The sequence below is a fragment of the Carassius auratus genome, chromosome 45, assembly GCF_003368295.1.
Source record: "Carassius auratus strain Wakin chromosome 45, ASM336829v1, whole genome shotgun sequence".
NCBI lineage: Eukaryota > Metazoa > Chordata > Actinopteri > Cypriniformes > Cyprinidae > Carassius > Carassius auratus.
The window spans coordinates 16,183,001-16,305,650 of NC_039287.1; the positions used below are offsets into that span (position 1 = coordinate 16,183,001).

The 122,650-nt window shown below is 38.4% G+C and overlaps 4 protein-coding genes across 9 annotated transcripts; 1 reads left to right on the plus strand and 3 right to left on the minus strand.

Annotated features, from left to right (window-relative positions):
• Positions 1-6,985: 6,985 nt before the first annotated feature.
• On the minus strand, positions 6,986-37,202 carry bcl11bb (BCL11 transcription factor B b). 2 transcript variants are annotated; one of them, XM_026233803.1, is made up of 3 exons: positions 36,499-37,202; positions 29,396-29,746; positions 6,986-11,178 (listed from the first exon to the last, which is right to left on the minus strand). In XM_026233803.1, the coding sequence occupies exons 1-3, from the start codon at positions 36,560-36,562 to the stop codon at positions 9,212-9,214; spliced, it is 2,382 nt and encodes a 793-aa protein (XP_026089588.1). In that variant the 5' UTR covers positions 36,563-37,202; the 3' UTR covers positions 6,986-9,211. The 2 variants fall into 2 exon arrangements, with proteins under 2 accessions (XP_026089588.1, XP_026089589.1); XM_026233804.1 differs by having other exon boundaries at positions 29,396-29,743; positions 36,499-37,201.
• A 27,691-nt stretch (positions 37,203-64,893) lies between these two features.
• cldn20 (claudin 20) lies at positions 64,894-80,453 on the minus strand. 3 transcript variants are annotated; one of them, XM_026233808.1, is made up of 3 exons: positions 79,842-80,453; positions 66,668-66,721; positions 64,894-66,149 (listed from the first exon to the last, which is right to left on the minus strand). In XM_026233808.1, exon 3 carries the CDS (start codon positions 66,046-66,048, stop codon positions 65,170-65,172), a length of 879 nt encoding a protein of 292 aa, XP_026089593.1. In that variant the 5' UTR covers positions 66,049-66,149; positions 66,668-66,721; positions 79,842-80,453; the 3' UTR covers positions 64,894-65,169. The 3 variants fall into 3 exon arrangements, with proteins under 3 accessions (XP_026089593.1, XP_026089591.1, XP_026089592.1); XM_026233806.1 differs by having other exon boundaries at positions 66,668-66,724; XM_026233807.1 differs by lacking the exon at positions 79,842-80,453 and having other exon boundaries at positions 66,668-67,686.
• Positions 70,799-72,713, plus strand: LOC113063424 (zona pellucida sperm-binding protein 3). Its single transcript, XM_026233805.1, has 8 exons — positions 70,799-71,387; positions 71,469-71,587; positions 71,653-71,756; positions 71,827-72,013; positions 72,087-72,204; positions 72,279-72,361; positions 72,443-72,534; positions 72,607-72,713. Exons 1-8 carry the CDS (start codon positions 70,836-70,838, stop codon positions 72,657-72,659), a joined length of 1,308 nt encoding a protein of 435 aa, XP_026089590.1. The 5' UTR covers positions 70,799-70,835; the 3' UTR covers positions 72,660-72,713.
• Positions 80,454-83,110: 2,657 nt separating the features above from the next.
• LOC113063426 (T-lymphoma invasion and metastasis-inducing protein 2-like) lies at positions 83,111-120,880 on the minus strand. Of its 3 annotated transcripts, XM_026233811.1 has the most exons (26): positions 120,741-120,880; positions 102,523-102,735; positions 101,130-102,260; positions 100,320-100,755; positions 99,960-100,132; positions 99,634-99,858; positions 99,060-99,245; positions 98,759-98,908; positions 96,908-96,967; positions 94,706-94,876; positions 94,516-94,620; positions 94,204-94,282; positions 93,645-93,734; positions 93,332-93,562; positions 91,983-92,068; positions 87,476-87,664; positions 87,298-87,366; positions 87,074-87,199; positions 86,324-86,432; positions 86,028-86,207; positions 85,792-85,910; positions 85,576-85,684; positions 85,410-85,465; positions 85,044-85,134; positions 84,710-84,797; positions 83,111-83,921 (listed from the first exon to the last, which is right to left on the minus strand). In XM_026233811.1, the coding sequence occupies exons 3-26, from the start codon at positions 102,252-102,254 to the stop codon at positions 83,366-83,368; spliced, it is 4,809 nt and encodes a 1,602-aa protein (XP_026089596.1). In that variant the 5' UTR covers positions 102,255-102,260; positions 102,523-102,735; positions 120,741-120,880; the 3' UTR covers positions 83,111-83,365. The 3 variants fall into 3 exon arrangements, with proteins under 3 accessions (XP_026089596.1, XP_026089595.1, XP_026089594.1); XM_026233810.1 differs by lacking the exon at positions 102,523-102,735 and having other exon boundaries at positions 94,706-94,873; XM_026233809.1 differs by lacking the exon at positions 102,523-102,735.
• Between the last annotated feature and the right edge of the window lie 1,770 nt (positions 120,881-122,650).

Here is a 122,650-nt window from a genome sequence, read left to right on the forward strand (position 1 = left end):
TGCCAGTATTACAAATGGGGCCACTTCAGTATGTTGCTGTAGTTGACAATTAAAGTTCTGTTATGTTAAGCAGCAACATCGACAGCTAAGAGATACTGTATGCAAAAACATACAAACTGTTGCTGCATGCTCATTTCACATCATCTTAGTAAAATGAAAGTGTTAATATTTATCTGTAGACACAACCCAACGCTTTCAACTGACTATAGTAATTAAAATACATACATAAATACATAAACATTACAGTAAACTATTGTTTTCTCTCCTGTTTGACAGTTTAAAGTTAAAAAAAAATTGCTGAAAATTTACTGAACCCCACATATCCAAGACTGACTTCTTTATTGTTTCAAAAGAAATGAATTGATCGACTGGAGTCATGTTTATTAGATGTGGATTATTGTGGACTATTTTTATCAGCTGTCTGGACTCTCATTCTGACGGCACCCATTCACTGGTGAGTGACAAAGTGTTGTCATGCTAAATTTCTCTAAATCTGTTCTAATGGAGAAACAATTTCATCTACAGTACATCTTGGAGTACATTTTTAGCTTATTTTCATTTTGGGGTGAACTAGTCCTTTAAGCTGCTTTTTCTTTTTCAGCTTAATGAAAGCACAGATGTGTGTTTGTGTGTGTGTCTTATGTCAGCAACAGCAACAAAACACCATCAGGATAACACGTCACAAAAATAATGCAATAAACATTCATTAAATAACTTGCAACACATATTAAATGTAACACAAAACACCCTAATTTACTTGTAACGAAAATCAGAAGAACTGTTCATATACCTTATCTATATTAATTATATGTTATGTAATGTGTCACACAGTGTTTTTATATATATATATATATATATTTTGATCATAAATGATATCGTACATTATAGTTTTTATTTGCAAAACAAAACATACATTTAACAGTAATTATTCCTATTAAACCATTTACAGTTATTTTTTTTCACTGTATATGTCAAGATAATGTAAAGTTAGCCTATTGACAGGTTTAGCATTTTACTTTTAACATTTTTTTTCTTGTGTGTGTGTGTGTGTGTGTGTGTGTAAACATTTTTTTTTAAGTTTTTATAGTGCATGTGGCTCTGAATACAGTGACATTAATGACAAATAATTATTATCTGAGTAATTAAAAAAAATTGTGAAAAAAAGACACCCTTATCGAATCTAAAGCACTTCCTCTCTAGCGTTCACCCTCTAGCGCCTCTCTCTCACACCACAGAAAAGGCTATTTTTCTTAACCTCTTAAAAGCCTTTTAATGAGGCAGAGTCCTTTAAGCCGAGGGACAAAGAGGACCCTCATGCGGGAAGATGTGCGCTCTTCTCCAGCCACCTGCCCAAACACAGGTGATTGCTTTATAAAGAACTCCTGTCAGCACACACAATGGGAACACATCCTACAGACATGTTCACAATGACCTCTGGGCCCTCCAGACCCTTCCATTGATTCCCCAGCATGCACTTGAGACACAAGAGGTCAAACTCCAGACGGCCCAGATTCTGCAGCATCGCCTGTTTTACTACATTTGTTCTAACTCAGTGATCTGCTCATGTTTAGAACGAAGAATTCACCCCACATGAGGTCTTCAAGCTTCTGTCTTCCTGTTTTGGAAAATGGTCGGTTGGCTCTTGACTGCAGTGATTTGTGTGCTGCATTTCACTTAAGGTGGCTCACAGTAGCATCAAGGTAGGCTTCATTTTGAAGATGTGGGAAAACTATAGAGGGTTTGGCAGCTTTGAGTTTTATGGATGGCGTTAACCAAAGACAAAGAGGCTTATTCGATTTATTTGACAGTCTGGAGGGTTTAAATGTTAACAGAAACACAGCACAACCTGAAGCGTATGGGATCCTGCTGAAGCATTTGAGTGAAAGTATCTGTCTTCACTTACCGTATAACAAGCTCAGTGCTGAGCAGACACTTCTCAGGATGTCTTGCCATAAAACAAGACAGATATAAACGTCACTTGAATATGAGGAGCTAATTATCTGCTTGTAAAAGAAGAGCACATATTTATTCACCCAAGAATGGAAGGTCTCTGTCTAGAACCAGCTCTGTCATACCTAAATTTTATATGATACATTGTGTTTCAGATTTTTTTTTTTTTCAGATCGTGTTCAGTACATTGTGTGCAATTTTCCAGGAATTGTTTGTGTGTGTGTATAATTTTCTGTCTTGTGGTTTGTTTCTTAATTATTTCCATAGATTCATGTTTCAAGTACATTATATGCATTTTACACTATTGTGTCAAAAGATTTTCATAATGCAATGTAGTTAAAAAATTGCTACATTTTGTTTAAAACAACTTGCCAATAGCAAAGGAAATATAAACATAACACAAATGATCTGCCTTATTAAATTTCATAATGCAGCAAATTTATCTGTAACTATAATAGATAGATGTCTTATTTGTACTTGTTTCTGCATATTTTAACCTTGAAAAAAATGACACTTATTTTACATGCAGCATTGACACTGATTTATGGCATATCTGACCCATTTACATTTAATTTTTCCGGTATCTTCCTTCCATTAAAATGCACTATGACTTGAAAGCCCTGACCACTTAAACATGAGGAAGACTAGAAGTTTATCCAACCTTGATGCTCTCTGTGTCAAAATTCCTCTCAAGCCGATGTGAACAACGCAATCACCTACAGAGGAACGATACGGCTCTGAAAATAAAACAACAGACGAGACTTGTGCACTGAAAGATGGCTGATCTTGTGCTCTGTAATTAAGCCAGTCTGCACTTGATGAAAGCAAATCCGACTGGCGGGGCTGCAGTTTCACAGCCAGTTTGCTTTTACGACATAATTACTGTACAAATCAAATGAGAAGATTTCATATTTCACCGGGACAAGCGCGGACTCCAGTGTCAACGATTTCACTGACCCACACCCCCGAGGTAGAGAACAGGCAGTCTAAATCGTTCAGTAATTCACCTTTATTTGGGTGCTCCAGGGAGGTCTGACTACAAGAATCCAAATTACTGCAACTTGGAGAGAGTGGTGGCAATTATTCAGACCGTAGGTGTGGTTTTTTATTATATACAAGCTACGCTTCACTGTTTCCCCCATTCCAATGTGTCATCAAGTATCTCCAGAGCTTGTATCAGCACGACCTGAGCTCATATTTCATTTATACAAATGGAGTTGTTCTGCAGGGGAAAATTAATATTGGACTGTGCAGAATGGGTGTCAGCATGCCATCCAATACAATGGTGGCTGAAACAACATAGTTTCACACCCTCACTCCCCTTTTCTTGGGTGACGTACATCCCACAAGCTTAGCAACTAAACAAAACAATGGTTGTTAACCATTTTAAAAGACTACGTTTAGTTACTGTTAGTGAAAAACTATTAACAAGACTAATTTAAGTCTAGTTTTCTTTAGCTTTTCCAGTAACAAGTTACGTTTAGCAGTTTAGCATGAAAACTCGCTACATCACTGGTCTGTCTGCAGTGTATTTTTACTCCTTATTCCAAATAGCTTTAGTGTTGAAATAGCAATTTGAGGTGAAGCTACTTTTTCAAAAGAGTTGAGTAGAAAAGGGTCAGTGATTGAACTACTTCAAATTAGCAGCTTGTAGCTACCATTCTTCAGTTTCAAAGTAGCTTCTCCCTCACTGAATTTGTGTTATATGCATCCTTTTACATATTCTCTGCACTGTCCGAGGGTACAATTCTGCAGAACGTGTGTAAATATGGCCAGACGTGGTAAAGGGAGCAAAGAAATGTTGCATTCTTTAAAAAAAGGAAAAAATGAAATTGTAATATTCTAAAAGGGGATTTTTGGAGTGATACCATAGAAGAGCCTTTTTTTAGACTTCCAAAAAAAAAAAACTCTCAGTAAACAGTTCTTAAAAGTCAATATAAAAAAAACTTGGAAATGTGTGACTCTCATTTCTGCGAGACCTAAAAAAACGTTGCTACAGCTACATTTCACTGCATTTTTCAGGTGCATGTCCACTAGAGGCGCTATACGTGATGTCATGCTTTTGATGCAGATTTATTAAACCGCCATGACAAAAGCATGTCTCTGGGTATGTTTGCTAAATTGAATGTGTTGTTTACAGTTTGTTTCTCAGCACTTTTAAAATAACCACAACCCTTATGCCTACCCTAAACCTAACCAGTAGTGTTTACAAAGGCAAATGTGTTTTGGCTAGAACACTCTTGACTCGTACCTGAGTGCTACACATTGCAATGCTATACCAGGCGAGCTAAAGAGCAAGTTTACTACAGTAAAACATACATAGTAAGCTATTTATGTGTACATGGGTCGAAGACGAAAATGTGTTTAAGCATAAAAAAGTGTACTACTGCTTTAAACTGTTGTAGTCCCCCCCCCCCCCCCCCAAAAAAAAAACAAAATGCAAAAAGTTTTATGTTTTATTTAATTGCAATTTCGTTTTTGTTTTTTTCTTGTTAAATTTTACCCTGATTTACAGAAGACACCCAGTAAAATTTCATTCAGTGAAACAATCTTGTCAGGCACATTTACAACAAAAATCTATTTATGACATATTAAAAGACTAATTACTTTCACCCCAAATACTAATGAGTTGTAATTTTACATTTTTAACATTTGCCACTATCCTAGGTTTTTCCTGTTTGTCAGTTATTTTTTACTAATTTAAAACACAATAAAATTTAGTATGCTCCATTATTCTTTTAGATATTTTAATATGTACACATCAGAATAAGCTTGTTGTTTTAATTTTTGCATAAATATTGTGTTACACTGAATCACAGTATAACATTATTTCAACCAAATTTTGAAGTTTTATTCTCCAAAAACCTATGTGAAACCTTAAAAGCAGACATTCATTTAACATTTAATGTGCTTTCTATTGACACAAAATCACTTTTGTACATTTATTTTGATGCGGACATCTTAATGTCTTTGACCCACATACATATACATACATTTTTGTTTCGTTTTTCAGAAATGTATACTGGGTCTCCAAAGACCCTGAGTTGAGAACCTTTTTGTGCAAAGTGGATGTTGACGATGCTGAAGGTTCTACACAGATGCCCAAAAATATTTATCTTTTATTGGTAGCTGCAAATGATTCTGCATGCAAGCCAAAATATTTAATACATACTGTAAACAGGCAAGTGAGGGGAATATGTAGAACTTTGTGACAGTCAAAATCATCATACGACATCTCTGTGGCACGGCCGGCATCTTAAACTAGGACAGGAAGTAGGTATATATGGTCTTTAACACCGCAAACTCTTTGTTCCTTTAGATCATATCTCTGCAGTGGACAGATTTTCAGAACCCACAGCTGCTGGATAGCCACAGCGTAACCACACATCTGAGCATCTCTGTTTTATTAAGAAATTCTGTCCGTACCCTCTCATTCCCACGCCAAGCCAGCTGGAGCAGATTTTTCCTGGTTGCCGTCTTGTCTGCCTCATGGGCTCATCCTGCTCACAGGAGGCAGTTTGACTGGGCAGTGGTCAGGGGAATGGAGATCAGTAACTGGATATATAGAGCAGGGGACTGCTGGGAAGACTCCCTGTCATCCGGTGGAAACCTAGGACTCTGCGGTCGCAAGGCATGGTCAAGACACAGGCCGCAACCCCTGCTGACACCCCGTTTGTTGCGACCGCTCTTCGGTCAGACCCCTCATTTGCCTGCCACTCTCTCTGTGTGCAACCAATTTGGATCCTAGTCATTTTGGCCTGGCAAATAAGGGGCTACTTCACCACCATAGAGAGATATGTCTCTTCCCATGGCAGTGAGACCTGCCATTACGAACGCCCAAATGGGACCTTAAATGGGGCACCAAACTGAACTGTGACACCAGCTCATGTGGGGACATGGTCAGAGCTACTTGGCAGCCCACTGGTGTGGCTGGTCATAATTAGAGTCTGAAAAAAGTGAGACCTCGAGGGGAAACTGGTGCCATGAATGAGGCTCTGGGAATCTGACTTCTTAAGCTGCTGGGGACGTGCTGGGATCGGGATGTTTGCGGGCAGAAGATGTCTCCCAGATGTCCGGCTCCATTGTAAACATATTCATCCCTCTTTCTTTAAAGGGACATTCACTACATGTTTCTCAAACTTCAAGGATGAACAAGACAATAGAGGATGAATGAACTAAGGAGTGATATTTGTTTACAATATCTCTAGGTCAGACTGCTCTTAGCTCAGGGGTCTCTCCATGAGTGGCTCTTTCAAGAAAACGTCTATGCTGTGACTGGCCAAGTGTAAATGTTCTATGAAGAGGCTTTTTAAGTGCTTCCCCTCCCCAGCATGAAACGCTGTTGGAGTTACAAAAGACCCACCTGCCTAACAAAAGACAAGAAGGGATGAGGCAAGATGAGAGAGGTCAAGAAAGGTCAGACAAGATTAGACTAAAGAGGAGGAAGGGCAGGTGCAGTGAAGATGGAGGTTTTACAAATTAGGGAAGTGCTCGGGTCAAAGGTCAATTGCAAATCAGCCCTGTTGTGCTTAACTTGCAAGTTTAAGTGGATTATTATGGAAAATTAGATATGCATTTAGACTTAATAAAAAAAAATATGTGTTTGCTGATTGCTCAAGACTATCTAATGGTACTTTATGATATTGTACTAACATGATTATGTGCAATCATATAACACAAACAAAACATTGACCTGGACGTAAAATAATTCACAAAAGATGATTTTCTTGTTTGTTTTCATTTTTATTTTTTATTTTTTTATGTTTTTTTACATCCTGCTGTGGATGGATTTAGCAAAATTATGAACAGATATAGTGACAAAACATTTGAATAGACTCACCATTTCATAATGGACTGCAAAATATAAAGATTTTTTTGCATCATTTCATAAAATGCCACTGAAATTACAAATACATTGAGTATTTAACAATGAACAAAACATACACGCGCATATATCCATAGAAATGTACGGAAATACCTGCACCAAAAAAAGGAGGCGAGGGAAAGAAACAAATGGAAAAAGGAGAAAACCCTGCTATGATATTCAATATCGTAGAAAAACATAGGACAAAACATTTGTCGCATTTAAAACACATATACAGAAGAGCTCAGTATTCTTATACTTCAACACTGTAAACATCATTTAAAGACAGTGTCATAGTTATTCTATTTTTTTCACTCCAATTACCTGTTTTACCTCCACTGTCAATAATTCAAAAAAAAAATCAGTAAAGAAATGGCTTAGTCATTTCTAAAGCAAATCTATAAGTTAAGTCCTCCCCTTAAAAATGAAGCACATTTTACATTTCCCAAATAAATGAACAGTCATCCTTAGGATTTGATCCCTCTTAATGAATTTGAATGATACTGGTTAAGTTAGTTTGTTCATGGATTGCTTTTGTCCGCTGTATAGCAAAAATTGTCCGAAAATAAAGGCTGAATATGAATTTGAGGCACATCCGTGTTGTCTGGTTTTGTCTGTCTCTGAAAGCCATTGGTAGCACTTCAGTTCGACATTCTTTCTTGACTACAACACATTTCCTCTTGATTTTCTTTCAAGCGATGGCCACTTCCTGTCATTTACGCAAAAAAGCGGTTTGCCAGTTTGCCGAGTATCTGAAGTAGGTGATAAACTACACATCCATTTTTAAAAAACATATATAATAATTATCACCCTTGTGCTGTACATTTCTTTATGATGTAATCTGCTGACTGATTTTGAGCGGGCGACATCTCTGTTCAAGTCAGAAATCAAATGTAAACTGTAAAAAGCCATGAACATAAATGGCAGGATGTTGTAAATAGCGAATACGCAGAGAGAAAACAGTGGTGTGTGTGGGGTGGAGGCGAGGGCTTTGGTGTAAATTTGAGCTGACGAAGTATGAAAGAAGAGAGGTTGAGGTGATTCAGTGTGTAGGAACAGAGTTTGTAATGAGGAAATCATTTAATCCTAGGATCCTTTAGAGGACAGGCAGTCACCCAGGGCTTCCAGAGAGCTCCGACACAATTCAGTAATTGCAGTTTCAACAACGCACAGGATGGTGCATATAATGCTGCTACAGCTTAATGATCTGCGTGTGTGTTTACTCAAATGATTTCTACAGGTGAGCACCTGTGCTTTTATATTGGTGTCCAAATAGCAGCTATTGGATGCTTTCATGATATATTGATTTGAGAATGGAGACATTCCTTTATTTTTTTTAACAGGATTAAAAAAAAAAAAAAAAAAAAAAAAAAAAAAACTTGAGTTTATGATACACATTTGATATGTAACAAGTTTATGGCTTCCCTTAACAAGTGAATCCAGGCTGAATTATTCAAGACTGCACAGTTGGAAAGCATTCAAACTTAACTAAGGGATAGATGAGGTTGAAATAAATGACATGGATGTCAATTTGAGTGAATGTAAAGATTTTGATCTTTAAAAATAAAATCCGGGCTATAAGAAATGTCAGCCTAAAAATTCAACACTGGTGGCCTCAACAATGTTTATATACTGGAACCATAATAATGTAGGGGAAATATAGTCATTTTTGTTGTCATTTGCATGTTAACGTTCTCATAAATGTCATGTTTGATAAACTTTCATTTAGTTTCATCTCATTCATTTCAAAGGTTGTCAACAGAAAATCATTCAGATGCAGTCAAACTGCCTTTCAGCTGCCTTAAAACATCCCTGGGTTCTTTGCCCCTTTAAATTGTTTCATATTTTATTGTCAAAGTGACATTCAGTGCTTTACATGTCTACTGAATATAACCCATGGTGAGTGGGGCCATCGACAGCGACAACATGAAAACGTTCTCAGATTTTTAGAAGTTGACCTCTTCTTCAGAAATTACCCATTTGTTGCCTTTGAGGAAACTAGTTTATAACACAAAACTGGCTGAATGCCAAAATCTCAGTATTTGTCATTTCATAAGATGGGGTGTAGAAATATAATTTTAGGAACTGAATGCATTAGAAACCCATCGATAATGTACCTGCACATGCCATGTATCATTACAAATAATCCAATAAATACAGAAATTATTGCACAGTAGAAAGGCTCCATGAATTCCTAATGGACTACTCCTCTGTTAGTTGCTGGGATATACAAGAAGGGTTTAAGAACCACAGACTAGCATTTCCCTGTGTTCTCGTTTCTCAGGTGGCAGTTCGTTTTCACTAAAAAATAAAATAAAATAAAAATCACTCCAAAAAATATAGTCAAGAAAAAGACTATCCAGCTAAACCCATAATGCAGTGCATTGGTAAGTGGTCTCAAGCTCTGTCGGCCTGCTCAAGTTTGACGTCATTGGTCAGCAGATGCTCTCCATGCCACTTCTTCATGTGTTTTTCCAGGGTGCTGTACACGCTAAAGGGCATGTGGCAAATATCACAGCGATACACCTCTTTGCCAAACAGCCCATGGGTCTTCATGTGCCGTGTAAGCTTGCTGCTCTGGGCACAAGCGTAGCTGCACAGATCACACTTGTAAGGCCTTTCACCTGTGTGGCTGCGCCGATGCACGGTCAGATTACTGCAGTTCTTGAACACCTTTCCACAGTATTCACAGGTGTCACTCCGTCTGCTCTCCTTGGAGCTGGGTGGTCTCCCTGGCCCAGGACCTCGCAGATGGAGGTGAGGTGTACTGCTGCCACTTCGCCCTGACATCCCACCGCCTTCCAGAATTTCCCCTGGAGGGGTGGAGAAACGCAGGCTGCCTGTCTCAGATGAAGAGTGCTCGGAAGAAGTGCCGAAAGGTGACTGCCTGGAGTCGTTGTACCCCTGGAAGGGCTCCCTTATGAAGTGGCGGGATGCAGCATAACCAGCAAGCAACTGGGAATATACATTTTCAGGGGATATGACGGGCACCTGTGGCAGCTCCACATCCTTCTCTACCTTGATCCTCTTAGCGGAAGACCCAGTGAGGCTGGAGCTGGAAATAGGCATTGGCTTCCGGTGGAACAACGCTGAGATGGAATCCTCCGGGCCACAGCCTCTGCCATTCACCATGGGCCCCCTGTCTCTGTCAGTCTCCCTGGGTGCTGAATCTGTGTGCATCTCCTCACATGCCCTGCTGCCCAGTGGCAGTCTCAAGTGATTGTCAAGGTTGTTGTATTGGCTTTCTGTCACTCTGTCAGTGGCCATTGGTTTCTCTTCTGGGGAAGGTCTTGGGCCATTCTCTCTATTTCTGCTCAACTCCGAGTCCATACTCAAGTTGGACTCAGGCCTGCTCCCATTTTGTTGTGGCTCCTCTTCTTCTTCCTCTTCCTCCTCCTCTTCTTCATCCTCTTCTTCTTCTTCCTCCTCCTCATTATCCAATCCCTCCCTCATGCCATTGGCCTCACTGTTCTTAAGCCCCTCTCCAGCTGAGTCTTGCCCTCCCTGCTCAGGTGAACTCCCCATGGAGCCTGATTTGTGCATGTGTGTCTTCATGTGCCGCTTTAGCTTGCTGGCCTGCGAACATGCATGGTCACAGAGATGACACTTATAGGGTCTTTCGCCAGTGTGGCTACGTCTGTGCACAATCAAGTTGCTTTGGAACTTGAAAGTCTTGCCACAAAACTCACAGGACTTGGCTTTGCCAACCTGATTTAGCGGTGATGAGGAATTGCCTCTGGATGGAACTGATGGTGGCTGTGAGGGTGTGGTTAAAAAAGGTAGAGGTTTGGAACCATGCTGGAAAAGAGTGGGGCTGAGAAGCCGATGCATGGGGGGCACACGGTTAGGTGATAGAGGGGGAGTTGGACCACCATTATTGTTGCTGCCCGCCAATTCACGAAGGCGCTGAGAGAAGCCCATGGATGGTTCAATGCCCATGGGTGTCAGCCGCATCACACGCTCAAAAGCACTTGGATGCTGGGACAAGAGACCCATTTCCTCAGGGCAAAGGCGTTCCAGAGGATGTCGGGGTGGTGGAGGGCTTACAAAGGGCGGGGTAGATGGCAAGCGAGTTTCAATGTATCCAGGTGGTGGAGGATCTCGTAGCAGTGGGGCACCCATACGCAACAGTTGGAAAGGGTTGCTGCCATCACCCAGAAAGCTGGCTAGAGGGGAACGAGGCAGGGCATCAGCCCCCAGTGGTGGAGGAAGGGCCATGCGAGGGGTAAGTGAGCAGCTAGTAGGGTGGGTGTCCAGGTAGATGCGTATTCCGTGGGTGTTCTGTGCATGCTGCAGCAAAAACCATGCGCTGGTAAAGGGTTGTTTACAAGTGGTGCAGATGTAACTGGAGGGCTCATCTTTTCCTGGAAGACACAAAACAAGTGTACGGAATTAATATATATACACATTAGCTATAAACACTCTGATTTGGTGTGAGGGGAGGTTGAGATAACACACTTTAATAGCTTTCCATGTCATTTGCGCATCTGTTTGTTCTCTGTGATGGCTTTGAATGTAATCACAGCTAAGAGTCCTCTATGGTGAGGTTCATGGATCATTTCTGTTTAAAAATTAAACAGGCAACATGCAAAAGACATCACATTGTTCTGCGGCGACAGCCATTTTCTAAGATTGAATGAAAATTACATCACCCTAAGAGGGGAGAAAAGAGCTCTCTGATAGCCTAGCGGGTTATCTACTATGCTGCAGGGCCGGCTGCTCTCTAAAGCTGTGTCAAAGAGAATCTGCCTATATGTGACTCACCCAGAATCTGAGTCACACCAGGGGGTTAGTGAGAGCAGGGAAGCTCCCTGAGGGCTGGAGCCTAATGCAGATGGCAGGTATCGCCCACAGGCCACATTGCATTGTGCTAATGCTAATGTCAGCAAGACTTTAATATAGAAGTCTCCCCGTTCAACACCCCAACACCCCCACCCTTCACTTTTTCCATATGGGGATAATTCCTTGGCAAAAGAAAGAGAAAGAGAGGATTAAGAAAGAAAGAAAATGAAAGGGAATCATGTTGACAGGTCTATACACTGACATAGTCAGGTGCACAGTTAGCTATTGACAAATTTACATTTGTGTGATATATGATATTTTCAGTGAAATACACTTTGCAAATACATGCCAATGCAGTCAGGTGCATGATTTCACATTGAAGAAAAATTTTATGAATATTATCCATTTTTGTTCGTAGTATTATGTTGCCTATTATGAAAGACACTGAAAGTGAAAGTGGTTGTGTATGGCAAGTCCATAGCCTGTGTTTGCTTTGGTTGGCCTTTAAATGGACACCTGACAGAATGGATTTTAGATGCTAAGAGAGTTACAGAGAGGAGACTGAGGGGACATGAGAAAAGAAATGGCGGAGATTACTAGTTTACCAGGACAGGAGCCAAAGTCTGGATAAAATCAACAATGGACATATTCTACAACCAACTCTAATTCCAAAAAAGCCATATTAATGTCCCATATTCTTTTGATGGCAGTACAGGACTCTGCATAATGTGGGATGGACAAAAAGTGTGCAATAGAGCATTTGTGTATGTACAAATATATGTATTTGTGTGTGTGTGCTCGCACCCTTACATGACTGTGTGCTTGAGCTATTGCAATTTGCATCCTATCACATCATACAAAAAACACCATATGTTACTAAGGGACCGTGTCAGCTAACAGACAAGCAGACTTAATGAGGACCAAAGACAAATTTCATCAACTTTCCAAACAAGCCAGAACGAGGGAGAAAAACCCATAGTGAATAAGTTAAGATATGCTAATGACCCATCAGAGATCCATGTCTTGTGACAGCAGCTTGTGTGGCATGATGGTGTGAAATTACCCATCAGGCACCTCAGGAGCACAAATCTGCATCTGATCATGGTCCATTGGGTCCTACTGTGTGTGTGTGTGTATGTGTGTGTGTCACACTACAGAGGCCTGGGAGGGCCATGTCACAGCAAAGATCTCCAGCCAATAAAAGTGCTCATTACGGAATCATCGCTGTTCGCTCTGTGATTCAATTTGCAGTAATTACAGCGGTCCGCATCCATGAAACCGTTTGCTGCGGGCCGCAGAGGTCAACTGCCAGTTAACAGAGTGTCTTTTCTCCTCTCAGTGTATTCAATTGCAAGAGCCTAATAGCCTAATTTTCTTCCCTCTTGCACTTCAATAAATATTGCTGGGATTACAGGTTAAACAGCTAAATTGAGTTGAGGCTGTTATATTGCATAGCTGGGTGTTGGTGTGCATGGTGCTAACAACTCTGCGGCAGCGTCCTCATTGCATTAAACAGTGCTAGGAAGTCTGTGTGCATGTCTTTGTAAGTGTGTGTGTATAGGAAATATGATTAATGACACACGAGCGTGTGCACGCAGAGAGGGTCTTACACTAAACTTATCCACCCTCTTGGGTTTAGTATTACAAAACCTCACGGCCAATTAGTCCATCCTCAGGGACCTCCAACCTGGGCTTAGATATGTTGATTTCAACATTTTGTGGCAATTAATTTCCTTTTAACAGAATGAATGCAGTGACAGAGGAGTGAGGAGGAGGGGCTGAAGGGTGTTTTTTAATTATCTGTGAACAAATCTGGCAGACTTGCAAGCACTGCTGTTTCACAAGGGAAACAACATTAGCGTTAGCTACTGCTGTCTCCGGCATTACTCGAGCATGAACCAATCACTTACTGAAGCTGGACTAATGGAACAGTCATGTGATGATGTGTGAACGTGATGCTGAAACTTGTTTGATGTTGTCGCAATGCAAGGACATTCCACATTCCCCCCCCCCGATGTCCCCTCTGTGCACCTGTCACAAGCCAGGCTGACACCTCATACCGCAGTAACGCGGGCCCTCATTAGCATGCCTGTGATCTGGGGCTCCCAGGGGCTTGTGGGGCCTCACCTCGCATCACTGATGTCTTGTTTGTGATGATCGTGGCTAATCAGGGGGCCAGACCACTATGCTAATGAGAAACACAGAGGTGCAGCATTCTGTGTAGTGCAACTCTGCTGTTGTGCTACCAACCCACTCTAGGGGATCGGTGATGTGATTTAGATGTTAGTGTTTGTGTGTGTGAGGGAGATAAACAATTTCTGTCCTGCTATGGAAAGAGCAACATAGAATAGTATATAATTTGTCATTTTTTAACAAACTTTTGAAGCATTTCTGATTTTTTAAGTCAATTTAGGTTAACTGTGCTATTTCTATGCCTCTAGTGGTACCAAATGGAACTGCAAAGCGATGACTGCTTTCCGACAGGTTTTCTGGTCGAAACAAACATGCTTTGATGATGCCATAGTTTATACTTTCTACACTTCTCATGCAGACTGACTCCATACATGTTAAGATTTAGGAATTTGAACACCTAAAAATGACATAATACAACTTTAAATTTTACAGATCTTTGACTGTCCTTTCTTTACTGTTTCTCTGTGTCTGTCTGGATTTCTCTCAGTCCTCATGATAGATGTGACTGTACAGTGATAGAGCTGTGAGCCTTGACAGATCATAATATTGTCTTTGATAAATGATTGTGACAATGAAATAAATTATTCTAGCAGAAAGATGATGAGTGGAAAGCTAGACCACACGCTGGAGCCAAAACCACCATACCAGTTTCCTGAGGGGAGTCTGATATTTTCATGTAAAATTCTAGAGCCTGCAGTGAAGTGTGTGTGTGTGTGTGCATCCTCTTTGGTGTGCTCTGCATGTGGGAAATAAACTCCTAAAATGTAGTTAATTATAGAATTAAATATTTAAATAAAATTTTCTAAAATCAAGATGAATATATTAATAGAAATATAATTGTATTGTATATTAAAGCTCCAGTCCATCCGTTTTTTGGTTTAAAATAATCTGAAATCATTATTTGAGCAAGTATAGATAACCAGCCAGTGTTCAAAACTATCACCTTACTTTAGCCCGATTCACAACGGTTATCTTATAATATTGTTATGCGTCATTATGTCACTGCTGTAAACATAAATAAGTTGTCCCAGCTAGTAGACTATCGCATGTGAGGATCCTGCAGGTGACAGATCGTTTATAGCCTTTTCTCACAGCAGCCAGAATAATTAAATGTATCATTGTGATGGCAGATTGTAAACCAGAAAGGATTATGTGTTTATGAAACATGTGAATGAAATGAAATTATATTCCAGTTATAAATGTGCTTCTGATTTCAGACAAAGATTTGTATTTTAAAGAAAACCAGTTGCATAATTTGCGTTTTGGGTTAAAATAATGTCTTAATATAAAATTAAAAGAGTATGACAATTAGATTAGATTTTGCAGGAATTGAAATCTGCACACTAATACACATTCCTACTCATAGTGACCAATGCTGAAGTTGTTAACATTAATCATTTGAGAATAAAGTATAACAGCAATAAGAATTTTAATGGTTTGATGTGATATGAGCTAATCGATCTTTTATTTAATCACCACCGGTAGCAGGGTTTATTGTAATGCTTGGCAGTATACAGTGAAAATTCTTATTTGATCATAATCCAAGACATAGCCTAGAATCTGTGATTGCGAAGTAGAGTAAATATCCACACCGGTACAGTAACTGACTGCCATTCTGACACATACTTGTCAGAAAACTAGATTCATCCGTGCTGAAGCTGTGCCGACTCACACAAGATAGATAATTCCCTGGTTTTCAAACAGAGATGGCGACAAAGAGGCTAAACCTATGGACTGCAGCTTTAATAAATACCCCATTGGCAAAACTTAATGCCCAGAAAGGTTCATGCTCAAAACATTTTCAATTAGCTTAGAGTAATTAGCTAAAAAATATCAATATTCCCTGGAAACATGATATTAACTTACATTAAGTTACTAATTTTGATTCGCAAGTAAATTCATTGTAGGTATAGTTAAATTTTATCAAATAAAACAAACACACTGATTGTGAAAATAGGGCCTTTCGCACCGCTTTAGTTCCAGAACTAAACGGACAGTACTAAAGTACTGGGATGATTTTGTGCGAACTATTTCCCAGTACCATTTAAAGGGTTGCATTCGCACCGACAGTGTGTACCAGGAAGTGATGTAAACAGCGATGTCACTTGTGCGCGCCGTTCAACAACGTTAACAAAGAACAACGTTAACAACAGGAGGACGCTGTGATCGGAGCTGTGTTTTTGTTGTGTCTCGTAGATTTCCCAATAATGGACATGGAATGTCGTCGTATACGTTAAGCGATTGAAAGAACGTAAAGGAAGACCAAGAATATCCAACGACTACGGGCAGTGCTACATTTGCTACAAGTGCCTGCACTTCAGCGTCCGCCAATGTTTACAGTATATTTACACAGCGTTTTAAATCATGGCGTGTGAGGGCTTTTTCCAATGCATCTGGCCAATAAATGTATACTTACATCACGTGTATAACCAGTTGTGTTGGTTAGACCCTGCTCTGGAGTAGGAGCTAATTTGGTTCTCAAAAAAGGCAGTCCGGTACTAAAATCGCACCCAGTTCCGGCGGGGCGAAAACAGCCAAACGTGGAAAGTTCTACAATTAGTACTATGAAAAGGTTCCTGTGGTGCGAAAGGCCCTAATGATTTTTGCGGTTGGCCTAATAAGACACCAAGCTTGATAACCACGAGCCAGGTGTGTAGTATAAAAGCTTGCTATGGCAATACTGAACTGACTAATAATTTATCAGTTTCACTGTAGTCCTTTTTTACCCATTATCCTCTTATAGTTCACTGCTCTGGTGAATTAGAGTTATCTGTGATTCCTGGCCATAACGAGGACAGACAACTGTATATGACAAGACTCCCATTCTACAGTGGAAAGACTTTGTGTGTAAAGAAGCCACAGGAATAGTGGTTATGGCAGGCACACACTCATTCATACACACATGGCTGTCTCCTGTCTAAGTGAAAGCAGGCCTGGTGCAGTAACCATTCCAATCTGTCTCCATCTGCAGGAACACAGAAGAGGGACATAGCAAACGGCCTTTAAAAGAGAAGCAACTGCGCTCTCACTGCACACACACATATTGCATATCGATGCATATTGAAGCATATTGATGCATATACACACAAAAGACACATCCACGCTTAAACAAACAAACTCATATTTTCTCAGCCACTGTCACAAACAAACAAAGAAAACATCTAGAGCCCAGTATAAATTAATTCATATACACAAACTAAGTAAACCTGTTTTTTCTTTACTTTTAAAGTGTATTCACATTATTTAAATGTATTAAGGATACATTTGCACTTATATGACAGTCCTCTGGTGCTTATACTGACACCCAATGGTGTGGATGCAAGCAAAATCTTTTTGCTATCAATGTCATAGTAGAAATATAAAGCAGTCACATTGTAGAAGAGATAAAGCAAGTATTCAGCAGGACAAAAATGGGAGTCCTGATGAGTCTTGGTAAAAATAATGTGAGAAAAATCCAGGCATTTCAGTGTAACTCAGCGTGATGAAGTATTTCACTTGACTCTGGTTTTGAAATTATTTCCCTATGTGAATTTCGTGTCAGGTTGAACATGACACAAATTCACAGCACGACCAATGGCAAGCCTCTTGGTTCATCAATGTGGGCGGAGCTTTGTAACAAGATCCACAATGGATGAGGCGCTTGTTCTGGCCGTTTCTACTTCGTTTTGTATTACACTTCACTTCAATATAATTAAATGATCCATAAATAAAAAAAAAGTTCGGAGAGCAATTATATTTAGCTTTTTTTCATTGCCATTATTCTTATATCAGTCATTGTATTCTGTCACATCCGGTCCTGTTATATTTGACCTGTGAATTTTGCAGAACATTAAAAAAAAAAGTTATTTATCAGGCTTTAAAGATCTTCAGATATTTTCATAGCAAAGCAAGAGAAAGATGCTTAATAAAACCATTTTTACCAGCATGAGCCTCCCGTCCTATACATCAGATTCTACTTCCTCCTGCATGCTCACTACCAGTCTCATGAAGAAACAGGCCAGCCAAGGGTAGCATAACCGTCTAAATGAAAACACATGCCAACCTAGAGTGCCCTGTCATCATCTGATACTGCCAGAGCGAAGACGTCCTACGGTGTAGACGGGAAAGGACAGTGAAAAACAACTGGAAAGACTTCTCTGTCAGTAAGAGCTATGACTCTTGGCTCGGTGAGACCAGAGAGAAGTGCATTAGCACAGCATTTTGCGGCAATGCAACTAGTCTGAATCATAGCCTGGAGTGTGCGTCACTGTGTTAAGATCTGGCGTGAAAAAGCCTTAAAGAAGAGCGGCAGAAACTTGATGGATGACACTGGTGCTTGCGGCAGAAGGGAGACGCGGAAAAGCCAGCGGGGTGGAAAGAAAAAAGCAAATAGGGGGACATCGAGGGACCAGTTCAAAGCAAACATTGCTCCATGTCATCGCAATCATACCCTGGATCACAATCAATTATTTCACCAACATATCCAGCAGTAACTGATAATAGCTTGACATGAGACGAAATTAAAACAGTCTTGTTTTAAGTTTTAAGTTTTACCCTTTAGATTATTTCATTATTATGTTACAAGACACAAAGATCGATAGACAAAAATAACTATTAACATTCTCATTCATCTCTGTATGGCTGGTGCAGGATGTCCCAGAAGTGCACAATTTGAAAGGTGGGTAAAAAAAAAAAAAAAAAAAAAAAGAAATAGAAAAACCTTTTCCCTTTAAATTAAGTTTATTTTTATTACCCCATTGGCAGATTTTTTCTTATTATTATTGTTTCAAACATAAACTCTATGTTTCAGAAAGCAAGACTTTATATTTTAAGTAATTTTGGTACTCAAGTAAATGTATTTTGATTTTAGATTTAGTTTGTGCTGGAGGTAACAATTTAGTTTAGGGACCAACTCTCACTATTAAATACTTACTTATTAGCATGCACATTATTAGCATATTGGCTGATCATTAGTACATGCATGACCATATTTTAGATCCCTTAATCCTACCCTATACTTAAATTTATCAACTACCTTACTATTGAGCAGTAATTAGGAGTTTATTGAGGCAAAAGTCATAATTAATAGTGAGAATTGCTTCCCAAACTAAAGTGTGACCATACTGGAAAATAAGACACAAATACTTAGATGTGTAATTACTCTGGAGCCACAGGAAAATGGTGTCCAGACTGTGCTGATTGGCGGATGCCATTGCATTTCATCAGAATACACGGCTACTTTTGATTGGATGTCAATGGATAAAGATGTTTTTGGCAGCAGAATAAAGTAGTTACGCTATTTACCATCAGGGGCTAACTGAACATTGCTAAGCCTCACTTCTTACATGTGTGTGAGCAAGGGAAGCGAAAAACTATAAAGAACTATCCCGTATGTGAAATAATTGCCCTGGTATTTTTTGGATAACGTTTATTATAATGGTCCCCAGCTGGGCCCAGGCTTCGATACCCATTTAAAAGCTCACTGTAAAAATCCCCAGGCCCTCGGCGCGCGTTCCAAAACAATCAGGGCCCTGTAAAACAGCTCTTAGATGCCTTATGTGCGCTGGATCTGTGACATATGCCAGTCATGTGAATGGCTTTCACTTCTGTTGCACTCAGCAGGACCAATGCTGCAGCACTCTGACTGGTGCGAGGATCAATGAATACCCATAATCCTTGGCACAGGTATAGGTGACCGCGAACTCAGATGTCAAATCAAAAGCATGTAGTCTGAGATTAAAGGTTAGGATGCATACTATGCATTCTAAATAAGCAAGCTTAGAATTAACATGTGTCAAATCAAATGTATCGCTATAAGCCATATTTAGTTGGTTTATTTTGGATATTTAATTTTTTTTATGCTGTGATCAGAATGTACATTTAACATAATGCATTATAAATATATATGAACAGTATTTCGATCATCTTTTTTTTTAAATACATATTTTGATACAAACTTATTTAAATAATACATATAAGTTCTTATATATCTTTGTACAATGGAAAAACATTCCAAATGAATACTGAGTACTACAAACTACAGTATCTTCTATTTTTAAATACTATGTTAAACATTATTATACTTTTTTATAACATGCATCCACAATAAAAGAAATTATAATGCAGTAAGTTCTAATTTTCACATTGAAAAAGAAATACTTTCTCTGTTTATCTCAGGACAAATGTTCAAAATTGTGGTATGTGTATTATAATTCTTATTTATACTTAATACCACATGTTTATCCAACCCAGTTTCAGACCACACACACAAACTTCTAATCTAATATCCAACTTATCATTAAAATCCAAAGTTCTTAGTCTCTGAGATTTGCTCTTGGTCTTTTTAAACCAGCTATCCAACCAGCATCCCAGAAGTCCCTCCTCTGTTATTATAACAAATCTACTTTTATGTTTAAACAGAAGATCTTTCTTCTTTTACATATTTCATATACTGTGCATTATAGTGTAAATCTATTTTCTTTTTTATCTTTTTTACAAACTCAAAGCAATGTATTGTCCATGCACATGTATTGTGCAGAAGTATGTAGAGTAAGAAGAGAAGTTTGGTATCTACAGTTATATACTGATTGACAACAGTGACGTTGACTACTCCATGCCAGTCTTATTCATAAGAACAAAAGTCTAAGGTAAAAGACTTAAAAGTGCCGGGTTCTCCATCGTGTGTCATCTCGCTCTCAGCCCTCCGCTGAAGCCCTCTTCATCCTCTGCTGGGGGAGATCAGCTTCTCCCAGGGCTGTTTTCACAATGATGCGTTCTCAGCTTTTGGCACAGATCCCCACATAGCTTATGGTTAAGAACAGTCTTTCATCTCGCCAATGCCTTTAGCAAACATACCGGGAGGGCCACATCTGCCGCACACTACATGCGAGAACAAGCCCTCACTGGCATGAATAAAAACTGATAAGATCGAGGGTTTATTCATTCAGTGGGCTGCCAGGGAGGGTATAATACTGAATTACCAAGGCAGCTCTAACCATACAAATCTTCAGCCTGTAATGTCATCAACCACTATCAACATGGCAGAGCATCCCCCTCCCTTTATTTTGGAGTACTACATTCATGTTCAAGTACTCGCTGCCATTTGTTCTCAGTGAATCCTCACTTTATTTTAAAAACAGCATTAACATACTGTAAAATACAGACCATATAGGCCATGAAAACAATTGTGATAGCAAGAGAATCAAACAGTAATAAAGGGATCCATCAGCACATATCAGAGAGAACCAAGGGTGACCTTGTGTAGTACAAATAAAGTATGCCAAAAAGTAGTAGTCTGCTGTAAACTGACCTACAAGATGAACTCTAGCTTGCAAACTGTTTTGAGCAATTTGTGTCGAATGATTTTCATGCATTACTTGATTTGCATTATTCTTTTAGTGTATTAAGTGCTGAAAAAAACACAGACAGCACATGCAAATAAACCAAATTATCATTGGGCGCAATTCATTCCCAGTAAACTCCCACCATTATTATACTATAAAATACAGACGGACTGTGAAAAAAAAGTTGAGTTGTATTAGAACTACTTTACTTTTATGGTGCCACCCAGCAGGACTCCATACACAATGACAGAAACTTGCCACCAAACTCTTACACTAAACCACAGCAACTGTCGAAAACACTGCTGTTTACTGCAGTATAATTCAATGCAGTCTGCGAGATCTCGTCTTGATAATGGCACTGTTTTATTAACATCCTTTCAAATGTTCACAGACCCTGAGCTTTTTTAAACTCAGCACATAAAATGTTTGCTGTCAGTTAACCATGTGCCACGTGGAAGATGACATTAAAGTACAGATAGACTGTTGCACATGTTGCAGGTTTGAGAGAGTCGTGACCCAGAATCCTTCACAGTCTGAATGAGACAGCCGCCAGAAGAGCCTTCTCCTTTGGGCATCAGCATGTGTGTGGCTTGGCTGGCTTACTGTGACACACTAGTCAGTGTTTGGCAAATAACTCTCCACGCAAACACTTTCTCACCCTGCAGTGCCAAGTCTATCGTAATGTCTTACTGGTAAAGCCATCCTAATGTCAAGTGGATAAAAATGGGGTTGTGCTGAGAGAGAAAGAAAATAAAATATATTAAGATTTGTTTGCTTTGCTTTTTTTGATTAAGACTGGAGAGAAAAAAAATGAGAGAGATCCCACGAGTAGCCTGATAAAACCTGAAAAAAAAAACGTTGAGAAAAACAGCCTGAGATGAGTTTTCCAGCCTGGTTTTAGAGAGGTTTGGAATGAAGGAAGTACATTTTGGACACTTGATCGGTCTGGAAGACCTGCTGGCAATCAGCTAATCACCAGCTTGTCCCAAAACCATAGTTGCTAACTAAGTTAGCAACCTTGTTGGTTGCAATGCAATTTCCCATTGCCAACAGGTTAGCAACTATGGTTTTGGGAAACGCACTCCAGGTTGGGAGATCACTAGGGCTGCACTATATAAAAAAAATATAATAATAATTTAAAAAAAAAACTGACATTTTAGCTTGAATGCGTCATATGTTGCCATAAGAAAAAAAAAGGAATTTTCTCTAGCTGACTAGCTATATTTGGAAATATATTTTCAAGTATATTAACTATATTTAACAAATGATTGGGTGATTTTTGGTGTGATTTCTGCATCGAACCTAAAAATAATTGAAAAATGTATGATTTAATTTTTATTGAACAATTACTCCATAATTTTAGGATTGAACGATTTGGCAAAAACCAACTGAAACCTATTTCAGTAATCACAAATGAGCAGATTGTTATTTTTTATTATTATAATTATTATTTTTTTGTGATTATAATTAAATTAAACAAAAGAAATAAGAAATATATTATAACACTACTATTGTAGCATAAAATTAAAAAGTATTTAATAAAAACAACTGTAACGAAGATACAATATCACTATTAATTTGTTTTTAATTTTGTTTATTTGCCAGGAAATAAATATATGCACTACGGGTTTCAGAATGAAGCGCAGCACTGTGTTCATTTACACATTCAGCTCATTATATGGTATTCCAGCATCTCAGAGAACCTTGGTTCATTTACTGTGAACTGAGACTATAAGCTGCATCATGAGCTGATTTAATAACCACACTTAGCCATATCGCAATATAGATTTATTTTTTTTATTATATATCGTGAAGCTTTATAGACCAGCTTAAACCAGCAAAGACAAGTAAACCAGCTTTGACTTGTTACAGATGGCTTTTTCAGAAGGGTAGTTTTAATAATAGAGCTACAGTGTTCCACTGGTAGCAGTGCTGATTATACCCAACCTTTATGAACCACTGTCATATCATCTCAACATCCTTGCAATGTCTTCTTAAATATTTTACTTGAATTCAGTCATAGGCTAATTTGACAAAAGAGCGATAGTGAGACAGAGAGGAAGACGGGAAAAAAGCATTACACATCTGGTCAACACCATCAGCACATGCTGAAATTTAGTGGCGACGCTCACAGTCCAAATTAGTGGCGAGTTTTATTCCCTGCTGTGGAAGGAAAAATATCAAATCTGCTGCCATATGACTACAATAAAGTGGTATGTGGAGCGTTTGATGCCTTCATGTGGGAGACTTTAACTCTTTCCACCAGGGCTCGGCATGGAGCGCACATGCAGCGCTGTCCTGCTCTATAATGCATCCAACATGGACCAGGTTGACCCCTGCCGGTAGACAGCACCAATCAGACTGCGACGGGGTGGTCTCGTTTGGACGGATCCCAAAAATAAGCCAATAGGCTCTAACCACAGGCACCCTGCAACAGATACGCTGGCATAGTTTGGGTGTTGCAAGGGATCATGGGTATGGGTTCTGTTAAGTGCCAGGCATGGTGGCTTAGCGTTTTAATCGCTAGAGGTCAGAAAGACTGAAACTTTACAGAAGACTGTCCAACAAACATTATAGAGAGATCTAGTCCAATTTGGTTTTAACTGCAATTTTAAGTCAATATTTAAGTATTATGGCGGTACTTCATACATACACACTGGCTGAATGCTCGTTCATATGCCATGGTATTTACATAAAGGACATCAAACTATACTCTGGTATGTTTTCCTACTATTTGTCTGTAGACTAAGAAAATGTATAATTAATTATGGCTGTAACATTATCTGACGAAGATGTACTGGTTTTAATTTAAATCGGAGTAGAGAATTTACTGCTGTTGAATTTGCTGAATTGAAAATGAATTGATTTTAATTTTTAACAGTGTTCTCAACTGGTGTGTGGTAACCCAAAAATGGGTCACAGATCTGTTTGGATAAGGTTGCAGAGAGTAGGGCAAAAACAAATCTAAATGCACATAACAAAATGCAGCAACGTCTGAAAGCTTGCTTGCATAAAAACAATGCATAAAAACTGACGTGAAACGGTGAAAAAAAAAATATTTTTCTTTAATGGCAAAGGATGTGTGTCCAATAAAACAAATAAAAATAAAACACAAGGACAGGTCGTGTGACATGTTTGAAAAGCATTAACAAAGAAAAGAAAATATGAAACAGATGACATTAAATACTCTTTTCCATTCATAAAGAGGATAAATATGGTGTGTGTGACCACAATGTGCTTTTAGCAGTGAATTATTGGCTGCCGAGAGCAAGAAACCATCAAAATGAAATTTACTTTTATAAAGCAAACACCCAAACTATAACGACTGTAAATCACTATTCTGTGGTTTGCTTATGCATTTATAAAATTGTTATTTTTTTTTAAGTACAGCTTTTTGACTTGTTTATTTAATTGTGTACTGTAATTATTTGTCTAAAATAAATTGTTCAACATATAATATGGGTCCTATAGCAAAGCCATTGAAGTACCACTGACTTACAGTAAAACATACATTTTAATACTAAATCAGTTTGGATAAAAGGATAAAGGATAACCATAATTGAATTAATGGTGTAAACTTGTGAAAACACTGTGGTTCATTTTGCATAAAGATGTTCAGAAACAAAGAGCACCTGATAATTTGTGCATTTGCAAAAAGAGCACTTAAGACGGTAACTTCATGAGAATTCAAAGGCTGTCCTTGAACTTGCTAAAGACATTTTGTGTTTAGAAAAAAAACAATGTATTCTCTGAACTTCAAAAACATTTCTTCTCTTTTAACTACAGTTTTCAGACGAGCAGTTTTCATATGCCAGGATATTAGCAAGAGTTTGGACACAAAAGAGAGGAAAAAGGACTGTGAAACTGACTCATCAAATTCACTTTCTATTCTGCTTCAGTCTCTGACACACACACACACACACACACACAGTCTGAAACAGCCACAGTAACCCCTAACCACAACCCCGAAGGCTGGACATCAAATGCTGCAACGTTGAAAACAGATGATCAGAGGTAATTAACGCAGTTTCATATGCAAATTTAATTAATGCAAAACTACAAAGTCATTATGCAAATGGCATCTTCTTGAGCCGCTGTGCAAATATTCATCACTTGGAACAGGGATCAGTCTCCCATCTTTAGAAACTCTCTCACAACAACACACACACACACTGACACACACATTGTTCTCTAAGGATCGTGTGTGAATAGTGTATTTATTTTAAACTTCTTTCCATTGATACCAGACTGGGGCCATCAGAGCAGACAGCTGAGAGGCAGGAAGACACGATTTGGCACAGGAGTGAGACAATGAGACTGTTAGACCGGCACGGTATGAATATTCATGACACTGATTACTTTCCATGATTAAAGCCTACTCTAATATTTAAATGAGCGCATGCTAGGTGATTAGAAGAGCGTTGGAAAGGACAAACGCATGATGCGGGACACTTTCTGCCGCATTCATGGAATATGATTAGATAGATAGTTCAGTGATTGATTAGAAACTAAGGGCAGTTTCACATATGAGGGATAAGATTTGAAAATAGCATGAATGATGCTGGTATGAACTTGATGGAGGCATTTCATAAAAAACTGCAGGTAATTGGCACTTCCCTTGAATACGGTGCATATTGGTGTCCTGTTAATGATTCAGCACAGCAGACGTATGAATCCCATGTCATCAAATCCCAAATCAACTATTATCTAATAAAAATAATCCTAGCATGATAAGTAGCTAGTAGCTAATTTGAAACATTTCAAATGTCAGAATCTTCTGTATTAGAGGAACAGAGAAAATGAACGTAGAGACAATTTTTTTGACATAGGCATAAATATATGAGTATTAAGTAACAGTATTTAAAACAGTAAAAAGAAAATTAAATGTTCATGCTGCCTTTTTCCAAAATAAAGTGAATTGGGTCTGTTGCTCCAAAAATAAGTCTATATGAGTCACACACTCTAAGTCTTTTAAAAACAATATTTTTTGTGTGAAAAACAGAAGAGAAAATCTTCTCAAATCCTATTTGCGTATACATATATCCCATCAGTTATCTATTGCATGTGTGAATGTTTTAAAGCTGCATTTAGTTAATTAATAATTAAGTTAATTTAATTAAGAATTCTTAAAAATATATTAATTTGTCATTATTGATTTTAAGTATTTATGTATTTAAAAGTAATTTAATAAAAAAAACATTCAAAGTCAGTAAACTCGTTCATTAATAATAAAAAAAATAAAAATACCCAGAATCTGAATCATATCAGAACCTGCAAGTGCCTAAAGATTCAATTCAATTTCAGATTTTTCAACACGTGACCGCTTCGCTCCCCATCTGCAATGCAATGTTAAAGTAAACAATGACAACCTTTTCAAAATGTCTTTTTCTGTCAGCTATGTCTTAACGAAGGCTACTAAAACTACTTTTGAACAGAAGCGCCATTCTAGCATTAATTAAAGCAGTTCCACTGAGATGTGAAGGGGTTAACGCACACCCATCAGGTTTGGCGTTTTGGCCCAGAGCATGCATGGCTTTGCCTCTAGGCTGCCATAGCTCCATATTGTATTTAATTAGCCCTATTAAAAATAATCTAATTTGGCTGCAACTTAAGACAGTTAAGTGGCAATCTAATGTGTTGAGCAAAGCTTTCATGCTCTGGAAATATTTAATTCAAGCCTAAAGCACCTTCCCGCCCTGCATTTCTGTGGATAACCTTGACGGCTTCTCCACTTCTGTCAACATAGCACAACTGAAGCAAAACTTGTTCAGTAAAAAGTTCAGATTAAAAAAACTCAGGATTAAAAGCTTTGAAAAGTCACATTTAAACAAATACAGAAAACGATTAACCTTGTTTATTTCTAAAAAATAAAAAAAATAAAAAAAAAAAGAAAGAGAGAAAGAGAAAAGTATTGACGAGGCTGAAGCCTGCTGACTAGCGTAGGCCAGCTAATGTGTGCATGTGTTTGATTGTCTCTATTTGTCATATCCTGACTAGCAAGTGAAGCATTTCTTCGTCCAGGCTGTGTGTGCTGAGAGGACGGTGGGCGGCACTGTGCTGGAAGATAACATGTGGCCCCTCCAGGGCCCGCTCGCTAAACTGAGTCTTTAACCCTCTGAAGGAGGAATCTTCTTCATTAATCCCCACACTATGTCTCTTAGCACTTGAATTTTAATGGGCTTTCTTAGCCTTTTTTCTTAATACTATGATATTTCTCCCAAACTCCCAAACAGAATCAGAATCTCCCTGATTCTGATTCTGATTCTGATTCTGAAACACGTCGGGTGAGGATTTCTGGAGTTTTTTTCCTCTAAGAGAATTGGTTTCAGCTGCTGGCGCACTCATGGCTGTTATGTTTCACTTAGAGATGAGAGAAAGTGAGAGAGAGAGAGAGATGCTGCATCTTGCTCTAATAAAATTATGCAAGGCGTGTTAATCCTTCTTGAAGGAGGGAAGAGTCGAAAGAAGAGGACCTTTTGAAAGAAGCAATCCGGTCAGAACTGGTGAACAGTTTGTGTTGTAATAAAGAGAAAGTGTGCATTTAAAGCTACACTTCAATGGACAGTTCAGCCCAAAATGATTTTGCATCCTCATATCACCACAGCTCCATATTATTGTCATTATTTTCATACTTTTCAAAAGGAAGCGCAAGGCTAAATTTCTGAGCTGTTAAAGGTGTATAAAGCAGCATAAAAGTAACCAAATTGCAATATTCCAAGTTGTACAACAGACTTCTGGGATGAACGGATGAAAACGAATGGATTATTTTGGTATTTACTGAAATCTTTTCAATTCTATTTCAAAATGTCAGCTTTAAAAGTCTCACATCAGCTTTGATATCACTGATGCCCTTCTGCCTCCTGGATTGCTTTTGGTTTCACAGAAGAAAGAAAATAATATGTGGTTAAAATGATATGATTAGTAAACAAACATGGACAAAATACTAATTTGGGGGCTAATATGCCTTTAAAAAGTGAGGTTTTAATTACAATCCAATTGGTTTTAAGAGAACCTTTCTAAAACCAGATCTGGTGCTGGGTTTTAATTGGTCGGTGTTCCAGCCTTGCTAAAATATACAATCCCTATAGACCAAATATTAACCTCAGTTTACACATGAACCTTAGTTCAGCCTTACTTAATGGTCAATGTATTCCAGTGCATGATGGCATTAGATTGATAAAGACATTTAAAAAGTCAAAAGTTTGAAATAACTTAGTCTTTGTTGTTGTTGGTTTTGAAATAAATATCTTATGCTCAGCAAAACTGCACTTGTTTGATCAATAATACAGTAAAACCAGTAAATGCAGAAGTAATTGCAAGTCACTTTCACTAAAATATTATTACAATTAAACCTGTTTTAATACATTTTAAAATGTAATTTATTCCTGAGATTCAAAGCTGCATTTTCGGTATCATTACAACAGCCTTCAGTGTCACATGATCCTTCAGAAATCATTCTAATAAGATGAAAACTGTGAAACCATTTAAAAATTTGGGTCAAGTAAGATTAAAAGAAAGAAAGAAAGAAAGAAAGAATGAAAGAAAGAAAGAATGAAAGAAAGAAAGAATGAAAGAAAGAAAGAAAGAAAGAATAATTTATTCAGCAAGGACTCAAAAGTGACAGTAAAGACATTTATAAACTTACATAAAAATCTTTTTCAAATTCATTTATATTTCTATTTACTGGAGAATCTTTCAAATATATCCAAGTTTCCACAAAAATGAATGTCTGCTGAAAGTTCAGTTTTGTAAACAAGGGAATAATATATATACTAAAATATATTCAAATAGAAAACAGCTATTTTAAATGATAATACTATTTTACTGTTTTATTATTATTATTATTATTAATAATAATAATTTAATACTATAAAAATAATATTATTTAATAATATCTATATCTTTATCTATATCAAATTTAAAGCTCCACAAATACTTTTTTATTTAATAACTGTATCTATTTCATACGGAGCTCCGCATATGACTATCCAAGAAAAAAATTATAAAATGTCCAAACGATTACTATTTTGTTCCCTTGATTTGCTAAATCGTGCGCACAATTTACTAATTCATTCTCTCGATTTATAAACCGTGCACATGATTCAGCCAACCATTTTTTTCCGCGTGCCATGTGTGGTGTATTTCAAGTATATAAGTAAATATTTGTGTGTGTGTGTGTGTGTGTGTGTGGGTGGGTGTTTGTCATTTGACAGACTTCTCTCTCCTGCCAAGCTTCAGACTATTACAGCTTCCCCTCCTCCAGCCCTCGGTGTAAAACACATACCTGTTGGGACGCCCTCCTGCTTGGGGCAGATTCCTCTGGCGGGCGTCAGTCGTTTTTCCTCCTCTCTTGGAGTGACCTGGATCCCAACCTCTACCGGTCCAGACCTCCGGCAGACTTCTGCCCGTGGTGGTCTGGGGGACGGGGAGCCGCCGCAGTCAGTCGGTTTGTCAAAACAGGAGCTAGATCCGGGACACAGTCTCCTTTTGTGTTCGATAAACACTAGAATATCTCCCAGGGGGAAGTTAGTTTGACATTGACCGCAGGTCAGCAGGTCACTCTCTCCGGCTCCGCCCACAGGGCTGGCTCCGGAGCCCTCCGATGGGCACTGATCCACCCCTGCATCATGATCTGCTGCAACAGAGCAGTGGAAATAGAGGACAAATGATCAATTCATGCATGAATCTGTTTTAGACACATTATGATTCATAATAATAAGTGGCTTACAATAATACATTTTTAGCTGCAACAGCAAATAACTGAGATAAAATCCTACAAATGTATTCTGTATAAATTTGAATATTGTTTCATCATCAATTTCTTGTTTCATTTTAACTCTATAAACGTCAAAGCCAATGTTTTGCTCACCTAAGTTCGTCAAGTTATATATATACACTATTCACCAAGTCCAGACTGAAAAAGCACCACAGTGCTGAAATTTTATTGATTATACTGATTATTAATACTTTTTCTTCTTCTTTTTCTTTTAATTTAGATCTGAATTATATTTTGACTGTTCTGTTTCTTTTATTTTTTTATCTACTGCTATTAAAAGACCATTGCATCATTATTTTTTATCATTATGCTGTTCTTTTTTTAACACAAATCATTACATTATTTTAAGCTAAAAAATAAATAAATAGTTAGTACATATCAGGCACTATATTGCAAATCATATTTGATGAAAACGACCGATTTTTTTTTTAAATGTGTCTTAAAAGTGTAGTGTGTCACAAAAAAAAGAAAAGAAAATATCTATTATGGGTAATAACAGAAGACCAATCAGTCAATTAGATTATTTTTATGCTGCTTTTTGTCATTTATGGAGGTTGATGGGCATTGTCACATTTAACTATTATTGAATGGAAAAGAGCTGCATAAAGATTCTTCAAAATGTATCCTTTTTTATGGAAAAGCGTATCCAAGTTTGGAATGTGAACATGAGTGTGGCTAAATAATGACAAACAAAATATTTTATTGCATTTGACTTTTATATATCTTTTAAATCTCTCTTCATAGCTCTTATATAGCTCTATATTATGTACACAATTTTAAATTAACATTTTAGTCTATATAAAATAGGCTATAACACAAATACATATGCCTTGCCTTGACTAGTTTGAATTTTAAATAGTTTGTTTAACTAATTAAAGTATCAGTCATGTTTCTAAATGACAAATTGTTATTGGTGTGTCTGTGATTTTTGTTCTTCAGTTACTGTGAGCTGCAAATCTGTTGGCTATTCAAACTAGTCCAGACATGATTAACAGGCTCTAGACGACACATGAGTTCTTTTAAATAACTTCATGGATCAAAATGTTCCACACATTTGCAGCTATCCTCACAAATCGCCTCAAGCTGAGAGCGTCCAAAAGAACTGGATAGAATCTGGTAATGGAAAAGAGATTTCTCTAGTATTAGCACAAGTTACATGTGTCTGATTCTGTCTTCATAAAGCACAATTCACAGCTCACACAGCATAGATTAACACCTGTGAACTGCAGAGTAAGATCAGTGGAGTGTGTGTGTGTGTGTGTGTGACAGGTAGTACAGTCGAAGCCTTGCTGTGGTATCTGTGTTTCCGGTCTACTTCTCTGCAGGCTGGACGGATGCTGGAGAGGTGCACATGCACCGTACAGGTATGTCGCAGCAGACAATCTTGCACTTACAAAAGCCGCAAAACAGCCTCAAAATACACTCTCAGGCATGTCAGTGCGTCACAGGTGCATGTTGGGAACAGTGGTTAAGGAGCTTCATAAACAGCCGTTTTGTATGTCAAAGTCAGTTACATCTTTATCACTTCGTACCCTCACGAAATTCCCTATTTGGCATCCCTATGCCATTTCCCTGCATAATTATCAATGACGAAACAGTCAACGCACCGTTTGCTGTGAAATGTATCGGACTCAACACAAAACCAGACTGAGATACAAAACAGATTCACAGAGAGCATTAAAACAGCAGCAGTGTGAAATCAACTCCAGTCTCTGCCTGAGGGACAAACACACTCTTCAACACACACTGGTCGGCTGGACTCTCTTAAATAAAAGCTATTTATTGGCATCTATAGCTCAAGAAGAAACTTTAACATCCATGGAACCTTTTCAGTTCACAAAAAGTTCTTTGCATTATAAAAAATGCTGCACACTAAGAAAAAAACAGTTCTTTTAATAACTGAAAGGTTCTTTGGGGAACCCAAAATGGCTCTTCTGTGGCATAACTGCATAATATAGAAATAACTAAATACAAAATCTGTGAAACCCTCTTTGGAACGATTATTGTTAAGCGTGTTGGGATCAGCATCAGTAACTAAACTCCTGTAGAACTCAATTCTTTTAAAAAAATGTTCAGTTTAGTACCTCCGCCATCACAGAGCCGACCGAAGTCAGCTTGAGCAGCATGTGATATCTAAACAGAACATCACATGCATGATCTGAAGGAGGCCGCTGCCGCACACTCAGCTGTCGGCTGACGGGAGACCCCCAGAGCAGTGAAGGAGAACACAAACACCGTGGGCTTGGCATGGACCCAATGCCACGGAGGGTGTGCTGGGTGCCAGCCACGGCGTCCAGGACGGGCCAGACGCAAGAGAAGAAGGTGTGTGAGAGACAGCAGATAATGTACGTGCTGTGATATTTCAATCAGAAGCCAAAACTGAAATCTTTATAGAAAATAAAAAGTGTGTAAAGAAGCAGTAAAGCTGATATCTCATGAACTGCGTACACCATCAACTTAAGGTTTCTATTAATAATAACACAGTGCATTTACAGATATTTGCTCACGTGGACCTGCAATCTGATTTACATTTTAAACAAAGAAACATTATGAGCAAGATTCTTCACTATTCCTATTTCCCTCATTTAAAAAGCTGATTTGTTGCACTGATCGTGTGCACTCAGATTCGCCTTGCACTGAAACACACGAGATGATCTTTGAAACATTTTCAATTCATGCTGCACAATGTAATGATCTTTTTAAAATATTTTTCTACAAACTGTGGAGCTCATGCAGCTCGAATGCTGCTGTTGTTAAAGCAAACAGATTTTCTGAAAGTAATGTTCTTGTTTTTTAATTATTATTATTATTCAACTTTTTACTGAAATTGTTATGTTGACAATATAATGCACAATTTTAAAAACATATTGAGAAAATTCCCCTTTATTAGTGGTCTAAAAATTGTGAATCTCACCTCGTGTGAAAAGAGGAAAAGATTTACGTAAAGAGGAAACCAGTACAGAAAAATAAATAACAGAGAGAATACTCTATTAAAAAACATTTTAGTGATACAGTAGTAATTAGAGTAATAAAAGAAAGCATATAACCATTTATATTTGTGATCATATAAATGTTTAATAAGTATTCATAAAAAAATACTTATCAACTATTTTGAGTAACTAAGAAAAATGATTAATCATTTTAAATAATAAATAATTTGAGGTCAATTTTATTGAGGTTATGGCTCTGAATTAAAATAATAATACAAATAAAAAATAACAGTGACAGAGAAAGCGCATTCAGAGCAAAGATGTTGAGTGATATATATTTGCGGAACCGTTAACGTCTTCAGCGTGTGTTAAAAGATTTTGTCTAATGTGATTTTTTTTAGCTCACCAGGTGCATTTCCAAAAAAAAAAAAATAATAATAATCCATGTGCTTGATTACGTCTGTTTCTTCGTTTAAGGCCTGTACACTGTCAACTGCTTCTGGATGTGTGCCAAACAAATGCACAGAGTTCTTAAATGCACGTGTGACACTCTTCCGAACCCCCAAATTTCACATAAAGCTGTGTGCTCGGAATCAGAACCACAAATATTATTTTAAAAAGTTTGCTGGAGGCAAGGACATGAAATGCTTAGGAGCAATGAGCACAGTGGGCAGAGCGTCTACATTACGGCTCCCCAGGGTGAAATCTATACTCCAATAAATTGAATTAATTACCTTTAGTGTAAGATAAGAGATTTATACTGAGCCTGTTGTGGGAATGATACACTTGGGAGGAGAGATAGCAATTCAGGGTATTAACCATAACCGTATAAATACAGTTATCACGTTTCTTGAAGGCAGTAATCAGATTCTCAAAGAAAACACACACACACTCTCTATCACTTTCTCTCTCGTAAGGACTTACAGCACCCCCTATCAGCTTCAGCGGTGCACATTTACACTCCACTGAAGCTGTGCAAACCAGCAAACACGACACTCATAAAAATAAACCGAAATCTTGTGCGCTGGAATAGAGACTCGCCTGGAATATTTGCCAAGTCAGGTCAAACGAGTCCGATCGGCGGGTAACCACACGTCCATCAAACAGCTCTCGGCTCACACGGCCTGTGGAATAAGTTTTCTCGAAGGCAGCGCTAACACATACAGAAAGGGTGGACATCACCATAAAGTCACGCTTAAAGAAGAGAGCCGCTTGTAAAAGGCTGATGTGACCCTTTCCACCCTCAGAAATCAAAGGCGCTGTGGTCCGGCGGTTCATGCCTTGCGTTTTAACAGCATGATGGCCACTAAAAGATCATGGAAAACATCATGTAAACGTTCAAAGAGCTGACATTCACAGCCATTAAAGAATCATTTTACATTTTAAGAGCCAGTACGGGCCCTAATGGACGGCCCCCACCCACATTTGAACATTTCAAGCAAGCCGTCCGAAAGTCAGGGTGTGTGAACCAGAGACAAACTATACTCATGTAATGAATCATACATGTTCACACAATCTACATGCTGCTTATGAAAAACTAATGAGGTTGTTTGGCACTGAAGCGGTTTGCAGAAATCTAAATACGAGCGGTTTCGTCTCTTAGACTTCCTCAAGAACCTGTATTTGCGTCTGCAAGAGCCCTGCCGTTTTAGGTTGTGGCTCGAGACATCTGCTTTAATGCACACACCTGTACATGCACATGCGGGCGGAGAGTGCGCCCCGCGTTTATTTCAAGACGTGAAGTATGTGGATATTCCTGTTCCTTGATTTTCTCTCCGAGTGTGATCTATAGGTCTTGTCGCTCTGGGCAGAATCTCTCTATTGTGCAACCTCCAGCTAACTGACATGTTTTGTGCCAAAAGCATTGACATAGCCAAATGAGGGCACTTTGGTTTTCCCCCGCAGACAGACAGACAGACACCCCAGAACGAGCCTGTGAAGACTGGAATGGAGGTTGGCGTGCAAACCTGAACGGAATCCACTTAAAAAGTGTCGGTTTACACTCTGTACACATGTATAGGGCGCACAATGTAAACTTACACACACACACACCGCCAGACTAATTATGTTTGAGCTAAACACGTATTTGAGACACAGTATAATGATTCTGCTCGACACACATTACACTGGACAGGTTTTGCTGTACAAACATACATATTAAAGCAAGAACTAATGTATAAAATGGTTTAGTGTTTATTGGTCACAACGACTGGAAAGAAGCTTAATAATAAAATATTATTATTCAGAGCAAATAAAAACTAAAAGCAGCTAACTGTCCGCTAAATAAACAGCATCAGGTGAAATAAGCTGGCAGACTTGCAGTGGTTCGACTTTAAAGGCCACCGCTCCCTGTAAGCCCACCCACTCCTTTAACACATTTTGCTCATCTCCTGTGGCGAACATTTCTAAAAAGAAAATCATTCGCAAAATATGTCAAATATTTTGTGTTTTTATCAGGAATTGTTAGATCAATACAAACACCTCTTCAATAATAAATTGAAACATATTTAAAATAGAAGCTCTGGGGTTTAATTTCAAATACTATAGGTGTATGGGGTAAATCATATCTGTGATATGCAAATCGTGGATAAACCTTCCTAGTCTAGTCTATGATTTTTTTTTTTTTTTTTTTTTTATGTAAACACTTTGCATTATGTCACTCTGAAAAGTTTACATTGCAACTAATTTATGCTTCTTTTTACTGTGCAAGAAAAGCTTTTAAGTGAATGAAAAAACTAGGCAAAAAGAAAATGTAAGGGGTTTAGAGTACTTTAGTGCTTTTATACAAAGGTTTACTAGTGGAAAGAGTGTGTGAAGCATCTTAGATAAAAAGAAAAATTGAAGAGGTTTTTTTTTTTTTTTTTTTTCTTTCATGATGAACACCAAGGTCCATTGCATGTGGACCCTGATATTGTAAAACAGAGGTTAGGATGAAAATAAACTCATTTAAAACGCATAAGCACTTTTGTATTTCTTAGATGCAAATGAACACCAGACTACCCAGCAAAGATGGAGCCTTTTAAATAAACTACGTATAGTAAACTTGATAAGCCATGCGTGTTTGTGTATATGTGTGACAATAACTGAAAATAGGTGTGTGTGTGTGTGTGTGTGTGTGTGTGTGTGTGTGTGTGTGTGTGTGTGTAAAGTGGGACAGAGCACAACGTGTGGGTCTCCCAAAACTGTATGCTATGAATTTTGTTTTATGTTTAGCACTTTGAGATTGTTCAAATTAATCATCCACAGTAAATAAAAAAGGAATAATAATGTATCATCATAGTAATAAATGAATAGTGTTTTAAATAAATAAACAAACACACTAAAAGACTAACAGGCCTCAATTGTTGGTTATAGATCATCAATAAATATAGCTTTAAAAGTAAACCTACAACTTGGCTTGACCTTATTATTTTTGACTCTAATTAAGTTAACCTTTTTAGTTAGGACAGTGCACATCATTACATTTTCCAAAACAACTTATATACTTGACTTAATGATGCTTTTATGAGCTGATGATCCTAAATGTGCAAAACACATGTAACACTGCAACATTAAAAAGCAAATCAGAAAGAAAGAAAGAAAGAAAGAAAGAAAGAAAGAACGAAAGTTTTCTTTGCCCTTCTGCTTCGTAGTAATGAGGGAATGGCAGTGGGGTGAAGGTGCCAGAGGTCTTGTACTCACTCGGTAGGTTCTCCCTCTGTGTGAGGGACAGATGCTGTGGGTTGCCTTGCTTCCGTCGGGACATCGCCCCGCATTTACAGCATCATCTCACGGACACTCGGACTCGTGTGCGCGCTCCAGAAGAGCTCTCCAAACTTTCCCCCACAGCCCGGGTCCGGCTCCACTGCGCTCGCTCGCTCGCGCGCTAGGCTAGTCCTTATCACGGCACAAACTAGCACTTGTGCTCTGTGAACAGACTAAACTGTATCCGACTGCCGTGAAGCATTAACTAAGTGCCACCTAACCTGAGATAGTGACCCTAAAACCGTGTCTCGAAATTCAAATATTCTTTCTTTAAAAATCCCTAAAAACATAAAGACAGTTGTTGTCCTGCTATAATGGAAATCCCAGATCCGTGGACGGCGGGCTCGCCAGGTGAGAGAAGTCTTTGGCACTGTCCTCCATGTGCGCTTGGCATCAGAGCGCAGAACGGCTGAACCTCTGAAGACAACACCTCCTCTCCAGATCAATCAGGACCCGAGCAATCACGTCTCGCGTTCACGCCGCTCACAGGGAGGACCCGGCGCCTGTGTGTGTGTGTGTGTGTGTGTGTGTGTGGCAGGGGTTGCCTCTGAAGAATGGAATGGGATTCAAGTTCAAGTACGGACATGATGTGACGTGTGGCGCTGGGGGCGACTAGTGGCGGCAGTTTGGGTACAGAGGGGTCTCCGTGCCCACCAGGAAGGCTCCCGCGTCTCGCTGCACTGTTAAAAATTGTGTTTTGTTTAAATATTAGCAAATTTAGTGCTCGTTTATGTTGCAGGTCAAAACCTTCAAATCTATTAAATGAAATAACATAGGCTATAAACATAGGCTACTTAAACAAGTTACATTTGATTTGCACTTTCCAATACAACTTACTGATAACAGAAAAAAAAGCACATGCTAAATTAACATAGCTTCAAACACACAAAACTCACATATGACGTGTAGTAAAATAATGCAATTAACATTGCACAGTAACGGAGTAGGAAACAAGACGTCACAAATGAATAGGCTTATAACTGATGATAAAATATAATAAAAAGTGATGTGTCACGCCGGCTTTCACTGTAAATTATGAGGTGAAATAAATGTATGTTTAATATTATAGCAGGTAATCTAATGGCAATTCATGCTTTTTAGCAACTTCACAACAACAAAAAAAACCTTTTAAACTGTAAAATTAAATGTACTGTGTGGTTAAATCGAAAGATAGCCTTCCGATATATAGCTATATATATATATATATATATATATATATATATATATATATATATATATATATATATATATATATATATATATATATATATATATATATATATTTTTTTTTTTTTTTTTTTTTTTTTACTGAAGCGTTTTTCCATTTACGGTAAAATAATTTCTGTTTGAACTAGTATTAGCCATCACTTTCAGCAGAAAAATGTACAAAATAAAAATAAAAAATAATAATAAAAGAGCTGTTTATAGCCTAATAACGCACAATTTTACAGAAATAACTTAATAACTGGGTATCTTTGCTAAACTAAAGTAAAAACTGGCGCTAATTGTTTTTTAAATGCTGTGCTTAAGAAAAAAATGGTTCTAACACCATTTGCTGTCTTTTGCATGTAATTTACATTAATTATACTAGTAGTTATAATGATAATAATAATAACAATAATAATTAATTAACCAGTCTGTTCACACTGCAGATCCCCAGTGCTGAGATTCAAGGTATAATTTTGTGTGCTGAGCCCCCAGCACATGTGTGTCCTGTTTCCATTTAAGCCAATAGCGACACCTGATGGTCTTCTCTAAACCTAAAGCGTGTTCATAGAGATGAGGGTCAGGGCCAGTGGCGGCTCCAGACAATTTTGATTGGGGGGGCAATGGGGGGGTCCTGGTCTTTTCAAAGGGGGTCTCATGAAAACCAACAAAAAATACAGTGGACATGGCTAATAACTGCATATTTCTGCTACTAAACAACAAAAACACCTTTGCAATGTAAACAAATGACAGGCTACATTTGTTATTCATATCCTTCACACTGCACTTTCATGTCAGGTATATTATGCATTTTTATTGACATTGATATTTTTACATTTATTTCCAGATAGATATTATTGAGTTTACAGGCTAAAGTGGTCTTGTGTTGTAAACACTGTTGCTATTGTAGAAAAAAATATTTGCATCACATTTAAAATATAATTATATTTTAATTCATTTCTGAATTGTTTTTATTTTTATAATGATAATTCAGAGAATGAGAAAATCTGAATAAGCCTTACCAGTGTTGTGATAATTATTTTTACGTGTTAAAAATAAATAAGTACTGTAATATAATAAAAGTTTATTCAAATAACATAAAAAAGACCAGACCCCTCGATGCCTGTGAAACTTTTCCCCCTTAAACAGCACGCTAGTGTTACTTCTACACTACAGCAAAGAGTATAGAAGTTACTTCTATACTCTTTGACTACAGGCTGCAATATAAACAACGTATCTGCATGTTCTCACATCACATCGTTCTTGTAAAATAATAATAAGTAAATAAACACCAAAATAACTTCGCTGAGAATGAAACACCACTTACCAGCTGCCACGATGTTGAAAATATCCTCTAGCAATTAAAAAATGCGCCTGCAGCATGAGGAATCTTCCCGGTTGGATGAGGTCGTAGTCAGGTGAACGGTCATCATGTTGGTCATTTTATTTAAGGCTAAATTATTATTAATAAATTGTACTAATATTATGATTAGGCGTGGGCAGGCATTCACAATAGTTTATGTTATTACAAAAAAAAATGGAGGAAATTTTGCTTTGACAAAAGGCCACTTAAGAGGCAAAGGAGCAGGTGCTCAAGTGAACCGGTTCTTTCGGACAATTCGATCAAATAAACCAGCTGAAAAAAAGAAAGGTTCACCGGTTCTTTTGCGCTCGATGTAATGCCGTCATTGGCGATGATTGCCCTTCATTCAAGCCTTTGGTTTACCCGCGCTTATAACATTAGCACAAAATCAGTTCAGAATCAATCGCCAAAAGAATCAGTTCGGTTCAGATGCGCTCTGTGTCAGTCTGCTTCGCGCTGAATCACGCATGCGCAGTTATCATCAGCTCATCGGTTCTTGAATCGGACGCGTCCGACAGAAACGGTTCTCGGTTCAGTGTATGAATAAATATCGAAATAATTATTATTTATTATTGTTCTGCGTAGTTTGAAGAGAAACATTTTTGGATTTTTGCTGTTGTTTTCCTTTGTTGACCTCAAACACTTAAGACATTTTAGACTTCACTTTGTGAATCATAAAAATGTTAGGTATGTGCTTATAGAGAAATAAAAAAATATCTTAAAAAATTAAAGTACCCTGACAAATAACAAAACAAAAACAAAAATTAGTCCTATAGCCTCTCTAATTTAATCTAAATATTATAGCCTACAACAAATTTGTTAAGCACATTTTGGGGATTTTTTAATTAAATTACATCTTGCCTTCTATCCATCACAGCAGATGAACTATGATACATGGAATATCACTTCACACTGAAGCAATAACTTGCATTCGGTGTATACAGTCAGTGTAGTCAAGCCCCAGAGCAAAGTCAGATTCATCAATAAAACATGATTTTTTCCATTAAGGGTTACCGTTGTTGCCTCTGGGAGAGGAACACTATTATACAATGGCAGCACATAAGACAGTGAAAAAAGTTGATGCTGTTAGTTTGGTCGTGTGTTTCAATAGTGGCTTGCCTATGTACAGGTAGACTGCATTTTTTGGGCATCACAGACACGTCCCCACACGCTCACATGGCTCAGTGACCTGCAACACATACACTGTCTCTGTCTTCACTCTGAAATGTCTGGATGGTGATTAAGAACAGAATACACAGTTTTGGGGACACAAAAAAATTCAATATTATGTACTGTATATCATGTAAAAATGTTAAGTTGACCAAATAATTTTTTTTTTCATTGCACTAAACAGATTGAAAAGTATCAAATAATATGACTAATGAAACCCTTTTTCACACATATATTGCATAACACTTTCTTGAGACTGAGACTTTAACCGTTATTTATACATTGAGGCTATATTTGCTCATAAAAGGCCTATGCAATGTAATTATATATTTTTTAAACGTCAGAATTTGACAAAGATTTATAAACTTTCCAACAAAAGGCATTTAATAAAACATTATTAAACAGTTAAATAGATTAATGTATTTGACTTACTGTAAAAACTGTTTATCAGCTGAAACTAAACTGGGAATAATATTTAAAATATGGTAGCATCAACAATGATGGCAAGCATAATGTTTATGATCTTAATGATTATTGGCCTTTGTGTGGTTTGTCATGTCCACAGTGGACTGAATGTCTGACTCTTAAAATCGCGGTCCATGACGCCATCTAGTGGATTTATTTGCACAACTCAGTCTTCAATATTCACTACCTTTATTTAAACAGCGAAAATATAACATTTAAATTCGATAAAAATACATTAAACTGTGTCTTAACATTTGTCAAAGCTAAATTCTATACTGTATAAACACATTTTGAAACTCATTTTGAAACATTAACTAATGTCAGTTTATACTGTCTTACTGTGTCCGTGGTCATAAAATGCATCACTTAATAAGCTAGTCTCTCTGTGTGGGATAATTGTGATCAAAGAATATATATAAATCCTGAAGGTTGATGGGTAACATGAGTAGTAAGGACTTCTCTCGGTTTCACAAATAATAATTAGTTAATATATTTAGATGGTTAGTATTTGTACATTTGGCTAATTTCATTTGGTAATTGTTTATTACTTATAAGTATCTTAGTACTAAATGTGCCATTAGGCTACTTATTGATTACTTGATCTTGTTACCATAGGTGGAGTTTGGGTATGGACTTGAAGCCATTCAAGTGCAAAAAGATGTGAAATCTTGAACCATATACCATATATCCATATAAGTATAGTCGTCAACTATTCCTTACATATACAGTACACTCACCAGCCACTTTATAAGGTACACCTGTTCAATTGCTTGGTAACACAAATTGCCTAATCAGTCAATCACATTGCAGCAACTCAATGTATATAGTCATCTAGATGTGGGGAAGACACCTTGCTGAAGTTCAAATCGAGCATCAGAATGGAGAAGAAAAGGCATTTAAGTGACTTTGAACGTGGAATGGTTGCTGGTGTCAGACGGGCCGGTCTGAGTATTTCAAAAACTGCTGATCTACTGGGATTTTATCACACAACCATCTCTAGGGTTTACAGAGAATTGTCAGAAAAAGAGAAAATATCTAATGAGCGACAATACTGTGGATGAAAATGCCTTGTTGATGTCAGAGGAGAATGAGCAGACTGGTTAGAGATGATAGAAAAGCAACAGTAACTCAAATAACCACTCGTTACAACCAAGATATACAGAATACCATCTCTGAACACACAACACATTTATCCCTGAAGCAGATGGACTACAACAGCAGAAGACCACACCAGGTGCGGCTCCTGTCAGCTAAGAACAAGAAAAAGTCGCTACAATTTGCACAGGCTCTTCAAAATTGGATGATAGAAGATTGGAAAGATGTTGCCCTGACGAGTCTCGATTTCTGCTGCGACATTCAGATGGTGGGGTCAGAATTTGGTGTAAAGAACATTAAAACATGGATCCATCCTGCCTTGTCTCAACAGTTCAGGCTGCTGGTAGTGGTGTAATAGTGTGGGGGATATTTTCTTGGCACACTTTGGGTCCCTTAGTACCAATTGAGCATTGTTTAAACGCCACAGCCTACCATGTCCATTTATGACTACAGTGTACCTATCTTCTGATGGCTACTTCCAGCAGGATAATGCACCATGTCACAAAACTCGAAAAATCTCAGACTGGTTTCTTGAACATAACAATGAGTTCACTCTACTCAATGGCCTCAGAGTCACCAGATGTCAATCAAATAGAGCAGCTTTGGGATGTGGTGGAACGGGAGATTCACATCATGGATGAGCAGCCGACAAATCTGCAGCAAGGTGAAGAAAGGTAGGTGATTTTAAAATGGGTTGTAGAGTGGAAACATTGAATATTCTTTTTGAGCTTTGATGTATTGTACACATTTAGCATAAACACACATTTGTAAGTTTTAAGTTAAATTACAAAAGAAAAATGCTGCTCCAACTATTTGAGTTGTATCCCTAGAACACTTAATATTGTTTTTTAGTTAAAATTAACAGCTAATGTCATTGTCCACATGCTAAATATAACTTTCCTGTTATATATATATATATATATATATAATGAATATGTGGTGTGTGTGTAGTGTTAGTGTGGAATAGCACTGTGCACCTTCTATAAATATTAGTATTTTCTTTCTCAGCTCGTGGAGGAGCACTTCCACAACATCGGTTCATTGTGTGACTTTCTCATCATCGCCTAATTTTGGTGGTTATCAGTGTATTACAAAGAAACTAAACAGATTTCAGAACTTCAATAGGTTGATATATTAAGATTGCATCAGTTAATGAAATACGTTTTTTAAATGTAAATTTAAGTTAAATCCATAAAACCTAAAATATTTGTACCATTTTTTTAAATTATTTTTTTGGTAAAATTCTGGCAACCACAGCTGCCAGTTTTTCACAGTGTTATTTTGCACATTCATTTTATAAGTCAGAAATTATGTTGTATTTACTTTAGTGTAGATATATCCAAACCACAAGCACTTCTCTTCAAAACAAAATTTCAATGTTTTGTATGTTCAAAACTAACATTACTGTCACATGCTCAAACTAATCTTTTTTTCACTTGCATGTATCAAGTCAAGTCATCTTTATTTATAAGGTGTTTTTAACAATACAGATTGTGTCAGCACTTGACAGTATTAAATATGAAAATAGTGTCAATAATGCAATATTACAATAGTAAACTCAATTTTCAGTTAAAGGCAGTTCATTATTGAATTCAGTGATGACATCATCCAGCTTAGTTCAGTTAAAATAGTATCTGTGCGATCAAGTCGATGATATGGCTGGATATTAAGCAAGCCAGAGGCGACAGCGGCAAGGAACCAAAACTCCATCAGTGACAGAGAGTGATGGGAAGTCCTGTTCTTTTTTTCTGTGAACTGGTTCTTTCGGACAATTCATTTCAATGAACCGGTAAAAAAAAAAAAAAAAAAAAAGGTTCACTTGTTCTTTTACACCTTAACGTAATGACCTCATCGCTATGAAGTAATGATATCAAGTCTATCATCCCAGGCCGGGATGAAAATAAACATTCAAATATATAAAGTCAGTAATCATAAGTTCAGTCAGTTAAAACATCATAATCATGATCTGAAAAGTTTACAATTAAGTTTTGAAACTAAGCACCCAAATACAAAAATAGGCAGTGATGTGCATATGAGTATTTAAGTTTTGAAGATATAAAGTAAAACATTTAGGTCCATTGCAATTTATTTGTTATTGAATAAAATTACGTTTCGCCAGATTGCCCTTCATTCAAGTCTTTGGTATACCCGCACTCATAACATTAGCACAGATCGGCAGATAGAACAGCAGATGACTCCGGCAAGACAAGAGGTGGTGGATTGTGCATTTGTTAACAAAGCTTGGTGTACGAACACGGTCATTGTTGGGAGACACTGCTCAGCTAACCTAAAGTTTCTCATAGTTAAATGTAGACCTTTTTATCTGCTGCAGGAATTCACTTCCACTATTATAACCACAGTCTATATTCCACCGAATGCTAATGCCAAGCTTGCTTTGAACAAACTTCATGCGGCCATTAGTAAACCACAGACTGCTCACCCGGAGGATGCATTTATTGGTGCGGTTGATTTTAATCACTGCAAATTAAAGACAGTGCTCCCTAAATTCCATCAGCATGTTTCCTGCCACACTAGAGGAGACAAAACTTTGGATCATGTTTACACAAACACTGATGGAGCTTACATCGCAACCCCCATCCCCCACCTCGGACAGTCTGATCCCTTTTCTCTGTTTCTCACATCTAAGTATTCACCCCTCATCAACCGTGTGAAGCCATCAGTGAGGACCATCAAAGTGTGGCCAACTGGAGCAGACTCTGGAACATACCCTAATCAGAAGCCATGGATGAAAAAGGAGGTGCGACTTCTGCTGAAAGCCCGCAACACTGCCATCAGGTCAGATCAGCTGTGTGCTGAGCCCATTCCTTTACTCCCTTTACACCCACGACTGCAAGCCTGTGCATGGATCCATCTCCATCATTGAGTTTGCAGATGACACCACGGTGATTGGCCTCATCAGTAACAACGATGAGACTGCCTACAGGGAGGGGGTACAGCACCTGGCCACATGGTGCACTGACAATAACCTGCTTCTTAACACCAGTAAGAGAAAGGAGCTCATTGTGGACTTCAGGAAGAAGAAAGGAAGCACGCATGACCCCATCCACATTAACGGGATGGTTGCTGAACGTTTCGCCAGCTTCAAGTTCATGGGAACCACTATCTCGGAGAACCTGTTCTGGCCTACTAACACCTCCAGCCTTGTCAAGAAGGCTCACCAGCGCCTTTTCTTCCTCAGGACACTGAAGAAGTTCAGCTCTGCCCTCTGACACCCTCCAACACCACCCCACACCACACATACAGACTCCTCACCCCTCCTCATCACTACATCTGATTTATTTATTTACAACAAGTAAACTTGTTATTATTTACACTACTGTTTGTTCATCCAGGAACACTGAATAATCCATTTATACATTGCAATATTTTATATGCACTTTACTGTCCATTGCACTAGTCTAAATGATGTTCATATGTTCATAGTTTCTGCCTATAGTGTACATACACTTTGACATGATCCATCTGTATAGTATGTTCATAGTACACCTATCTGTATATCATGCTGATAGTATTTAAAATATGTAAATTATGTCCATAAAACCTTATCTGTATAGTTATTGTACATATTGTAGACCTTATATTCTGTACTTACTGCTTATTGCACTTCTGGTTAGATGCTAACTGCATTTTGTTGCCTTGTACCTTACATGTGCAGTGACAATAAAGTTGAATCTAATCTTATCTTATTCCTATTAAACAGAGTCTTAATTACTGTCCAACTTACCTGACAAACCCCTTTGGCCAATAACCTGACAGAATCTCCAACTGAACAAAGTACACAGATTAGATACATTCATTTTTTTTTTAAAGTAAAATAAAATATATTTATATTATCACATGTTCTGATGTTTAACAAAATACTTGGATATGCGTTTCGTCCTGTTGACAAATTACACGCCTGCGCAGTATCAACAGCTCATCGGTTCTCAAATCGGATGCGTCCGAAAGAAAAGGTTCTCAGTTCAGTGTACTGGTGATCCGAAAACCCATGCGACTGCTTCTTGACATTAGAACTGTTCCAGCAGTGGGCGTGTACGTTCGTCATCTGGCTTGCTGCACACGGAGTCATGGAGAACTCATCTGGTTCCTGTGGTCTTGTCCCAGTGGCCGTCTAGAAGACAAGGTCTTCACTGGGGATCTTTCTCGGGGGCACATCTTGTTTTCCTGGTCTCCACCGACATTCAGAGCTGTAGAGGTCCTCTCTAGGTGCTGATCCACCATCTGGGCTGGATACCTACTGTGGATACCTAAGTGTTCCAACTTCTGCTTGTCTTAATGCATTCTTTAAATTCCTTTAGAGGATTTTTATGGAGGCAGCTGATGTTAATAAAATAATTTGTAGCTTTAATCACAAACTACAATTCCTGTTCATCAGTAAAGTGAGAACCAGACACATTATAAACCCTTAATATACTTGATTTAAATTAATTGTAAAGTGTATTGTAGTAGTGGTAACAGAAGTTGGTTGTGGTTGTAAGGATGACAGTAGCGCACACAAAACAGTACCTATTCTAGTGCCTACCTCTCTTCCAAGAAAGCCAGGGATGGCTAAATGAACCACATCCAGAGAGATCACACTAGTCAAACATACCGGACTTTGTGGGTCAAAGGTTTTTTTTTTTTTTTGCATACAAAAAGGTCCTATGATGGAAGTAATGATCTTAAAGTGCCCCTATTATGGGTAATGAAAGTTTCATATTTTAGTTTTGAGAGTCCCCAACAACAGGTCGACATGCATGCAAGGTCAAAAAACATTGTCTTATAATATGCATATCTTTTTGCATAACTTATTTTTTTAACTTGCTCAACGAATCCCAAACAACTCCTTTGCGTGACGCTAATCTGCGGTGATTGGTCCGATTGGTCTCATTTTAATTTCATCATGTCTGACAAAGCAGCGTTTGTGAGTGCAGTGCTGCTTTATGTACAGCATTACCGGGGAAACAGCTATTTTTACTGCTCCAAAAGTGGAACCTAGTGACAAAGAATGAATTTGCATTTTCATTATTGAAATATAATACTCAGTTTTAACTAGAGGATGCAGACAAAAAAAGTAGCTGTAAAACTGATAGATAGAAGGGACTAACATGGGCTGTGGGGCTTGATGGATCTGCCTCCCCGGTTTTAAACTTCAGCTGTACCTTGTTGACATCCACACACAGTATGTTTTAGAGAGGTGGCTCACAGACATCTACATAGTCCTGTTGAAGGAACAGACATAATCATGTAATGCTGGGGATGTTAAAAGAGTGCCTCTTTAAAGATATATCTTTCTATTGTTTTGAAATATAATGTAATAGGATTTCAGATAGAAAAAAAGTAGCTTAGGTGAAGGCAGTGTTTAATCTTTCCAATAATTCTGAAAGTAAGTAAAAACGAGATGGAAGGGACTTACTGATGCCTTCTGCTGCTTCCGCTGTCTCTGCTGCTTTCTCCACTTTTCCCTCTACTTCTGCTGCTCTGTGATTCTATGGTTTACTCCATAACATTTGGTATCTGTAGGGTCCCAGAATGCACAGGCACCACTTTTGAGGTCCTGGAGGAATGTCTCACTCACTGTACTCAAATGTTGGGGCTGTCGGCTACAAAGTCCCAACCCGGTCCAGCTCCTCCGGGGCAAGAGGCTCAAAGAAAGACTGTGGCGAGTCGACCAGGGAGCAGCTTGTAGCACTTAACAGCCAGAGATGAAGTCGGACCTAAGTACAGTCATTACGACCAAAGAGAGGCCCAGGACAAAGGGTATGTCCCCTCAGGGATGGCCACGGAAAATTCCAACAGAAGAGTAGGCTTCCTTCCTGGCACCATTAGGGGATCACTGTATAACCTCAGCCACCACCAGTGTTTCAGAGAGCAGCAGCCTCCAGTGAAATGTTACATGTTGAGTTGTGCCTGCCGTGTTTTAGGACACCAAACATTTAATATTCCCCCCAGCAAAACTAAGTGCACGATTAATGTCTCTTTTTTTAAAGATGTTGGCAGTGTGGAAGCTAATGCCAAATAATCTCTTCTTGGGTCGTAAGAACTGTAGAAAGGGCTACAGTATACGATTTGTGTATACTCCCAAACAGGGAGTTGAGTTGCTACAGCCAATATTTGCATCCAATTTTCAATCTTCACAGACTGAGCTGCTTTCTAAATGCTGACAATCAGTGATTGTTCTTTCAGATCCAATCAGGGGATTGGCTGGTGAGAACTGACACATACGTTCATCTAGAAATTTTGCCACAACACAGGGAGTTCCTGGGGTACACTTACTGTACCAGTATCGAGTTCTTCTTTCCGGCCTAGCACCCCGCACATAAACAAAATAAATAGATTCAGCATTGCACCGGCACTGGCTGAATTAGCCCAGTCTGAAGAGCTTGCACTTCAACATTGAAATGTTGTCCTTGCTCATCTAAAGTCTCTGGCGTTGAGACTCAACTCAAAGGATAGCATTTTCTCTTTTGCCCAGGGGACAATGCTTTTAGGGGTTGTATGGGATTCGATCACAATGAAGCCCTGAAGGATTCCAGGCTTGACAGTTTCATCTAAGGGCCAATCCCCAGAGGCATATAAGGGTTAAGCGCTAAGGGCTTAGTACCAACTCTTTTGGGTTCAGACCCAGATTTCTGACTTTTGGTCCCATTCTAAAGACATGCTAATGTTGACATACACTTCCCTCCAGAGTCAGAATTAACCATTAGGCAAAGAAAGGCGACCGCCTTGGGTCCCCAAAAGCCCCCTAAAATGCTTTTTTATATGCGTGATGCCTGTTCAGTATGGACAAACAAGTGGTGGTTCTGTAGTTCATTACCACAACAACTGACACCACAATTTAGAAAATGGGGACCGAATCCTAGGAATCCATTCATCAAAACTGAAGTTAGTTGAAGTTGCTAGTTTGCTATTGAATTAAGCACATGCAACGCTTGGCATTGTCGTCTGTAATAGCTAAATCAGGGCCGTCGCTAGTGGGGTGAAAGGTGATGATGATTATAGGGACCCACGGCTGAGGGTCTCGGCTGAGGAGATCGCCCTTCTCAATCTCAACTGTCTGGCTAAGGCCAGCCTAAAAAGATGATCAGGACAGTTGACAGCCCACTACTGTGTGTCGACATGAAATCTTATAATTTTCACGTGCTTTTAAGCATTGCCACTTGTCAATTTAAACATTCAAAAGAGTTTAAAGCATTCAAACACAAGATACGGAAAAGCTCAACTGAGTAGTTGGTTACTCGTGTGCTGTGTTTGGTGCACACGCAGACAGTCTTGTCTCACAGACAGCAACACTGAACCGAGCTCTCAAAGTTCCTCCTGCACCTGAATGAACAAATACAAATCGCAGTTGTTTAAACAAACAGAAAAGAATGTGAACGAGCCCAATTTAGCACCTAGAATGTTCTGGTCTGGTGTTAAGGGCTTACGCAGAGAGAGGCGTCTCAAAATGCTTGAACACAGAATTTAATTAATTAATTAATTAGACATGTTATTTTGTTAAAATTGAATTTATAACCAATTCAGAAAGATTAAAACTAAAAAAAAAAAAAAATCTGAATCCAGAAAGAAAAAATTAAAAGATATACGAAAAAATAAAACGGATTTCAAAGTGCACTACAAATATCATGCATCTGAAGCTATAATTTAATACTTAGCAATAGTGCATATTATATGGTTTTTTTTTTTTAATGGCGCTCCCTCGTTTTTGTGAAGGACCAAAGAAGGACCATGCACAGTCACTTTCCACACAGGAACACTTTATGTTTTGTTAAAATATCACTTAAGCATGTAAATGTGTAATTTCCTTCAATTCAATTTAAATGGGTAATTAAAATAAATAAATAAAAAAATTATATTTTAAAGTTTAGAATTAGACAGCCTTGCGTTGTGTAGAAAACTGCATAGTCAAAATTACCACAAAGCACCACCTAGTGTCCAACCTACGCTAATACTATTATAACCGGTTTAAATGTGTACAAGGGATCTACAACATTAAAGTAATCCTTTATAACGTGCATTAAAAATATAAAAGATTGGATACAACTATGGGACACAGTCATGCAGCAGCGAGCATCACAACAGTGAAAGGAGCCCCAAGGTAGTAAATGTGTGAAATTTTACAGGGCCTCATTCCTGTATTTTGCTTAGGGCCCCCAGATCCCTAAATCCGCTCCTGCTTCTCTCACAGGCTGGCGAGCAGTCTTAGATTTCTGTCCATCCCAATGGATCAGGATAGTTCATCTTCTTGACTGGCGCACCAATTGCCTTGGAATGGTGTCTGTTTTTCAGGCCCTGAAATACATTCTCCAGCAGGGGCTACCACATCCTAGTGTGTGGGGGGAGGGGTAAGGCTGGTGTAGTCACTTGCATAAGCCACCAGTACATACTGCATTTGCACAGCCTAATCAAGCGAGCACAGCATGTTCTGCTTTGAACATTGGACATGGTTCCTGACAATTGTGGAAATATGCATTCTGGGGCATATGAATGTGGGAGCAGATTCAGTGTCCAGACAAGGTGGAAAACACAGGGAATGGAAACTCCACCTCAAGCTAGTCAGGTGGGCCTCTTTGCTTCATGGGAAACAGCACAATGTTCCCTCTACTTCTCTCTGACTTCTCAAACTCCTGTAGATATGGACACTACCATATGTGGCCCAGACTGTGTCTTTATGCATTTCCTCCGATCCCTCTGCTCTCGGGAGTCCAGGCCTAGGTCAATCAACAGGGGTCTCACCTCTTGATAGTGCCCCGTTGGCCTGTGTTTCTCAGTTCTAATATCCCTCCTTGACAGCCTGCCTTGGGGAGAGATCTTGTATCTCAGGCTCTGGAACCTTTACCTCTGTGCCCTTTAAGGTTACCAAAGAGAGATCCTGGGCTTCTGTTCTATGTAGTACAGACACATGTCCTGGTGCTTTCAGAGTCTACGTGGCCACCAGTTCAGGCAGCCAGTGTCTTATAGACAGGGTTTGTGTGGGAAAGCACCCTCTAGTTGCCCATTTCATCTGTGGCCAACCAGACCCAGTTCACTGCCAGGTTGTTTTAGTGATGGAGTTCATGCAAGAAAAACTGTCATCGAGTTTGTGTTCTGGTACTTTTAGAGTTTATGTGGCCCCCAGTTCACGGTTGGGGTTTGTGTGTAGCCCTAGTGCTCAAAGGATCTGGTTGGGACTCCATTTTGAACCACTAGAGTTGGAGCCTGTCAGGTTTCTGACTCTGAAGATGTTCAGATAGTTTTGTTTTTTTTGGGAATTGGGAATTTGCAGGCTCTGTCAGTCTCGTCATCTTTCTTAGAATTTGTCCCTGGGCTGGTCAAAGCTATTTTGCATCCTCACCCTATTATCTTCCAAAGTTCCATTCTCGACCGTACATCCGGTCATTCTTGAAATCTTCTTATCTCAGCCTTTAACGACACCTTACTGTGTTCATTACATGTTCTTCAGATTTATGTCCACAGTATTAGCCAGTGGTGTAAGTCAGATAAGCTTTTCATATGCTATGGCACTGGGTGAGGGATGCTATTGCCCTAACCTATAAGAAACGCAGTCAAACTTCACTTCTAGGAGTTAGGGCCAATTCAGCCTGGTGGGTTGCATTCTACAATAAGGCTCTGGCAAGAGGTGTCCCCCTTGCAGCACATTTGTCAGATTTTATAGTTTGGATGTCCATGCTAATCTGGAATCGCATATCCTTGAGTAAAACATCCCAGAGTCATATCTGAGACCTCTTCAATGTTTGTGCACACACTACACATCCTTGGGGGTTCCAGACACTTCCAGTGCAGTGGCATTGATATGCTTATTTCCATTAGTGTTATTAAAATGCAGCATCGAGAGTAGCTTTTAATAGTGAACTGTAACCCTGTTCCCTGAAAAAGGGGGAACGAGATGTTGGGACTTAATGCTGCACTGTAGGCGTGCCTGGACGTCTCTTTAGGCAAAGGGTTAACCTAAAGATGTGTCTGTTTTACGTCTGTTTATAACCCTCAGGTGCATGTAACCTAAATGATGTTACCTGCCGAGGTTAAGATAATTCTTGGTGTGTTTAACACATTCTTCACAACTGGTTGAACAAGGAATTTTCTCATTAGCGTAATTGATACGTAGCATCATTATTTTTTTTTTCACGGAATAGGATTACAGTCAAGTAACCTGAGACAAACCCCAGCTTACTTGTACATCACTGTATGTGGGTGTTTTCAGTTCACAGCACCTTGTTGACATACATTTTTCTTCATAGTTTTCATTAATGAAATTAACACTAAAACCTACTCGGTTACTGACGTAACCTCGGTTTCCTGAGATACGGGAACGAGTACCGCGTCTGCTTAAAGAGACTATGGGAAAAACTCATTTTTTCTTCTGAACCAAAGCCCTATTCAATCTCGCAGTGAAACTGCATGACCATCGGTCCGTGCAGTGGATAGAAATGAGTGGTGCTGCACGAACCTATGGCTGTGAAGCCTGCCAGAATGGATAGGGCCTCTGACTATATAAGCGCCCACTTTGCTGTATGATTCAGGTTACTTTCACTGAAGCAGCAGCTGAGTTCTGCAGCCTTTTAGCATGGCACAGAATGCAGTACTCATTCCCGTGTCTCAGGGAACCGAGGTTACGTTAGTAACTGAGTACATTCCCTTTTGATACTTCACTCGTACTGCGTCTGCTTAAAGACACTATGGGAACACAGTTCAATCTCGCCATGCTAAGAAGAGGAATGTCCAATCATATCTGACACTATGGCCAAGATATGAAGATAACGACCAGGTTGCAGAATAAACTCAGTGAGGTTGTGTCTAACCTAGTTTGATTTAGCTGAAATTCCAACTGGGAAGTTGGAAATACAGGTTTTCCAGACTTGTAAAACCCTTTATGTGAGGACATGGTAAATTGCATATGGAACTAAATTATGTTTTAATGCACAATCTGCTAAAGTCTCTTAGAACACTAATATCATGTTGATAATGAAAAAGATGCATTGGGATCAGCATTTATAGTAATTCTGAACTCTATTGGTGTTAGACAACACGTTTCAGGACCAACTCATTGTCGGAATCATACTCTAGATTTAATACTGTCACATGGAATTGATGTTGATAGTGTTGAAATTATTCAGCCAAGTGATGATATCTCAGATCATTATTTAGTTCTGTGCAAACTTCATATAGCCAAAATTGTAAATTCTACTTCTTGTTACAAGTATGGAAGAACCATCACTTCTACCACAAAAAACTGCTTTTTAAGTTATCTTCCTGATGTATCCAAATTCCTTAGCATATCCAAAACCTCAGAACAATTTGATGATGTAACAGAAACTATGGACTCTCTCTTTACTAGCACTTTAAATACAGTTGCTCCTTTACGCTTAAGGAAGGTTAGGGAAAACAGTTTTACACCATGGTATAATGAGCATACTCGCACCCTAAAGAGAGCAGCCCGAAAAATGGAGCACAGCTGGAGCAAAACAAAACTAGAGGTATTTCGTATTGCTTGGCGGGAAAGTAACATATCCTACAGAAAAGCATTAAAAACTGATAGATCCGATTACTTTTCTTCTCTTTTAGAAGAAAACAAACACAACCCCAGGTATCTATTCAATACAGTGGCTAAATTAGCGAAAAATAAAGCCTCAACAAGTGTTGACATTTCCCAACACCACAGCAGTAATGACTTTATGAACTACTTTACTTCTAAAGTCGATACTATTAGAGAAAAAATTGCAACCATTCAGCCGTCAGCTACAGTATCACATCAGACAGTGCACTATAGTCCCCCTGAGGAACAGCTCCACCCATTCTCGACTGTGAGAATGAGTGGATTATTGTATTATTCACGTTGATAATATAAATTATACATTAGGACTTGCGTTTACTGAACTAATAAACTCCTTTGGAGTCAAGCAAAATGTCACCGGGCCCACTCATCGTTTTAATCATACACTAGATTTAATTATATCTCATGGAATCGATCTTACTGCTATAGATATTGTACCTCAAAGTGATGATATTACAGACCATTTCCTTGTATCATGCATGCTGCGTTTAACTGATATTAACTATATGTCTTAGCATTACTGTCTGGGCAGAACTATTGTTCCAGCCACCAAAGAAAGATTTTCAAATAACCTGCCTGATCTATCTCAACTGCTATTTGTACCCAAAAATACACATGAATTAGACGAAATGACTGACAACATGGGCACTATTTTCTCTAATACATTAGAAACTGTTGCCGCCATCAAATTGAAAAAGGTTAGAGAAAAACATACTGTGCCATGATATAACAGTAATTCTCACTCTCTCAAGAAAGAAACTCATAGTCTTGAACGCAAATGGAGAAAAACTAACTTGGAAGTTTCTAGAATTGCATGAAAAGACAGTATGTCCAGCTATAGACAGGCTCTAAAAACTGCTAGGGCAGAGCATATACACAAACTCATTGAAAATAACCAAAACAATCCAAGGTTTTTTTATTTAGCACAGTGGCTAAGTTAACAAATTACCAGACGCCACCTGATTCAAATATTCCACCAACATTAAATAGTAATGACTTCTTCACCGATAAAATAGATAACATTAGAAATACAATAGCGAATGAAGATTCCACAGCGTCTAACACTTCAGTTTCATCCATCGCACCCAAAGATAAACTGCAGTGCTTTACAACTATAGGACAGGAAGAGCTAAATAAACGTATTACTGTATCTAAACCAACAACATGTTTATTAGATCCTGTACCCACTAAATTACTGAAAGAGTTGTTACCTGTAGACGAAGAACCACTTCTCAATATCATTAACTCGTCGTTATCTTTAGGTCACATCCCAAAACCATTCAACCTGAATTTCTTCACCGATAAAATAGATAACATTAGAAAAACAATAGCGAATGTAGATTCCACAGCGTCTAACACTTCTGTTCCATTCATCGCACCCAAAGATAAACTGCAGTGCTTTACAACTATAGGACAGGAAGAGCTAAATAAACGTATTACTGTATCTAAACCAACAATATGTTTATTAGATCCTGTACCCACTAAATTACTGAAAGAGTTGTTACCTGTAGCCGAAGACCCGCTTCTCAATATCATTAACTCGTCGTTATCTTTAGGTCACATCCCAAAACCATTCAAGCTGGCGGTTATCAAGCCTCTTATTAAGAAACCAAAACTAGATCCTAGTGTACTGGCAAATTATAGGCCTATTTCAAATCTTCCATTTATGTCTAAAATTTTAGAAAAAGTTGTGTCTGCTCAACTGAGCACCTTCCTGCATAAAAATGATCTGTATGAAGAATTTCAGTCAGGTTTCAGGCCCAACCATAGCACAGAAACTGCACTTGTTCAAATTACAAATGACCTGCTCCTTGTGTCAGATCAAGGCTGCATCTAATTTTTAGTCTTACTTGATTTTAGTGCTGCGTTCAACACCATAGATATTGTGACAAGGTTGTGTACAGTGCATCTCAACCACATGACATACTCATAGATAGATTACAAAACTACACAGGTATTCAAGGGCAGGCTCTAAGAGGGTTTAGATCCTACCTGTCCGATCGCTACCATTTTGTTTACTTAAATGGGGTGTCATCTCATTTATCATCAGTACAATATGGAGTGCCACAAGGATCCGTCCTAGGTCCCCTTCTATTTTCAATATTGATGTTGCCCCTTGGTAATATTATTAGAAAATACGGAATTAGCTTCCACTGTTATGCTTATGATACTCAGCTATATATCTCAACAAGACCAGATGAAACTTCTCAATTATCTAAGCTAACAGAGTGTGTTAAAAATGTAAAAGATTGGATGAAGTGAAGTGACATTCAGCCAAGTATGGTGACCCATACTCAGAATTTGTGCTCTGCATTTAACCCATCCGAAATGCACACACACAGAGCAGTGAACACACACACACACACACACACACACACACACACACACTGTGAGCACACACCTGGAGCAGTGGGCAGCCATTTATGCTGTGGCGCCCGGGGAGCAGTTGGGGGTTCGATGCCTTACTCAAGGGCACCTAAGTCATGGTATTGAAGGTGGAGAGAGAGCTGTTCATGCAGTCCAACCCTCTAACCATTAGGCCACGACTTCCCCTTTAATGACAAATAATTTTCTCAAATTAAATTCGGATGAGACAGAGATATTAATTATTGGACCCAAAAACACTACACAGAATCTTGTAGATTACAATCTGCAACTAGACGGATGTACTGTTACTTCTTCAACAGTCAAAAAATCTGGATGTTATATTAGACAGCAATTTGTCTTTTGAAAATCATATTTCCAATGTTACAAAAACTGCATTCTTTCATCTTAGAAACATTGCCAAGCTACGAAACATGTTATCTATTTCTGATGCAGAAAAGCTAGTTCATGCATTTATGACCTCTAGACTGGACTATTTTAATGCACTTCTAGGTGGTTTTCCTGCTTCGTCAATAAACAAGCTACAGGTAGTCCAAAATGCAGCAGCTAGAGTCCTTATGAGGTCAAGAAAATATGATCATATTACCCCAATTTTACAGTCTTTGCACTGGCTACCTATTAAGTTCCGTATCAGTTACAAATTATCATTACTTACCTATAAGGCCCTAAACGATTTAGCTTCTGTACTAGGATTTACACAAGCTCCAGTCTGGATCCAGAACACCTGAGAAGGGATGATGATGACCCTCAGAGGACCTCGGAGGATGCTAACCCTGAATCAACAAACAGAAATAACAAATATTGCTACAAGTGTGACTGCATCATATAATAATTATATGATGACAGTCACCACCATAAGCTACTACTAAATATTGTAGAAACATAATTTTCTGTAAAGTTGCTTTGTAACGATTCGGCAGATCCTTTTCCTATTTGGCGCCTAAACTCTGTAATAACCTACCAAACATTGTTCGAATACCCATCTCTTTAACCTGGCATACACATAACATACTAATATGCTTTTAAAATCCAAATCCGTTAAAGGATTTTTAGGCTGCATTAATTAAGTAAACCCTTAAACCCTGGGAACACTTCCCATAACACCCTATGTACTTGCTACATCATTAGAAGAATGGCATCTACGCTAATATTAGTCTGTTTCTCTCTTGTTCCGAGGTCCCCGTGGCCACCAGATCCAGTCTGTGTCCAGATCAGAGGGTCACTGCAGTCACCCGGATCCAGTACGTATCCAGACCAGAAGGTGGATCAGCAACTAGAAAGGACCTCTACTGCCCTGAAAGACAGCGGAGACCAGGACAACTAGAGCCCCAGATACAGGTCCTCTGTAAAGACCATGTCTCAGAGGACCACCAGGACAAGACCACAGGAAACAGATGATTCTTCTGCACAATCTGACTTTGCTGCAGCCTGGAATTTAACTACTGGTTTCGTCTGGTCAGAGGAGAACTGGCCCCCCAACTGAGCCTGGTTTCTCCCAAGGTTTTTTTCTCCATTCTGTCACCGATGGAGTTTCGGTTCCTTGCCGCTGTCACCTTGGCTTGCTAAGTTGGGGTCACTTCATCTACAGCGATATCATTGACTTGATTGCAAATAAAAACAGACACTATTTCAACTGAACAGAGATGACATAACTGAATTCAATGATGAACTGCCCTTAACTATCATTTTGCATTATTGACACACTGTTTTCCTAATGAATGTTGTTCAGTTGCTCTGACGCAATGTATTTTGTTTAAAGCGCTATATAAATAAAGGTGACTTTGACTTTGACTTAATTTGTTGCATAGGTAGAGACCAAACATGGTATATGTAAGGTTACATGAATGAGTGGTTCTATCATAAGCATACATAAAACAGTATACAGTACAAAAAAGAACAGCAATAATAAATACAATGACCTGAAAGATATGTGTGTTCATACAAAGTAAGGTTTTCCTATGAACTAATTAGGGAAGAGTCCATTTTTATGGGCATTGTGTGTCTTTCCTAAGGGTTAATGAATGGGTTAATGCTCTGCCCGCATTTCTTTGGGCAATAAAACCAGTGATATCTGCATTGATTGCTATGGAACCAGGGCCTGTTTTGCCTTTCTGAGGTGTTAAAGGGAAGGGTACATAGACCCTCATAGTTGGTTCGTTAAGTGAGGTATGTTACAGAGTATTTGTTAAATATAACTAAAAATAACTGCATGTCTGATTGGTCCAGACGCTACAGTACAGATGAGGCAAACAAAACTTTTCAAAACTCTGAACAGACATGCTGATTAAACCTGCTTTAACAAACAAAACAAATCTCAACTGAGCAGGAAAACAGAGTTTACAAATCAAATGTTTTCTTGAAAGTGTAAACATTAGATAAGAAAACACACGCAAATTGAAAAGACATCAGCAAATGAAGAAAACATCTTCATCAGTTTGACAACACAAGTGTTGCAAATCATCACAACACATGCATATAGTGAAACGCGCTGCAAATCTTCACAACACATGCAAACTAAGAAACCGATATGGACCAATGAGTAGCCAGGTAACCTGAAGACAAACCACGTGGAAATGAATTGAAAAACTTCAATTTCTGTTTAGTTTTGGGGGTAAATGTCTGATTTAGGATATGAAGCATTAACTGAATGATTTCTCGATGAAGTGAATGGAATACAAGAAACATTTGCAATGATTGACATAGTGCACAGCTGCAAAGAAGAAACATAACAGCCAGCTTTCTTTTTTTTTGGACTTAGTGCTGTTAAATACTGTTCATAATCAATATGATTCGGAATCTGCTGGTGAAATGCATTCCAAATTATAATGATTTTTTGTGTTGCAGGTCATTGAGGCTTTACTGAATGTCGACAGACTTATTGGATTGCTGATGGAGGGTCTCAAGCAAAGACAGCTGCACAGATGTGTTAACCTGGTTCTGGTCTCTGATCACGGTGAGCACTGTGTGTCTTTCGCACACACATTAATAGACGCAAAAAGACATTTTGGCAAAATCATAAGCACTTTTTATCATATCCAATGCCTCAAAGCAGTTTTATAGAAAATAATGAATGTGAGTTTTATAATATCTTTATATCTTCATGCCTTAAAGTCGCATTTAGCAGCTATATAGCCCTTTGTTAGTATACTTTAAGTACTGTATGTGGATGAAATTATACAGTATATCCAATTTTATATTAAGAGATGAGTGATAATATAGTTACATTTAGGAATGAAATATATAAGATCACATATCACATTGTGTTTATGAGTGTAGTTAATGTATGCAGATAAATTTGATATAATCTACTGTACAGTATAATCCAATTTTAGATAAATAGAGTTACAGTGGGGTCAGAAGCCTCACTTAGAAAAATGTGATGATAGTATTTTTTATTTTTTTTTGGCCAGTTCTAAGGAATATTATATTTAATTAAACTAAAATGACTTTTTTTTTACTTAAAATAAAATATTAACTTAAAAACCAAACTTATTTTATTTCAGCTAGTTGCCAAAACACATTTTGACAGACATATAATATATATATATATATATATACATACATATATGACAGACACACACAACAAAATTACTAAATACTGGTTCCCATCTATCTGGGAGGTATCACAGGCTGCAAAACCTCACAACATGCATATATAGCGAAACGCGCTGCAAATACAGTACTTCACAGCACAAGCAAATTAAGAATCAATTAATGAAGCTCTGCAAATTTATTTTCATTAACCTTGAAATGATATTTTTCTGTGGATATTAAAGTTCCCATCTTAAGTAAAGTTTTACATTTAATCATGTAATTATTTGGCTTATTCAGGCTAATAATTTCCCAAAGAAAAACCTTTCATTTCGACAACAACTCCACTGACCAGTAGCCACTGCACGATAAGCAAATCCCAGCCGGGTCCGACACTTTTTGAGGTTTCCTCGAAACATTTCCATTGACAATCAAGTGTTTCTGACTGTACTGTTGGCTGAAGTATGGAGCAGGTATGTAATCATGCCTAGAAATTGTCTGTTATCCTAGTAGTAGTAGTATTAGTAGTAGAAGTAGTTTTTTTTGTGTGTTTTTATAGTGTCCTCTGAAATCTCCAAGAAAAATTAAGTGACGTCACAATAAAATGATTAAGCTTGAATGCTGACATAATCATTTTAGGATATATACGTTATAGAGTGATTCTTAAACAGTGAATGCATAATGTAGCTTAGGTTATTTCACTCTAGGAAATGTCACAGCATAGTTGTTAAAAATAACAGAATGTGACAATAACATGTAGACGTACAGTGAATGGCAATAACACATTCAGTGAGAACACAATAGTTTTTAGTGAATACCTATCACAATATATCAGGATAAGCAGGATTCAGTTAGTGTTAGATTTTTTTCAAAGGTGATGAATGGTGATGTTTTAATAATATTTTGATAAAAAAACATTTATTAAAAAGATAAAGTTTTGCATTTCACATCAGTTTCTTTAACCAATATCTGTAACATTTCATACCCACAAAATGGCAATATTTACTGAATAAAATTTGCATTGTTTTTAGATAAATTAACAAATAAGTTACCTGAAGGAACATCCTGGTTACCAGCAAAAACACGTGTGTACACATGCAAGTACACATGTATGAAATGTATGTAATCAGTTATATTTTATACAACCTTTGCGAATAAGAGGGCCTTGTTGGTTTCAAATACTGTAGTTTAAAATATAATTTCTGTTCTAGACTCATTCTCCAATGTTTTAGTTTTTGGTGTTAGTTGCTGCCCATAGCAATAAAGCAATAGATGAAATAAGTGGGGGAAACTGTCACATGGTGGCAGAATACACGAAGGAATTGATTCTGTTATTGCCTGCAGGTGAAGTCAAACTCCATTTGTCATAATGTCAAGTCGAGCACTAAAAATACACCACTTCAACATGGCACACCTGCACACTGACCCCTTTTAAATATGTTAGATCGTTCAGCTCATTATGGGAGACAGATGGAGAAGGCTTTGTGTTCAGCCTCGCAGGAGCAGTTCTCATATGCAGCCCGTCTGAAATAACTGCGCTTTAGGAGGTTTGGCAGCGGGTGAACTCAACTGTTCACAGCAGAGGTCACTCATTAAATGATTTTCATATCTTACAAATAGCTTGTGTTTGCATTTTTTTTTTTTTTTAATGATGGTTTGTACTGGTTGTACTAAAGTAGTTTTTAATAAATGCTAATATAAATGCTAATAATTTTTTTTGTTGTTGTTGCAATAAATATAAATAAAATTGTCAATAAATAAATAGATAATTATATAGACTATTCAATTCAGTAATTAAAATACTGATTTAACTATTGACTGATCAGTCAAGCATTTAGAAATAAAAAAAACTTATCTCAACAGTTTGTCTTTTGCATTTATATCATTTGAAATATAAAAATAATTATCTTTATATATATACATATATATAGATAGATAGATAGATAGATAGATAGATAGATAGATAGATAGATAGATAGATAGATATATGTAGATAGATATAGATATAGATATATATATACAAATGAACCTTTTACTTTGGTAGTAGTCAAAACAGATATGTGTGTGTGTGTGTGTGTGTGTGTGTGTGTGTGTGTGTGTGTGTGTGTGTGTGTGTGTGTTTGTGTGTGTGTGTGTGTAAAACAGACAGTAAAAACAACAAGATTTTAATAATAACAGAGCAGGACAAATTATCTTAGTAAAATATTTACATTTTAATTACTTTAATTATTAAATTAGTAAACGATTTGATGAACACTTTTATTGTGGTCAGCACAATACATCATGATACAATGCAGTAAAAGGATGTTTTAAATAATAAAAATCACATTCAAATAATATTTAATGCACACATGTTAAGAACACATTTTTTTTTATAAATAACATATGAAATGGTAAGTTGCTTAAATCAAATAAATATTTGTTTTGAAATTATCTAAGCTAAAAAAAACTTTTGCGTTGTGCCATGGAACAGACATTTTTTTTACATTACATTATAAGTCCTTTTTCTATATAAATAGTAACATTGTAGGTTTTATAAATGTATAGATACGCTAGTAGGCTTTTTGAGAAAGAATAAATCATGTTTATAATTATGGTCATAGAAAAATGCATATCAAATATGAGATATGTGGCTTTAAGGTTACATTTTGATTTGTGATCAGTTTCTCTCTCTCTCTCTCTCTCTCTCTCTCTCTCTCTCTCTCTCTCTCTCTTTCTTTAATATGTGAAAACACAAACTCAGTTGCATTCATGGAAAGGGAAGTGGCATGTAAGAAGAATAAAGACATATATGAGAACGATGAATATGTCACGATTGCTGATCCCAAGAGCTCATGAACACAATGCGGCACAGCTTCTGTTCTCTTGATGAGTCTCTTACTCTAAGCCTTTGAATTGTAGAATCATTTTCAGTGTCGTGATCGAGAATAAACAATGTCTCCATCTGTGTAAACAAAGCACATGTAAAGTAGCAGATGAATAGGACAGCTGATTTAACCTTAGTCTGATGGGGTATGTGAAGAAGCCCTGGCTTAATCATGAATGCTTCGTGATAAAAAGCTGCTTCTGTGTGATGGGCAGTCAGCTGTGTAAATGGAGCTTATTTGATGCTTGGCTTCACTCACGGAGGAGTATGCAGATTCCCAGTTGGACAGGCCTGATAGACACCTCGTACCACACACCCCGGTTGTGAAGAGGCGTTTGCAGTCAGATCACGAACTCACAACAAAGAGGGAATGATGTGAAACAGAAGAGCCAGTTGTACAAAAAAAGTCATTGATGTGAGCATTAGTTCAAACTGGGCAGAAGGTGGTGTTTCACTTGTTTTCAACAATCAGTACATGATAAAAACAAATGTACATGTTCTGCTGTATTGTACAGGCGTGTGCTTTAATTGAATTTTATAGTTTCATATCATAACTGGCCACATATCAGTTTCTAAATTCATTTAGATAAGCCCTTATTTTGTCAAGCCAAATAGAGAATTCAAAATGACAAATTTAACACAAAGTAACATTTGATACAGTAAACATTCACTGTGTCATGATAAAGATGAGTTTTTAGCAATAGATTGCAAGTGTTTCTCTATCATTGTCTCTTGGAGTTAAAATACATGTGCTGATATAAACAGCTTCTGGGGCTACGTTCACACAACAAACCAAACCCAATTCTGTGATCTCGATTGGGTCCTTTTTACAAGTGTCTCCTAAACTGATCCACATGCGGAAAACACCTTTCACTGGCATGTTCACCAAAGAGTCAACACATTTCTTAATAAAAATGAATATATCATATTAAGCTTTAATTTAGGACATTAAAAGAGTTGTGATTTCATCACAACATCAACACATATATATATATATATATATATATATATATATATATATATATATATATATATATATATATATATATATATATATATTTTAATTTGCACTCTTTTGTATATTACTTTATATAATTAAATAAATTATTTTATTATTCATGGCAAAGGTCGATAAAATAACTTAAGATAAAAAAATCACAATATAAAAAATCACAAGAATCACAATTTCAATCTGTTCACAACAGAATCGTTTGAAAAAAACAGATGTTCACATACAAAAAAAAATAGGCAAAAGAGGAGCTGAAAATGTCTAAATCAATGTGATAATTATACAACAGTTATATATATTTTTATTTTAATTATATATATATATATATATATATATATATATACTGTATATAAAGCCATGTATTTCACTTGATGATAATTAGATTTGGGCCACATTCAACGTCAGTGTGAACGTTAACATTGCAGTCCAAGAGTCTGAAATCCAAATGGAAATCTGAGATTTCTTTGCAAAGAAATATAAAAAAATCTAAAATGAAGAAACATCAGAACAAAAAAATAAATAAAATAAAAAAACACAATTTCTAGATAAGTGATATATCAAGCTTACAGTACATGCACAATAAAGTAAGACATGGTCCAATGGCACTTTGTTCAGAAAATGGTTTTGTTGTTCTCTTTCATTGTCACTTTCAGCCATTTTGTCAGTTTCTAAGGCATTTTGTACATAAATATCAAACACAAAGATTGGTAAGTGTGCTAATAATTGAGACAGAAATGAAAGGCAGAAAATGTCTTGCTGTGGCGTCTCTCTGGAGACAACAGGAGCCCTTGACCATCATTGTGACGAAAACAGCAAAGACAATGACATTTAGTGTAAGCTTGAATCAAATGTGGTACATTATATCATACATTGCTCTCTTCCACTACCTCGCTATTTGAAAAAATACATTCAATGGCTTTACTGTAAGTGAAAACATTACAACAATCAGAAAATACTGCAGACTGTTTGCCCGAATTGAGATGTAGACCAAAGGTGTAATTGCTGCCCAGCGGGGGAGACTGAAGCCACCGCCGAGATTTCTGTCACTTTGGTACTACTTTTCGACAAAAGTGCGAACAGCGTGTTACTGTGTCCTGTTTGCCCTAGAACAGGACCGACTGCACTTCCTGCAGGCCCGACACACTGACGCACAGCATCATGATGATTGGGTGCAAGCCCCCATTACCCTTCTAGCAGGAATACGAGGGAGGGAAGGAAAGCTTATGTGTGTGTGTTGGTGTCTGTGCCTGCTCACAAAAAAAATGAGCACTGTGCACCCATCCGTAGCGAACCTAATGGAAAAGCAAAGAGCATCATTACCTCTGACAATCTCTGCTGCTCTGCCTCCCCCAATCACCATTCTTTAAAAAAAATATGGACAGGTCATGTCAGAATCCCTTTTCTTAAGGACACGCACCATTTAATGGACAGCTGATGGTGGGAGGCATCCACAGGTGCGAGCTTGATTATCCCTTCTCTGCTTTTTAACTGCAAGCATTTTTGCGGCATTATTAACAGCATTATCTACAAACAGCATGCACATACTGCCTCATATATCATCTACAAGCTTCTGAATTAAAACTCACTAATCCCACATGATTCCAGTTACCAAAAGGCTGAAAAAAACCGTCGAGAGTTTGCATTTTAGTTTGGAAAGTAAATGAAATAATGGGAAAACAATAAAATTATGATGCATCAACATTTGACCCCCCCTTTGTACTTGTAGTCGCAATGAAAACCATGAACCCCGAGGATTCACAATCCTTACTTTATTCCTTGGCTTTGGGAAATAGCTCCAATGCTTCATTTGCTGTAAGCGAAAGCACAGATCAGAAGGGTTGATAACGGCATTAAAGTCATTATTCCTCCTGCCGCTCCACTGCTTTTCCCCTCCTCTTTTTGCCACTCACTAAGACAGGCTTATAAGCACGAAAACCCTGAATGCTCCTGGAGTTGATGACTGTTGTTTACACGTAGTCATGCAGACTATAGACGGCCTTGGCATCTTGATTTCTGGCTCGGGATGGAGACTGGTACTGCTTGTCATTCTCCAGGTTCAGACTGTCCGGCACCGACTTCTCTTGCTGACGATTGTCTGCTTGTAGCTTTACCTGACGTAGTTTCTCTTGATGCGACTGCTGTTGTTCTGCCGGTTCGGTCTGACTCTGCTGTTCGCGGAGCTGCTGTTTTTGTTGGTCGTGGGTCGGCTGCTCTTGGCGCAGCTTCTGCTGCGTTGGCTTGTCGGGGTGGGACGAGCCTGAATCCAATGGACCGCCTCTTCTACCAGGACACGATAAGCAAAAGATCACGCCTGCTGCTAAAAGAAATCCCGCCGACACAAAAGCCACATACACCGCTGCGCCTGGCTCATACTTGCTGCTTTTGGGCACTTTGGAGTCCATAAACGTAGTGATGACCTCATTGGTGAACCAGGATGCAGGCACCAGACACAGGACCCCTGCTATGACGAAGCAAGCCCCTGCGGAAATCGCCGTATGTCCCTTAGAGCGATAACTGCCACCCCAGCGAGTACATTTCAACCCTAGGGCGGCCAGACAGAGTCCAATTGTCGCCACCATGCAGGAAAGCACCATAGTGGTGCGTGCAGTCTGGAGATAAGCCGGCAACGCCAGCACCGAGTACTTAAGCGAGCAGCTGAAGACTCCGGTGCTGTACCAGGTGCAGTCCATCCACAGTCCCTGCATCTGCGAGATGGCAGTCATGATGTTGTGGCCCACATCTGCACTCACCTTCCAGTTGGGTAGCAGTGTGGCCACCGTGGCACTCACGACTCCCAGTACCGCCAGAATGAAGGCAAACATTTGCATGGTGGAAGACGGCATCATCGGTCCCTTCCCCCTGTGGCCGTCCCTCTCACCTTGCGTTTCCCTATCAGCCCGGCGCAGGACCTGACAGCAGATAATTCCTCCGCACCGGCTCCGCAAGGCTGCGATAAAAACAGAATGAGAATTGAACTGAGTGAACAAGCGTGACGGTCTGACAGATGAGGCACGGGGTCTGGTGACTGAAAGGAAACGCTGCAATTTTTTCCCGCCCTATCCTCATTTGGGATGTTTATGTTTTAGTGCACCCTGAACCAGTAAGTGTTTTGGGGGGGGGGGGGTGACTTTGAAGCATTGTTGAAAGGCTAATTGTTTTTTGACTTCGCCTCTGCAGAAAAACCCTTTGGCATTGATGTTGCTGTTCCAAGAATGCCTAAAAAATTTACATAACCGCTATAAGGTAGAAATTTAGCCAATTATGTGTTTTGTCTGAATTCTTTTTTTTTTTTTCTTATCTGTGCAAACCATTTGACAGCTTGAAAATTAGAAAGGGAATGAAAATTACCCCTATCTTTTGTTGTCCTTCAAATGGTGATGAATCTCATGAATTGATCAAGAAAAGTGCATTGTGAGAGCGCATTCTGTTTCATTCATCTCAGAACAAACAAAAACCTTTACTTACCCTTTCACTGGTGTGCTACGGTGTGTCATGCAGTTCTGAAGCGATTTCCTCAAGCTGCTGAAGAAAAGAGAAAGAAAACGGAATTGCTGTAAAAACAAGCAGAAACTACTGTAAAACTGCCTCTATCTTTTTAAATAACATCTCCTTGGCAACCCAGCATAAGTCTGAAAGCTTTTCAGTGTCCTAGAAAAGAACCCCCACACCTTCCCATTGTGAGTGACTGGATGCTTCACCATGTGATCAGTAATCACTGTACCGCTGGACTCCTCACTTGAAGGTCATTGAGAACACAGAGTAAAGGGAATGTCATGCAAGGTAAAATGCAAGGAGTGGTGATGAAGATAATACTTTTTTTTTTGCAGCATGAAAACACAATGTGCAACTGGAAATCAATTCTTATTACATGTGACAGGCAATTATCTATCATACAGCCAGTGAAAAAAGGCTACTGATGTGATTCATTTTTGATAAGTAGCAAAGGAGGAAATTGCATTCAGGGCTGCTGCAAAGAAATGTTTTCTGTCACTTTTCCTGCTGCTGTAAGAGAAATCTGCTAAACGGACAGAGACAGTTCTTCAAGTATAACCTTCAATAAACATTTATGTTTAAATCTTGTGTAATGCTGTGTTCACACTGGCAGCAATTTTATCGCTGGAGGTCGCCGCATTGTTATTTACTAGTAGGGGTTCTTAGCGCTGGATTCCCTAGCATTGTTGGCGGGCTGCACAGCTTTATTTTGAAGATCTGATAACAAATTGGATGTATCGCCTGTGTAATAAAAAAAATTGACAATCTATTTTGACAATGCATCAATACAGCTACATCATAATGACATAATACAGGGAAAAGTGTATGCAAATTGCAGCAGTGCATAATAATTAATATCATGAACAGGACGCATGATTATTAATGCATAAACTCACTCAAAATGCCCATGAATTTCACCTGTTTTTAATATCATTTTGTCTTGTTTTGTTGTGTCACTGTATGTGGACAGAGCCATAGCATGCAAATGAATCTTGTCAATACTTCAGTAAAGTATCTCATAGGAAATAAATAATAAAGTAGTCTATTATGCTTTCTACTGTGTGTGTGTGTGTGTGTGTGTGTGTGTGTGTGTGTATGTGTGCATGTGTGTGTGTGTGTGTGTGTGTGTGTGTGTGTGAGAGAGAGTGTGTATGTGTCCTCTAAAATAATACACTGAATGTGTTCATGTTACCATTGTCAGTGTACTATTTATTCGTCTCATTCCTCACATCTGAGCACAGTGCACACTGTACAGAGGGCATCAGAGTTTTATAATGTTATACACTGAATTTGAAAAAGTTTCTCATAGATTTTGATACAGTGTTGCAGGGAAACAAATGTTTAAAAAATAAAAACAGTGGGTCACTTAGATTTGTGTCAGCCAATAAGCGGTCTTATAGTAAATGTGACACTGCAGAAATAAATCCTTGAAATTTCTCCTGCTCTTTCCCATACATACTTTTTTATGGTTAGTTTAGAAATGTTTAGAGTCTGTGATGTGTGCAGAGTCTCCTTCGCTGAGTCACAGGACTGAGCATGTGTATTTGCAGCATGTTTAGCCTCTAGCTGGTTGCAGAGCGTGGGAAGAGAAAATGGAAATGTACTTTTCTCAGGGGGATGTTTTTCACTCACCACAACTCACGTGTTGCTGCACATAAATGCTTTCTTTCTTTTTATGGTCATTTTATAATCTGTAATTTAGATGCACTTACAATATCTTAAATTTAAGATTTAAACTAAGTTTTCAAGCTAAAGAAAAGAAAATGGATTAGTGAATATAAAACGTTTTATTATTCAGCAGTCACTAAACACCAAATGAAAGTAAAATGACTTAGGTGAGTAAACTGAAAAAATACTCACACACTAACCAAAAGTTAAGTTTTTATATATCTAAAGCAGAATATTTACAAAATATTTTCATGAAATCATAAAGATCATAATGATTTTTGGAATAAAATAAAAATCAATAATTTGACCCATACAATACTGCATACAGTTTTTTAGCTATTGTTGCAAATATACCCCAGAGACTGGTTTTGTGGTCCAGGGTCACAAATGGAACTTACATTTGTCAGAGTCTCAATATACTGTTTATTAATATTTACATCTAATACAAATTTGTTTAATTTTCTTGTCTACATATAGATCACATTTTATACAACCAATACACATAAATTCATTTATTTGAGCTTTTTAGACATCTTACAATCTGAGGTGAACAGGTTCAGCAATGAAAGAGCATCTCACAATAGCGGTCAACAAAGCGGTGGCTGTATATCTGTCATTAAACAAAGAGAACTGCTTGTTCCAGCCGGTGGTGGAAGCACATCTGCACAACCCTGCTCCATCACTGCTTCTCCACAGTCACAGACTCATTTGTGCAGAAACGACTCATTTACTTCCACTGTCAATGCTGCTGTCACTGTCACTGTCACCTACCGGCAGATGAGAAGCAGCATTGTTTGTACTGATCTTTAAATGTCTAAATTGTGAATACCTGCTAAATTTCTTGGAGATGGTTAGAATCAAGACATCTCACATACTTTACCCAGATACATGCCGTGCTCTCCGATTAAGCTGTATATATTACATATAGAAAATCTTATCTGCTTAAATGCTTCTATCATCACAAAATGTAAACAGTGGTATACAGCACTTTTATGAACAATAACATCATGAGTTTCTGTAAAGCTGCTTGTGCACAAATACATTTGAGAGCTGACGAACTTCAAATCATTCAAGTGAATTTAAAAGAATCACTCCAATAACTATTTGTAGATTTGTTCTGTATTTCTACACTTTATGAAGAAAGTTGCTGCTTGCCCATGCAAAAGTGAATTGGCACCTCGATGCAAGATATTCATCTGAGTCGGTTTTTAGCACATTTGTATTAGAATTAGTTTTTCTTCACACGTTGCCATGTGGTTTCTAAAGTGGTCTGAGTGGTTTTAAACACAACACTGTGCAGGCACAAGGTGTTAGCATGCCACTATGCAGTTGTTACTGTATTCACAGTGGTTTTTAGTGCACAGATGTGTTGTAGAAAAGGAGCTCTGAGCAATTTGTAGCAAACAATGGTATGATTGCTAAGTACAGTATAACAGCTAACAGAACAGGAAAAAAAATTGTTTTAACTGACATGGCTATGTTCTACTGAATCTTCCATTTTTTGTAGTCATAAAGATATTGTTGTCAAGAAGAAAAGAGAGAAAATGTACAGTTAGTGGAGGGGGGGACAACCCTAGCTCCGCCCCTGTGTTAATTGCATTAAATATCTGTTAAATATATACATTATCGCATACATTAAAGCTATAATTTTAACAGCACTTATTCAAATATAAGCTCCATGCAAATATATCGTCCAGTGAGACAACAGTTCTCTATGGTGACTCATGCCAGGCTTATTCTGTTCTACAGTTGCCTGCAAACTCCCATTTGATTCTGCCAGCTGACAACCAATGACCCTACTCTAAATTTGTTTGATTATAATCAGTTTAATTCAGATACCCAATACAGAAGAAAAGACCTGTCTCTACTTCCACTTCACCACAACTTTAATATTTTTGTCTGAACATATTTTATTTAGATTTATTTTTATTTTATTTTATTTCAAACACATTTGTACATGGATTAGCAATTTGAACAGCCCCTGGAAATAGTAGGCCATCCTAGTATCCATGGGATACTTATTTCAACATACAGCACTTCAAATCTTTTTACAGTGAAGCTTACAAGGCCTGGGACACAAAGCTGCTAGTTACCAACCACATGGCATTTTTGCAATTTATATTGGTGCCAAGAGCATAAATCTAGTTAAAAACATTTAGAAACCTAAATATACTTTACATATTGCTGTTTTTATGGTTATATTTATTAAAGTCTGAATTAAAGAAACTGTTTGTTTACTTTTGTAAAATAAAGTATTTGCGTACTTTCTTGCACAGTTTTATCCAAGCTAAATGAGTGAGCCACCTGGCTCTAGGTTGGGCTCGTTTGCGGTGTCCAATCCTTTTAATGAAACAGGTCTGGATAATCATTAAGCTTGTCAAAAGGGTGTGGAGCTGTTTTAACTTTCTGCTCTTGAAAAGGGCATCAGAGAAGGCCAGTAGTTATTCTGAAGATTTCAGGGGGGTTTATAGCAATGAGGCTGGTGGTTTTTAGTTGTGTTGGATTGTTGTTGCTTACTGCAGTTGACTTGGGTTTGGCACAATGGTCAAGAGTTCAGCAAGGCTGGGATCCACTAAGATTCCAAAAGCAACAGTCGCTAGTTTTAGCTCCTCCGCAATCTGTTAAAGTTCCACAGGCACCAACAACTTTTCGGCCTCCAAAACCTGCAATGAGTCCTGCTGGGGTGAATGTACAGCAGCTACAAGAACCTGGAAGTAGTCAGTCCAAACAAATAATGCAGGCTCCTATTGAACCTTTGACCTGGCATTTTCCAGTATTGCCGGAAGAACCCCCAAAGCCAGCTGTGCCTTTCGAGCCGCATGTACCTATCGCTTCCCAGAGTGTTGCAGCAGAATGTGGGGAGAACTCCGTGCATGTGGAGGTTAAGAAGGACTTGTTTGGTACTGGTCAGCTGGTGAATTCTTCATTTCTCACTTTAGGAGGCTGTGCAGCTGTAGGAGAGGATTCAGACGCTCAAGTTCTTGTATACGAGTATGAGCTACAGACATGTGGCAGCTCTCAGTTGGTGAGTGGATGCCTATAGGTCAACTGTAGAATCTGTAAAAGTTAGGTCTGTCCAATAATTCACATCGTCTACTGCTTTCAGATGACTGATAATGAGCTTGTGTACACCTTCAGCCTCCTCTATACTCCTGCAACTTTAGTAGGAACACCCATTGTAAGGGCTAATGTAGCAGCTGTTGGAATTGAGTGTCACTATTCAAGGTAGTAAACCACTTTGTCTGAGAAGTTTGACCAAATGACACCTAATCCTTTACTTCTCCCGATAGGTTGGGTAATGTAAGCAGCAATATCTTGTTGCCCGCTTGGGTTCCTTTTGCTGCATCTAAAGTTGCAGAGGATGTTCTAGTGTTCTCATTGAGGCTCATGACCGGTAATTTGCAGTTAAGTGTTATAACTTAATTTATTTTTAAAGTGTCTTTTATAAGCGAGTTTAATTTCAGATGACTGGATGTTTGAGAGTCCATCCAATCAGTACTACTTTGGGCAATTCCTGAAGTTTGAAGCTTCTGTGAAGCAGTACAGCCATGTTCCGCTGCGCATCTTCGTGGATGGTTGTGTGGCTACTGCGGCCCCTGATGTGAACACCACCACCACCTCTCCAAGATACTCCTTTATTGAGAACCACGGGTTAGTAAAGAACTGCTCGTCAAACCCCCTGCTGCAGAGATGTATATTACAAACCATTTTTCTTTCTCTCCAGGTGCCTGATAGATGCAAAGCTTACAGGCTCCAATTCCAGTTTCATGAATCGTGTTCAGAATGACAAGCTGCACTTTCAGTTAGAGGCTTTCAGATTCCAGCAAGATGATAGTGGCTTGGTATTGTAATTTGGGCTGTAGTTTCGTGGGGGAGTTCTGTGAATCGTTTTTACTGATCAATAGTTGTTGTGTAGATGTATATCACCTGTGACCTAAAGGCTGTCATGGCATCAACCCCCACATCTCCAGAGAACAAGGCTTGCTCCTTCACAAATGGGTATTTTTATTTTGCCCATTTTTGTTTGTCCAGTATTCTCCGGTGTTCAAAATGGGTAACCGTTTTGTTTGCCTTCTATAGATGGACCTCCGTAGATGACAATGACCAGGTGTGCATGTGCTGTGACTCCACTTGTAGTCTCAGGGATGAAGGACAAGAACCGTCTGATTTGGGTAACGGGGAAAAAAAATATTTGTTTCTTTTTAAATGTACTTCAACTTCTCACCCTGTCACTTTGTTTTCAGGCCTGGTATCAGAAGGGAAAGCAACCATTGGCCCACTTGTGATTACTCCCTGACTTATTGAGCAGTGCCAATAAAATTTTGTATAAGCAAGTTTGCTTTCTCCCAAATCTCTTGCAATTTGGTCTAACCGTACTTCACTTTTATGGTAGCTATAAGTTTGATTAGCACTAAAAATGCAATTAATTCAAGCAAACCACTGTAAAATTGGTATGTGCTGAAGTGTCATGGGGGTGGAAGGGAAATGGTGTTCCATGTGCATACTATAAACCAAGTCAAAGCTAAAGTTGTGCTCTAAATTATTCCTATCCTTGGTAAATGATCTGCGAAAACCTGCATCATTTGTCTACTTGAGCTTTCATTAACAAAACCTCTTTAAAGTATAAAAATTGAAAGTGGGGGCAAATAACATTATGAAATTCTCTAATACAATAAGACTATGTTAACACAACTAAAGTGCACAAACAAAAAAAGTGACCATACACGCATACAAAATTTACTGTTTCAGTCCTGGCTTGAATCTCTTCAGTGCTGTACTTTGCTTTTCGTTGGGTGTGCTTTTATCAAGATATTGCTGCTTACATTAGCCAACCACTAATGGGTCACAATGTCCTAATGCACAATGAATGGGGGGGGGGGGACTCCTTCCTGGATCAAATGTAACTTGTTAGTTATCGCTGAGATCTTTCATTCTCTTCAGGAGAGCGCAATTCTTCATGCTAACAAATTGGTGCATTTATCTGGTTAAATACAGGTTTGTGTACATTTATCTGTAAAATCATCTGTGTGTTGTATATTACATTTTATGCAGAGAAACCTACAGAAATGCGTTGTCAGTCCCCCAAACGAGTGTTGCCCAAGTCTTTACAAGTGATTGAAAAGCCTGATGCTTTGCATAAAATACTATTTCATTCAAGAAGATACAGAATATAAATACATTGGATGCTAAAATATGTCCCCAGAGCGGTTTGTTGTAAGAGTAAAGATGTAGATTGAAGTGAAGAGTAAAATGTTAGCAGTTCCCCACCAAGCATGATTCCAGCTCGGCCTCGAGAACCAGCGCTGTTACGGTGGAAGCCGAATAACAGAGGCTGGTTGATTACATGTGAATTACTTCGGGTTAATATCGAATTTGTACTTCTAATGTTTGTTCAACAAGTTTAAATATATAAATATATTGAATGTTTTGTTTAAATATGTAGACTTATGTACTCAGAAATACACTAAAAATGACATTTAAGCATACTTGACTTATACTTACAATAAGTCAAAATATATTTGAGCTATACTCCCCGAATCCATGTTGTCATCATTATACGGTAGAGTGCGCTATTACACACCTTCTGCACATCATTAAAAAAAAACACAAGTGAAGAATAAAAAGAAAAAACAGATACTAACACATGTAATTTAACAGGATCATCTGATATGAAACAGCATCAAACCTTTAACATTATGGAATAAAATGTTGACAGATGAAGAGGTAATAATTACAGTCAAGCTTTGTAGTGTTGTTCAACTCCATCTACGTTTTGATTATCATTCTGAATCCAATTCAGAATTCAGAATATTTTTTATTAAACTTACTTATATTAAAGTGTTTAAAAAAAGAATGCATCAAGCTTGAATGAAATGTTTTTGTTTACAAGCAGATATCATGTTCTTTCTTTGGATATTTTGTATGTTCAGATATTCATACAACAAAATATATATAAATTCAAACCAAAATAGGGACACAGTAATATACTTAAAGTATGATTTAAAGTTCACTGAAAGAAAACTTATTATAAAACTTAGTATAAAACTATTAAACTAGTAGTTTCTTTTCAAGGGGACTTCAAACTGCTTCCTCTAGGGGTCACACCTCATCTTGAACCGTGTTTGAAGCATAAATAGAAAAACACCAACGAGTTGGCCCGCGACAACCTCTGTCATCAATACCGGCACGGCTATGAATAGGCACTGGGAGAACACGTCATTCTCTTCTTCATCTTCACTGACTGTTCTGTTTGAAGCGTGCATCTGAAAGAACTGTTAAGAGAGATCTTTCTCTGTTTATCATGGCGACTACTTGCAAGTGTTTAGACAATGTGTGCATCCGTGTCGGTGTTATTTGTGACAGTGATACTTTGTATCTACTTGTTCTCTTTGGGGGTTTTTACATCTGCCCTTATCCTCCCCTTCCTAATTCCCCTTTAACCACCAGCTCTCCACCTGACCAAGGTTAGTTGGGAATTTCTTGCAAACAGTCTCCTATGCTGGACAAATGATGTTTCGGTTGGTTCTATGTTCAAAGTAACCAACTTACTGATGGTCCGGACTAAAGGGAGTTGTCCCTTGAGCGGGGCTCCAGTGCAGGAACCAGGGTGGGTCAGTGTGATCCATTCTGTATATACTTATATATTTAACAATTTGCTGGTGGTGATGTACTAATCTGTGAGTTTATTTGCAAAGCTCAACTACAGTGTTCACTAAACATTCATCGGCATTATGTCCGGCCGGTATGATATCCCTGATTCCGGTTTCATGTTTCCAGTATCAGGCGGCCAGATCACAGGTTCCTGCGGGACCCTTCTTGATAATCAGGCCTGGCCCAGCACGGCACTGCAAGGAATTTCATGTATGTCCTGCCATCCGCTTTGTGGTTGCTGACGAATCAAGCAGGAAGTGGGGGTGGCAGTTATGGAAGTCTTCTTGTATATGCTGCCCCAGGTGATGCTCCCCTCACCAGAGGTTTGTAAATTTGAGCTTGCCTGTCCCATGCAGTTCGGCATCTCTGCGATGCTTGGGAACCTTTAAGTACACACGCTAAGCTCTTTGTACTTGCTGAAAACAACATGCTGGCGAGTGTGCATGTTGAACACTTTTTGAAATCCTGTATGGTAAGGATTACACGCTCAGCTTAATTATTTCCACAGATCAAGTTGATGACTCTCAAACAAATTGTTTTGGGATGCACCATTCCATCTATGAGCTGCTCTATCAGAGTACCAAGAGAGACCCTCCTTAGAACAGTATTTAAAATTCATGTTATGGTAAGTGTGCACATGAAATCCTCACTGTAGTAAGTTCGCACACTAGTATTCTGCGTTCTTTCTAATATTCTATAACCTTCAGCAAGCTTATGCAAAAGCAAGCGGTAGCACCTGTGTGACAGGCAAGACTTAGTATAAAATGCTAGGTTTTTAGCCATATCCCTTTAAAGGAATCTTTCTTGATTCCAAGCATTTAGTTCTACCCTGGGCCAAGGCCCTAACAATTAAGTTGGATATGTAGCTTAGGCCATTGGCCATATGGGGTACTGTCACAGACAGATGTCTAAAGATCTCAGGGGCAACTCCCATGGAAATGGTAGAGTTGGTACTTAGTAGCCATGTTTTCACTGTCGAGCCAGTGCGAGCCAGGGCTTAAAACGGGCCGGGCGGGGCTAATAGCCTCGGGCCAGTAGCAACGAGGCCAGAATAGCACAGCATTTCCACTGTCGAGCCTGAAGCTCCACTGTGCTTCTCTAAAATCCCTTTACCCGCCTCTCAGGAAAAACATCATACAACCCCATCATTAGCCTACACCAACAAAGAGAAGTTATCAGAAAACTGCATCACTGGAACTAGCGCGATCATAAAACGAACATGATAAAAGCGTCCGTTTCTTTGCATGCTTTGTTAAATATTCAAATTCAAAAGCATCAATGTTTTACCATACATACAGTCGACATCTAGTCATATTTGGGGGCGTGGTCTGGCATGGCGAGGGTGGAGTCATCATGGGGGAAAACATAGCGAACATTGTGTGTATTTGAATGACAAAAATGCACATATTGAGCGCTCATTCCCAGAGATGCGTAGAACAATTATAGTCTCTTTTAACTTTAATATTCATATAAACTAGTCCATATCGATATTTGATTCATTGTACAGCCCTACTTTAGATTTATTCATTCAAAAATAGTAAAATTCAATTGTATTCATAACCTGAGACATTTACTGAGACTATACGTACTTCAAAGTGTACAGAGTATTTAATTAGTAAACTATCAGTATACATACAAGTTCACTTTTAGTATAATTGCAGTACAAACAACAAACACAGAGGTAAACTAGTTGTTTACTCAAAGTTTGCTACTGTTATACTTAAATTATACTTAAAAGTATACTTTTATATACTAGAAAGTTGGCCGATTTATTCCCTATAAATCGGGAGTACACTGAAATTGAAACCGTACACTTACAAGTACACTACTACAACACTGATATTCCTATACTAGCTACATAAGGTACAGTATACTTAAAAATATACTTGAACTTTACTTAAGTATACTTAATAAAGTAAACTTGAAGTGTACTACTTTTTGGTAAGGGTAGTCCAGCCAGGACTGAAACATGTGCACAGTCACATTTTTGTTTAGGTACTCTAGTTTTTGTCACAAACATAAAGTCCTGCAATAATGCTGTTTGACCAGATCTAATCCGATAAAAAAGACGTTCTTTTAAGAATATGGCAGTGACCAAAAGCTTAGGCAGCAGACTTGTTGGAGCAGACTACTTCTTCTGAGATCACATGGTTTAAAGATCTTCTTAACAGAGAGGGCTTTTGTTTTATGTAAGCAAATATTGAACTCATGGCCGTAGCCAGCTACAGTATGAGGTCACAGAGGTACATTTTTCATGTTCAAAAATAAAATTTGTTTTCTGATTTCTGTTTAAAACTCCTCATATGAGTTTTCTGCACGCATAATTAAGTTTTATGAATATAATTGCTGCCAGAGTTGTGAGGGCACGGGCGCAGCTTTCGTCTTGGGAGTGGGAGTTACACTTTAGTATTAGCGATATATTAATCTTGTGATGTTTGTTAAAATACTGAATATTTTTTGAATACTTGTTTATTTGTTTCATTTGTCTTTACACTGCATCATTGGCACTTACACTGATAGGTTATTGCTGCCATTCCCCAAGGCAAGTGCAAAAACATGATATTATCTGTCAGAAACATTATCAATGCTATCAAAAACAGTAGCATTTAACACTAGTACACTAGCCATGAAGAAGTATATGCTATTTACAGGTAATTCAGCCTATAGTAGTTAAGTTTTCACAAAGTCATGCTAGAAAACATTCATAAAAGCTCTAGAAGAGGATCATTGGCGCCGATACAGGATGGCTGCCTCCGTGACGTGCTCTGCATCTGTTTTTGTGTTTTTGTTAGTTTGTCCTGTCTTTAGTTATATTCCTGCAATCAGTTTCACCAGGGATGAACTGCTGAACATTAGGCAGAACGCACCACAAGATGTTTTTCCGGATTTCAATTATTCAAACGTCAGGACGCGCAGACGGGGAAAGCTCAGGAGCGCTCGTCAGACTCAGGAAGTGCGAATTTTGAACGCTGTTGCCTAGCATCCATCTGGCAAATCTATGCTCTCTACCCAACAAAACGGACAAACTCCTTCTGCTTTCTCAGACAAATAAGGATTTCACACACTCTGCTGCTCTTTGTTTCACGGAAACCTGGCCGAATGACGCCATACCGGACAGCGCGCTCCATCTGCCAGGCTTTCAGCTGTTTAGAGCGGACCGCGACGCAGAATCAACGGGGAAATCGCGCGGCGGCAGGACATGCTTTTACATCAATGAACGCTGGTGTACAGATGTAACTGTGTTAAAGAAGATGTGCTGTCCTGATCCAGAAATGCTGTTTGTCGACTGCAAGCCGTTCTATTCGCCGCGGGAGTTTCACTCGATCATTCTGGTTAGTGTTTACATTCCTCCGCAAGCACAAGTAAGCCTGGCTTTACAGAAACTCGCTGAGCAGATCACAGAGACAGAACAACAACACTGTTTTAATCATTCTCGGGGAATTTAATAAAGCCAATAAGATTCCCTCTTTGAACTGTTGCCATCTGGTCGACGCTACAGAGCACTGAGCACCAGGACGACCAGACACAGGAACAGTTTCTTCCCTCAGGCAATCCATCTTATGAACAGCAGATAATAACTATGGAACACACTACACTTTATATTTATATACACATACACTTATTTATCTAACACACATACTTATTATACACTTAAACTTTGCACATAATATACATGTACATACATAACTGCATTTTGTAATATACCTGCCTACAATTGTCGATTTGTATATTGTCATTCCTTATCTACTTATTTGTATTTTTTTGTATTTTTTATTCTTTTATTATGTGTTTTATGTTCTGTCGCTGTCATTCTGTTGTACTGCGGAGCTTCTGTCACGAAAACAAATTCCTCGTATGTGTAAACATACCTGGCAATAAAGCTCATTCTGATTCTGATTCTGACAATCTATATGGTTATTAATGATAACTGTGAACGTAACATGTATTGTTACGTGAATAATAAGCAACTAATTAAATGATCCACCCCTAACCTAAAGTATTAACACATTTTCATGCAATAAATTTGGCATACAATGGTCATCCCTCCAAAACAGAGAAAACATATTTTACAAACATCTACATTTATGTTTCTTTTAAACTGTTAGCAGTATATAATGAGTTGTATGCTTAGGTTTTCTTTTTTATATAGAACAATTCTTAACCCCTTACTAATTTTCAAGCTCTGGATATGGCCATATTGCTAATGTTTTAGTGGTTTAGTGAACAGATGAGATGTAGCAAAGGTGCTCTAAGTGGTTTGTTGCACACATTGGTGTGATTGCTAATGTGTTACTCTTTTTTTGTTGTACTACTGATCAGACAAATGCAGCTTTGGTGAGCCAAATAGACTTGAGGGTTTTCTTAGGTAGTGGTCAACGTGACAAATTAGCATGTTTGTATTTTAACAAACTTGAATCCAATATGAAATTCTGAGATAACTACATTTTGTCGTACAAAGGTAAATTTGACTCAGCCTTAACTCTCTAATATCCTGTTCCCTAAATTCGAGTCAGGACCCTCCATTTTTTGGGGGGTATGTTTCATTCACCAGTCAAAACTGTAATACTGATACCTTAAAAACAAACAATGTTATTCAATATTACTTAAACTAATAAACTGTAAAAAAAAAAAATACACGTAAGCAGAGATTTATTTTTAGAAAGAAAGAAAGAAAGAAAGAAAGAAAGAAAGAAAGAAAGAAAGAAAGAAAGAAAGAAAGAAAGAAAGAAAGAAAGAAAGAAAGAAAGTCAGTATCTCATTAACCTCTATGTCTTGACAGCTAAAGCCAGAATATGCCAACACATTTGTAGTCAGCAGGAATACTCACAAAGTGTGTGACGTCCAGGTAGTGGGTGAGAGGGGCTCACGGTGGATGTGTGGCCAAGCACAGCACATTTCACGGGCACCACGCAGACGGTCATAGTGCCCAGCCTGGCATTTTCCCACTCCTTAAACTGCCCCTGTTAAGACTGTGCCAGATCCAGACTCTGGACTAAAACTTTTCCTCTGATGTCTCCAGTTCTGGATTCAACCTGTGTCATGTCTTTGCTCCTTGAGTCCAGAATGTCCAAGAACTGTGAATGAGTTGATTCAGAGAACAGTGAGGCTGGAAACCCAACGGCAGGCTCTCAGAATGGTTTTGAGACACGAGAAGAGGCTCTAGACAGTGCCGGGTCTGCTCTGATTACTTCAACACTCTGTCAGTTGATTTCAGAGCAGAGAGGGAGTGCAGGGAAAGCCCAGCCTTGGGATCTGTGTACTGTGAGATCCAGTTCTCTTACTTCCCACGCTCTTCCATCAGAACTCAAAAAGATCCGTCCCCAGAGTAGTGTTTGCTCCCTTCCTCTGGCTGCTTCTGTTGATAAGGAAGAGTGTCATTCACAGTTTATGTGCTGTAGAGGTGGGCTGTCTTTATGGTCCTCCACACAGGTGTTACAGTGGCAACAAGTGCTTGGGATGTTTTGCCATTTCCCCAACATTTGTTTTCATTTTGCTTTGCAATTTAGGAATCAACATTTACTGGTATTACTATCCTTGTGGGGACATTTTGTCTCTGCACTGGCTACTTATTAAGTTCAGTATAAGTTACAAATTATCATTACTTACCTATAAGGCCCTAAATGGTTTAGCTCCTGCGTACCTAACTTGTCTTCTACCACGCTACAACCCATCACGCTCCCTAAGGTCAAACAACGCTGGACTTTTGGTAGTTCCTAGGATAGCAAAGTCCACTAAAGGAGGTAGAGTTTTTTCACATTCAATTGATAAATCTCTTAAATTGTGACTGCAGTTGCATCTGATCAAATGCACATTCTTATTCTTTAGTTTGGGTTAAACAAATTAATTTTACTTTGTTGGAACAGCAGCTTCACTAATGATGTATGAAGAACATACAGAACTAACAAATATGGCTACTTACTATGCAGTCACATAATAATTGCTGTTAATAGTGTTCACCGTCTGGTTGACTATGTTATGTAAAAAGCTACTACTAAATACTGTAGAAACTTTATTTCAAATACAAATAAACTTGAACTGAACTGACAGACTCATAACAGAGTAAAAACAAACAAACACACACACACACACATATACTGCTTACCCCTCATTGGTGGCTGATGTAGAGCTAGTGCTAATTTGCATGGTTAAACTCAACTCAATTCACTTCAATTCAAAATTAGCTATTCGTATTGTGGAAATGAATGACTTCCAGTTACTCTGTTACTGCAAATTGCTGTCAGTATTAACAAAGCCATATAACATTGCAAACAGCGGTTGTGTTTCTCGTTTGACGTTCAAACACAGTCGACATAAATAAAGCTTTTGTGTCATGACTAATGCATTTCATGTACACAGAACCAAAGACTAAAAGCTAAGGTCACCTAAAACTTCACCACTATTCCTCAGCTGCCTGGCAAGCACTGGTACAGCTTCTGGTAATGTAAATCAAGTTCCTTTTCGTAGTACAGAACACCCCCCCCCCATCTCTCTTCAATCTAAGAGACAAAGAAATGTGCTTTCAGAGCCCACCAACACAATGAACATCGCCCACAAAAATCCTCAACAAAGAAAGCTAGGGAAAAAGGCTCATAATTACGACTCAGTTGAGTTTTCTCAGTTTTCTCTCTATTACTTTTAAAATAAGGTTGTTTTCAGGAGCCGGTGAGAAAGAAAGAGTGACTTTCTGCAAATTAAAACTCACTGCATATTATATTGCAAAGAATGTCACACGGCATTTTTGCTTTCATTATGGGCAGAAAAAGTAGCTGAAATGTTGTTTCTGCCCGCATGATTGAATAATGAATATGGTTTATGATGAAGGAGATCAATATTTGCATGATATCAAGACGTTATAGAACACAATCTTTATTAAATATTCCAACAAAACCATTTACTCAAAGTATGTTTAGTTAAGTCATAACAGTATATTTTTACAAATAAATTACAATAGCCAAATTGACAACAGACCATATCAACATTCATATCTTAACAGTAATAACAGTATTTTACTTAAGCTTAAACCAAAATCAATTCTTACGTTTTTAACTTAAGGAGTATACAGTAAAACATGCCTTCGAATAATTAAAATCACACATTACAAAAGTGCACACAACAGTTCTGTCAGAAGCATATACAAGCATAATTTAGACGAAATAGTCTATATTCAGACAAAACTTCCCCTGCTCAGTGAAATCAAGCTATTTCAGTCTCGAGCTGAGAAGAGCCCTTGTCAACCAAGCAAATAGAAAAGTAAAGCTACAGTTTTCACTTACAGTGAAGCAGTCTTTGCTCGTGTATTAATAATACATGTGTCAGCACATATGGGATGCTCTGGATAAGGAAACTTTGCTCTGAATTTAAGGCATGATCATCCATTTGTTCATCCACATAACCTAGTGAGCTGACTACCCAGATGAAAGCGACTGATTCCCATGTCCAGAGATAAAATTACGACAATAATTATTATAAAATAATTTCATATAGATTCAATAGATTCAGATTGCCAAATGTTTTTCGATTTGAATGTCCTTTAGAGATCTCACTAATTTTAACCAGTTAATACAGTGAATTAATTTGATTTATTTATTTAATGACTTTTCCCATTTCTCATGATTTATTAAGTATTTCAAATTTAACTCACAGTTTGACCCAATAAAATATTTTAGAGCTTTGCATAACTTACAAAATGTATATTCTTTATAAAAAAATGTTTTTGGACTGTTATTATTCCTTATTATTAATTTCCAAAAACAATTTCACGTCTATAAAGATTCTTTATATTTTCTTTATATTTTTTTTAATATTTTATCCTCATATACAGTATCCAAGTTTTACCAAGACTGTAAGAACCCTGGTTAAATGGAACTTTTATTATAAACTACTAGTCAAAAGTTTGGAATAATTAAGATATTTTCAAATGTTTTCAACACTGATGAAAGGAAATGTCTAAAGGAAAAAGTTTTAGCAGCTTTGCTATCACAGGAATACATCATTTAAAATATATTAAGGCATTTCTTTAAAAAATTAACAATATCTTATCATATTAATGTTTTTATTGTATTTCTGATCAAATAATCAAAACAAAATAACTTCTCAGTATTTAATAAGTTCATTTATTGTCATCTTAGATCATTTCTGATAAGAATATGTAATACTGCCTTAGAATTTGAGCAAAGCAAGGTGCCTCAGAAGGCAGCATAACTACAATATTGACCTATTATCTTGTATAATGGCATCCAGGTTGGCAGCTCACTAGATTTTTGTGCTATACAGATATATTTGAAAATCTGTTCATATGAAGGCACGCTAACCATGTTTTAGTGCATTTAATCTTTATAGCACCGACTTCCTCTACAGGGTGGGGATGGCAGCTTTCTGGATGCCCATGACCGTGTCGTAAAAACAATCCTCGTTAACCACGGAACTGAAAGTCTGCACGCTGTAGTCCCTGGCCAGCAGGGTGTTGAGGTCCAGGCCTGGAGTCTCGTCCAGAAGAGTCACCTGACTGCCCTGAAGGCTGCTGGTACTGCTCCTGCTCATTCCTCCTGGCTCCTCTGCAAAGTTCAGTCTCTGGAGTTGAGCTTCCAAAGCGCTGGTCAGAGAGCACAATGTGGATCTCTTGCTCTGAGTAGAGCCCTGGCCTCTTGAGGGCTTGAGGGGAGGTTCGGAGTGAGCGTATCCATCAAGCAGTCTGCCCTCCTCTGAGTCTAAGGTTTGTGTCCCATCTGACGGTGGCGGCAGCCGCTGCCAGGAGTTTGTTCTGAGCGCTCCTGGGTGGTTTCTCCTGGGGAAGGTGAAGTTAGAGTTTCGATCTTTGAATGGTCGCTCAGCTGGAGCCGTCCGCTTGGTGTTCTCTCTCAGAAGAGTGCGGATGGCCCTCACCGCATTAGCCTTGTTCTCAAGATTACTGCACACAAGAACAAGATGAGAGAACATTTATACATTTCATTTAGAAGCTTAGAATAATAAGGCATAAGAAGAACAAGATTTTATCAAATTTGCACTTGAGGTGTACTTTATGTCTTAAAAGTATATTTTAAAATCTGTTAACTTCAGATAATATGTTATGAATTCAATTAAAGGCCATCTACATGCACTTTAACAGAGTATAGTTTCATGACTGCTTCTTGACACTTTTAATAAGTGCACTTTGTAAATGTCATGGTAAAAGAAATACAACTTGTTCTGTATTCTGATGTTGACTAACATACTAAAGCACGTGTTAAGTACTTGATTATAAATTTTAACTATAGTGTTTTATTTGATATTGTACTCAAAAATGCCACTTAAATATACTGAATATAAATTCCAACTACAAAATACATTGTCATTTTTAAAACTAAATCTAAAAAATTTCAGTTTATTCGTTTAAAGTATATTATTTCTGTAATAAATACTCTTTTTGAAAGGATGCTAAAGTGTACTTCTTTTTCACAAGGGGTTACGGTGATTTTACAACAGTTGAGGAATATTTGAATATTTAAAACTCCCTTAAAGTGATCTTCGCCCTAAACTGAAAATCCTCTTTATTTTTTTACTTAGCCTCTCGTAATATGTTCAAAGTATGAATTTTCATCTTTGGGTGAAGAATTACGTTAAGAAGAATCAGCTCATGGTAAATAAGGCTGTATTCTATTCATGTTATTCATTTATTATTATTATTATTTACATTTTTTTAACTTTCAATATCATTACCTGCTGCAGAGCTGAAAGGACATCTCTGGTCGTCCCTCCAACTCAGATTTTGTGTGGACAACCTCCCAAACACAGGGGTTCTCTGACCCTGAAAGAGGAAACAGTAGGATGTTTAAGCAAGCTATGGACTGGATTTTAATTTTGGCAATGCATGGTCTTCTAAAAGGGCTTGAGACTTTCATTATACACATTTTTTAAATATGAGCTCTGATGTGACATGATGTGAAATGGTATTTGAATACCAGATTTTTCTTGGTCTGTCTTGGATCTACTCAAACTCATGCTCATCAGAGATATCTCTACATTACACAGGAAGATCACGTTACACACACACCTGCTGAATTTCCAGGTCGGACCTGAAGGGATGAAACAGGAATGAGCCAGCGGAATTTAAACGGATCCAGATCCCCGGGTCGTGAAGACGTCTGGATAAACATACAAATGTCTGTTAGCTGTCTGTCGGATTAAAACTTAGAAACAGCAACCAAACCATGACTGCATATTTAATGTGTTACGTAAAAAACACTATTAATCTTGACCTCAGACCTGCATGTAAGAAAATAATATATGTTCATGTAATGTATTCTGCAAATACTCATGTCAATGAATTAATTATTTGACATAGCATGACAATATATCTTTTTTATCAATTGACAGACCTGATAAAAACAAGCCATTTGTGCTACATTCCAAAACTCACCATTCTTTTTTTTAACTTGCTTTCCCGATACACCAAAACGAGTGCACTCTTGAAGACTGGAGGAATAAAAACACAAATTACTGCATTGGATTTTTATTAGTATACATTAATTGCACGGCATAAACTCCAAGGTTCTTAGAGTTACAGTAAATCAGATCTGACTTACGGAAGAGGGTGAGTTCAGGGTCTTTTCTCATGCGGCCCAAAGAGGGCAGAGGGTTTTGCCAGAACGCTGAGCTGTGAATGATGAACTCTCCCATAGAGATCTCCGTGACCTGATACAGAACAAGTAGGCTTGATATTGAAATCGTAATAGGGAAAATATAGTGCATGTAATATGATCCTTGCATGCTTTTAAAAGTAATTCTAAAATTGTATGCACCTCTTTCTCAGGGCCGCTCTGCTCTGCTACTAGCAGATCAAACACTGTGCCGTAGTCCTCGTAGATCTTCTGCATCTCATTTATGTGACTGGCCACCTTCTCCATGGCCTTTAATGCCTCTGCACCAGACAAAACAATAGAAAGAAAGGAGACCGTTTATGTCAGCTGACTCATAATTGAATCACTAATGGATTAAAGGCAGACGAGTTTGGGAGTAAATGATGACAGGTTCTCACCTGTGAGGTGGCTGTGCTCGTCGCTCTCGGGGTCGGTGAGAGACACCAGCTCCCTCAGCAGCAGTGGGTACTTCAGAACCCTCTGCACGGGTTTAATGAGGTACGACTCCAGGGTGGACGAGTGCTGTTTGGTGGGGTTCCTCGCCTCCAGGAACTCTTTGAATGCCCAGTCTGTTTTTGCTGCCATCAGACAAAACAGAGTATGATATGAACCAGGATCCTCTTCTTTCGGTTTCAAGATGCCAGTTGAAATACGTCACGACACATGTCAGATGAGGCTTAGGTTTATGTTTTACCTCTTTTGAGAACTTTCTGCACCTTAATGTGATTGGCACAGAAGCCGCTGTAAAGCTTGAAGTGATCTGCGTAGTATAAGAAAGAGCCGCCCAGGGAGAAGAGGAGTTTCTGAATGCGAGATTGAAAAAGAAAACGTATCAAATGTAAAAACAGATTAACAGTCTAATTAAATTAACGGTGTGCATGCTGTCTGTATAATGGACAGATTTTGTGATGTTATATCCATCATACAAGTGACAACCGCATACAATAAATGTACAGTACTATTTTAGTTTTTATTAATATTTTTACTTATATTTTCAGTTTTCAATTTTAACTAAAATTTTTGTTAAAAAAAAATTTGTATTTATATATTTAAAAAATAAAATAATCTAAATTAATTTATTTTTATTTCAGTTTTATTTTTATTTGGGTTAGTAATTTTTAACTTTTCAACTGCTTGCCAAAGCAACATTACAAATAAATAAATAAATAAATAAATTACCTTCTAATATTATATTTCAGTTTATTTCAAATAACACATTTTTTATATAGGTTTACTTAATAACAACACTGATTTGACTTGACCCTTACCCATAATTCTGTATGGCAGACCTATTTATGTCATTTTGTTTTTTAATTTTCAACATAATGCCTGACAAAGTGCTTCTGGAGTATTTAATTGTATTGTTTATTCCAGGTGAACCAGACTAGGAACTGATTATTTCATAAATCATACAATCTGGCATAATTTCATCACCATATTTTACCCTGAGTTTCTCTGGAGTCTCTAGTGCGTGGTAGTCTGGTGAGGAAGTTGTCCTCTCCTCTAGGGTTTGTAGGAAAACCCTCTGGAAGTCCAGCATCTCTGGCAGGCTGCCGAACAGAGACTCCATCTACAGGAAAAGGATCAAACTGAGCTCAAACTGACTCAGTTTAGTTAAATATAACAAAGGAAGACCATTTGGACATCATTTTACACTGCAAAACATACCTCATCATGACTAAGGAAGGTTTCTCTTTGTAATGGCTTCAGATAAATCTCAAACAGAGATCCAAGGTCCTAAAGACAAGGGACACAAGTGATATGACAATGTAAATATGTTTTAATTAATGTCTCCATAAAAACAATGAATACACATTTAAATGCCACCACAGCTGTGGTTTAGTACCTTGACATACGATTTCTCCGTGTCCACCAGCTCTTGAATGACCATGCGCAGGCGCTCTGTGACGGACATGTGACGAGGGGAGGATCTGGTGTGGGCATTTTCAGTGGAGTAAGGGGTCCTGTGGCCCTCTGGCAAAAGAACGGAGCCTTCAGGGGACGTCTGGTAGAGATTACACACTGTCTCTGGGTTCTGCAAAAGAAAGCAGAGGATCCATGTATTTTAGTTCTGTTTTTCAGTCGAGTGCTGCAGTGATTATGTATATTCATCTAGAAGTCAGCATCACTCTGGTTTCCTCAATAAAGACTCGGTAGGATTTTTCTTTTGGCTATTGGATTGTTGCAGGAATTAAGCTTTAGTTTTCCCGCCTTTTTTCAACAAGATGATCTTCACAAATGAACACAAGTGTGATTATGAATTATGAAGCCTAAATACCATTGCCATAAGTAAAAAGCTAAAGAAAGTAAAACTATACTATGGTCAAATGACTGACTTCATTGTCATTGCCATTAAGTCTCCGTCAGCTCTTTCCATCTTTATTCAAAAAGTGTGAAAGTTTAAATTGCAATAGCATGAGTATGAATGCAGTGTGGCTGTAGGAGCAAACTAGATGAGCAAGCTGTTCAGTGTTATGTCCTCTTTATCCACTTGTTAGCAATCACCTTTTTTCTAATGTAAAAGTAAAATAAAATTGTTGAATGAAATTTTAAATATCCCAAACTTATGTTAACCACAAAAACCCATTCAAAAAACCTAATGACTCTGGGACAATGGAACCAGAAGTGAAACTTTATTGTTGTTTAAAGTAAAGGAGCAAGAACAGGTTAGTAGTTAGTATCATTCATTTCAGTATGTTTTTTTAGGGAAAAATGGTGATGTTTAGCGTTTAAACTTTACACATTGACTGAATCAAACTCTAGTGGAATCAAAAGGATTTCAAACACACTCCCTGTGCCTGGGACATCACTCGAATCCTTTATGAATCCTTTATGAATGATGCTCTCACTCTCATTCCTTCACCGAATGCTGTATCAATGACCTGCTTCTTAATCAATACAATGCAGCACTGCTGGATAAAACAACCGAACCTTTGACTCCAAGCTCAACAAAATGCAAACGCTCTCCTAAAGATTCTATCTCCAGAGCGCATGTGGTGTGCTTAAAAAACAGCGTCACCAGTTGAAATTCAAGCCATTTGTCATCGTAATCTGTGCTGTCAGTGTATAATAAAGTGCTGAAAAACTGATAAATCCCTCTGGCCGGCTCTGCAGAGCTGCTCTCAACACATAAAGGATGGGGAAAAAAACTATAAAACTCATATGAAATTATCCTTCTTTTCAAAACTCAGTACAATCCCAGAGTGTACAATCATAATGAAGTGCATTTGAGAGTGTTTTAAGGTCATTGGAGATGTGTTCACAAACACTCACATCTATTTTGACACACAATGCAATCAAGTGAGATCAATGTCCACAGTAATTACAGACCTCAAGAACACAACAGAATGAGATAAAGTGGTCCATTTGTGTGCAGAAACACAAGTTATATAACCATATCAGTAACACTTTTTTATAACTTGTAATAATTACTTTGTATTGTGGAGTGGACATTGGAAGGACAGCAAATCAGGGCAGCTTTCTGAGAAAAATATTGAAATGTTGAAAATTTATAATTTCTATATTTTCCGGTTCCAGTTTCTGTTTGCCATGCTGCCAAAGACTATTCGCTTGTTAAAATTCGCCGGAAAAAGAACTTCTTACGTCATCACTTAATAAACCGAATAGAATACCTAAGACGTGTCACTTGATGTTTCCCCATTCCCCAATCAGCATTTATAGACATTCTGCACTCTATTGGGGTCAGACAACACGTGTCAGGACCTTACTCATTGTCGTAATCATACTTTAGATTTAATACTGTCACATGGAATTAATGGTAATGGTGTTAAAATTCTGCAGCAGAGTGATGATATCTCAGATCATTTTCTAGTCTTGTGTATACTCCATATAGCTAATGCTGCAAATTCAACTCCTTGTTACAAATATAGAAGAACCATCACTTCTACAACAAAAGATTGCTTTGTAAAAAATCGTCCTGACTTGTCTCAATTCCTCAGTGAATCCAACAATTCCGAAAAACGTTTGGTAAACTATGGACTCTCTCTTTTCTAGCACTTTAGATACAATTGCTCCTTTACACTTAAAGAAGATAACAGTCAGACACGATGGTATAGTTTTGGCCTAATGGTTAGAGAGTTTGACTCATAATCCAAAGGTTGTGAATTCGAGTCTCTGGGAGTGAATGCACAGCACTCTCTCCACCCTCAATACCACAACTGAGGTGCCCTTGAGCAAGGCACCGAACCCCCAAATGCTTAAGCATAAATGGCTGCCCACTGCTTCGGGTGTGTGTTCATAGTGTGTGTGTGTTCATTGCTGTGTGTGTGCATTTTGGATGGGTTAAATGCAGGGCACGGATTCTGAGTTTGGGTCACCATACTTGGTTGTATGTCACGTCACTATCACTTTATAATGAACTCACTTGCACCTTTATGAGAGCGGCCCAGAAAATGGAGCACAGCTGGAAGAAAAGAGGTATTTCATATTGCATGGAGGGAAAGTACTTCTACTTCTACTAAAAAAGCCCTAAAAACAGCTAGATCTGCTTACCTTTCTTCTCTCTTGGAAGAAAACAAATACAACCCCAGACATTTATTCAATACATTGGTTAAATTAACTAAAAATAAAGAATCTGAAGGCATAGACATTTCCCAAAAGCACTGTAATGACTTTATGAACTTCTTTACTTCCAAGATCAATACTATTAGAGATAAAATTCTAACCATGCAGCTGTAAGCTACAGAATCACATCAGACAGTGCAAAATAGATTCCCTAAGGAACAATTCCACTCATTCGTTGCTATAGGAGAGGAAGAATTGTATAAACTTGTCAAATCATTAAAAGTACAACATTAGACCCTATTCCATCTAAACTACTAAAAGGTTCTTCCAGAAGCCATAGATCCTGTTTTGAATATTATTAATCTGTCATTGTCATTAGGCATTGGCGTGGTTCAAATCTTACTTATCAGACAGTTATCAGTTTGTAACAGTGAATGACGAGATATCATTTAGATTGCCATTACAGTATGGAGTAACACAAGGCTCAATACTAGGACCACTACTTTTCAAGCTTTACATGTTACTTTACATGTTATTCTTGGGAGATGTCATCAAGGAAACGTGTTCTTCATCATCAGTTTAGAACCTACTGTTGGTGTGTTATTTGATAGCAATACTTCCTTTGAAAACCATGTTTCTAGAATTTGTAAAACAGAATTTTCCCATCTTAAAAATATATCTAAATTACAAACTATGCTCTCAATGTCACAATAGATTATTGTAATACTTTATTGGGTGGTTTCTCTGCACATTTAATAAACAAGCTCCAGCTGGTCCAAAAAGCAGCAGCTAGAGTTAGAGTGTAATTTAAGTTTTATATAATTAACATTATATAATCCATAACCTTCAAATATGATTATATATGAATATATATTAATCACATTTTAATCTGCCATTAGTTGGTGAAACTGATAGTCCTGCCCCAAACAAATGCAATCTACAAATGGCTTACATATAGTTGACTCATCCTTTAAAGATATTTTTCACAATGTATAATGTTTATTATATTAATAAACGCTATTATAAAGTGTTACCATAAATACACACAAACAATCACTACAGTATATAACCACAAAAACAAAGAAAAAAGACTGAGAAATGATGTCAGTACCAGTGAGATGCACTCACACCTCCCACACACGTTCACATCATCCAGCAGTCCCACCAACATCTCCTTGAGGGTCTGGCCGAGTGATGACAGCGGGAAGAGCGCACAGAATTCCTCTTTATCTCCTCCTGCACTGTTCTGTCCCACCACCTGACACATAACCTCTGACCTCTCCTCCATTCATGTACTATACTATAGACACCAAAATACTCTGCAGGTACTACTGCAGGTACATCCTAATCTCTCTCTCTCTCTCTCTCTTCAGTCTCTGTAAGCCTGGATTAAATCTAAAGGACCGCATGCTGATATGTTACTGACCTCCTATAAATCAGCAATAAAAGTAAATCAGAAAGTTCAAAATGTATTTGAAATATAATTTTGTAACCCTGTACTGTCACTTTTGATCAGTGTAATACATCCTTGGTAATTAAAAGTATTTAAAAAAATTACTGACCCCAAACAAAAATGTGTAAACTTGAATAATGAAAAATGACTGCCAAGGCCTACATGCCATGCAAAAACAGTTGACATTTCAAACCTTTCATAGCAATGAAAGTCAAATATTATTGTTTGCAGCTGCCAAGTGTGCAGTAAGACTGTGGAATTCTGTTGAGCACGTCTCTCTCTCCATCTGACCTCATAACACCCACCGTAATCCTGATCACACCAGCCAGTCTCTCAACACAAGCAGCTCACACCTCCTAAATCTCTGACGGCTTACCTTTCCGCCCCGCTCTGCCTTATCGTTCACCTCCTCCAAACCAGGCGCCGTGGAGCCCTCTGGAAATTCATGCTCTTGAGCTGGACCTGAGGGAGAAATAGAGGTGGAAAAGATGTTAATGAAAGAGTGCTCTGATTTCTAAAGTAAGACGTGATAAGTCACGGTGATAGAGAGTGAAATAAACACACTCGAGGCTCATTATCTCAGCGCTCTCTCTCGGGATACGGCTCACCATAGTCTGACCAGAGCAAGCATTTGACCTTTATTAACCTCCATTGAACTGATCTCACTAACTCATGCAGGTCCACTTCAGCAGGCCTCTTGTATCAGATTCTACAAAGCTTGGCATTGCGTCAAATGGGAAACCCTAATATGCACTAGGTTTATTGTTAGAATAATGTTACAAACCTCTCTACAGGAAACACCATCCTGTAGAGAATAACAGTCTTGTTGTCTGCAAAGATCCCTGTGGTGTAATAGTTTATGTCTGGGCATTCTGACATCGTCATGCTGTGAAACAAGCTGTCCATCGTTAGGTTCTCATCATAAAAACAGCAGGAGTTGTTTCATTGTTTGCAGTATGTCTAAAGAGCCACAGGCCGCTGGCAATCACGGCACTCTGCAAGCCCTAATGCCTGTTCAGTTGACGGGTAACCAAATACATCTTAAATGCTATTTACAAAATCAAATCAAAGCTGGTTAATATTTACTCATGACAACTCTAGCAGTTACCTAGAGTTTACCACGATTACTTTTGGTAAAAAGGTACACTGGGATTTGAATATTCTTTCATTTAATGTTTGTTTGGTTTTCTCAATTAAGGGCACTGCATGAGCCAGGACCACTGCTGCCCAGATCACGAAGACTCAAACACAAAGTCTGTTGCCCTCTGCTGTACGTACAGAGTTAATGCAGAAAAAGCAGGACACATCCAATATCATGTGAAAAAAAATATAATGGCAAAGTACCATACTATTCAGGATTTATTTATTTATTCAAATTGGCTAATTAGAAATATTTCTGAAGGGTTGTGTGAGACTGAATAATAGCTGTTGAAAATTCAGCTTTGCCATCCCTGGAATAAATTACATTTAAAATTATATATAAATAGAAAATATATTTATTTAAATTGTAATATTATTTCACTGTTTTTTACTATATTTTTAATCAAATAAATGCAGCCCTGATGACACTTCTTTCTTATTCCCTTGCATTAATCTTTACATTTTAACATAATCTTTGATTAATTTTAAATTTAGTGTTTATAGAAAAAATATATCTATTCTCGGACCCCACAATTTTGAACGGTAGTGTTTATAGAAGAGCAGTGCATTATCAAGACTTTCTACCTGTGCCCAACTGCTCCAGGTGAATGATGTCGCCCTGAGGAGGTTGGGGTTGATCAGGTTCACTGGGGTCACAGTCTGGCCAGACGTAGCTTTGGTCGTCTGTGCTGTTATCCACACGTCTGAGGATAAGATGGAGTTCTGGTTGGCTGAAGAAGCTCTGCATGAGGCCGAGGTCAAGAGAGGCCACACTCACGCCATTAAGAGAAAAGATCTCGTCTCCAGCTTTCAGACCTACAAAGACAATTCACATCAAACACATCAATCACAACACGTTCCATCAAAGCATAACATTTAAAGTCTAATGAAATGTTACCTTGAGTAAACGCCAGGCCTTCAGGATTCACCTCGCTCACATACACATGACTTCTCCTGGCACCATCCACATGACCTGTGACCGCAAAACCTGCAGAGAGCCGTAAGATTAAACCAATCTCTTCCAGAATTATTTCAACAGATTTAAAGGAATGTTCTGAAAATCTGTCATGATTTACTCATTTACATGTTGCTTTGAACCTGTGTGACTTTCTTTTTCTGTGGAACACAAAAGGAGATGTTCAACAGAATGCCCAAGCTGCACTTTTGCTTATAATATAAATGAATGTGTGATTTTAGCACTTAAAACTCATTTTTTCTCTAAGTACACTCAAATTTCCGTTTTTCATTCATGTTATATGAAAGTATAGTTTTTTTAAATATATCCATTGTATGGATCGGAGCAGCTCAGACATTCTGCTAAACTTTGCTGTTCCTCTGAAAAACATCATACAGTTTCTGAACAATGCAGGAGTGAATGTAAATAATGAGAGTGAATAAATATTCACTTAATGGTGAACGATTTATTTTCTTGCTGATCCTGCTGTACAGTAACTCACCAAAGTCTACGGTTGTGTCCGGCCGGGACATGCTTATGGTCAACACATTGAGAGGCAAAACCTCCAGTTCATCATAAACCTGTTAAATAAGAGCAGCACATCACTGTTTTGTGTATATGTGTATAAAACAGGGAAAAAAAACAGCTTAGACTAGTTCGGATTTGCTTAAATTCCAATCCAACTAGTTTTAGATAGGTAATGTTAGCAGGTTAACAGAACAAAATGGTTAAGAGGGTTATTGTTGCAGGCAATACTAATTCAAATAGAGTTTAGCTTGAATAATCTGCTTTATAAAGTGTGTTTTAGTCTCACCAGGGTCCTCAGCTGGTCTGTCGGCACTGGAACACTTCTCTCCACATCTCGTCCCAGATGTCTCTTCATGTGCAGGCAGTGCAGAGCTGGGTCAAGCTGCTTTGCCTACAAAAGACAATGTTTTCATGTGTCTTTTTGGTTATGGCCTTTTTTAGGTCACTGGGTCTGTGAGAGGTGATTGCTGAATTACCTTGCAGGCCAATGAGAGAACATCAGCAACCAGAGAGTCCTGTTTGACTGGCACACCGACGACCTGACAGTCGGGCATGAGCACGAACACCCGGCTTTCCAGACTGCAGTCCCACGTGTTACTGTCAGGAGGCGCTGTCACGTGCATTTTGGTAAAGACATCCAACTTCTGCAGGCAAGAGGATAAAAAAAGACCAAAAGTCAATCAAGTTCAAGTATAGATCAATATCTTAGTTTGAAATTATTCAATAGCTTAATATGAAATATGTCATCAATAATTTAGATAATATTACTTGCCTTATATAACTTTGCATTATTATTTAATACTGAAAAAAGTCAAAGTCCCTGTTCTTTCAGTGTGGACATCAGAACCACGTTTTGTCTGTTACCCCTACATAAATGAGGTTAACTTTCACACTTTATATGATTTTAATGTGTTTACAGCCTTGATACTAGCCTTGATATATAACCAATAACCATATGAAATGCTAAATTTTAAACTGAAATGTGCTGCAAAATGATTTATTTAAAAAAAAAAAAAGATTCAGTTTGTGATCATACGCTCTCTGTTCATCTACATGCAATGCAATAAATGAATAAATAAGATAAAGTTTTTAGAAATGACCAGATTATAGCAATGCTACCAATTTAACAGAAGCTATTATCAAAGTAGCTTTTTCAATAATAGTATATCACATATTACAGAATATTACAGAATATCGTCTTTTAATGTGCATTGTAATGATTTCCCTTGTGAAACAGAAGTGTGCTTAATTGTTCTGAATGTGCACGTGCAAATAATATAATAATAATTAATAAAGTGTACTTAGAGATTACTTTTATTCTTAAACGCTTAAGTATACTTTTCAAAAGTGCACTTTGTAATAATGTCAATGTGACAGTTTTACATTACGTTGTACTGATCTTTTTGTCATTTTAAAGTACGATTATTTTAATTTGCTGACTAACATACTAAAGCACATTTAAAGTACTTGGCTATAGTTAAATTATTGATTATTATTCAATTATTGATGCATAACTTGATGCTGGAACATAGCATTAAGTTTACAGCTGGCTTTAACGTGAGGTAAAAATCCCCTCCTCAAGCTTTCCTCTGCTCTTGTTTTGAGCCAGGTGCAAGCAACACTGATATTAACATGGATCTGTAGTGTACTCTTTACATTGTGAGAGGGAGAAAGTGGGAAAGGGTCTCTTCCCTTTGACTCAACTCACACAGCTGTCACAACAACCTGCTGGTCTGCTGACATTATGCAGAGCAAACAGATGACGGGGTGGAGAATGGGGGAGGTTTGTTCAGTGTAATTCTATTGTCCTTCAGCTGCATCCTCAATATGGGGATTTGACATTGCATGAGCGGTTGAACAATATAAGATGTCTTAACAGTTATTTTTAAACTTTGTCCTTGGTATAACTTACCAAGGACAATCTACTAACAACAACAGTCAAGATACTTTTTTGAAACATTATTTATTTAAAAACCAGCTAATTTAAGGGGAACATATAAGTATGCGATGATACGATTAATTACAGCTATTTGTTTCTGGTACAAAAAACTGTGAGGATTTTTAAATAGACAAAAAAAATGAAAAACAATAATTAATGCTGAAAGCATATATTATAAACTAAAATACTATGAAATACTTAACTAATATACTAATATACTATAAACTAAAATATATTTAATGTAATTTTTATTGAAGCATGTATTTTGTTTATTTAAATATTTGTAATTACGTTTGTAATGATTGAGTTGCAATTTAGTATTTTTAAAATATATTAACTATGAATGTTTTATCTAATAACATTACAATTCAAATCTTTTTCAAGTGCTTTATTATGTTAATTGACATTTAAATATTAAAAATTATTATTAAAACATGATTTAAAATGAACTTTTTATGATGGATGGACGCACTTTTTTGGCCTTCAAAATCTCAACCCCTATTCACTGCTTTTATAATGCTTGGAAAAGCCAGGTGATGTGTGATTAGTCTGAAATAAGAAAGTCACATACACCCAGGATGGCTTGAGGGTGAGTGAATCATGGGTTCGTTTTCATTTTTTGGTGAACTAACCCTTTAATGCGATTTAACACACCTTTTTCTCTCACAATGGCTCACAGAGGATGTGATTTTCACCTGTTACATTATGATGTGTAGTCATTTTTAAGTGGTATAATTACCTCTGAGCTGCTTTGTGTGGATGGATGACCGAACGATCCAGAGGAATATCCTTCAAAAATCTGCATCACAAACACACATACAGAAACATTAACCACACAGCGTAAGAATAGCAAGCAGCAGCATCCAGGCTCAAAAAAGCAGCATGTTTCTATCTCCATGCTTTAATTAGATACCATCGATCTGAGGCGCAAGCTTTGATTCTATTCTGATTGTGGATCACAGCAGAAATAACCCTGAGGTTTGCTGGGAAATAATGAGAGGTCTGGAAGATGCTAAAATTATAGGTCTATAAAAGCTGGCAGATGGATCAGCCTTAATCATGAAGACAGAGTGGGAGACACGGCCTCCCCTTACCCAAGACAACCATGTGCCCAACATCCTCCAAAAACATATAATTATTATATGGATGTAGTCTATACAAACAGAAAAGGGTATGCTTGTCCTCTACAAATAATTTAAAAGAAAATACCAAAAACTGACATAAGCTTTGCTCCTGCAGTGAGGTGGATTCCTCACTGTACATAGACAGCTAGCTACTGGTGTGAATATAATGTTAGCATGTTGCTAAGCTAACAGCACAATGATTAAAAGAAAAGAAAAGAAAAAGGGTATGCTTTTCCTCTACAAATAATTTAAAAGAAAATACCAAAAACTGACATAGGCCTAATGAACTTGCTATGTAACATAGTCAGAACGTCTGCTGTGGGAGCATCAAAATAAAGCTTTAGCAGATATTAAGCTGACAGTCTACCAATACTCTGACTGGTAGTCATGTAGTTGTAAATTTACTTACTCCAGAATGTGTAAAGTGGACTACTGAAATGTGAGTGTTACTGGCAAGCCTTTAGGAAAAGAGCTGAGGTTGTAAAAAAGCACAGAGGTAGACATCCGCAGAACAGTAGCGATACCACAACTGAGTAATTTATCTGGAGATGGCAACTCTGACTTGACTCTGACTAAAGCATCTAAACCCTCTGGAAACAATCACACTGCCCCCCCACACACATCTCCCGTAACCCTTTCGAATCAAACAGCATCAGACGCTACATCTATGCAGTAGAAGCTGTCTCTCCTCTCAGACTGTTTCCAGCTTGCAGCAATTAACCGCATGCAGCTCATGGTAATTCCCGTCTTTGGAATCATGCACTATTACGAGCTGTTCTGACCAGATTTGGTCCACTTAAGGCTGGATGATTATGAGACTGGAACCACTGAGTGATTGTCTCCAAACTCACATGAGGCCGTCTACCTAATCATACATTTAGAGCTCAATCTCTGTGTTAACACAAAAGCCCTTCATAGAAGGAATGCTGAGCTGGGCTTAATTACAAGAACTGATTGAGAAAACAGTATTTCCAAAACAGCCCATGATCACATTGACAGGATGAAAGGAACAGGACAGCTGTGTGTTTTCCAGCCACTTGACCTCCAGAGAAAGCTTTGATGTGTGAGTCAGTGGCTGTTTGTTTTATCCGGCGAGTGTGACGGTGTTTCCCCACCCTGACACCTGTGGACAGCATTAACACACTACTGTTGAGACTAAATGAGTAAAACAGGCCTATGTCTTAATTGACTATTCAGTACTGCAGTCGTAAACACAGGGCAGTTAAACCTCAGAGTAAGACTCCTAACCTGAAATCACAGCTCTTTTGGTATGTACTAATTCATGTCAATTAGGATTAACCCTAATTAAAGAAAAACCATAACCCTAAGTGTGTTCTTCATTGTTTGGGTTCGACAGGTCTCAAAATACATAATTGTTTGGAAAAAAGAATTTCCTTGATATTTTCGGTTGTTAGTAATGACTAGCTAGAATATTGTGGTTAAACCTACAAAAGAGTTTTTCCTACCTGGGACAGGGACTGTCTCTTTTCGTGGTTGCGTTTGGTCAGACTGTCTAATCCCTTCTGTGAAGAAAAGAGCAGTCCTCGTTTGTTCCGCATACCTCGAGGATGAGAGCGAGACCGTCTCTTCAGGATGGCTTCATCACGAGTGCATATCTGGACAAACATAAGCTCATTTAAAAAAAAAAATCTCAACTCTCCATCATCTTAATTTAATTTTTGTGTCATGTCTCAATGGTAGACCATTTTGATGAGGTCTTTTTTGGTGTCTTACACAATTCCCTCAAAGCATGTGACAGATCCTCACCAGCGCATGAAAGGAAGAGACAGAGAAAATTCCCAGACGACCTAGCACCATTTTAGATGGGCGTCCAGCGGTGGCTAGTAGGCTTTTTGGATTGGGCAGCTCTGTGCCCTGCAGGCTAGCCAGGTAACAGCGCATGCGGAAGAGCTCTAAATTAAACTTTTCCAGGTTCTGTTCCCATTGCAGGATCTGTGGGTCAGAGATGAAGGAGAGAGAGCAATGCACTGAAATACATTCGAGAAAGCTATAGACATTATAAATATTATAGTGTTACAACAACCCACAACACTGGCGGTGACTTAAGTACCCCTCGGGATTTCTTTAGAAAACCTAAAAACCTAGAAGTGTAGATAATCTACAGCAGGAGTCAGCAGGACATGGGGGTGTCAAGTCTGAATGCTTGTACTATAGATAAATGGATGCTCTGAATGCATTGTGCTGTGGTTTCTGTACCAACCAACATCAATGACTTAATTGCCCAATTTAGCAAACCACTCATCTGAACTACTTATTTTTGCCCTTTAATCTTTTGAAACAAACCACACACATATGCATAAACATCCGTTGTGTTCCTCACCTGGCTCTCAATAGCCTTCCTGTTCTTCTGGTCGCTGATGACAGACAGCTGCAGCTCTGCCATCTTCTTCATTTTCCCATCCATGTCGATCTTCTGCAGGAGAGCTCTGCTTTGGCCCTTCAGCAAACGCAGAGTGTCCTCCTTCCTCTGACGCTTAGCTAAATGTGATGCACTGGCAGAATGGATGGCCGTCACCCAGTTCTCCAGGTCTGTTTGATTAGCAGCCTGCAAGTAACAGGCGAGCAATAAGAGACAACTTAGAGCCAAAAGTCCACACTGTGGAAATGGTGTACAGTGTACTATATTATATGATAAAAGCCACATGCCTGAAAGAGATAGACATCTCCATAGGCATTGCTGAGGCAAAAGACATGCTCTTTCTTGGGATGCTCGGGAACTGCCTGCACAATACTGTCCTCGGCAAGCACTGCATAACGTGGTGAGCATTCCTGCTCAGGGGTGGTCTTTCCATTGGATTCACCCAACAAAAGTGTACAGCCTACAGAAGACAGGAAAACTGAGATAGAGCTCCTAATAATGAAGAGCAAACATTATCCATTACAGCTAATTTTTTAAGACTTAAAAATTAAAAACTGAATTGGCTGTGCATGTTTTACTTGCTGAAAATTCAGCATTGGTGTTAATCTGCATTTCTTGTCTACTTGACCTCAAGTCCACCATCTTACCTTTTAGCGTGACCCAATACTGCCTCCACTTGCGCCTTGCTACCAGCTCCAGTTTGCGGTCCTTGTGGAGGTTAATGAGGGGCTTAAAAGCCAACCAACCAGCCCTCCGTACAACACCTTGCTCCTTCTCAAACAGGAGGTCCATCTGCTCCAAGGAGCCCATTGAGCCACTGCTGCTTTCTCCTTCACCCTCCCAGACCTGGAGTCCATCAGCAGTTCCACTGCTGCTGCCAGTCTCTAAGCCCTGCATAAAGTTCTCATAGATGTTCTTCCTGAAGGCTGCACCCTGGTTCTGCTGTCCAAATGGGCCCGATGAGGAACCAGGGCAGCCCAACTGTGTTTGGGAAGACATGGGATTCCAAAATGGTCTGGATTCCTCTAGTGTGCCCCCAGCTCCACAGCTGACAACCTCTGTAAAGTCCAGAGTACTTGGTTCCTGAGGTTGGGTAGACATGAAGTGAGAAGAGAATGGCAAATGTTAACATGTATATGTTTTACAAGGTTTCCACAATGTTGTGAAGTTTTTCAAACCCTTTAGTCTTCCTTACAACTCTTACAAACAATGGCAAATCCAACAAGCAAACAATTTCAAAGCATTTTTAAACTTGTTGTTTCAGAGAGCAATGTTATCTAAAAATGCTTTACAGCACTGAAGAATATTGACTTCAACTAAAACACTATTTTACACCCAGAACACTGAACTGAAAATGGAATTGTAATATGATAACATCTGCATGATAATTCTGGAGTCAAACAGGAAGGTCTGCTATGCTGACAGATTTACACGAACTCCCCAATACATTTTCTCACCTGCAGCCTTCGCTTCTTCCTGCTCAGACTTCCTGTCCAATCGCTGAGGCGGCGGATGCGACTCTTGAGCGAGTCCTTCCTTGCATTGCCATCAGGAACTGCTTTTCTGCATGGAAGGGTTTGTGAGGTGTAATTCTGGGTTTTCTGACTCTCATCCTGGGAGTTCACATCCATGGAAGCAGTCAGTGAGACTTGAAGGTGAGGAGTCTCCTCAAGCTGTTCCGACGCTAGGATGCCCACGGTAGGGAATGGCACAGTCATGTTGGGTTTTGTGTAAATTTCAGATAATCCATTATGTTCCAAATGAAGGAGCACAGAGTCTCCAATACCACTGTCCTCCTCAGCTCTGTTAGCATTGTACCCATTACTATTGCAATCACTGCTTGCATACTGACTGCCATGAACTGTGGCTTGGCAGGTGGGGTTGTCCATATGTTTCTCAGATTGTGCTGTATTGTATCCATTAAAACATCCAAAATCTACAGTACGTGTGGATGAGAGTGTGGTATATCCACTACTGTTGTCCGAAGGTTGGTTGGTGGTGAAGACGTTATCACATAGATCTTCTGTTCCATTCCCCCATGGCGAATCATACCATGAACCCTCAGAGCTAAGAGAGCTCCCATTACTGGCCCTTTGGGTAGCATCAACAGGTCCACTGAGACAGCTGCCCAAAGACACAACATCCGCCTCCCTCCGTGCATTGGTAAACTCTACCCTCAGACTTCCATCCTCACGAAAAACAACTTTGGGACTGCTCTTACAGTCTTTAATCTCAGAACTGGTTCTCTTCATTGGGGCCTGGAGGGCTCCAGTCTGTTGTTTGTAGCCTACAAAGAATCCATTTCCCTGGAAAAAAAGGTTGTCATAGTCTTTGTGTCTCTCTGAAGGTACTTTGTCACTTGATCCCCCTTTAATGCAGTCATAATGGTGGGAGATGTAAGGTTGGCTGTTCTTGTGTGGTGAAAATCCATTTTTGGCCTTGTATCCAGAGGTGCTTTTAGTGCTCCTCCACCAAGAATGTGGGGAGAGTGCCTCCTCTTTTGAGGTGTGCAGCTTCAAGGAGCTAGATTTTCCCTTACCAGGGATGATGAAATTGCTAGAATGACTATCTGTATTTCCCATTCTGATCTGTGAGAAAAATAGTAAACAAACATCAAATTCAAAGTTAAGCATTCCATGCCTTCATCTTTCTACCTAACTCTCCATATAACTACTATATGCATCTATCTGTCTAAAATTCTATCCAGTCAACTGTTCACTTATCACCCATCCATGCACCTACACAAAAACAAACAATGTTAAGACAATAGTATTACATAGTATTATATATATATATATATATATATATATATATATATATTTTTTTTTTTATTTTTTTTATTTTTTTTACCTGTAATAAAGCCAGTTGTCAGAGCATACAAAGATGTTCCTTCATATTTCTTTTACATATATTCCTTTATACTGGCCATCCTCTCTTCCCAATGTTTTCTACGGCTGACTTCTGTCTGCTCCTGCCTGATGAAGCATCTGACTCTCACTGAGATCCTCTTCCCTTCACTGTCTCTCTGCCACAGCTGTTCCTCTCTCTCTCTCCATCGCTCATCTGTGGAGAAACAGAGGAAGGGAGGGGCATGTGTCAGTAACACAGAGTCAGCTCTTGTGCGTGGAGCCTGCATTGTGAAGCCCCACTCCAACCTCCAACCCCAAATCTAAATAGACCTTGTGCTTCTGTCCTGCCGCCACATTCCATGACGTAGCACCGCAAGCTTTTACAAGGATGGACTACATACTGTTTATTTTCAGGTTAATTTTTTACAATTTTCACTCAACACAATCCCTAAAAGCAATGTCTTTGGACTGTTCACGGAATCTTTTGACTATGTTTGGGGTAGCATTGTTTTGTCTTAATGCCAGAAGAGGATTTGGAAAATATCTGTATATGAGAATTTTATTGGTGGCAGGATGAAGTGCTCCTGAAGTGCTGCTTGGGAATATTTCATATCCTGTGATCTTTACTGAAATTTAGAGGTGATAAGGGACTTTGGGGTTCAGAGGTAGCAAAGCCATCCTGCCCTAACAGCTCAAGAGGATATGGAAAAAACACCACCCTAACCATGAACTCTAACCCAGAAGTGAGCACTGAATGCCACCAACACCATCTTCTTTCACACGACTAAGCTTCAATGAAGCAAGGAACATTGCGCTTGAGATGCAGCAGGGAGGCGGACGGCTGCTTCATTGTGAAAAGTACCAGCAGGCGGTATGATGTTATGCTTCCAACACTGTGGCTTTGTAAGAGACTGAACACAGAAGCAGCCAATGAGCTTTGTCGGTTCTAAATGCCGAGCTGCAGAGGGCTGAACCAGGGCATTGTGTGATGTGTGTCCCGTCCCATTCAAAAAAATATGATCTGAATGGCAGTCGCTCACATTGTGAGCTTCTTTGTGTGTCTCACTGGCCATCTGCTGCCCCTCAAGGAGTGAGATCAGTCACCTTTGACCCGTGGAATTCACTCATCCCAAAAGAAGTGCAAGACAGCAGTGCCAAACTTTACTAGGATTCAACAGACTAAGGCCCCGTCCACACGGAGACGCGTTTCTGTGAATACGCACAAATTTTGGATCGGATAGGCGTTTCGCCCACACGGATCTGGCGTTTTCATCAGGTGAAACCGCAATTTTTTGAAACCGGGTCCCAGAGTGGATAAATTTGAAAACACCGTCTTTGCGTTTTCGTCTGGAGGCTAATCCGTATATTTTCTGAAACGATGACGTCATCAGCCCACGTTTCCCCCCTAGTCAGACACCTCTACGTCACGTAACAACAACAAAAACATGAACAAACACTGAACGATTGTCTTTTTATTAACTAACATTAACACTGATTAATAATAAATGTATTGTTCCATGTTCATTTGTGTACCACGCGCAAGGTTTATGAGCATAGTCCAAGTCTTCTTCTCTGTTTTTAGTGTATCTCTGAGGCAGAATTACAGCGCCACATGCTGGTCTGGCATGTATACTACATCATTATGCGGTTTTGTGTGGACGCGGATATTTCTTGAGACGAGGAAAAAAAAGATCGGATTGGGGTGAGCTCCGTGTGGACGGGGCCTAAGCCAAGGGCTGCTATGTGATAAGTCAAAGACACTTGTTTGTCTTGACACTGCTTTTGTATTATAATTTTTGTAAATTTTTAAAGTGATCCATCTTACAATTTACACCTGCTGTACATTAAAACAGCCAAAGAAAAACTAGACCTACGCTGCAAAAGGTGGAACCCAGCCATATCTAGAATTTCAATGGGTGGGCTCTTTAACTTTGCAAGCAAACACCCAGAACCTCCTAGAATTATGGTGGTGAGTTTTACACAGGCAAGTTCCATTCACATTTAATTCAGAAACTATAAAAGTATAGTTACAAGTTAAAGCAGGACAGTTTAATTGATTTATTGCTTGCAGTTAAAGGCGACCAGGTGCACATTCACATAATCGTACTTTAACACACAGTGAACACAGTCTTGCTGCTCCAAACCAATGAGTGATCACAATTCTGCAGCCTGATATAAAACATGTACACATCTACAAACACATTACACCCAGCAAACAGTGATTATGTCTTCCTGGCTCGAAGAATGAGGGCATTATAAAAGTATGTATTTGTATAAAGAATAACTCTAAGCGGTTTTGGGAGGGGTGGTTTTGGGTGGTGGAGGCAGCTGGCCGCCTGGAAGACGTGACTGGGCTTCTTGTTTGACCCAGCATGCCATAACTGCCAGCACACCATGTTTAAAACAAAATACCACACCAAAGACAACACACAGCACCAAGGAGAAGGAAAAGGTAGAGAGAGAAACCATTGTTGGTTCCAAGTGTTAGGGTGTGATCGCTTTCTAAAAGTAATGGGTTGGTTCAAAGTAACAGACAGGAAGTGTGAAGTTGCCCTATGCACACATAGAACACACACACACACTCACACACACACATGTTGGTATACGTGGTTTATGGGCACTCTTCATAGGCATAATGGTTTTTATTCTGTACAAACTGTATTTTCTTTTGCCCTACCCCAACTCTACACCTAACCCTAACCTTCACAAAGGTTTCAAAAAAACTCATTCTGAATGATTTATAAGCCTTTTGAATTACGGGGACACTGAAAATGTCCTCATAAATCACCTCCTCATTGTAATACCAGTGTCATAACCATGCCATTATACAAATTTGTGTCCTCATTAACCACAAGCTCACAAAGTATATTTTCAACCTTAAAAGTAAATATGAATTTACATTTAAATATGTGCTTTCAAAAGTAAAAAGGCACTCCTAAGTTCAACTAATTTAATTTAATATAAATGTAATCCATAATACATTTTAATTAAATGCAATAAAGTCTCAAAAAGTGTACTTATTTTTCACAGGGGAAATGGTAGCATAATGCAAAACTTGGCAATACAGGAAATATGCTTACCATTTGCTTTGGCTGCTGTTACATCAGTAATGTCAACAGTAATCGACGAAGAGATATGATGGGCCAAGGTCTGTGTGCTATCAGACAAAGGGTTTACCTAATACAGCACCACCATCAATACTAACTGAATAAACTGTAACAGTGATTCAATCTGCTGCCAGTTACCACCAAACTGTTATTGTTGGCGTTATAGAGCAGTCGAGTAAAAAGCAATTTGTGAGAATTTGGTGCAGAAGCGAGACAATGTAAATGGTGCTTGCCCATACAAAACTCAGCACCTTGATACTAGGGCGTTATATGTGTTTACTAATGTCAACAAGCCACATAATTTGAGGTACCCGTCTGTAGTTGAAAACAACTGCTTAGCAAATATAACTAATTACTTCTACCTAAATGTTTAAGTGGACATATTAAAGGACACACCAAGATCCTTGAGTTCACACCACAGCCATGAACCATTTGCTATTTTCTATTGCTAGTCACAGAAGGTTGGTATTATTGAGAGGGAAATTCTGCGTCATCGCTATTTTTGTTCTGATTTCCTGAAAGAGAAACGAAGAGTCTGGGTGAAAGTGTAAAAAAAGTTAGCGCTGTCTCCTTTTAAGTGTATAATGGTCTCAAAGCGAACAAGGACTAAAAGGCACACAGTTCCATTAAAATATTAATTATTTTGAAAAATTAATATAATAGAAATGAAAAGAAAAAAGGGAATATATGGCTGAAGGTGTGTTGCATGCCTTTTCCAGACAGGAAAGGAGTTGTGTGCGTCACAGAACAATCCATAGCGGAAGGAAAGCACTGCAGGCCAGTGTGAGCAAGCTCACAGGAAAACCATGCACCGAAGATACGGGTAGGGGACAACTGTGCGCTGGACCATTTCTCATGGGAAAATGCAGGGATGCTTGGGTAAGACAGGTCTGGAAAGACACTAGGACACAGGAAGCCAGGCTTGACCTGTTTCCTCCCACTTCCTGAGACAGACACTCTTTCCTAGCCTGTCAGTGGGAAGAAAGGCAGAGCATTTGATCATCTTTTCTTAATGGGACAGGACACACATCCCACAATGCCCTGGTTCAGCCCTCTGCAAATGAAATGTCTATGAGGAGTTTGTCTTTGTTTTGATTTACATGATTTGCTTGAATTCTGTGGGTATCTTCAGTCCAGAGACGCCACTATATTGTTTTCTCCTACTTAGTTGCATTCAGAAAAACTCTTTATGTTAGTCAAGATTATATTTCAATAATAAATGATAGATCAGCATCATAAATTTGGCTTCTATAGCTCAGATCAGACCAACAAAGTTTTATACAAATAATGCTATGATTTCAGTTGTGGAAACCACAGAATAAAAATATCCTGACAGCATTGAACATATTTTAGAATAATGCTAAAGAGTTAAATATTCCTTCTAAAAAAAACATACGTAAGAAAAAGTACTTATTATATAAATTAAATGTAATTATCTGAACGTAAGAGTACTTTATTCTGACCCAAGTGAGAACATCTTTATACATGATTTCATAATTAATTCTATTGTCTTTTAAATATGATAAAAGTGTATTGCCAAATGTATTGACAAGCATTTACGGTAAACTGAAATAAACTTTAATGTAATTTAAATTGAAACATTTATGACATATTTAAACATTTGTAATTACACATTTGTAACTATGAAGTTGCAATTTAGTATGTTTTAAATATATTAATTTTGAATGTTGAAATAATCAAATAACACTGCAGTAAAATCATAGTGAATCAAGTGCATTACCTGTGCTTTAGTATGTTAGTAAACATATCAAGTGTACTTATTTAAAGCATGACAAAGGATTATTAAAACATAATAATTTAAAATGTACTTTAAATAAGTACACAATACACATTAATTGTACTTACAGTAAGTGCACTTCTTCACAAGGGATCTCTGACTTCTGACCCACATATCATTCTGTTTTTCTAGGCTCAGATGAAGTACACATAAAAATGGCAATGTAAGTAGACGCAGTAAGAATGACTGGTTTGATCTGCAGTTTTTGGAGTATTCTAATATTTTGCAGTTTTACATTGCAAGGCTGTATTCATTGGGACAGTATGTGTTACTCTGTAGGACTATCATTTGGCCACTGCTATGTTTTAGCACCTGACTCCCACCAGCTAACCACACAAACACACAGTTGCTGTCCACTAACAGACAGGATGCTGTGGTTACAGCTAAACCTGAGTAAACACAGCTATTCTACACCTTAAACACATCAAACCACACATAACCAACAAGCTCCAAATGCATTTATTATTTGCTTAGTCTTCATTGCTAGTATTAACAATGACAATTAACTATGGAAGAAAAATAATGACAAATGTCTTTGAAACAAAAAAAAGCATGTTGAATTACACTAACTGAAAAAATAATGCATTGCATTAACCGTGCTTGCATTTTTATCTCTTGAATCTATTATCTATTAAAAGACCAAACAAAGAATACACCTTACTGATGATGCAAACTACATACAGGCAAGCAGATGAAACCAGAATAATACACGCTGAACAATAACAACGAATTGTTTTCATTGGTTGCAGTATATAAGCTTAAAGCCCTGTTTACTTCTGCCATTCCTCTCAGCATGTCTGATCACAATTGATCAAGCAAAACATTTTGCTGTTTACACCTGATAGTAACATGCATCTCAAATGTGCCTCCTTGTGACCAAATTTCAAAGAGATCTCTAATTTTATGAGTACTGTACATACATCATAATTTACGCTAGGTTAAAGATGCACATTTAGGCCAAACACCTTCCAGGTTTTTCTCTCTCATATTGACAAGGAAATGAACAAGGTTGGTGTACTATTTCTTACAACAGTTCAAGAATTCTACCCAACAAAAGAACATCCATATTAAGGGTTTCAGTATACTTCATTAACCATGTACTGCTCCATCTAGTACACAGTTTAGCATGCAAGTTTTTCAAAATATCCTCCACTGACCGTGAGTGTCTATGAATATGTTTGGCGTGTGTGCACTTAGTGGACCTCGCATATGCGTTGTTATCTGTGCAAGTTTCTGCAAACACAGAAATCGATCTGATGGTGAAAATCACATAACACAGACTTTCAGTGAGCCGAAGTGAAATATAGACAAAGTAAAGTACACTTTAGGCTAAAGAAAACCCATCTTCTGATCCAAAAATCACCTCTGTTGGTCAAATGGAAGTTTGTAGAGTCAGCCTCACCCTTGTCGGCTGGTGCTCATTAAATGCTTCATTTCTAACATTGTTTTCACATTCAGTCATCCTCTTCTGCAAAAGAACCTCCTCTGGGCTGAAAGGAACGTGTAAACAAACCCAAAAGGACCCTTCGCTCTTACGTAACAGGGCTGCAGATTGTGGTTCCCGTCTACACCAAAAATCTGATCTCACCATCGGGAATTTAAGAGGCGTGCCTCTTACACAACACAGCACGAGCGCAGGACAGAACGGAAAATATTGTCGGAGAAAGACTCATAAATATAGAGGAGAACATGTTGAATCAGAACATCAACTACCCTGTACACATCTGAATGCATTACTAGCTAGTTGTGTTCGCTAAAGCAAGCATCACCACCACACATGGGTGTTCGCATGACATACGTTTGAGAAGCTGACACATCTTGCGATGCATGGAAGCCCAATATAAAGTCAATGTAAGATACTGTCGCAATGATGAGAGAAAGTGTCAGTTACAAGAAATAAAGTTATTCTGAGTCAATTGACAAATCTTAATGACAAGAAATAAAGTTGCAATTATATTAAATAAAGTGAATGTTGTGAGATACAGTCACAGTGATGAGAAAAAGTAGTAGTTACAAGAAATAAAGTTGCAATTCGAAGATATAGTCACTTTGTGAAATAAAAACTCATAATGACAAGAAATAGTAATTAATAGTCAGAGAAAAGTCACAATTACACAAAATGAATTAACAAATTAGTAATACCTTGGCAACCACCCGCAACACCCTAGCAACTTCTGTGTGAGTAAACAGCACTCGTATTTCTAGTTTGACTGTGAATTATGGGTCATAGAGGTTCACGGGAAGACTTTATGGGAAAGGGGGCTCTCATTAATCTTGCAGGATTTCAGAGCTTCCAGTTTATCATTACACTACTCAAGACTATAGGGCTTAAAACTGCATTTCCTCTTCAGGAACTCGAGCTGCGACGATGACGCTTTGGGGAAATGCCTCCAGCGTGACGTCTCTGAATAACGTGTGTAATCAGTCCAATGGATGGGCTAGACATCATAGGTGGGTGATGTCAGAGACCAGTAAGCATAAAAGCATGAGCGGCGAAGCCGGTAACCATCTTTCTGCTTTCAGCAAGAGATCTGTTTAGATCTGAGTCTTATTTAGTGTAGTTTGTCCACTGATAAACTCCATCGGCCAAAGCTTCAATCAAGAGAAGTTTTGGGCGAGAGCAGGCAGCGTTCAGGTTGTGTTTTCCTTGGCAGCAAAAAAAATAAAAAACAAAGAGTAGGGACACACGCAGTTCGTGTGTTGTCTGCTTGAGAGTGAAGCGCACAGTGTCAGCTCTCGAGGGAGTTGACGGCTGCGATGCGAGCATTTTGCTTCACTCTCAGAAGGCTCTTTTTGAGGAGGGTGCCTTCACTGGCGTTTCTCACGGTGCCAGCCCCGCTTTCGCCGAGGCAGAGTGGTGGTTGTGCTCGTGGGTTTCGCTTTCGGATCTGTTGGAAGGAATGTAGAAGGGCAAGTCCCTATCTTCTTCCTTAACCACCAGATCTGGCGCCCGCTCTCGGGGGTTTGGAAGCTCGCGTTTGCGGGAGCTTCACTTTCACTTTCTCTCTGGTAGAAGGCGTCGATGAGCTCGCCAGTTGCACAAGCACCAGTTACACAAGCATATTATGCCTAATATTATTGTAAGCAGCATTAATGAGGAGTGGTGCTCGCGCAGTCGGCTTTCGGGGGGCTGATTGTGCTTTTCTCGCTGTTAAGTGCTCCGCTCTCGCCGGGCACGCTCCGAGGAGTGTGTCTGTGCATGCGGTCTTGTGGTCACGGTCGCGCTGTTGCTGTGGCACAGTGGTGACCGCGACATGATCTGGTAACCGGGTTGGAGATGGCTCATCTTGGCATTGTTGACTTGTCTGGTTGTTGACTACATTTAAAGTTAGATGTACAGGGGCTCTTGTGATGTAATTTCTTGTGTGAGAACACGTGTTCACCTCTCTTCCTCTGAGGAGGTTGAGGCGGTCAGGGGCTGCTGGACGGAGCAGTCCCAACCGTGTTCCAGCCCCTCGTGCCGGGGGTGTCACTTTTGTACTCTGCAGACGCTAGAGTCAGAGTGGCGCTCCCAGGCCGAAGGCTTCTAGTGGAAAGCGGTTCCGGACCGTAGTTTTCGCTGAATAGCCTTCGTCATAGCGTCCTGACACTTAAGGGATGTTTTTGAGGGCTAGGATGTTTTGAGGGCCAGCTCCCGCTGGGGTAGATTGGTGTACACGTTGCCCATCTCTCCTCAGTGCCTTCAGGAGATCGTTCTGACAACCCTGCCAGTGTTCTCAGAGACTGCTGGGTTTGATGGCAGCTATGTCCAAAGTGAATGCTATCGGGCTGCTGTACATGAGACCCCTACAGTGGTAGCTCAAGACCAAGGGGTTGTTCCCGAGGGGAAACCCACGGTCACCCAGCGGTGCCTACGTGCCTTAGACATGTGGAGAAAACCTTGGTTCTTGTCCCAGGGCCTGGTGCTGGGAGCTCCTTGTCGCTGTGTAATGCTAGCGACGGATGCATTCCTTACCGGCTGAGGTGCAGTCATATATCTACCCGAGGATGCTGGCCGTGCTTCAAGCATTACTTTACTTTCTCCCAGACCTAAGAGGTCACCATGTGTTGCTGCGCACCGACAACACAGCAGTGGTCTCTTACACCAACCACCAAAGAGTTCTGTGCTCACGCCTTTTATACAAGCTAGCGTACCAGATCCATGTTAGGTCCCAGGGTGAACTCCACTCACTGAGAGCAGTCCACATTCCTGGGCATCTTAATATGGGAGCAGACATCCTGTCGAGGCAGGGGCCGAGGCCCGGGGAATCGCGGCTTCACACCGAGGTGATGAAGCAGAGATGGAGAGGTTGGCCAGACTAGGGTGGATTTGTTTGCGACTCGAGAGACATCGCACTCTCCCTTCTGGCTTCCTATGACTCACCCAGCCCCAAAACTTCCTGGGCCTGATTTCTCTTTTTGACGGCACTCCATGGGAGGTTCCCATCAGGAGAGCTCTCCTCTCGCAGGAGCTTAGAGGCTGCAGGTGTGGTCTCTGAGGAGGCACAACTCTTAGCTTCCGGTTTCTCAACCGAGGTTGTTGAGAACGTTCTCCAATCCAGAGCTCCCTCAATGAGGAAACTGTATGCCTTGAAGTGGAAGCTTTTCACTTCTCGTTGCGGAGACCGCAGCTCGACCCAGTTAACTGCCCGGTTGGTACAGTGCTGGAGTTCCTGCAGGCTCTCTGCAGTGTTGACCCACTCCACCCTGAAGGTGTCACAGTGCCACACTTCCGGCATCTCTGGCCGGTGCTTGCTTCATCCTTTGAGGCTAGTTACCAGCTTCGCCACTCATGCTTTTATGCTTCCTGGTCTCTGACATCACCCGCCTATGACGTCTCGCCCATCCATTGGGCTGATTACACACGTTATTCAGAGACGTCATGCTGGAGGCGTTTCCCCAAAGCGTCTCCTTCCTTCGAGGAACCAGGGATATATACGTAACCTTAGACGTTCTCATAGATTTCAAACAATAATCTAATACTATATTCACGATATGACAAACTATAATGAAGTGATTAATAAAAACAGCATTAATGTTCTGTCAATGCAACTATTTCTGTGATTACCATGGTAGGCAAACAAGACTCTAAGTGAAAAAATGCAGTCTGACTAACTTATAACCAAAAGTTTGTGGTTTGTTTGAAAATGCTATTGCAGTCCCCCTTTTTCACACCCTGCACTTCCAGTAAACATCATATTTCGGCAGGCTAGCCAAAGTCCTGATAAACATTTGTCTGGATGAGGAAGAGAGTGAGAGTCGTCTGTCCTGGAAACTGAAAAGAAACACTGCATGTGTAATTAAAAGCAGCTGTGGCTGAAGGCTGATCCTTATTCAGGAGGGAAGGCCTGGGAAAAGTGGATGATGTCATGAGGAACCCATCTTAAATGGTTATATGTAGCGTTTCTGTTTATCACCAGAGGGTTGGAGCATGCTGGGAATAAACCCATCTCTTAGTTTGTGGTAAATCTAATTAGAGAAACCAGAGAAAACAAACTGTTAAAATAGTGATGGCCTGATACTTTTCTCTAACTTGAAACAGTGCTGTTTCTTTGAGAAGTTGTGGTCATCTCTGATTTTACAGTAATTCTGAGATCATTTGATAATGTGCGGCACAAAGACAACACACTGGCATACAGCTTTCCCAAGGTCCGTTATTAAAACACAAGCGGGATGCTGATAAGATCATATTTTACAGTTAAACAGCAGAGAGGCTGATTTGAGGTCCTTGAGTTTCCAGTGTGGTGTAACCACAGTAAGCCCCTGAACCGCTCAGTGCCCCCCTCACCCAAACGGACGCCGAGACTAACTGACCTATGGCTCCCAAAATTACAGTCATGGGCACACAGCACTCCTCATTATTATATGCTACATGACTAAAACTCCCTATTTCTTGGAAGCTTGTGTGTCCGCGTGAGACAATAACCAACATAATTTACTAAGAAATTAGTTTACAAATTAGTATAGGGTTGCAATTAAACAAGAGCTGATGATGATCAAATGCAGATAATCTACTAACAACATAGGTGCAAAGTGGGTTAAGACATGCTTTTTTGAGCATTACATAATGGTGCAAGTACCAGTAAATTGACTAGCACAAACCTTAGTAAATCATGTTGCAAGACTGATTTAAATACTCTCCTCCAAATTAATTTTGCAACTAATACATACAATTAAGCCACAATAATTCATGCTTTTAACCCTACTTCAAAAAGAAGAACACGTGGACTTACCAACAAGGAGGTTAAACAGAAGCAAAGGTATTGACTACTTAAACGCAAACTATTCTTGCATTCTGTCACATTTGCACCTTTTGACTTAAGTGGTTAGACTGGGTTAGGGCCAGACTCCAGAATCAGCAAATTCACCTTAATCAGCGCTTGCCAAAAAATTAAAAAGGGGGTTCGGGTTTGCCAAGGACAATGTCAGCCCTGTTTGATTTGGACTAATGTGAATTCCCGTTCACCATGTGTTGACTTTCCACATAAGATCCCTGCTGGATGTTCAATGTATCTTTGGCTTCCAGAGCTGTGGGTGTTCAGCTGAGCGGTCAGGCACGTGCTTGAGCTGGACTCGGTTTCATACTGGTGTTGAATGTGAAGGATGGTTAAGATGTCAGACTTTCTGCTAAATACAGATTTACATTGCCTTCATTTTGGATTTGACTCATATTGATGAAGTCTGCATCATTGAATCTTTTCTACTTTTCTATTTAATCTGCTTTGAAAAGCACAAAATAAATAAAGGTGACTTGACTTTAATTCAGCATAATTTCTGTACTTCTTTCCTTCTCCAAATATAACACCTCTGCAAATGGCAATTAACCATTTTCATACTATTTACAATATTTCAGATTGCTTTCTGCCTTACAAAAGTACATTTTTAATACATCCTAAGGACCTGCAGGAAATGCAAATCTAGTTTCATATGTATTACGTGTAATGTGCAAACATCAAATCAGTTTTCATAGATCATAATCCTCTCAACTACATTACACAAATTTTCAGTCAGAAGTTTTAACAGCCAGTCTGTTCTAGTAACTGGCCTCTATCAGTTTTGGCAGCGCTGGTCTGAGGGCATGTGGTGACACTAATTGAATTGAGCTGGGCTAAAATAAGCTGTGAAGATGTTATCACGCCTTCTCCAGTGTTGTACCGTCTCCATGGCCTTTGTACAATTACATGCTTCTGCTGGACCCCAACAAGCGGCCCAGTGTTGAGTTTGAGCCAGGCTTAGCGAAAAACAACAGAACTCAAGGAAAACCAATACCTATCACATTCCTCCATCACAAAGAAATTGGGTCTCAGCACACAAAAATGGGGGTTAATTAAGGAGAAAATCCAGTGAAAATTCTGCAAAGCAGCAGTTCAGACATCTGGGAACAGAGGGTGCTTCTTCCAGACCACAGCACAAAGGCATCAAGGCACTTTAGAGGGTGGATTAGGGCTGAGAGCCCGCAATGACTAGCAGTGGAAAAATGAAAACAGGACAGACACGTGACGCATGCCAGGTCCAGTCTCTATTCTCTCTCTGTGACACTCTCCTCTTTCCTTTTCTCTGATAAAAGCTAAAGAGCATGGTAATAATAACCTTTTCCAAACAGCTGGCTAACTTAGTCAGCAAACATTTCAAAACCAAACTGTTTGATGGACATTTGGCAATTCAGTCTGACCAGTAAGTTAAATATCCTTCCCATCAACAAAATAAATGTTGCCTGACAAGAAAACACTATATTAATTATACCTTCAGTACAGCATCTTCAACAAAAGTGAGCTGCAGTGGGGAAAAGTGCATTTACTTATACATTTCTTACATATAAATGTTCAATTCAAAGTATAGTATTTACGTTTCTTGAAATAACTCATCCTAACAGCTGTTAAACTTCATGTACTTCATAGAGCAAGTGTGCATGCATGCAATTAAACAAAACCTCTAAGAGAATTATTACTTACTATAATATTCAGCAAAATTTTTGTTGGGCGTCAAATGTAATTTTACATTAAATCACATTTAACTGTAACTGTATTGGGATTATAACAAAGACTCCACTACATTTATGAATAAAAAACTAACAAGCTGTAAAGCATTAAAGAAGCTTTTTTTTTCACCAACTCTAACCTGCATTGCTTTTACTTATCATTAATTATTTATTCATTTGATCTGCTTCTATAAGCTAAACAGTTCTTGTTTGTTTTGTTTTGATCATGTAAACTATTGTATAATGTATATTTAAATTTCATTTATATGCAAACAGTAATTTTTTTTCAACTATACTTGCAAGTGATATAATATTAATAAATAAAAGGTGACTTAAGTGTACTTAAAGAGGTTATGCTTTCATAGTTGTTTTTTAAGACACTTAAGTACACTTTTAAAAAAAGCACTTTGTAATAATACCATATCAAATAAAATACTTAATAAAACAATTTAAATAATTATAAATTAATAATATTTTTATATGCTTTAAAGAAGTACACTTATTTTAAGGTACTGACTAACATTCAAAACCACATGTTCAGTACTTTTCATTATAAATTCTACTGTGTTATTCTATATTTAATTTATTAAAGGTAATATGTGACCCTAGACCACAAAACCAGTCATAAGGGTAATTTTTTTGATTTATTGAGATTCCATTGATGTATGGTTTGTTAGGATAGGACAATATTTGGCCGAGAAACAACTATTTGAACATCTGGAATCTGAGGGTGCAAAAAAATCACAATATTTAGAAAATCGCCATTAAAACTGTCTTCTTAACAATGCATATTACTAATCAAAAATTAAGTTTTAATATATTTACAATAGGACATTTACAAAATGGAACATGATCTTTTACTAATATCCTAATGATTTTTGGCAAATATAACCCATCGACTTAAAGGCCGTGTTGCAGGGTTAATTTTTCTACAAATTTGGCAATTTGCTTGTTGGTAATAAACATTTAAACTGTTATCCATTGAATTTTATGTTGTTGGGTATCACAAAACGGAATATAATATGAAAAAGTAGGTACTATCTTACAGCGGTTTGCAATGATTCTCCTTTCCCCCACAATGCATTGCATTACGTCACATTGGGGAGAGAATTTACCAAAGCCCGCCTTGAGAGCATTGAGAATGACGAGAGAGACGAGAAAGTAGACGAGAGTATTCAGATTATAGTTAAACAGATAAATACATAGATATAGATAGATAGATAGATAGATAGATACAGAAAGACAGACAAATGGATAGATAGACAGACAGATAGATATCGACCAACAGCGACCAAAACTCACTAACTTACAGCACAAGCTTTTCAGCGCAGTTTCCATGGGACAGCACACACACAAGCACCTGCCAAACACAGCGACACATACGCGGCTATGTTTTCAACAACATTTTCACCGGAGGAAGAGATAAACGCTTAGAAACGTCTATATAGCTAGCATGATGCCTTTTATTTCTAGATGACAAAGTTTATCAGTACTATGACACTATGACAAAGGTTACCGATACTTATCTGAACTAACGTCATGATCACTGCCACTAGATATAAAGAAAACCTTGATTTTTCACTCTGTGCTATTCAATGCCAGTAAAAAATAAATAAATGTGTCATTATTTTGCACTGCTGCTTGTAGACTAGCTCCAGTGCTTGCTGCGATGCTAAATGATAGCAACTCACCAGGACACTTCACCAACCCTCCACTCATTCTCCTCGGACCATGCATTTAATTGGCTTTGACGGCCATCAGTTCTTGCCAATTCCTCATTTACCCTCTCACGTCTGGCAGGTTCGAAATTATATGGCTGCGGGTCATCATACATGTTGGCTCTTGCCATCTCTTCCTCATCCCAGTCAGTCGCCATAGTTCTGAATACTAGACTGAGGCTACCTTTCCTCCACTTCTCCCCAACGTTACATCATCACAGAATTGTGTAAAAAAAAAAAAAAAAAGTAAAAATCTGGTATTTAAGACCATTTTTGAGACATTTTGAAAATGACATACATATCTTGATTGATTTATGTACCCATTAATCGACAGTGGTGGTTAACCTGCCACATGGACTTTAAGACTGCTTTTGTGGTCCAGGGTCACAAATATTTAAATGTACTAAACTGCAACTAAAGTTCAGCTAATTGCATTTAAATTGAAACTACACTACATCTTGATTTTATTTTAAATTTTTATTCAATGAATTATCCAAAAACATTTAGTTTTAGTAATTCATTTAAAGTACTCGAGCATGCTAAAAAGTACCTATTTTTCACAAGCTAAAAAAAAAAGACTTAAAATATAAACTAATAAGGTCTGTGCTGTTAAATCTATAAAACAATGACCACCCCAGCATCCTTGTGATCATTGTGATATGACCTTTGTGCAGCTGAGAGCTCCCAATGCTTCATTAGTATTCCAGCGGAAAGGTGACGTGAACTCTGAAGCTCAAAAGGTCACCAGAGAATGCCACAGTATTACAAACAAACAAGAGCTTTCTCATTTTACCTCATTTTAGAGGAGTACTTTGTTAGAAATCTAACAAATGTACACATTATAAAGTGATGATGCTTATATGATGCTAGTAGGATTATTCCTGACCCATCAAGTGCTCTGTGTTAATCGGGACAGGTGTAACCAACTGAAGCTCAGTTCTGAAGAGGATTTTATACAGAGTTGTATACAGCAGGGAAGCGATATTAAATGCTAATAAAAATGCTGGACAAGAGAAACTTTGGACGGAGATCAGATGCACAGAGACATTACAAGCCCAAATGACCCCTGGACAGAATTCAACCTAAGAAATGTTAGACCAAACTCAGCATGACGATTCTACACCGCAGCTCCATGTGCTTACAATTAACGAACAATTATCAGCTGCATTAGCATCACTGAATAAACTTGGCACGCAGACGCCCACACACCCAGATGTCCAGGTGCAGTTACCTGGCTCTTACAATCAGTTGAAATCAAACAACAAAGCTACTTTGTCACAATCAAGAGATGGAGTCGAACTGCTGGTCAGCAGTAAATTTAGTGTGTAGTGTGTATGCATGAGGCTTCTGTGCCAAAAGGGGAAATAAGAATGCATCTCGATCAGTTACCAGAACCAATGATGTCATACTTGGATTAATGTGAATGCACGAATGTGGGAATGCGATTTGAAGTCAGAAGTTTGAGTTCTCTGTAGAAACTTTTGACTGGAATGCCTTCTCAAGTCAATTTCGGACTCTGAAACTTACAGGAACCACAACAATTAATATAAGAGCAACTAGTGATATATTGTTAATAGCACTTCTGTTTGTCTGTGTCTCACTAAACTCACACAGTACTATCCAACCTGTGGATGTGATACCGCTTTTTATGTTTTTATCAACCTTTTATTGCTAACACTGGACCTGTCCGTCTTGGTTTTCTGACCTGTGTACTGGAACACGGTCAACTCGGATGTGATGTCACTCCCAACTCCGCCATACGACTTCTGAGGTAAATGGAACTCAGCATAAAATGACATTTGACACCCAAAATCTGCATGATATGACATTTTACAACCTGAACGTAATTATGACATCAAGACAGTTGTATTATGCAGAATTCTATACTGTATTTTAACACTGTAGCCTATGGTCACACTTTGGTTCTATGGAACAGGCTTTTTTATTTTTGGTTCTAAGGAACGGGGTTTGTAACAGTATAAGTTTGAATAAATGATGATGGATTTTCATTATTGGGTGAAATATTCCCTTAAATTATCTAGAGTCACTTTAATGACTGAAAAAGTTTTTTACTCCCTTTTTCATCATTTTAACCTTTAGGTCTGAAAACAACGAAAGCCTGCTTAGAATAGTTCACCCAGAATGGTGCCATCTATTTACTCACCCCCTCACATTGTTCCAAACTTGTATGAACTTCATTTCTGTTGAACAGAAAAAAATAAGGTGTTTTGAAGAATGCATGGATTTCCACTGTTTTTTTCCCCCACAATTATGGAAGTCAGCTGCTCCCAGCAACTGTTTGGTCACCAATATTCTTAAAAAATATCTGTTCGACAGAAGAAAGAAAGAAACTCACTATGGTTTGGAACAACTTGAGAGTGAGTAAACGATGACAGAATCTTTATTTTTGGGTGAGCTGTCCCTTTAACCAAACATTTTTAGAAGAGTATGCCAAATATAGTATTTCTGATGCATACTGTCACAGGCAAAACGCCAATTACAGTTTAAAATATATCAGAGTGCACATTCCATTTTGATGTGGCTGTAAAAACTGCAAAAATACAGTTTGGTTGGATGCCAGAGGAGTGTGTGTGTGCTGTGATTATAGGGTAGTGTTTCTAAGACAGAGCCACTTTGGAATAAACCTTCTGCTGCTGCTGAAGACGCTTGTATACTGTTCTGAGATGAGCTTCCTCTACCAAATCCACAGCTTTATTCATAATAGAAGGGTCTACAGCTGATGTTTGGGCCCTATTCATTTCAGCACAATCTGGGAATCCAGCTGGTCTTTGGATGCTCTGTAAGATCCATAACAAACACTATGTAGCGGCGACAACAAAGAAGTGTGCACACACGCACACACACACACACAAACAGCCTGGAGATGGGGGGTGGATAAGACTCTTGAAGACACAATAAAGAACCATCAAGACTCTTCCTGAGCAATATGCGGTGGATTTTACACAGTATATATCATTAATAGGTTTGTCTTATTAACTTAAGGCCCCAAATGCTATTAAAGAACACATGGGTTGAGATTATACTGCTCTGATACTTTAATCTTTATTTTCAAAAGTATATCTTCCAAAACGAGCATCCTTTTGGAAATATTCGGCTGTAGGTGTTTTTTGTGCCATCTTTCTTCAAAATAATTACCACTTGGTATTTCCAATTAAATAAAAATCACTCATTTTTAACTGTTGCTTAAGTTTCCAAATAATTTGGGACCTATGTGTCAGTGATGTGCCATATTCTTACAGTAACAGAGAACAAGAAGAGACACATGAGAAAAATAAGAGCTCAGTGTTGGTTTGTGTCTATAGTAAATACAGTTGCAGAGACGAAGAGATTCTTGGGAAAATGTTTATGCATATATTCTTGTTGGGAGGATGATGCTACTACACTATCCTCGAGCCTGACGCGCGCTGCTTCATAATATTGCATCTATCAGTTAGTTATATGTCTCCTTACAAATGCTGATGGTTTTTTAATGATATAAACAAACTAAAATATAATCTAAATTAGACGAAAATGAATGTAAGGCATACAAACTTCTGTTAAGCTCAACCTTTGACAGGTTTAGTCTCAAATTTCACAGCCTTTACACTGAACTAATATTAAGAAAAGTTATCCACTCACCGCGGCTGAGATGAAGACAACTATTGGGCAATTAGTTATTGTCATTAGACAATATAATCTTTAGACAACAAAATCCTTTAATGTGACATAATCTTCCAGGAGAAGTACATGTCGTTTTCTCCTCGCGCGCAGAACGCCAAATGAATATGATCCAGGAGCCAAAGCGCGCGCGCCCTGAAACCACGCCTCCACCCTTCCCAAACTCTCTCTAAAACAGACAGCTGAGTTGTTGTTCACATTCCTGATGAAGTTTTTCACTAGCTTCAGAGCAGTTCGCGTGAGTAATGTCACTTCACTCACTGTTTCCTTCCACCGTGTCCGAACGATGTTTTTTTTTTTTTTTTTTAATTTGGATAATTTCAATGAATCTAATGAAACGGTTAAAAAAAATCACACTTTTTTCATCGGACTTTACATTTCCGACATTATTAATTGCAAAAAAAAAGTAGTGGAAATATGTTTATGGCTGACAAACATGCAAAAACCAAGAGCTGTTTATTTGACAAGAGACTGAACAGTTTACTAACTTGACTGAACTGAAAAAAGTACAAAAAACAAACAAACAAACAAAAAAATGTTTTAATATAGCTGAATCATCCTAAATATATAATATATCAAAAATAATAAATAATCCTATAAAATATTTCCACCTCGAAAAGTACTTTATGTTAAATCATGCGTAATTATATCTTTAAAGTAACAATTGCAGGTTACCACTTTTTGCAGTGTGTGACCTGTTTTGACACATGAAATTACATTTGTGAGGAAAAAAATATTTAAAAAAGAGATTAAGAAATTGTGTTTTTTTATTACTAATAATAATAATAATAACAATAATGTTATGAACTATTCATGGAAATCAGTCTGACTTCCCATGACATCTGTCACAAACTCAATATTACCAACATGAGCCTGACCAAACCAAGAGCATTTTTAACAGTAAAGCAGCATTTCACACAAAAATGAAATTCCTCTGATCATTTACAGAAGGCCATTGTATGGCCTATAAATGCCTAAAGTAAAACTTGTTTTTTTTTTTCGTAGCTTAAAAGCATCTTATTTTATTATAAAAAAGCAACATCAGTATTCTTCAAAAGTTCTCCCTTTGTATTCAGTGGAAGCAGATGTGTTGAATGTAATTTTGTGATCTATTACTTCACTGTCCTGTGTTCTTAAAGGCGGACCGTCTAGACTCCAGAGACGGGACATTCCGCACATCTGCGTAAACACATATTAAGATATCTAATGTGTTAACAAGAAAGACCTGATTTCAATTTCTACAAGACACGTTGAGCTCTCTCAAACAAATTCCAGACTGTTTTGTCCACAAAAACAACTTTTTTTTTTTTTTACTGTGCATCGTCGGCTTCACAACTTTGCAAATAGTTTACATTCACAGCGAGCATCACATGTTGCATGAAAGACCATATTCACAATGGCATAATGAGGCACTTTAAGAATATTAAGGAAACTGAATTGTTGTCAGGTTTAATGGTCAACAACAAAGTCAAGTGAGTTTTAAACTCGAAAACTAGTTTAATCAGTCACTTTCAAATTCCATTTTTATTCTTTCAGCCAGTCTTTGAAACACATGCATGCAGGATTGTGTAGTATATCCTCATTTATTTTCCACAGGCAGTTTAATTCTCAACCAAACCTCTGACCTCTCGTCTCAGACCTACTCAGACTATTAGGATGCATGTTGTCTATGATCGACTGGGTAAGTCTTTTTCCTGAAATAGTTCATTGTTACTCCCGCCTCTGTATTTTTTTTTTTTTTCATTGAGGTCCCGTCTGTTTAGAGGGTAGTCCTAATTCTCACAGACACACGTGTGTTTTGTGGTAGCCTGCAGCTCTAGAGGTGGGCACTGATCACACAAACATCATTACACCCCATTATTACCCCGGCC

Excerpts from the sequence above, each read along its gene's own strand:
- bcl11bb (XM_026233803.1), bottom strand. The coding sequence starts at position 36,562 with ATGTCCCGACGGAAGCAAGGCAACCCACAGCATCTGTCCCTCACACAG. Across the intron at positions 29,747-36,498 it reads ACAGAGGGAGAACCTACCGA|CAGATCATGATGCAGGGGTG; the intron begins GTGAGTACAAGA and ends GCTCTGTTGCAG. Across the intron at positions 11,179-29,395 it reads GCAGGAGGGCGTCCCAACAG|GAAAAGATGAGCCCTCCAGT; the intron begins GTATGTGTTTTA and ends TGTGTCTTCCAG.
- cldn20 (XM_026233808.1), bottom strand. The coding sequence starts at position 66,048 with ATGATGCCGTCTTCCACCATGCAAATGTTTGCCTTCATTCTGGCGGTA.
- LOC113063424 (XM_026233805.1), top strand. The coding sequence starts at position 70,836 with ATGAGGCTGGTGGTTTTTAGTTGTGTTGGATTGTTGTTGCTTACTGCA. Across the intron at positions 71,388-71,468 it reads CATGTGGCAGCTCTCAGTTG|ATGACTGATAATGAGCTTGT; the intron begins GTGAGTGGATGC and ends TACTGCTTTCAG. Across the intron at positions 72,535-72,606 it reads ACAAGAACCGTCTGATTTGG|GCCTGGTATCAGAAGGGAAA; the intron begins GTAACGGGGAAA and ends CTTTGTTTTCAG.
- LOC113063426 (XM_026233809.1), bottom strand. The coding sequence starts at position 120,785 with ATGACAATAACTAATTGCCCAATAGTTGTCTTCATCTCAGCCGCG. Across the intron at positions 100,756-101,129 it reads GGAAGAAGCGAAGGCTGCAG|GAACCAAGTACTCTGGACTT; the intron begins GTGAGAAAATGT and ends ACCCAACCTCAG. Across the intron at positions 92,069-93,331 it reads CCTGGAGCAGTTGGGCACAG|GTCCAGCTCAAGAGCATGAA; the intron begins GTAGAAAGTCTT and ends TTTCTCCCTCAG.